The 144,179-nt window shown below is 42.3% G+C and overlaps 2 protein-coding genes across 3 annotated transcripts; one reads left to right on the top strand and one right to left on the bottom strand.

The window, feature by feature from the left end:
• Positions 1–34,036: 34,036 nt before the first annotated feature.
• Positions 34,037–110,865, bottom strand: Eif3h (eukaryotic translation initiation factor 3 subunit H). 2 transcript variants are annotated; one of them, XM_052160808.1, is made up of 8 exons: positions 110,696–110,864; positions 87,997–88,153; positions 45,608–45,775; positions 44,023–44,122; positions 42,830–42,979; positions 38,363–38,483; positions 36,520–36,652; positions 34,037–34,295 (listed from the first exon to the last, which is right to left on the bottom strand). In XM_052160808.1, exons 1-8 carry the CDS (start codon positions 110,825–110,827, stop codon positions 34,198–34,200), a joined length of 1,059 nt encoding a protein of 352 aa, XP_052016768.1. In that variant the 5' UTR covers positions 110,828–110,864; the 3' UTR covers positions 34,037–34,197. The 2 variants fall into 2 exon arrangements, with proteins under 2 accessions (XP_052016768.1, XP_052016769.1); XM_052160809.1 differs by lacking the exon at positions 34,037–34,295 and adding an exon at positions 34,510–34,610 and having other exon boundaries at positions 110,696–110,865.
• A 15,660-nt stretch (positions 110,866–126,525) lies between these two features.
• On the top strand, positions 126,526–130,547 carry Utp23 (UTP23 small subunit processome component). The gene is made up of 3 exons (XM_052161421.1): positions 126,526–126,791; positions 128,878–129,052; positions 130,005–130,547. Exons 1-3 carry the CDS (start codon positions 126,604–126,606, stop codon positions 130,395–130,397), a joined length of 756 nt encoding a protein of 251 aa, XP_052017381.1. The 5' UTR covers positions 126,526–126,603; the 3' UTR covers positions 130,398–130,547.
• Positions 130,548–144,179: the final 13,632 nt, after the last annotated feature.

The raw sequence follows: 144,179 nt of genomic DNA on the forward strand, positions 1-144,179 counted from the left end.
ACACACACACACACACACACACACACACATACATGAAAAACCCAAAAGGTTCTCACAGCACTCAAAATCCATATACTTCTTGTTGTGTCTTTGTATCATCTAAACACCAGTATCTCACCCCAGATACATTAGTCTCCTCTCCAGCTCTTTGGGATTTTCCTTATGTTCTGTTTTTATTGTTATTCCCCCTACCAAGACTATTGATGCCCACTTTTTCTAGCTCTTCAATTAACCAATTCTTCGCCAGCCTTACAGGTCTTGGTAGAAATGTTACCTGTTCAGAAAGGGGTTTCCTGGCCACCTTGATGACAATGGAATCCTGAATCATCCTTTGTCATTAGACTTGGTTCCTTCACAGAACTTCATCACAGTCTGATATGATACTTTCCTCAGGGTCTAGAAAGGACTGAGCTAATAGTATACTAGGTGCTCAACAAATAACTCAAATAAATGCATAAACTAGTTTACTAATGGCCCCAGTAATCATCCCTCTTTAAAAGGAAGTAAGCTCAAAAGAGACATCCAACCAACTCTGAGAACAGTAGAGAAACATTTGGAGTATGCAGGCTCTGATGTCTTCAGTGATTACATTTGATAAATGCACGCAATATAAAAATTCTTATCTAGAAAAGTTCATAAAAGGGTTGGCAAGTATGCATTGTTGAGAGGAATTCGGCACCAGATTGAGTTGGAAGACTGTATACTAGTTTCCACTATAACAAATTACTACAAGCTGGCAGATTAAAAGTAAAACAAAACAGAATAAAACATGATTTCATTATTTGGGAATTCTAAAGACCGAAAGTCCGGACATGGGTCTTACGAGCTAAACCCAAGGTATCCACAAGGCTACCTACGTTCCTTGCAGACAGGTTTCAAGAAGTGTTTGTCTTCTTGTCGTCTTCGTTCAGCTTGCCCAGGGCCTCCTGAGCATAGCTTGCCTCAACCATCCTGCATCTCCAAAGCGCTCAGATTTCATCTTTTATCATCTCATCTCTCGTCTAACCTTGACTTGATCTCCCTCTTATAAAAAATCTGGGGATTACCTTGGGTCCATCTGTATAATCAAGGATCATCTTCCAATCTCACTGTCCTTTTACTATGCGTGCACTGCTCTCCATTCTCCAAAAAGCCAAAAAGCCAAAAAGCCAAAAAAAAAAAAAAAAAAAAAAGAATACAGAGAAATCCAATAAGCTATTGTTTATTTGAGCTATAACCGTCATTTTTACCATATTAGAAACTTAATTTTTTTAATTTTAAACTAACAACAATAAACCTAACACATGTTAAATCAATAGCCTATAGATCGTGAAAGGTAGCTATAGTTTCCAAACTAAAATAAATGAATGGTATAAAAGAGTAGCATTGTTTTACATCTTTGCCAGCCTCTGAAATGTCTGGCTAGACAGCAGACAGCTAGATTTTCATCAGGCTCTGCATTTAATCTGCTCAGGTATCACACTTCATATAACATGCAGAAAAACCCATTTTAAACCCACGAGAGAATGAGACCCTATGAATCTCAGAAAAGGCCTCTCGGGTGCCACAAACTGTCTGCAATTTAACCCCGCGCACAGTGTTGCTTTCCTAAGAGCCCTCCCGCCCTTGACGGGGGAACTTCTGTTTTTCCCCTTAGAACTGTACTAAGACTTCCTCCAGCAGCGTTGCCTGGGCCCTCCGGCTGAGTTAGGTGCTTGTCCTAGGGCCTCTGCAAAGGCGTGTTCTTTTTCAGCCCCCTCACCCTGACTGCCCTGTTTCACTGGATTTGGTTTTCTGCTAGAAATTCAAAAAGCTCACTTCCCTGTGAGCTACTTTGGAATGAGAACAAGGTTCTAGGCAGCTTTCCGGCCTCAAATCAGTCACTCCATCCAACCCTTCTTCCCTCTCTCCGGCAGTTGGGATCAGACCAGTGTCACGGTCTGCCAACCACTTCAAGATATGGCAGTTCCGGCTTGGTTTTGCCTGACGCAGGCATTGCCCCTGTGAATGTCCTTGCATGTGCTGTTCTGCATTGCCATCTCCCTTTTAAGGATCGTGGATGAAAACACAGACATCGCCTTGTGTTTTGATCAAGAAATAACAACTCCAATACACAGGAACCCAGATAATTATGCAACATCTGTTCCTTTCTAGTTTTTCAACTTATTCCTAAAATGTGATTCTCTTCCATTTGTGAATGAATTTTCTGATTAGACATCTAACGTCTCTAACCAATTCTACATCTTGGATTGTATAGCTCCCCTGTTATAGGATAACCAACATCATCAGAAACACTTTGCCTGTGCCTGGATACCTCAGGTGAGGAGTCCCATTTTCAGGTATTCTTTTTGGTGGAAAGAAAGCTAAGAAGCAGGCAAGTTCTCAGCAGGGAGCTAACCATGACCCGTGGATGCCAGGGAAATGGGAGGAAGGAAGACACATCTAAGTTGCTCAACTTAGTTTCTAAGGGGCAAACCTTGCAAGCCAGAATGAAAATAGTCTACCATCTCCAGGAAGAAATGTGGAATGCCTCACCTCTTAAGCCTCTACTTCTCTGCTTCAGACTTCCCTTAGGCCCTCAGTACACAGAACATTCACTTCACAAAGACATCAGTGTCTCATAACCCGTCAAGTCTAAACCACCCTGAAACCAGTGAAAGGCCTCATTATTTTGGTATAGCAAGATAATGTGAGAGAGAAAATCCAAATTAACAGTAGCTTGAAACCTCTAGGTACTATTTTCTCATAGTGACTAAATTAACTGTATAGACAGATTTATCTGGAGACTATCACTAAGGCATGCATGAGCCAAGGCGCCTTCCCACTCAGCTCTCTGGCCCTAGAGGGCAGCTGAACTCCTGCCGCCATATCTGTGCTCCAGGCTATAGGGTGAAAGAAAAGGGGCCACTTCCTCCCCTAGAGCATGTTGCATGCATTTTCTACCAATGCTTCTACATCTCTCTGTTTCATTACCCATAATACAGTCTCGGGATTATCTCTCCACAAGAAGGCTGGAGAATGGAATCTGAACTGATAGCGATGTGGTCAGCTGAGAAAAAAAAAAAAAAAATCAGGGTTCTTACTGCCCTGAGAGAAAAAGGGCAGGATATTTGGAGAACTGGCAGTCTCCACCACAGATCCTCGGGGGAAAAACATACCTGAGGGAATGAAAGAGAAAAGGCTCCCAGAGACAGCAGTGGAGTAAACACAGAGATGACTGCTCATCCATGTTGCACAGAATCAGTTTTACCAGTATATATAAAAAAGAATTACCATTATTTTTATTCTCTAAAAACATATATTGATGTGGTTAATTCAAGTCTCGTTTTCTATGATACTCTGATTCAGGCATGTTTAACACATTCTCTGGGAAGCATGATGTGATGTAAGGGGCATTACAAGCACACCCTGCTTCTCTCTCTCTCTCTCTCTCTCTCTCTCTCTCTCTCTCTCTCTCTCTCTCTCTCTCTCTCTTTCTCTCGTGCGTTTATTTTTCTTTTTTATTAGATATTTTCTTTACTTATATTTCAAATGTTATCCCCTTTCCTGGTTTGCCATCCGAAAACCCCCATCCCATCCCCCCTCCCCCTGATCACCAACCCACCCACTCCTGCCTCCCTGTCCTGGCATTCCCCTGTACTGTAGCATCTAACCTTTTCAGGACCAAGGGCCTCTCCTCCCTTTGATGTCCAACAAGGCCATCCTCTTCTACATCTGCAGCTGGGGCCATGGGTCCCTCCATGTGTACTCTTTGGTTGATGGTTTAATCCCTGGGAACTCTGAGGGTACTGGGTGGTTCATATTGTTGTTCCTCCTATGGGGTTGCAAACCCCTTCAGCTCCTTGGGTTCTTTCTCTAGTTCCTCCATTGGAGACCTTGTGTTCAGTACAATGGTAGACTGAGAGCATCTATCCACCTCTGTATTTGTCAGGTACTGGCAGAGCCTCTCAGGAGACAGCTATATGAGGCTCCTGTCAGCAAGCACTTGTTGGCATCCACAATAGTGTCTGGGTTTGGTAACTGTATATGGAATGGATCCCTTGGTTGGAGGTCCACACTTTGTCTCTGTATCTCCTCCCATGGGTATTTTGTTCCCCCTTCTAAAAAGAACCGAATTATCCATACTTTGGTCTTCCTTCTTCTTGAGCTTCATTTGGTCTGTGAATTGTGCCTTGGGTATTCCAAGCTTCTGGAATCCACTTATCAGTGACTGCATTCCATGTGTGTTCTTTTGTGGCTGGGTTACCTCACTTAGGATGATATTTTCCAGTTCCACCCATTTGCCTAAGAATTTCATGAATTCATTGTTTTTAATAGCTGAGTAGTATTCCACTGTGTAAATGTACCATATTTTCTGTATCCATTCCCTTGTTGAGGGTCATCTGGGTTCTTTCAAACTTCTGGCTATTATAAATAAGGCTTCTATGAACATAGTACAGTGTGTGTCCTTATTACATATTGGAACAGCTTCTGGGTATATGCCCAGGAGTGGAATATTTGGGTCCTATGGTAGGACTATGTCCAATTTTTTAAGGAACCGCCAGACTGATTTCCAGCATGGTTGTACCAGCTTGCAATCCCACCAGCAGTGGAGGAGTGTTCCTCTTTCTCCACATCCTCGCCAGCATCTGTTGTCACCTGTGTTTTTGATCTTAGCCATCCTGACTGGTGTGAGGTGAAATCTCAGGGTTGTTTTGACTTGCATTCCCCTGATGACTAAGAATGTTGAACATTTCTTTAGGTGCTTCTCAGCCATTCAGTATTCCTCAGAAGAGACTTCTTTGTTTAGCTCTGTACCCTACTTTTTAATAGAGTTATTTGGTTCTCTGGAGTCTAACTTCTTGAGTTATTTGTATATATTGAATATTAGCCCTCTATCAGGTATAGGGTTGGTAAAGATCTTTTCCCAGTTTATTGGTTGCTGTTTTGTCCTATTGACAATGTCCTTTGCCTTACAGAAGCTTTGCAATGTTATGAGGTCCCATTTGTCAATTCTTGATCTTAGAGCATAAGCTATTGGTGTTCTGTTCAGGAAATTTTCCCCTATGCCCATGTGTTCTAGGCTCTTCCCACTTTCTTTTCTGATAGTTTCAGTGTATCTGGTTTTATGTGGAGGTCCTTGATTCACTTGGACTTGAGCTTTGTACAAGGGGATAAGAATGGATCAATTTGTATTCTTTTACATGCTAACCTCCAGGTGAACCAGCACCATTTGTTGAAAAGGCTATATTTTTTCCACTGGATGTGTTCAGATCCTTTGTCAAGATCAAGTGTCCATAGGTGTGTGGGTTCATTTCTGGGTCTTCAGTTCTATTCCATTGATCTACCTGCCTGTCACTGTATCAATACCATGCAATTTTTAATCACAATTGCTCTGTAGTACAGCTTGAGTTCCAGAATGCTGATTCCCCCAGAAGTTCTTTTATTGTTGAGAATAGTTTTTGCTATCCTGGGTCTTTTGCTATTCCACATGAATTTGAGAATTGCTCAAACACTATGAAGAATTGAGTCGAGATTTTGAGGGGTATTGCATTGAATCTGTAGATTGCTTTCAGCAAGATGGCTATTTTTAATACATTAATCTTACCAATACATGAGCATGGGAGATCTTTCCATTTTCTGAGGTCTTCTTCGATTTCTTTCTTCAGATACTTGAGGTTCTTGTCATACAGATCTTTCACTTGTTTGGTAAGAGTCACACCAAAATACTTTATATTGTTTGTGGCTATTGTGAAGGGTGTTATTCCTCTTTCTTTCTCAGCCTGTTACTCCTTTGGGAAGACTACTGATTTGTTTGAGTTAGTTTTATATCTAGCCACTTTGTTGAAGTTGTTTATCAGCTGTAGGATTTCTCTGGTGGAGTTTTTGGAAGCACTTAAATATACTACCATATCATCTGCAAATAGTGATAGTTTGACTTCTTCCTTTCCAATTTGTATCCCTTTGACCTCCTTTTGTTGGCTAATTGCTCTAGCTAGAACTTCAAGTACTGTATTGAATAGATAGGGAGAGAAAGGGCAACCTTGTCTAGTTCCTAATTTTAGTGGAATTGCTTCAAGTTTCTCTCCATTTAGTTTGATGTTGGCTACTGGTTTGTTGTATGTTGCTTTTACTATGTTTAGATATGGGCCTTGAATTCATGATTTTTTCAAGACTTTTAACATGAAAGAATGCTGAATTTTGTCAAATGCTTTTTCAGCATCTAATGAAACAACCATGTGGGTTTTTTTCTTTTAGTGTTTATGTAGCGGATTACATTGATGGATTTCCATATATTGAACCATCCCTCCATCCCTGGGATGAAGCCTATTTGATCATGGTGAATGATCATTTTGATGTGTTCTTGGATGCAGTTGGCAAGAATTTTATTGAGTATTTTTGCATTGATATTAATAAGGGAAATTGGTCTGAAGTTCTCTTTCTTTGTTGGATCTTTGTGTGGTTTTGTTATCAGTGTAATTGTGGCTTCCTAGAACGAGGTGAGTACTGTTCCTTCTGTTTGTATTCTGTGGAATAGCTTGAAGAGTATTGGTATTAGGTCTTCTTTGAAGGTCTGATAGAATAGAATTCTCCACTAAACCCATCTGAACCTGGGCTTTTTCAGTTGGGAGACTTTTAATGACTGCTTCTATTTCTTTGAGGGTTATAGGTCTATTTAGATGGTTTAACTGATCCTGATTTAACTTTGGTATTTAGTATCTGTCTAGAAAATTGTCCAGTTAATCCAGATTTCCCAGTTGTGTTGAGTATAGACTTTTGTAGTAGGATCTGATTTTTTTTTAATTTTCTCAGTATCTGTTGTTATATTTCGCTTTTCATTTCTGATTTTGTTCATTTGGATACTGTCTCTGTGCCCTCTGGTTAATCTGGTTAAGAGTTTATCTATCTTGTTGATTTTATTAAAGAAACATCTGGTTTTGTTGGTTCCTTGTATGGTTCTTTTTGTTTCTACTTGGCTGATTTCAACCCTGAGTTTGATTATTTCCTGCTGCCTACTCTTCTTAGGTGTATTTGCTTCTTATTGTTCTAGAGCTTTCAAGTGTGCTGTTAAACTGCTAGTGTATGCTCTCCAGCTTCTTTTTAGAGGCACTCAGAGCTATGAGTTTTCCTCTTAGCACTGCTTTCATTGTGTCCTATAAGTTTGGGTATGTTGTACCTTCGTTTTTATTAAATTCTAAAGTCTTTAATTTCTTTCTTTATTTTTTCCTTGACCAAGTTATCATTAAGTAGAGCGTTATTCAGCTTCCATGTGTATGTGGCCTTTCTGATGTTTTTGTTGCTATTGAAGACCAGCCTTAATCCGTGCTGATCTGATAGGAAGCCTGTGATTATTTCAATCTTCTTATATCTGTTGAAGTCTATTTTGTGACTGATTATATGGTCAGTTTTGGTGAAGGTACCATGAGGTGCTGAGAAGGTATGTTCTTTTGATTTAGGATGAAATATTCAATAGATATCTGTTAAATCCATTTAATCCATAACTTCTGTCAGTTTCACTGTGTCTGTGTTTATTTTGTGGTAAGGGAGGTATTCATCAAGTCCTATCCATAGCAGAGATGCTATTGACAATGATGGCTGCTGAGGGAGGGAAAATACATTCTTTTCAGGGATGCTCTGAAAGGCTATCCAAGTTCCAGATGCAACACCTATGCACTCGTAGGCAGCATAAGAGAACTCTGTAGATTTAGGGGAGGGAATGAGGTGCTGAATGGAGGGAGGGAGATAAATAGCACATTCCCATTTAGAGGGAAAGTTGGGGGAGATAAGAAAAATTGTGGGAAGGAATGTGGTGGCTCTGGTCAAAACACATTGTATGCATGTATGAAATTCTCAATAAAAAATTTGTAATTCATACAAAAAAGACAAAAAGATCATTCAACCCTCTTCCTGCTACAGGTGGTGTCAAGCGTTCCCATTAAGAGTCCAGTCCAACCATCAACCTGGCAGCAAGAGAGAAGGGCCCTTTGTAAGAGTGTACACAAGCAGAATCAGTGCTCCTGACATTTGCCAAGCCCAGGACACTGAATTAGAATAAAGAGTAAATGGAAAGAGTTAGGTATGAAAGTCATGGATGCTTCTTAAAAACAATGACATTTCAAGCAACCAATAGACGTATAATAATGAAAAAGCAATGTGTGAACACAGAAGAAGTAGGATTCAGAAGAAAAACATCTTGTAGCCCCCAGAACCCTGCAAAATACAAAGGCCTTTCCAGAGCAGGCCATGGAGACTGGATATGGTTCACCGGGGCCCTTCCTCTACTGTAGCCTTTGTCAACTTGGTGTTGCAGATCACATGAGATTTAAAAGCCAGATGACATCTGGCTTTATAGAGAAATAAAATAAAATGGGAAAAGATAGAATGAAACTCAGACAATGAAATGAAGTATAAAAATAGTATTTTAACTGGGCATAGTAGCATTCACTTTTAATCCTAGCAGTCAGGATCAGATAGATCTTTGTGAGTTTCAAACTATCCTGGTCTACATGATGAGTTCCAGACCAGCCAGAGCTACATAGTGAAACGTTGTCTCAAAAGAAAAATTACCATTTATTGTATACAAAAGACTTAATATTGGCTTGCAAAACATTATGAGTCCATACATACATGTATATGCGCAGTCACATATGCCTACAGCCTGAGTGGAGGTTTAAATTTATTTGGTGGTAGGTTCCAAGAAAAATCCCTACTATCCTAGCATGCTGTTCATCCTAGCATCTCCTCCCAAACTGCAAAGATTAGAAAAAATAACAATGGTGGCTTCCATACCTCTTAGAGTTACATTTTATATAGGATTTAGATTGGCCAAGCAAAGACATGAGATTTGGAAGGCACAATGAAGGTGTAAGCTTCATGTTGTGTTCTTCTGATGCTGCCACTAAGGGGCCTCTTTATGGACCCTTCACCTCACTATAAGAACTGTGCAGTCCCCATTTCCAGTGCTCTCTCCCTGGGAGCACTACTGTCTGCAGGCATGGATCTGCAAACTGTAGCATGTTTCTGAGGCAATGGATTCTATGCCCTGTTCCTCATCCCTGAACTATCCGCCCCTTTGTCCCTTTCCTAGTTTGATGATATCTGATATTGGTAGAAAAAGCAGGCCCTGTGGGATGAGTCTGAGGTATTGCTCTGGGTGTTATTCCTGAAGGACCAGCCATTCCCCCAGCATAAAAGGAGGTATGAGCACTGAAGTCCTTTTTGATTAAAAATAGTAAAAATAATAGATTTTAGCTGAGTCTAAACCCCTTTTGATAATGAAGAACAGGCATTCAGGGGTATTAAATCTAGCCTAATTTGCATCTCAGAGTTGAATGGATGGCAAGAAAACAACTGGTACCTTCTCCATGACATCTGTACAGGAATGACAGCTGTGGGCAGAGCAAATGATAAAAGAGATGTCATGGGGTTAGAAAAAAGGTTGGTGTTCAGTCTTACTCCACAGTTACCCACTCTCCTCTAGGATTCTTGTCTAAGAAAATATCAAATGAACAAGTATTAAATACAGTGTAGGTGATAAATGATCGGTAGAAGGATAGATAGATAGATAGATAGATAGATAGATAGATAGATAGATAAGCAGAAAGACAGTTTCATTCAAAGTATAAATCAAGCTCCACATAATTCCATGAAGTAGGGCTTCTGTTATAGGCTAGTTGTATAGCATGAAGCTCCCATGTTTCTCTTCACTGTAACAGAAATGACAAAACTTGCATAGCAAACCCCAAACCAAATAGCTGACAAAGACCCTCTCATCCTTAACCCTCCCTAACACAATGGCTACGTAGAGTTTTTGGTGCATGCCTTTAATCCCAGCACTTGGGAGGCAGAGACAGGCAGATTTCTGAGTTTGAGGCCAGCCTGGTCTAAACAGTGAGTTCCAGAGTTCCAGGACAGCCAGGGCTATACAGAGAAACCCGGTCTCAAACAAACAAACAAAAACAAACAAGCAAACAAACAAAGCAGAAAACTCCCAGCTCATGTGGAGGAAGCAGAGAAAGACTGGAAGCAGTTTCATGGATGTCTCCCACATTCCAGCTAGCAGTTCCTCTCTTGTATGGGCATAGTGGACAAAAGAGGAATTCTGCACCCACTTTGGGGAGGTAAAAATATAAAGAGAAGATATTGCAGTCTTCTCCCCAACAAAGGCAGCCTTGGTAGAAACTCCACATCCCATAGACATCGCCAGGGGAACTTGCTGGTAACATGTCCATCAAGAACTTCGGAAGAGTTACAGAAGCAAAAAGATATTAACGAGATGCAGAATACCATAGAAACCTTTGTTGTCCTTCTAATGTTTGGCTTAAATTTTTTTCAGAGTTCATAAATCTTCTATTACATTGGCTGTAGCAACACAGGAATACAAGCAGGAGATATCCATCTGGTATACCCAATGAAAAATGCAAAACCCCTTGTCTCATGCTGGGCCAGCTCAGCCCCATTCCCTTCTAAGTGAAGCTTGTTAATAAGACAGCATTCATCTTACTCTGGTGAGTTTATTTTATCACAGACTCACTGAGAAAAAAAGAGCGAAAGAAACCACTGGAACCTACCACAATAAAGTAAATATCACAAGATAAATGACAATGTTGGAATGGAGTCCACTTAGGGACTCGGCACGGTCAGATGCAAACAGTTTCGAGACTATTAGCTGTTAAAGGTTATGCCTTATGTCACCCAAAAGGGTTTCTCCCTAGATTTATAGTGTGATCTCATGGAAGATTTATTGCCATCCTAATTTCCCCCCATTTTAACTTTATGAACAGTCAGCCTGGAATTTTTCCTTGGTCATTTAGAAATGAAGAGTTGCTGCTTTTTAAGAAATGCTTTGCATTGCATTTTCTGCAGCTTTAATAGCCTTATTATGATTCGGACAACAACCAAGCCAATCTTCTATGTGCCTGTGCAGGGAATTCACTGTCCTTTTCCATCCTGTTTCTTGTCCCAGGAAAGTGCCATTTAAGGACCACAGAATAGTGGCTTCTAGTGGAGTTCAGACAAAAGGTAAATAGATCAGAAGTGGCTAGAGGGAAGGGCAGGAATCCTGTGAGCTTCTTGGCAGATTGTGTACTGACTCCGCCAGTACCCACCCTTGCTGTGATATTTTGATCACAAGGATTTATCTGCCAAGTACAGTGCCCACTCCACTAACTTCGAAGGTCAGTGACTTATTTTGGTCCACAGAAAGGGAGCATAGGTGATTTCCATCGCCTCAAAGCAAAAGTAAATTAAGTTAAACTTAAAAAGTAAATTAAATTAAAGGCAGAATTAAATGTCCTCTGTATGCTTTGGCTCTTTCCCTTTTTTTACTGTCATCCATCATGAGAAAAGCATGCCCCTAAAAGAGAACAATATCAGCTTGGCTTTCAAATGAAAATACACATACAGCTATGCCAAGACATGGGTCTATAGCCAATCTATACTCTCATGAGCCCTGTACAAGCATTGAATGTTACAAGCCACTGAACTGTTGAGGTGTTACCACATCAGAAGTGAACTGATAACACTTAGCTTACCTTGTTAGACCTATGAGTAATAAGAGCACCTAGGTTAAGAATTTTGCTATATCTCTTGCAGTTTCCCTATACCCTCCCCAAATCTTCATAATCTGTCCCTTTTCTATAGACTCTTTTCTTTATCTACATGGACAATGTCATCCCTCTTTGATGGAACCCTAACTGATATGGGTTATGCCTAGAATTGAGAAAATTAGCATAGATGCAAAAGTTTGTTGTAGAGAAATATTGAGCAAATGTCCTGTAACAATATATAATCTGAAATAGTATTCATAATCAGGAGAATGGGGGTAGAAAGAAAGGAAGAAGAAAAAAAGAAGGGATAAGGAGGGAGAATGTGTGGAAAGAGAGAAAGGAGGAAGGAAAAGCTGGTTGTGGGAGTTTTGGCTACACTGCTTTAGGTTCACCCACCCAGGAGCAATCTCGGATCTGCAGATGAAAGACACAGACACAGACACAGACACAGACACAGACACACACACACACACACACACACACACACACTAGCTCATTTTTAAGCTGCCTTATTAGATCTGTGACTGGGCTCTTCTAATCATTCCACAACTAGTGTGCTCTTACATTTACTCCTAGCTTAGTGGCTCTAAATCTGCCCTCAACTTAGTTGCCCAGTTACCTTCTGTGAAGCCCATTGGTCTTGCTGGCCAAGACACTTTCAGGCTGCCCTTTCCTTTTCCGCTTACATTTTGAAGATCTCTCCTACAGCTCCGAGTCTGTTGCATCTCTCTCTCCCAAGTATCTTGATCTCTTCATTACTTTCTCCTATCCTATAGGAACCTGGAAGTCCCACCTTTTTCTTTCCATGTAACCATTGGCTACTGGCAACTTTTTTGATTGATCAAGAACCTATTGGGGACAAGGACCTTCAGTCCTGATTAAATCAAAGCATCAGAACCACTCCTAAAAAAATTGACTAGAAGAATATAAATGAAAGGTAGAAGGAAAAAAGATTCCTGAGAGCTAAGTAGATGCCTGGCTCTCTGTTGGAATTTAAGCACGATATCATTCCATCCTCAGAACATCCCTGCATGCTATTCATTATGTCCAATTTGTTCAGTTTTTTGAGATAGGATTTCTTTGTGTAGCCTTGACTGTCCTGGAACTAGTTCTGTAGGCCAGGGTAGTCTGGAACCCACAGAGATTCTCCCACCTACGCCCCCCCCCCATCCAGCTTTCATTATGTCTAATTTGTAATGAAGGGTAAAGAACTTTCTTCAAGGTCACTCCCAGAAAAGTTACTCTGCAGCCTCTAGTAAGAGAGCATGCACCCATCTGGAGCTCTTGTGACAGCAGCAGTAAGACAGTGGTACAGAATGGTAGAGGACATTCCTGTTACACAGTTGTCCTTTGAACATCAGAACCCTTGTCGGGCAACAGAGGTGCATATCTAGTATGACAAACACCAAGAGATTATCAAGCCTGTAAATTTGATGTTGTCCAGATAGTGCCAGAGTTCATTGGGAATCTGTGGCTTTTGGAATCATTATGAAACTGACAAATATGAGCCCAGTATGAGCATCTGAGATGTGCAGTACATCTACCAAAGGGCAAAAGGAGGTGAATGGTGGGACCCCATTCAGCATGAAAACATCACCTAAGCATCTCACAGAAACTGGCATCTTGTTTCAATGCTGTCCTCACAGACATAACTGTTCACCTGCAGACACCCCCCCCCTTTGTCCATGCTCACCACCCAGGCACCTGCTGCCCACTCACAGGCACACAGGCAGCTCCTCTGCGATTCAGCTGTAATAAAACATTTGGAGAAAGCCACAGCCCACCAGCTCTACCCAGTCACCAGTTATTCACATTCTGCCAGGGCATCAAGCCCATGTACCTGTTCATGCCAACATCCAATACCTTTTGGCCTTTGCCCCTTTGCTCCTTTGTTTCTATATCTTTTTCTTCTAAGGGCTTTCACTGTGTGCAGTGGCTATTCCTGGTTGTCAACTTGACTATATCTGGAATGAACTACAATCCAGAATTGGAAGGCTCATCTCTGATCCTAATCTGGAGGCTGAGAGATACAAGTTTGTGACCTGGATCTTGGCATGGCGATCTTGAGGCATAGCAGCTATGAATTCCAGAAGATTAAGACTAGGAGATCTCTGAGCTCAAGGTCATCTGGGGTTAAAGGCGAGATGGCACACGTTTTTAATCTGAGCCACACCCTCTGCTGGAGACCTACATAAGGACATTGGAAGAAGGAAGATTTACTCTCTTCTTCACCTGCTTGCCTTGTGGGACTGAGCAACTGCTAGATCCTTGGGCTTCCATCCACAGCTGCTGCTGACCATTGTTGGGGAGTTGGACTACAGACTGTAAGTCATCAACAAATTCCCTTACTATGTAGAGACTGTCCGTACGTTCTGTGACTCTAGAGAACCCTGACTAATAAACTGTTAGTCAACTGTTAATAAATCTATTACAGTCTTTTTCTCCTAGTAGAGGTCAGAGCCTTCTCCTGTGACACAGGCTGAACCAGGATGAGGACCTGGGTGGGCAAGGTCTTCTGCTGCTCTGGATGCCTGGCCTGAACCCAACAGGGTGACTTACTCGCTGGGTGACCATTGGAAAATTAGCTGACTTCCCATTGTCCCAACAACTTCTTTTTAATTGTGTAGTGGCAGGGGAGGCACATGCCATGGTGTGTAAGCAGAGATCAGAGAACCGCCAAAGGGAGCTGATTATTTCCTTCTACCACATGGGCCACATGGATGGAACTGAGGACATCCGGCTTCGTGCTTCGGCCCCGTCTCACTGACCCTCACTACTTCAACATCAGCTTTCAAATTCCTTAGTGCTACATATTGATTTGCAACTCAAGGCATGTAAAAAATATTCTGCATCCAATAAAGTACTATCCAGCACTAGCTCATCAGACTATTGTAAGAAACAAGTATGTTACCATACAAGGATACTAAGGTCAGTGTCTGCACTTGGGAAAGCCATGGAAATCAGCACTGTTATTTTCATACAGCTCCCAAGTGTGTTAATTTTGTGTTTTTCTTGACAGTTAGACTTCAGTGACATCCTTGAAAATTCCCATGTCATTGACCTCCTCACCGTCTTCTCCACCTCCTCTTCCTCCTCCTTCTTTTTCTTCTTTTTCCTCCTCTCTATGTCTCTGTCTCTCTCTGTATCTCTCTGTCTCTGTTGGTCTCTGTCTCTCTCTGTGTGGTGGTGGGTTATTGTTGCTGGGTGTATGAGGCAAATGCTCTAAAACACCTATGAGAAAGCAAGAATAGGAATCACTTAGCAACCTGGGACTTTACTTCATTTGGGCTACGTAAATATCTCTTGGCTGTCCTATGGCACACAGTCTTGTCCCAGACAGCAAGCTCATCCATTTAACTTTGTTCACAGCCTTGCTTCTCACAGAAGCAACTAACCACTAGGGATACAGCAGAAAGGTACAACAGAAATGCCCCTGCCTCTGAGGAAGGCAGACTCAGTGCCAAGCTTCTATATCAGAGAGATGCAAATTAAATGACACGGAGATTGCCTCTCACCCAGTCAGCATGGCCGTCATCAAGCAAACAAATGAAGCCATTGAGAACCCTCACTCCTGTGGCCTGCTGCCAATCTCAGCTTCACCGTGCGGTCCTCTCTAACCTTCACTAAAGCTTGGCCCTGAGTAAAGTCATCTGGCTGCTTTTAAAAACCAGTAATGACAACAAATGACAACGAATGCTGGCAAGGATGTTGAAAAAGAATCCTTCAAACACGAGGGCTAAGAATGGAACTGATAGAGCCAATATAGGAAGCGGTGCAGAGGTTGCACTAATAGAACCACCATAGAACCCAGGTTTACCATGCCTAGGTATAGACACAAAGGATTCTAAGTCAGTTTCCCACTGAGATACTTACAAAGCCATGTTTATCGCTGCTGTACCGTTCACAACAGCCTGGAATTTGGAACCAGCCTAGATGTCTGTCAACAGACTAATGGATTTAAAAAATAAACGGTGTGTGTATATATACACATGGAATCTTATTCAGCTATAAAGAAAAATGAAATTATGACATTTACCAGGAAATTGATGAAAATGGTGATCAATGTGTTAAACAAAATAAACTAGACTGAAAAAAGACAAATATCACATGTCATCTGGCGTATTAAATCTGGATTTGTGTGTGTGTGTGTGTGTGTGTGTGTATGTGTGTGTGTTGCGTGCGTGCGCGGGTATGAGAAAGAGAGAAGAGAGAGAGAGAAGTAGGAAGGAGAATGTAAGGGGCGGAAAAGTCTGAAAGGAAGAAGGAGAAAGAATATGAAGAGAATAAAATATTTGTAACAAATATTTGTAACAAAAATCTAAGGAAGAATTATTTGTGGGGAGAGAGGAAAGGGAAGCCATCATGAGGGCAACTTAGAACAAACAATATTGATTTAGTTGTATGAAAATACACTGTGAAAACTATTTGTGTGTGCATGTGAGTGTACGTGTGTGTGAGTGTACGCGTGTGTGTGTGTGTGTGTGTGTGCATGCATGCTAACCAAAATTCAATTTTAAGAAATGTTAGGCTTTTATTTTTAAACCTTGGTTTTCTTTTGTGTTTGTTTAGTTGGTTTTTCAGTTTGGGTTACGGGGATATTTGTTTGTTTCTGTGACAGTGTCTACAAACCAGATTGACCTTCAACTCAAAAGAGGTATACTGTTCCGTGTCCAACCCAGCCCTATTTTTTGATTTTTCAATACTGGTGACAATGTCAAAAAGCTTCAAAACTCTTTATGTAATCTAAAACATAGCTTTTTTTTCTCTATACCTTGATCCATGAGAAAGACGAAAAGGCAGTATTCCCGCAGAACAGACATTTGTAAGCATAATTTGACTTACTGAGCACCCTGCCCTGCCCCAGAATTTCTCTGTGTAGGTTAGCATCAGAAGACTATGGAGTGTTACTACAAAGAAAGTTTCTTTGTGTGATCTATCATGTTCCAGACGTATTTTTCTATAAAATCCTTTTCCTTCTTGACTCTCAGCTAGCTTGTGAGACATAATAAGTAACCCCCATCATGAAGTTTTAAAATAACAATCATTTACTTGATGGAGAGTTCTGTGCTTCTATAATGTGGGCCTGGCCATGATGGTTAGCTCTTGTGTTCTCTGCCCAGCTAGCTGTCTGCCCTGTGGCACCTGCCAGGTGGGCAGGAATCTGGCTGGTCTAAGAGGCTTCAGTGGTGGCATTTCTGTGGCAGCTGGTCCTGGCCAGCAGCGGGTTTACATGTGCAAGAACTGTTGAGACAAAGACTGAGATTGGCACAAAATTTCTGATGCATTGCTGACCAGGAGCTAGTCTGCAGAGCAGCCTAGGAAGGAAACATGCAGTCCAGTTCTTGATTCCAGAAGCACAAAGTCACATGACAAAGGGCATGTGACCAAGGGCATGGTGGGAAGAATGGAGGAGAGCATATCTGTAGATTTGTAAGAGTTCTGCCAACTTCCCCAGTTACCATGCCATCTGGACTCACAGTGACAGTGGAGCTGAGAAACACAACCTTTTTTAATAGTGGCAACTCAGAACCTTTGACTTTCTTGCAACATTAATGCACCCTAACCACCTTCACACACAGACCTCACCACCACACGGTGCAAGACACCTAACCAGACACCTAACCCCAACTCCAGGTAAGAGCTCTGAAAATCAGAGAACATGTTCCTTCCCAGCATGTGCTTTTTCCAGTTCATAATCCAGACAACAGATGGACAGATTAAATATGAGAGGAGACCACTTTCCAGGCTACCAGTGACCCCAGGGCCATGAATCTATCCAGAAGGAAGTTTCCTGAAAACCAGGTCATTTTGTTGTTTTTGCTTTGCTTTGCTTTATTTTGTAGGATACTGTAGGATCTTCTTTGAAGATCTCACTCTCCAGGAGGACCAGGGAGTCAGCAGTGAAAACAATTTCCTGTAGTCAAGGGGTTTATATTTAGAAAGGCAGAGACCTGAATAAGGAAGCACTGTTACTGGTGAAGGAAGCTTAGACTCCTGTAAAGGATGACAAAATATTCAAGTGAGTTTGTGAATTCTGAAAATGACCAATAATTGGAATGGACACACCAGGTTTTATGGTCAGAACCCAACTCTGTGGGCTTAAGTAGCCAGGTAAGTGACAAAAGGGGAAGGGCAGGGTTCATATTCTCCCTCTCCTCTTCTCTGTTGCTCACTCTCTTCCCTGCCACTGTCCATCCAGTGGCTTCTGTTCCTACTGGACACTCCCACATGCTCCCTACTTCTGCCAGGTAACCATGGCTGCATCTTTAGCCACTGACTTGAGGCTGGTTTCCAAGCTCTGTTGAGTCTTTATGGCCAGTCCCCTGCATCTGCATTCAAGTCTATGTTATAAGCACTTGCCTGGGTTCTGTACACATACATGGTCCAGTGCTGCCTGACCCCTCACCTGGAACCTAGCAGGGCAGGGGGAGGTAAAGGGACACCAGGGCAGGTCACTGAGATAGATCCTCACCGACCAAACTGTGAGGATTGAATGCTCTAGAGGGCAGTGGGGAGCCAGGTTCCTGTTTACAAAGACCAAGTCACTGAAAGCAGCTCTTTGTAGCATCTGACTTCGAATTTCCACAAGGTTTCTCTAATGCTCGGGAGACAGAGTTGCATTTTTTTTTCCTCAAAAGGAATATTAGTATCAAGGAAAGAGACTATGGACTGGGAGAAGTGGCACTCCCTCTTTAGACCTAAAGACTGTGGCTCCTAAATTGTATTTAGGCCACAACAAGTACAGGAGCTCACCCTCTAAAAACTAATGCCTCATCTCTACCGGTGTCCCCTTTGTAAATCCTGAGTTCTGCCCATTAAAGGCTAATGAGAAAATGTAGGCCAGAAAGATGGCTACAGACAGTGTATCAACACAGCCTTATCAGGTCCAAATAAAGGCATCATAGGATGCTACAGCAGATGTCAGCTGATAGTTGTCATTCAAAGGATGAGCCTATCTATCAGTCATGTGGCTAATCATAAGACAGTCGGGGCCTCTTTGATCTTTACCATTCTGCAAGGTCTCTCTCTCCTTTTCTTTGCTTTTTCCTTTTTCTTTCCTTCTTTCTTTTTAAAGATTCATTTCTTTATGTATACAATTCTACATGTATACAATGTTCTCCCTGAATGAATGCCTGCAGGTCCGAAGAGGGTACCAGATCTCATTATGGATGGTTGTGAGGCACCATGTGGTTGCTGGGAGCTCAGGACCTCTGGAAGAACAGTCAGTACTCTTAACCTCTGAGCCATCTCTCCAGCCTTCTTTTGATTTTTCTTTTCTTCTTTCTATTCTCTCTCCTCCTCCTTATCTATCTATCTATCCATATATCATCTGTGTATCTATTATCTATGTATCTATCATTTGTTTGTCTTTTTGTCTGTCTATCATATATATGTACTACTTAGAGGAGAAGCTTCTGATTCTCCTGTGTCTACCTTCTAGTGCTGGGATCACAGGCATGTGCCACCATGCCTACTTTTATTCAGTATTGGGGACACAACTCAGGGCTTCCTGAATGCTAGGCTCTACCACCTGACCTACTTCCCCAGCACACCCTACTCCCTGACCTCATTCTCTCTACTCTTTGCCTCCTTCTGATTTTGATTCTAAATCCTTTTTTTTTTTTATTTAAATATTCTTGGCAGCACGTTCCTGTTTATCACTGTCTGTAATGCCCCAAGGTTGGGCAGAGCAGCCTCAGACACACTGGTATGTGTGGGAGACAAGGCTCTCCAAGAAGGAACAGGCCTATGTCTAAATGTTCATGCAGACCAAGGCATAAGAACCACATTTCAGGTGCAGAGAGGGACAGGAACAGAACTGGATGTTTCATCACACAGAACTGAACTCTTCAGGTAAGATTAAGACCAATTCGACATCAAATAAGCACCACCAATATTTACGTACATTGTTAATGTACTCAGGGTTGAGGAAGAAAAGACAGTGACTCCACACAGGGGCCTAGAACTCAAAGGAGAGAGATTTCAGAGCTCAAGGTGTAGATTCGCCATCTGAGAGCCTTACGGTGGGATCCTTGATCATCCTGACCACAGGCTCTAGCTGGGAAGCTTTCGAGAAAGGAACCAGTCTTTAAGGACCCTGGTAGAGTTGTCAAAGTAACTAATGTTTCTCAGTGTGCACGGAAAGCTGTGATTTCAGAACAGTGAGGTAGGATTTTCCCTGTCCAATTACATTAAAATATTAGTGCAGCAGGAGGCCTGTGATTGGACAGGGAAAAGGAAGGCGGAGCTAAGAGTGGCAGGGACAGAGAGGAGAAGCAAGATGGAGGACAGACGGGAAGAAGATCCTGAACCCGCATGGCTTTAAATAGCCACAAGTAGATATGATATCATAAAGTATAGAACAACTGGAATAACTTGTCTAATCTAGGTGGGCAGCTTGTACCATTATCAACTGGCCCTCAAATTATTGTGTGGGCATCTTGTGAATGGAGAATGTATTGATTCATAAATCTGACTTGTTAATTATAAGCATCTAGAGTTTTGTTTCTCCCGGGTTGCTGGGTGTTGTGGCAGCTGACATTGGGGTGGACAGTTGTTGCATGGGGCTGGCGCGGCAGCGAAGGGAACTCGGGAGCTCCCGCAGGAGAGTTGGCAGGTGGAGAATAGCTGGATGGAGCTGGCTGGCGTGGGACCTTGGCGCTTCTTTTTTTAATACTTCCTGCAGCAGAGCAAGGCCCAGCAAGCTGATCAGAAGCTGTTTTCCCCCCTGGCCCCTCACCCGCTGCTCTCAGTGCACCGTGAATCTTTGTACAGTGCCCTAGCAATACCACCTTCACACTTGGGGCTGCACCGGGCCTCCCCTCACCCCTGCTTCTCTCTCCTTCCTCTCCTTCTTTCTGTTCTTTCCTTTCTTTTATTCTTGCCCTCTCTCTCTCTATTTCCCTCTCTTTTCCCTCTCTCTCTCCTTTCCTCTCTGTTTCTTCTCCAGCTCATCCCTCTGTCTCTATCTCCCACGCTCTCTGTCCTATGCGCTGCCTGTCTCTCTCGGGAGTCCAGCACACCCTCCAGACCGCTTCAGTGAAGCTCCTCTGTATGTGGCCACCAGTCCACCTTCTGTGGTCTTGCTGCGTGACAGGACCACTTTTGATTCTTGGTGCTGGTGACATCTGCATATCAGGGAACACCAATGTCATTACTGAACGCCTGTTTCCTTTTGAGACTGCTAGCTTTAGGTAAGCCAAGTGGCAGCCTTCAAAGCTATGCTGTGCTGGTCCCCGGCTGTGGAGACAGCTAACCCCAGCCTGGCTCTGAATCCATAACAGCCTAAATAAGACAGTGCCCCTCCAGGGCTTCCCAGCCTTCAGTGAGTACAGGCCCTGTGAACACTGACAGGCTGGGTGAGCTCCGAGTGCTTGCCTCCTCCCTGGTTACAACTGCCTTAGAGCTGGGTTGCAGACCAAGGCCTCCCTCCCTATTCCATCTCTCCCTCACAGGGATAGAATCATGTGAGCATCTGTAGGAGTTGCCCACTCCACCCTCATCCCTTCTTTTTCTTGAGGGCCAGCCTGGTTGACATAGTGAGTTCCTGGACAGTCAGAGCTATGTGGAAAGATCTTATCTCAAAACAAACAAACAAACAAACAAAAACCTACTGTATGCAAAGATAAATACTTTCCCTACCATCCTGCCTCCACAGAAGGAAGCAGGTTGGTCGGCACACACAGTAGGAAGCTTCAGATCTCAAGATGGGGAGGCTCCAGCTAGCTAGCTGTGTTTTTCCAGACCCCATATGACATATTCTGCTGGACGTAAGATTTACCCTTTCTTACCAGTTGGCTTCTGGAGCTGTGGAGCGTAAGCTCACTGACACACAGCTGTCTCTGACTGAAGGCAGTGGCCTTCAATCCTTCCAAAGATGTACCCTTTGATTAGTTTTGGCCGTATCACCGTATCACTGTGATTCTGTCCACAGTTGTCTTCTGTAAGCTGGGACTACCCTCTCCCCTCTTTTTTTTCTATATCCCCTTTCAATAAACACTAAAATTATCTAGTTTCCTAACAATTTTTTTTTAAACTCACTGACTTATCACAGATAAATAAGAAACATCAACGGGCCCCTGATTCTGGGTAGATGGGAGCAAATCGCAAAACGAGAGGGGGGTTGAATTTGTGGAACACAAAATCCTAATAGGTAAGCTGATTCACACACTACTCACACTGCTGCTATTCCTAGCTCCCTGTTATTTTTTAGAGGAGACAATACACCCTTCACCGCAGGGTGGCAACCCCTACTCTAGGCTAGGAAGGAAGATGCAGAGTTGGTTCCAACTCTGGAACCTGGGGCAAGCAGGGAACCAGAGCTGGCAAGGCAGGAATCCCTTCTAGTTCCAGGACAGTTCTCTACCGAGACAACAGTACCATGAGCCTCTAAGCCACAGCACTAACCTGCTCCTGCAGGGGAGGAGAGACACAGTGACTGTCCATACATTGCAGCCTCCAGCTCTGAGCTCTTAGGGCTGCCAAAGCTCTTAAGCGTTTTGGTCAGGAAGCAGCATCTGGTTTCCCAATTGGAGCCCCTCCTTTGTCAAAGCAGCGTCACCAAACCCCACACCCCTCCCCCTTCCCGCAGCGGGGGGCGGGGGGGGACTGGGTGGGGAGCTCCAGTCTTCTGAATCTTTCTTAAGCTTAATTGGAGTCGTGGGTCTGAGAAGTCCCAGCTGCCCTTGAGTCGATGACATCCTGGGAGAGAGAGGCTTTGGTCCAGTTCCTAGGGCCCACCGGCTGTGCTGGCCTGAATCCTGCCTTCAGCTTCCAGCAGGCTGTGAGCCGAGCCAAACCCATAACCCTTGCAGTACCTCAGTTTCCCCACCCATAAAACGCAGCTCTGGGACCAGGGAGTCTTAATGAGCGCTGGCCTTTCCTGGATTAATTAACCAGGTGCCGGAAACAGCTGCCGCTGGCAGAAACAGCCTCAGGATTCCTCCGCTGCAAGCTTGCAGGATCGCTTTGCTGTTTTGCTGAGCCCTTGGCTGTGAGGAAGACCAAGTCAAGTTCTTCGCTGCTCCTCTAATCCGCTTTTTGCATCCTATTTCAGGGTAGAAAAAAAGGAGGGAGCCGAGTTCGCGGAGCCACAGAACCACTTTCCGTTTAAATCATACAACCCTCCAAAAGTAAATCGCCCCAGAATACCGGCTCTGTACAGACAGGGGGAAACTGGTCTTATTTATTACCATATTCCTAAGGACCATCGCGGTAGTAATTCCTGCTATAAAAAGGAATAAACCCCGATAAATAAAACGGTATATTTACATAGGCTCTGTAAATGCATCTTTCTCTATGCTCTCTCGTGAGTTTGTGCTAACCCTCCTGGTAAGCAGTTCATTATGCTTCAAAGATGTTCTCTTGATATGGTCAGTGCCAGGATTCGAACCAAAGTGAGGGGGAGGTGGGTCTCCAAACAGTCAGTTAACTTAGGAACGGGCTCACTGCTTTTCTTAGCCTTCAGGTGATGCGAGGCAGCTACAGCAGGCCCGCACCAGACCGGCTCCTGAATCAGCTCCCGAGTCCATAGCGGACATTTCTCTAGAGCACAGCCGCACTGGTCATTTCTATACGGTCATTTCTATACGCTCTCTATAAAAATTTAGAAAATTCTATACATCTCTATACGGCTGCCTTCCGATTGCCTCTGGGCCAAGCAATCGCTGTACTCAGCATATGGTCCACAAAATCTAAAATACCATAAGGCTCCTTACAGAGAAAAGTTATCTGATCCCTTCTCTGCAGCTCGGTTCCCAGGACTCTCCCAGCATCCCTGGGTGCCACTTACTGCTAGCAACAGGGTTCTGTGGTTACTGGGCCAGAGTCCACCCTTTAACGGGTGCTTTAATTTAAATTAATTCTCTAAAGGCTGGGTTACTGCACAATTGTTAGTGTATAACGTGATAAGAGGACTGGCCCCAACCAAAGGAAAGTGTCATCTTTTTCTAGGTCAACGATTTCATCAAAGGCGAACAATTGGCATCCTTTCTGAGTTGGAGAACTGCAGCCGAGGAGGGAGCAGGAGGGGCTGTGGCCGGCAGCAAAGAGTTAAACCGTGAAAGCACTCAGGCCCCGGGCCAGGTATATGTCTAGGACAGTGGCTCTCAGCCTTCCTAATGCTGACCCTTTAAAACATGCCGTGGTGACCCCCAACCATAAAATTCTTCTCGTTCCCATTTCACAACTGTAATTTTGCTATTGTTATGAATCATGGTGTAAATATTTTTGGAGATAAGAGGTTCGTCAAAGGGGTCAAAACCCAGAGGTTGAGAACCAGCGGTGTAAGTGTGTAAGGCCGCCTTCCTCTTACTGTGCTGCCATTGCTAACCCATCATGCTTCACTTCACGGGAAAAAAAATTTAGAAATTTCAAAGTAAGGATCACCATCTGATACCATTTAAACAAACCTTTACCAAAAATAAACATAAAAAATGTGTTTATTAGGAAAATCCCCATTCATCCCCACAAGAGTAGCACTCACGTATAAGAAATTAAAGCTGGTGCTTCTTAGAAACCTGCTTAAGGGCGCTCTCCTCCTCCCCACCAATCACCCACAATGCTGAGGTGCTGCCACCCAGCTCCAGGGCCACAGCCAGCCAGCCGTCCCCTGCCACTCTGAAGACTCACTCTGAAGAGCAAGTGCTCTGGGACGGGGCTGGGGCGTTGGGGAGAGGGGCTTGGGAGGGTCATGACCAGTTTAAAATGCAGCGGTGTCTCCCTCCACAGGCAAACGAAATCTCATTTCCACTGAAATAACCCGTGAATAGCCTGTGTAGCCCACGCTGCTGCTGTGGGCTAATCCCATATACAGGAATAAGGAAGCTGTAGTCTCCACAATAGTGTCTGGGTTTGGTGACTGTATATGGGATAGAACCCCAGGTGGGACAGTCTCTGGATGGTCTTTCCCTCAGTCTCTGCTCCACACTTTGTCTCTGTATCTCCTCGCATGGGTATTTTGTTCCCCCTTCTTTTTTTTTTTTTTTAAGATTTATTTATTATGTGGAAGTACACTGTAGCTGTCTTCAGACACTCCAGAAGAGGGCGTCAGATCTCGTTACAGATGGTTGTGATCCACCACGTGGTTGCTGGGATTTGAACTCAAGACCTTCGGAAGAGCAGTCAGTGCTCTTAACCACTGAGCCACCTCTAGGACCTAAGTATCCATACTTTGTTCTTCCTTCTTCTTGAGCTCTTCATTTGGTCTGTGAATTATATCTAGGGTATTCCGAACTTCTGGGCTAACATCCACTTATCAGTGAGTGTATACCAGGTATGTTCTTTTGTGACTGGGTTACCTCACTAGTTCCATCCATTTGCCTAAGAATTTCATGAATACATTGTTTTCAATAGCTGAGTAGTACTCCATTGTGCAAATGTACAGGAGCCTGATATAGCTGTCTCCTGAGAGGCTCTGCCAGTGCCTGACAAACACAGAGGGGGATGCTCTCAGCCAACCACTGGACTGAACACAGGGTCCCCAATGGAGGAGTTAGAGAAAGGACCCAAGGAGCTGACGGGGTTTGCAGACCCATAGGAGGAACAACAATATGAATCAACCAGTACCCCAAGAGCTCCCAGGGACGAAACCACCAACCAGAGTACACATAGAGGGACCCATGGCTCCAGCCACATATGCAGCAGAAAATGGCTTTGTTGGACATTAATGAGAGGAGAGGCCTTTGGTCCTGTGAAGACTATTTGCCCTCGGTGTGGGAGAAGGCCAGGACAAGGAAGTGGGAGAGGGTGGGTTAGTGAGCAGGGGTTGGGGGGATGGGATAGGGGCTTTTGGGAGGGGAAATGAGGAAAGGGGATAACATTTGAAATATAAATAAAGAAAATATCTAATTAAAAAAAAAAAGGAAGCTGTAGCCTAGGATGGTGAGGCTGTTTCTTTACACTTTGCCTGTCCACACCTCAAACTTGTGATGCAAATGAACTGCATCTTCCATCAAAACTTCCCCTCTTCTTCTAAGTATGTGTCCTCTGAATCTATGTGCCCAATCAATGCGGGTTGCTTTCCCAACAGTGGTAGGGGAAACTGAGGCTGCCTTCTAGCCCAAGTTAGTTGAGCAAGCTGACGTATAGTTAGCACCTGCCCCTCTCCTTTTCTAAGAGAAGCACAATTTTTTGTATGTGTAAAGTTTATAAAATATAACCTGTCATAAGCATTCTCTACCGCCCCCCCTAAAGCATTTACTTGGTAAGGAGGTTCAAAATCTATCACAGCCAATGACAGACATGTGCATGCAAAAATAGCGAGTCTCAAGTTGAAGATTTTTATTGCCATATTTTGAAACAACTGGCTAAGCAGCTGCTACTGTTATCTTCCAATTACTTCTCATTTTTTTGAGTCTTAAATGCAAGCTGTAGCGAATTAAATCTAAAACTCCTATATGCTCTTTAAAAAAAAAAAAGATCAGTATCAGAGAGCACTGCAAAAACCAAAGTTGGATAAGTAAAAAGGGATGCTTGGGAGAGAGAGAGAGAGAGAGAGAGAGAGAGAGAGGGAGAGAGCCTGGTTGGTTTGTTTCACCGCCCTAAGTTATGCAGGTTTGCAGTTCCACCGTGCTCCCGTGTCCCATGCTGAATAGACAGTAGTAAGGATTTTTCAGCAAACTAAAAACCACCCGTCCCTGCCGCTTTATAAAGGTGATCAAGAAATTCCTTCACCACACATTGGTTTTGCTTGCTCACACTCTATTGATAGGACTTAACCTCACAAGAAGTCCCTCAGAAGACTCAATATGCAATATTTTGGAGGCATTTCAGAGATAAACAAAACAAAAACAAACAAACAAAGAACAAAACAAAACCATAATGTTCTGTACAATATTCTGAACTGGTCTCGAACTCACAGACCTCTACCCGCCTCTATCGTCCAAGCACCGGGATTAAAGGCCTGCGCCACCACTGTCCAGCTCCTCTACATTTCTAATCTTCGTTCTCACCTTTTATCTGACTTCTTGACCCCGATGACGGGGAGCTGAGAATGAGGATAAGGAATATAGGATTCCCACTTCTTTCCCACCCCGTGCTCCGGGTGAACATCCCGGAACACAAACAGACTCAGGATGCTCTCGGTGTACGGATGTAAAATGTCATGCACGCTGACCTCTTTTGACTTGGGCGCTACACTCCAAACACGGATGTGTCGGTGACACCCTGCTACTCTGCCTTACGACTGGAAGTCTTTCTGGACTCGAGATTCATTCAGCCCCCTTCTCCTTTGCTTACCTCTCTCATTTTGGGTCTCTCTTCTTCCTCCAAGGCCTGAAACAATCACCCTTCTCCACCTTTAGGGGTTACAGTGAGTTATTATGTAAAGTCTTCCTGATATCATCCGGCAACTTAAAAATGGAGCAGGGAGAATTTATAAACCTATGTGCTTACTTCAGACTTGATAAAGAACAAAAAAACCAAAAACCTTCCCCGGAGGCGACATAGCCAGATTCCAGGCCAAACTGAGTCCAGCCCCCAGGAGGTTAGGTAGGTTCCCCCACCTCCCGCAGGGACCCTCCTGACTCAATGAGTCTGAGCTGAGCGGTGAGGACTCACTGCCCTAATAGGCTTGCAGGTGATGCTCATGGGCAGTACTTTGCGAGCCGCATCTTTGACTCAACAAACCAATGTTCCTGCCACCCTGAGCGCCGAGCTGAGTCTGATCCACATGCTTGTTAGATGGACACCCAAAGCCCTCAAAGTGTGGCACAGATCTGAGGATGACACCACTCTTGAAAGCGGCATTTTGTGTGTGGGGGGAGGAGCTCTACTTTCTTTTTTGTTGTTGTTGTTTATTTTGTTTTTTGTTTTGTTGTTGTTGTTGTTGTTTTGGGGGTTTTTTTGTTTGTTTTTTTTGTTGTTTTTTGGGGGTTTTTTTGTATTTTTTGAGACAGGGTTTCTCTGTATACCCCTGGCTGTCCTGGAACTCAGGAATTCACCTACCTCTGCCTCCCAAGTGCTGGGATTAAAGGCATGTGCCACCACCGCCCGGCCAAGTAAAGTCAGATTCATGACAAGAGACAAAGAACTGACAGGAGACTTCTTAGTGGTGGTTGGTTTGGCCAGTTGGGCTCTCTTCCTTGGAGCAAGCTGTAGCACATGGAAGAGCAAGAAGAAAGAAGATAATCTTTGGTCCAAGCTGCTAACAACTTACTGCTAACAGTAAGTTGCTACTGTTTTCAGGGCTCAGGCAGCTGCTGCCTTGTCAGCTGCCTCTAAGCACTCCCCAGCAGAGCCCCCCAAATTGTTCCAGTCCATCAGGACAAGACAGGAGACTGTCATCTGAGATTTATCACATCAGAGCTTCATTAACATGCAAAATCAACACCTTCCCTTTCTGCCTCTTTCTAGCCCAGATGAGTTCTGAATTTCTGTACATTTGTGAATTCACAGAGGCACGAACAGAATGACAGGAACATCAGAAATGCAAATGTCTTTGTTGCTAACAAATCATGCCAGTTTCTCTCCTCCGTGTTGGGGAAGGTTCTCTGCAAAATTACCTTAAGCTCAGGAGCTAGGGCAAAGGGGCGTCCAGCTACACAGAGCTCTGTGAGAAGCAGCTGCTGTTAAACACACACAAGGGCCCTCAAGTGTTTTCTTCCCGAAGCTGATTTGTGCTTCCCTAAAACTGACATCTGCATCTCGGAAGAAATACTTCACTGTCAAGAGAAACGTAGCTGAATTTTGTTTGCCTGAAATGTCTTCAGCTCAGACCAAATTTAGAATCCCCTGCCACCTGTTTATACCACCGGTCTCCAGCAGAGTAGCCGGGCTCACCTTTTCCATCCACTTCCCAGCTGGAAGAGTCAAGGTGACGAGGAGACGGAGCTCTAAGTTCCATCTACAGCCTCCTTCCCCTTTAAGGATGCAGTATATTTGTTCCAAGTCCAGGCAAGATGCATTGGAGAGCAACGTGCACATAGAAAGGCTCAGTCATAGAAGGGACAACATTTGGGCTTAGAGATACGCTGAGCCACAGGCTCATCTGAAAGAATGCAGGACCCACAACAGAGCTCTAGGGACCGGTTTTGGTTTTGCCTTTGAATGGGTGTTAGTGATGGCAAAGACTAGACCAGGCCTCCCAATATCTTATCCTACTAACACCTTCATTCTTATCTTCCCAAATCTGTTGGATCCAACCCGACGACGGCAAATAAGCCTTGGAACAAGACGAGGGTGTTGTTTTGATGTTGAAAGTAAGACACCAACTCAGTTACTGAAGGGGCAAAAGTTACTGAGATTGGAAGGCATTTTTGTGAAATCTGAGCACACAAATCGAAGCACACTTCAAAAGGGAAACAGAAAGCCATGTGTTAGGGTGAAGCAGAAAGCACCCCGTCATGCCCGGTTCTCAGTCTGTGTGCAGCAATCTGGGATGGGCTCATCACAATCTGCTTACAGTGGCCTCATCGTCCGTGAGCAGCCCGGCTGGTGTCTCTGTCCCTCAGGATTCTCTGTACCAAGGACATTTGCTTCCCACTGTATCTGATCAGGAGAAGATGTATAAACAACCACTTTGCAAGTTGTAAAGTAATATATTAGCAAAGGGAATAACAGAACCTAAAACTATCTCACATATAAAGTAACCTGTCTACTTTCTTCTCCATCTGTGGCTCTTCTGCTTCCAGAAAGCTCCCCTCAGGATGTATGAAGTGTCACCGACTACAAGCCAAAGCAACCCTGGCATCAGAAGAGCTATTTTATGTAGGCAGTGCATGCACATTGTATTTCTCTGGCCCATTGCCTCAGGAGAGTGCACTCGTGTTATAGTGCAGTGGGTTAGAAGAGGAAGCCATCAGCTCCGATTCTTCTCTGTATCTCATTAGAGGCCCAGTTTCCCCTAATGCACATGAAGACCTTTCATTAGCAATAATGAGAGCCGCACGCCTCACAGAGAAAGATAGCCCCTCACCATTGTGATCGAGATGAGGTTATTGGGACACTTGCCTGCCTGACAGGAGAATTACGACATTCTGAGATGCACGGTTAGATCGAGGAACAAATTAAAATCTTTGTTTTTTAAAAGGTGTGCATATACATGCATGCACGTGCGCACGTGCACACACAATTTAAAAATCTCAACATGGCAAGAATCAAAAATGGAAGAATCACAGGTAGATTGCAATTCGTAGCTAGTTGGGCCTGTGAAATCAGAATAGTAAGTTAAAGGTAAGGAAAGATTGCCCAGGGTGTTTGACAAAGTAAGAATCCTTTTCACTTCACACAAAGAAGGATGCTGCCCAGAGGCTACAGTAAAAGAAAAAAAGGCAAGGGTCATTTACTGCCCCCCACAGTGAGCAGGCTGAGAGTTAAACAAATCCTTGCCTGAATCCACAAGGAAAGGCAGAGGGTGGCAGACATAGCTGTGCAGTGAAGTCTCTGAACCAACTACTACTGAAAGAAAAGGTGACTCCCAAGTTTGTGTTTTGAGATTGACCCACACTCTGAATGCAGTGTTTTCCTCCTGCGATCAGCTTTAACTTAGGACATTGGAAATGGATCGTTCTGCATTATTGAAATGGCTGTCCTTCTTGTGTTCAGCGTAAAAATGGTCATCTGTGAACTGAGATAGAAACCCGTCTTTGCTTCATGGAATCTTCTTTGGAGAATTACAATTCTTATGGGGCTGGGAAATGCACAACAGGAACTTTTAGAGTGAGAGACATTTGGAGACATTGTCCTTCGTCCCTGAACTGTATGCATGATGGTTGCAGGCAGTGATGGCTGCTCTAACAAGACTGAGAATGTATTGACTCTTTGACAGTCTGCTGGCTATTAATTCAATGAAAAGAAAAAGAGAGTGCCTAAATTGTAAGAATATGTAATTGACTTCAATGTCTAGTTTTATGCAATGAACTGTGATTGTAACAAACCAGTCCCATAATAACTGAAACAAGGGTTATTTAACAATGCATCTGAGAACCAACATTGATTAAAGTAGTCAGAAATAAATATTCGGGATAGGTACTCAAAAATAAATATTTGCTTTGGAATGGCCAAACTCCCTCTGGTGGTTTCACTAAGAGTGAGCACACGGGCTCATGTATTTGAATGTTTGGTTCCCAGTGGTGGACTTTCTTTCTAGAAGAATCGGACAGTATGGCTTGTTGGAGGAAGTATGACACTGAGGGATGATCTTTAAGGTTTCAAAAGCCCACAACAGACTACCTTTCTGCAGTCTTTCTGCCTGTCTATCTATCTATCTATCTATCTATCTATATCTATCTATCATGCATCCACCTACGTATCTCTATCATCTATCCATCCATCCATCCATCCACCTACCTACCTACGTTCCTTCCATCCATCCATCCATCCACCCATCCATCCATCTCCATCTTGCAGGTGAGTGTAGGTTCCCAAGTCAGATGAGGGACTGTAAGTAGAGTGCTGCCCTGACAGCTCTCAGAGAGCTCAGCAGCTGTGGGCCCGCTCCTTACCCAACTCCATAGAGACAAAGGCCACATCATGATAAAGCTGGGTAGGCCTCTGTTTCACAGCCATAGAACTTCTCAGAGATCAAATGAGTGGAAGTCTGCTTGGAAGGCCCCTGCTCCTGATGCAGTACCTCCTCCCTTGTCCCGTTTCCTCCCCTTCCCGCTGACTTGAGCCAATATAATCTAGCCTCTCGATTCACCTCCAGCTGTCTCCTAGGTCATTTACACCTACAGTACTCACTGCAGCCTGAGACCCTGATGGGGGTGGGGGACCCACAGGTACTATGTAAGCTCTCAGCTTCTGCTTCAGCATCTGTCTGCTGCCTCACTCCCTATTACGATCATCTCAGACTGACCTGAAAGTGTAAGCAAGCTCCACTAAATGCTGTCTTCTGTGTGGGTCATCGTGTCTCTTCACGATAGACCAGTGATTAAGACAGTTTCCAAACTGGGCATGTAGGGTCCTGAACATCATCCCGCATCCACGAACTTGCTATTAAGGCTTCTGGGTAGTCAACCTGGGTTCTACCCAGGTTCTATCCAGTAGCTTTGGAGCCAAAGTGATTAGGATGCATCACAGGGAGTGTCCATTTGTGTAAAAACCGTTAATAGTTTGTCCCAACAAATGGAACCCAAGCTTGCCATCCTCCTCAGTTTCTTCAGTTGTTTGTATCAATCTCATCAGACCAAAGAAAATTGTTCACACACCTGATGTACGGGTCCCTGTCCAGTAAAGGGACTCTACTGCAGTAACCTTCACTACTCTTCCTATAGTGAAGACCTGAGTCTCAGATACCCTCAGATATGCATCTGCCCTAATCCTTGTCTGAGCACATCATCCCTTCTGCACAGCTCAAGTGAGGAGATGGTCTGAAGCAGCACTCTTCCAGGTACCAAGGCTATCCTCCTCCTCCTCTCTCCCTCCGTGTCTCTCTCTCTCTCTCTCTCTCTCTCTCTCTCTCTCTCTCTCTCTCTCTCTCTCTCTCTCTCTCTCAGAAGGGTCAAGAACCTGGACCAAGCTCAGGGACAAAAATCTGTGTTCTTTTTCTTTCTGATAAAATAAGTACTTAACGCATAGTAGATACGTGACAAATATTTGTTAACATGACAAGCAAATAAGAAAGAGGAAAAGAAGTTAGGCCTTTCAACAGGGAAAAACATTCAGTGAGAAAGGAAAGGAAAACAAAATGGGCAATACATGGGGTGAGAATTGTTTACTATCAAAAAAAGGGCTCACAACTAAACTACAGCAGGATTTGTAACATTTGATTATCCGTATGCAGAGGTCAATGCCAGCACATGAAGCTGACACAAGTTCTCTAAGATCACAAGAGCACAAGGACCATGTAGTAGTATTTCAGAATATAGGAAAAAACAAAAGTATTTCAATACTGTACATGAGAAATCATACTAAGATCTATTATCACATTCAATTTCTAACCTTCAAACATGGTGCCTTTTAGATACTAATGCTAATTAATGCTAACATTAATGCTAAAATAAGGGACTTTTATAACAGTCTTACTTCTGAATGCTAACCCAATGCTAATTTCAAGATTTGAAATCAGCAATGCTCAGCACCCACGCCCACAATAGCTATAGGTAATGAATGTTAGACTATGTACTAAGTTCCTGAGCTTTTTTGTGATTCAAGAAACCACAAATAAAATTAATGGTGTTCATTGGTCTCCAGAAACGTCTCACTGTAGTGCTGAGTCCGAGTCTTAGTCTGAACCTATTCCCCAACATGATGTGCAGTGACAACCTAATTTTCACTTCCTTGTTTTCCTAAAGTTCTTCCCACAATTCCTAAATAAGAAACTACTGAGATCATCTGTTAAACAATGCTTCACTGAGTTAGTGAAAGGCAAAAAGAACCACACCTCTAGAAAACAGGGCTCTCCTAAGTTCATCTCACATCATGAGAAGAACAATAATTAAGGGGACATTTGAGCTGGGTTGTCCTCCATTTTCCTCTGATACTTCAGGAGTGGCCGTCTAATGGCAATAAAATACCAAGTCCGGGCAAATAGAACACAGGGTCAAACCAAGAGCACTCTGTGACTTTTTTACTCAAATGTCCCAAATAAGGGATCAGCAGGGGCAGGAAAGACAATCTGCAGAACATTCCCTTTTTCTTTTTCTCCCTCCAGCATTGAGCACTGGGCCCAGGGCCTCCCACTTGCTAGGCAAGCTCTCCACCTGTAAGCTGTATCCTCAGAAGAACCTTCTCAAAGACAATCTGGATATAGAGCTAAAAGGCCTTTAAAATTTATAAACCTCTTGGCTGGCAGCCCCATTTTTAAGGAATTTTTCCTAGGTAAATGACATACAAATTAGATACTTGGTCTCTAGAATGTTCACGGTCCCAAGCTTTTCAAGGTAAAACTCAACTAACAACCTCACATCCTGGGGACATTGTCTAGAATATTATAATAGTCTCAGGGATGACAAATCTCTTCCCTAGCTAATTGTGCTGCTGAGCAAAAATGAGATCGTCAATAGTCTTTTAGGTATAGCTCTTATACTAACGAGCCTCCTGCTTCAGCCTCCTGAGTACTAAGATAATATATAAGTGGATGCCACCATGCTTGGTGTATAAAATTATTCAAATATATTTTTTTCCAATGTACTACTATTCTCCTAAGTTTTCTTCCTGCTTGTACAACAGTTAGCGGTAACAGTACTTTGTAATATAGGAAGATAAATATGAAGACCTAAACAAACATACAAAATATGACTTTGCTTCCATATAAAATATGATCATCTGAAAAAATGACCTTTAAAATTCGTACGCTCAGTGGTCTATGAATAAGGACACAGGTGTCTATCACCTGAAGGAAGGTCAGAGTCAAATGAAGGCAAATTACTCCACGCCTGGGAATGCAGGACACCTGTGCAAGTACAGAGGGCATCCACCGATCCCCAGAGCAGAGGAGGAACACGGCCCAGCAACCTGAAAGGGTGGGGAAGGAGAGGACAGCAGAGACGGCCACGGGAACATGCACCGAGTGCTGAAGTCTGGTCAAGACTCCTTTCATCTTTTTGGAAATGAAAAAACTGAAACAAAATAAATACACACAAAGCAACTGAACAACCAATTAACGTTTTATTATTGGCTAGAAAACCATTACAGCAGTAACAGCACAGAACGCCTCTCCACTTTGCAGTACAGAAATATATTTTTCCAAGAGTCACTCTTGTGGAGTCTCAACAGTCTGTCTACTCAACGTCTTCTCCAGAAGCTTCCTTTAATTATTGTATTCTTGAAGAGCCTGCGCCATGAAGAGTTTGCCTAAGTTTTGGGCAGTGAACTCCTTGATGTTCTGGCAGTAAGTATTAATCTGGCCTGCATAGTTGAGAAAGAGAAATCACAGTGAATGTTCAACAAGCTGAAAAATGACCTAGAATGTTAAAACCAAAACTACTTGTATTTTGTTTAAACCAAGAATTCACTAAAAACCCAATGATACTGAATAAATTGATTATGAGATAAAGAATATGTCTTTTGCAAAGAATTTATCTTTGAGACTTCAGGACCTAAGGATGAAAAAAAACCACCACCTACCTAATAATCGTCAGCCATACAGCCTGCAGGTGGCTAACTGTTCAGATGAGACCCACACCATGCTAAGACAACTGAGAGGACAGCACAGGTTCTCCTCTGCAGGCAGGAGGACAAACATGATAAAACCACAACCTGCAGCTCACCAGGTTCACAGGGCCCACGTGTGAATGGCTACCTTAGTTTAGAGTATCATCACTGGGAGTGCTAAAGGTCCTTCCCTTGGGTCCCAACTGAAGGAGAGACCAGCCCTCTTGAAGTTCATCAGAAAGCTAACACAACTGCACAGGACTCCAACAGACTGCAGACTACTTGAATTTGACCTTAGAAGGGGACTGTATCTCAGTCCCTCTAATTTGAAAATTGCAAAACCTTCATTAAAAAAACAAAAACAAACAAAGATTACAAGACAAATTCAAAACCTAGGGAAATACCTGATTCCACCTAAAATACAATAAAAATGGCCAGCACGACACGTTTTTAATTTAAAAAGAGCCCACTAAAAAATAGTAAATGGCCCGATGAGCTTGGCTAATTGTAGAAAGCGCCTGCAGGCCAAGGCTGACTCTGCTTCCTCGGTGCACTTGTTGATGGTGGTTGCACTCACTTCGTTGGGTTGCCCTAGGCCTCTACAAGCGCACGCGCGCACACACACACACACACACTTCACAAACAGTACACTATTTGAGAGTAACACCGTCATGCAGCCTGCGCCAGCCACAATTACAACTTAAATACTGCACTGGACATGAAGACACAAGACTTTGTAGGGCCGGCCAGGGCGAAGCGTCCTGGCTGGTATCCCTCAGGTTCAGACAGACATCTGCCCTACTGATCTTTGAGTCTTGCTGATGGTCCCATGTCATCTTCATCACACAGCTCTTTGGAAAGCTGCTCTGAATGTAGTGTGCCACCGACCATGCCACTGCAATCTACACATAATGTTCCTAGGTGACTGGACTTCCAATGAGAATACATAATCGTAAGTCTAGATGCCATAAGAAGTGAGAATACATGACTCAAAAGTCCTGTTCATGCCCAGGAGCCAGGCAGCCACGTCCTACCTAGGAGAGCTCGATCAGCTGAGATGGCAGGTTATTTACTATGGGCAATTGTCATCCTACCTAGGAGAGCTCGATCAGCTGAGATGGCAGGTTATTTACTATGGGCAACTGTCTTCCTGTGGCCTGGAGCCAGGGTGCGGTACAGGTTACAGATCCGTGAGGAAGAGCATGAATTCAGACAGAGCATGAGGAGCCCTCCTCGCATGGACACTTTCACCACAGTGCGCACAGTGTCACCATCAAGTCTCAATGTGTATTAGTGGCTTTAGGAATCTGAATTTTCACCCTCTCAATGAGTTAAGTGGAAGACAAACTTTTAATGTTTCACTCTAATACATTTCCCACAGATACTAGCTCAGATAAATCTTGTTCAACAATATTCCTACCAAAAATACTGCCAACCAAGTAAGAGGATGGGTGCTATATATTAAAATATATATACGATATATAAATACAAAAAGCACTATGCTGGCAGTGGTGGTACACACCTTGATGGCAGCTCTTTGGAGGCCAGTGAGGCTACACAGTGAGACCCTACTTCAAAAAAAGCAGAACCATGCCATCCACTGAAAGGAGAAGCCAAGACCCTGTATCCACAAAGAAGGTTCTTTTCTGTATTGCCATCGTCAAAAATGAACAGTATTTTCCTCACATTAGAAATCCAAGAGAAGAGATGAAAAACACTTCAATTCTAGGTTTCCATGAGACGTCTCACACAGAGCCTATTTTAGAAAGCATAATGCCGGCCCAGACATGTTTAGACAAGCAAGTGAAGCCCCCAAAAACCCAAGGCACAAAGGGCTAGAGGTGCGAGACACAGATTACACTCTAACCATTTAGAAAACACTCGTGTTTATGACCCATGGTGCTGTTTGGGAAATTGTCACTATCTACTGCTCCCCGAAGAAGACAAGAAGCCACGTGTGTTCCCATGACAAGGATACCTGCAATGAGCAGTGAGTCCATCCTGGCAGGGGCCTGGTGGGGCTTGAAGAGCTTCGAGAGGTCCTCCTCGGGGAGTGGAGGCTCGCCGCGACTCTGTCGCTGCATGTTCTCCTGTTGGCGACGCTGCTGATACTACGATCAGAGAGAACATCATTTGATTATTCTTCTCAATAGAGAAACAAGCACGTGTGGGAGCTTACGCACACCCACAGAGCAAATCCGGCAGCTCCGAATTCCAGACAAGGTTCCCATAAATTACAATATTTGGTAACCGGTTACTATGAAGCTCAATATGGCAGCCAATAAAGAGATCTTACTTTTCATCAATTCCAGTGTCACTGTACTAAGACTCTACATCTACCTTCAGAAGACAGGCTTGACAACAAAGGGCCTTAGAAGGACATGATCTGCCAGTGACACGTTAACACTCTGGACAAAGGGGAAGGCATTAACAACTACGTAAAAAACTTATTCTACTGATCCAAAATACTGTCAACAATGAGAACAGCAGTACGATCCCTCCGCCGATAATGCCACCTCTGCCTTTCTTGTTCCTTTCTTGTTCTCAGTGCTCACCTATGCCTTAGTGCACACAAGACTTCCAAATCATACACACGAGTGATGCCTGTGCCTGACAAGGGGCAGTGACACACTCAGACACTGATGAACAATAAAACCTTATGCTGATTACAATGAAACGAGAACGTTTGCAATCGGCTCGTCACAGCAGCCACCACGGGCTAATACGTGCTTACAGTCCTTGGATCCCTGTGAAAATCAGGTCCAAACAAGCATCCCTTGCTTTCATCCAATAGGACGAGGGGCACTGACACAAACGTAAATGGGCTCTGAGCAGTGTCACGAAGCAAAGGCATCAATGTAAGAGCTCAATACACTGACGTTCTCAAAAAGCATGCATGAGACTCTTAGTGAATTTGACACCCCACGTGAGCCCTTTCTCTGCTGACATGGAGCGAGAGAACGAAGCCCAGACGGGGTCCCATCCTCTGCTCCAGTCTGAGACTGTCTGCGCAGGTCAGTTAACAAAACAAAAACACTGTGTGGATTTATATCTGTCTTCTCCTTTCAAAGGTGCCACAATCATGTGCTTTAAGTTCACTATATATGTCAACTGATGCTAAGACCTGTTAAGTACAGCACTCTCAGGACTGCCAGAGCTGTGCTGAAGGCAGAGTGTTTAACAGAGTGTCTCCTTTTAACACAGTGGTCATAAGTAAGCACCATTTTCATAGATAAACATTCTGAAGTCAACTTATCTCTGAATCAAAGGCTAAGAACATTTGAGTCATAAAAACAGTATTACAAGACACTGTGAAAGCCTCAAAGGTTAAAGGCACGAAAAGGCTATACGTGAGCATGAGCATCTTCAGGTAATTCTAGGGTTTTTATCTGTACTATCCTATCTAGTTCCCAGCAGTTGGCCTATTATTTCCTATCAAAACTGCTTGCTCTTAATCACAGTTGCTCAGTTTTTAAATGAACTGAAGATCGCTAAGTATGCCGCAACGACCCACTACCGAACCAATTACAGTTAGTGAAGAAACGAGCTGTGACCCTCTGCATCTCTTCTGCCTCGCATTTTCTTAATAATGTATCACCTATTTGCATAACCTTGGCAGTACACTCTGAGCTTAATAGATCAGCTCTCTGTAAGTCAGGTATTGTTAAGTACAAGGTGTAAATAAATAATGCTACACAAAGAATATTCTTTTAAAACATGATAGTCACTAGGTTAGCAGTCGATGGTTTCCCAACCATTCTGAAGGAGACTCCTGCAATACTGTACCCAGGCATGGTGAGCACCAAGCTCTCCCCACCAACCTGATGCTTCTGCTGCTGCTGCTTGCTGGTGTTCCTCATGTACGTGTTGTATTTGATTATGTCCTGGCTCATTTCGTCGACCCGGTCCATCAGCAACTGCAGATTCTTCCCCAAATGATTGCTGAAAAGTCACCACATTACCGTGTCATTCTGGTTAGTGCATGGCAGGTGCCCTCAAAACAGCTCGCTATGTTACTGAACCTGCCCTTTGTCAGCATGACGAGCCCACACAGACGCAGAAGTAAGGGTAGCCAGCAGGAAGAGCTGTTAATAAGCTTCCTCCTCAGCCTCGAGCATAACCCAGGAGTGCCTGCACTGCCTCCATTTCTTCTCAAATCACAGGGGTGAGGGCCAAGAACTAACTGTTCAGCATATTAAGTGAGAATTTATAATGGGCATTAAACAAAAACTAAGTTTAATTTAAATTCTATATTACCGAACTTTTTTTCTTAAAACCTTTCCTCATGCCCCAGAGACTTGAAGTTAGCAGTCACCAGAAAGAGCACATAAACAATGGAAGCTCCTCAAGCTGCACTGCGTATCCAGCAGGCTCGAAACACAGCGGGGGCATTTGCTCTGCAGCAGATGATCGCTAGGTCTCTCCCCATTCCCAGACTTCCAGTAGGCGGTCTCTTATACTCTATCAGTTCAGGAACTAACATCTTCTTATAAAGGGGTGATAATGATTAACAATATGACCTCGTCTACACCACTACTACCTGCGATCATCTGGACAACTGACAGACAGACAGACAGACAGACAGACACACACACACACACACACATTCTTTCACTCACTCCAACAGCCGCTGGCTGACAACCAATACTCACTAACTTCAGATAGACAGATATTTGCTAAAGTATATTACTTGCCAGTCTCGGCTAAGGCAACAGAGAGACAGCGCTGAGACACACACATCTCTATTCTCACTGGACCTATAAATGTGGAGAGCTGGGGACATGCTTTAGAGAGTGTGTCAATCTCTCTGAGGAAATGGCAGGCTGAAAACAGCATGCGGAGTCAGCAATGCCAACACACGTTCTAGAGAAAAGATAAGTGCAAGCACTGAAGGCCCGAGACAGGCAGGAAATGAAAACCAGCCAAGGAGCCAGTGGCTCCAAAGCTCCCCTCCAACCCTACCTACCATGTGGTCTGTGTGAGCGGATCTTCTCAGCAGCAATGCCAAAGACTAACCTGCTTCCTTTAACAAGGTGCCACCATGAAATTATGTCTATTTTAACAACACTGAATGTGAGCCAGGCACGGTGGTACACCTTTAACCTCAGAGCTTGGGAAGCAGACACACGGATCTCTTGAGTTTGAGGCCAGCCTGGTCTACAGAGCAAATTCCAGGATAGCCATGACTACACAGAGAAAGAGGCTCAAAACAAAGCTGCTGAACATACATGCATACATACATACATGTACGTACACACACACACACACACACAGGCACGCACGCCATTATGGTATACCAGGAATGATAGGAAATGAAAAATCTATGCAGAAGACAGACACTCAGTGTGCTTTAGCTCATGAAGTCATGAATGTTGGGGCAGGATACAATGGCCTGAGGGACAAATGTTTTTACAGTTTGTTAAGAACAAAGCTATGTCAAGTATATGAAATAGCATTCACATGACCAGCTGTTAAGTATCTAGAGTGGCTCACAATGACCTGCATCTCAAGTTCCAGGAAAATTCTGACCTCTCTGGCCTGACTGCCAAGTGTGCAGACAGGCAGGCAGGCAGGCAGGCAGACAGACAGACAGACAGACAGACAGGCACGCACGCACGAGAGGGGGGGACGGACAACGGACGGACGGACACTGACTATGAGGAGGAAAAGGGAAGAAAAATTACCCTCCCAAATTTCTTAATCTTCCTTTCCATTGATGCCTTTCGAGTGTTCAGAGAAGTATATCTGATTAAAAGCCTACCATAACCACAGATGCAGACTTCAAAGATACTGCGCCATGTATATTACAATAATGGTCTTTAGAAACACCGTCTGTTAGAAACACTCAAGAAGTCACACACTATACAGGCATCAGGAATTAACAATTCCACCTGGAAAAATCAGATCCATCACCAGGAGCAATTTTTCTGGGAAAATTTTTTCAGTATTGGCTTAGCTAGTATACAAAAACAGGAGTTCCTGTGAGGAGTTTCTATAAGACTATTGTAAGCCTTTTATTGCCAAGAAACAAAGAACTGACAGCAGATAAACAGATGTGAAACAAGACAGTGAAGTCAGCTCTCACCATAGTATCAGTTCATGCTTATTACCTACCCTTAATATAGGATACTCAGCTCTAGTTTACTATCTAAAAGAAGGAAATGGAATTGCTTTTCATGTGTGAAAAGTGCAAGGCCTGTGCCCTGCAAATATTACAACTAAAAGTCTGATCTAGAACACCCTGTTAGTAAAATGGAAAGAATTAAGACTCTGAGCAAAAGGAGCTGTACATCTTAGGCATGTGTAAAACAAGCTAATTCTAAATAAAAGAACTGATAGCCACATACGGGTCCTAAAAGAGAAAATAAACCTAGGATCTAAGAAAGAAACTATAAAAAACAAAAACAAAAAACCAATAAAAAGAAAGGCAAATAATGCAGGTATCATTTTGTTACACTGCTGATGTGAGGGGAATAAGAAGGGACAAAAGGTTCCTCCTGTTACTTCAGTGCAGGATGACACCTGTCTCCACACCAGAGTCCATAGGATACGACAGCAGGCGCTGGGAGTACCACCTCTCCACAAAAACATGAATTTACCCTTTAAACAGTTTCACAGGGAAAGCAAAGAGCTCTCTTTCAGTCATAACAACACAGAGGACAAACCACAATAAAATAGTATTTGAGGATTTTTACTGATAGGGCAAGCCAGGATAATATTCTTGTCTATTATAACTGTTGCTCTGGAAAGACAAAGATTACAGACAGGCTCACTGGTGACTGAAAGCCACACAAAGGCTGTACTGTTCTGTATGCTCAATATAGAAAGCCAGGTAGAAGTGAAGACATGAATTATATACAGAAATGTTTTTGTGTAGTAAACTTAAAATTACTACGCAACTGCATACCAATATATCAAATTGTAACCTCCCACACTGTTAAAAAGGGCCCTTAACTTATGCTTTAAATACAGGTGTGCCTAGTTGTAAAAACAAGAGAAAACACTGATCTTCTCAAGCAGACAAATATAAGGACAGTTATAAAGGTACCTTTGCATGTAAAGAGTTGGCTCTCTGGCTCTGTGAAATCTGGCTCTATCATTTAGTATTCTAGTCACCCTTACTGTTGCCCTTCTAGGCCTTTATGATGGATTATTGTGAAACAATGCTACTTGAATCGTGGTGTAACTCATGCAGAACATGGAAAGCACTGGTCTCCAGTCCTTTGCTCTCATAATTCCAAAGTTTTCATTGTACTTACTAGTTCATATTGAATGAAAACTACAAATCTGATAAATAATTGAAGTTCTCCTCAAAACTGATTGCTTAAAAAAATTAACCTTGGCTAGGAAGGTGTAGGGTGGTGGCATACACCCATACATCTAGCACCCAAAAGTCTGAGGCAGATCTGAGACAGTGAGACCCATAGTGTTGAGAGGGAAACTGTTTCAAACAACTGATTATCTTTCTGCTTGGTCATTTTACAGTACAAGTCTGCTGGTACCTCTTTCCACCAAAAAGAAAAATCACAAATAAGATTTCAAAGGAATGTAAGAGAAGCTGTCTGTGACTCTGACACCTCTACAGAAAGGAAGACAGACTGAAGCAGTCCCTCCGTGCCAGACCCAGCATGTGTGAGGTCCTGGGCTCAATCCCTGTGACTGTAAAACATAAAAAGGGAGCAAGAAAACAGGGAAGTCAGGGAGAAAGAGCAACAGTAACTCCAAAGAGGCAACAATTTGTTCTAGGATATCTCAATCAGTATTAAAGCAAAATAAAAATATGATCTTGCCAACTGGTCAGCTAGAACAGTCACACTAAAGGGAACTGCATACTCTCAGCTATTTCTGAGACAGTAAAGGTGTCAGGATCAAAAATGCTAACTGTGGTCAAAGACTCTAATAACTGAAGCTTACTACTGAGGAAGTCTCCACCGGAGCAAGCAAGGCCCAGAGCAGTAAAGTGAGGCGCCTTTTTTACTCCTGAACAAGTTTCTTGGGATCCAATACAGTAAGCAACGTTGAACTAAATGAACTTTACTGTATCACAGTCTAAATGATACAGTGAATATCCTGATAGTTTTCAACAGGGATCTCTATGAAGCCAGATGAACAGTACATGCTACTACATTTATTTTAGTAACTTCAAAGTGTTTCTCAGCAATTTTTCCTTATTTCACAAGGGATGTATGCAAAAAAGTTTGCATTACTTTAGAGAGAGAGAGAGAGAGAGAGAGAGAGAGAGAGAGAGAGAGAGAAGTAGAGGCCTCTCCTTAGGCAGGGTGACTCACCTGCTAGCAAGACTGAGCAGTTCATGCTTATCCGCCACAGCGGACTTCTTCTCAAGCTCCCACATTAGGACATTGATCAGATGTGAGTTTTTAATTACAATCGGCACTTCTTCAAACATGTGCTCAAAGGTGATGCTTGCCTTTTTCAATCTGTGAAGTATGATAAAAATACTTGAGGCCAGGGGACAGAACAGAATGCTGGATTAAGTAGTTCACACATTTTACCTAGTTACAGGTCCCCTCCACAGGTTCTGTTTCATTCTTTTAACGGCTTGGGGGTGGGGAGTGATTGTCAAACCCAAGTCCAGTGATTTGCGTAACTTTGAAAACGGTATGATTCTGAGCTGTCAGCCCAGAATATAAGTGACAAAACAAAACAAACAGACAAACAAAAGAACCCTGCTTAGTTTTATAGTCCAGAATTCCCACATTTTCAGTGACACTGAAATGTCACTGTGAGTTACTTGACATAAGGCACACTTCAGCAGCTAGGAAAGGCAGTGCTCTGTAAGCCTCAGAAAGTGCTTCCGGGGGAAGAGTCGGAGGAGCCTCACACCGGCAGAGCACAGCCAGAACACGGCCTCTCCCAGCCTAGCTATAGCTCTGCACTTAGAATTCTTCGTGATTCGGCTTGTCTTCTAAGGATCTACACATTTTTAGGAGCCAATGGGAAACTAGTGATGAACTGTCCAATAGGACACTTCATAGGAAGTAAAAAAAAAAAAAAAAACCCTCACAATAACAAAGCCAGATCACCAGTTAATTACCCCCTAAATTTCCAATAAACCTCTCTCCCCCTCTGAATGCCTGAACTATTTCTATCTATTGTAAGAGGGTGCAAGGTGCAGGAGCAGGCTACAGCTTGTAATGGCTAACTATTCTTCTCCCCTCCCTTCACTCTACACTTATGACATGCTCCATCCATCCATCCAGCTAATTCCCACTAACTGAATCTACCGCAGTGAAAACAGCAGACAAGACTTTCCACATAGAATAGCTTAAATACGAAGAAGAAATAAGGTGGTGCTTGCCCGATGCAGAAAGCTTCTACCACCCACACAGCATTACTACAGCCCAACCAAGGACTCAATACACGTGGCAAACTGAAACCCTAAAAGAAAAAAAAGAGGGGAAAAAAAAAAACCCCACCCCTAAGTCATTTACCATATGCCTCATGGGCCTGGACCACTTACGCTTCAGGGGAAAAGTCCTTCTCTTTACAAACTTCCATCAGTTTAGGAGTCAGTCTGTATGCCTTCAGTGAGAGAGATCCTTGGGCAGTTTTTATGGGATCTCAAAAAAAGGAAAAGAGAAAGCTTTTACGGAGAATGTTGCCACTAGTGCTCATATAGTACTAGTTCTGGGTTCACTGCTACCAATCACACAGCTCTGAAATACGAAGACCAAACTAAATAATCAAGACATAACCTGAAGCTGATTAAAACCAGAAGAGTCAAAATTTAGCTAGGCTACCTTCGAATCCATCCCTCAAGCAGACCCAGTAAACTTGTTGAAAGTTAAATATATGATTAGTTCTATAGATCTTGTATAAATCGGAGAAAAATACTCATGAATATTAAGCATAGAAAAATCTCTGTGTATACTTCTATAGCCCTTCAATCATTTAAAGCCAATAGCCCTGGGAACAAACTGTATCCATCCCAGTGAGCAGTGTTCACAGTTCTTCATTAAAGCAGATTGTAAAGACCAAACCACTAAGTCAACGTGTTATCGCAAAGTGTCGTTTTAGTTTTAGGGAAATAAGTTTTGTCAAAACTGACTGCTTAAACACTCCACAAGGAAGGGAGCTTAGCACTTGCTGCATGATAACGGCTGTGGAGAGCCAGCGTTCGCCTAAAACCTGTGTTAACATTCATGTTGTCTGAAATTCAACACAGTAAAACTTTTAGCAATAGGTGATAAAATGAAAACCAAAATAGATTGAAGCAAGTGGAAAATTCATCAAGGTCTGATGATGCAATGTTTCCAGCCAATATAAGTGCACTTTAACAACTTGTTCTCTCTGTAATCCAATTGCTAACACACTGAAACAATTTCGGGGCAGCTCATAAGATTGATCGTATTCATTAGTATTTTTTCTGACAGATACTCAGGACGTTACATTTACTTCTCAGCTGGAAACTATATGCAAGTCTGCCAGATATGGCAAACTGTGAGTGTTTGGGGAGGGGAGGCTATAAAGCTGTTAAATTGCCTACGGTCCTGATACAGCACAGAACATCTGGTCTGGAGAGCTTGAGGAAACACCATTAAATAGGCCAAAAAGAAAAAAATCTTTGTGCTAAGAAACAGTCCATGTTTTGTACGCTGCTGTCAGAGGTTTAAAAGAAAAAAAGAAAGAAAGAAAGAAAAAGGAAAAAAAGAGAAGGAGAGAGGAGGAAAAAAGCGGAGGAAAACTTGGCACGCTGTATTGGTCAGTCATGTACAGAACCAGACACTCCAGCAATGGGAGTTTGTTAGACATCTGGTCTCATTCCACCAGCTCCTGCAAAGAGGGAGGGAGAAGAGGGGGAAAAAAATGAAGCCGCTACTCCAGCATTCCAAAACGTACACATCAGGGCTCTGATAGCAAGAAAAATAAACAGAAAGAAGGAAACCCTGTCTAGACTTAGCTGCTGCCGGGGCTGCTGCAGAGTGGGGCTGATGTTTACTTGAGAAGGCCTGCCAGGCTGCTCCAAGAGGCAGAAAGACAGAAAGCAGAAATAGTAGTAATAATATTAAGGGAGGAAAAGAATAATAAAGGAGCCTCCGACTAACCGTAAATGAGAACGACAGATTCTTCAATGGCATGCTGGTAACTGAACTGAGAGTCCAGAAGCGCCCGGGTAACGAAGGAGCCATAGTACGTGGACTGATACCAGCCCACGTGGAGGTGATCAATGTTCACGTGGCGAAGGCTGCGCATCATCTCCATCTGATACTGCACTGGAAGACACAGCACAGAGGAATTTAAAAAAAAAAGAGCCCCAGCATTTAATGATCCCACCAACAGCAGCTACTGGTTAATTATATCCATTTTACACAAGAAAACAACAAAGCTTTCAAATCACTTCAAGTAATTGGTCTTTTCCATTTTCTCTTTAACAAAATCCCATTTTGTTTTTAAATGGTATTAGAAACACAATTTTAATGTCTTGTTCTAAACAAGGAATTATTAATTGCTATCCATATTTCTCTTTCCTAAATCTCCAAAAAAAAAAAAAAAAAGTAAATGTGTTAAGGAAAAGGTGTCCAGTTATTAGACTGTAATTGTTTCATCTGAATTAAGTTAGTTATCATTCATTGTCTCCTTCACACCTAGTGTTTGGAACTAAGAACTAAGTCCATCCAAGAAAACTAAGGGGAAACAATGCCCACCCTTACATACGAACCAGACCCAGGCTACAGCTAAGTCAACAGAAGAATCTATTTCTGCCTTCATCTAGTGCCCCCTACTGCATAGACTGCATTTTTTTAAAAAGCATTCTCTTCTCTTTGCATTTGTTTGTGTTAGCAGACGATATTTTAAACTAGACTGGTTGTATTAATCACTATGTATACAAATGAAAGGTTTGATGACTTTCCCTCTTGTTGAATTAATGACTATATTGTTCATTTAAAGCAGTATTACTAGAAGAGAGGTATAAATTCATAAAATAATAGATGACATTAAAAAGCAATACAGGGCTGGAGAAATGGCTCAAAAGTTAAGGGAACTGAGCTTAGTTCCCAGCATACGTGTCAGTTTGTCAGCTAGCTCTCAACTACCTGCAACTCCACTTCTTGGGGACTAGAGACTAGATAGACACCCTCTGCTTGGTCTCTCTCTCTCTCTCTCTCTCTCTCTCTCTCTCTCTCTCTCTCTCTCTCTCTCTCACACACACACACACACACACACACACACACACACACACACACACATTCTTTAACAAATAAAAGCCGCAATGCTATCACTACAATAGGAACTAAAACTAAATTTGCTAGGTTGTTTTAAATTCAAAGTAGAGAGATGGAAGAACGTATCGAACACTCAACAGAACAAATATCAAAAACAAGCGATGCATTGTGAATAGTCCAGTCTTAGTATAAGAAGGCCAGCATCTACCACACATCTGCTGGTGAGCAGCTAAACCTTAGTGCCATCTGCCAACTGGGAACAGTAGGGAATGGGGGGAAAAATGAGGGAGAGGGAGAGAAGGAGAGGGAGAGGGAGAGAAGGAGAGGGAGAAGGAGCAGGCTGGAGCACTCCTGCCAGTGCTGACATTTTCCCTATGGGGTCTGTTTCTCTCTGATCTTTGGTTTCCCCATTTCTAAAGATATCTGAGAACTCATCCCAGTCAAAATGCTAGGACTCCACATTGTTCATTGGATATGCTAATTACAATGACTTGTCTATTAGCTAAGCATGCATTATGACTTAAAATACTTTTTTTTTAGAAAAAAATAGTCTATAAGTTTGCAAAGACTCTCCTCAAATTGCTTAGATAAGGGGGACTTTATAAAAGCATTTTCAGAATACTTCACAGAGGTTTAAAACATCCAAAGACCAGCAGCAAAACTCTAATGTCCAGCTTCCCCAACTCTTCCCTAATCCATAGGACCTCCAATAGGACTAATGAAGATGAAGCTCTTCTGTAAACTAGACAGACACGCTCCAAGGCTGCTATATGTATAAACTAAGAGCAGACCTGATTAACATGGGAAGAAACCACAGAACACCTGTCTCTCCTCATCACCATGAAGAATGACAAAGATTCTCCTTCAAATGACAAAGATTCACCTACCTACCTCAAATGAATATTAAAATGAAAGGGCTAAGAATGAAGAAACTCCACAGAACTGCTTTCAGAAATTCCACAGTAGACCAGATACAGCGGTGCACGCCTGTAATCTCAGCACTTGGAAAGCAGGGACAAGAGGATCAACTGTCAAAAGCTGAAGGCAATCCTAACCAACATAGGAAACCCAAAGCAAACAAAATATTCCAGTACACTGGCATTTCACTACAAAGTCTGTGCTTGGCCCATTCTACATAAAGTATCAGTTCAATGCATCACCTATCCTGATAATTGAGTTCATCACCTAATTCTAAGAATTGAGATTTTTTTTGTTTTGTTTGTTTGTTTGTTGATGTGTTTTTTTGAGACAAGGTTTCTCTGTATAGCTTTGGCTGTCCTAGAACTCAGTCTGTTGACCAGACTGTCCTTGAACTCAGAAATCCGCGTGCCTCTGCCTGGGATTAAAGTGCTGGGATTAAAGGCGTGCGCCACCACTGCCCAGCAGAATTGCGAATTCTTAAATCACATGTTGTAATGCTACCAATCAGGGACATAAGCAAAAGGATCCATCTCAAACTTGAGGCCAGCTTGGGCTACAAAGAAAACCCCTGCCTCTAAAACAAGTAACAAACTAAACCCATTGACATTTGAAAAGATCTGTGGAGATATAACAGAAATAATAAAGATTTGAATGCGAGCTCTAGTGTGAAGAGAGACCCAGTCCAAAGCAGTGTCTGAGAGAGAGGTCACGTGGGTCGCACTTAGGAAGTAAGGCTTCTGCCACATGCAAGCTAAGAAACTGCTGGAGCTAAGGGACAGCCAAGTGAACTGAGTATCTGCAGGTGCTCGAGGACTGCCCTTGTGCTAATGGTGACAGAGTGGCCCTTTATCTCCCCACTTCGCTTTTCTTCTGCTCTCCTCATTTTTCAAGAGCCTTGATGCTAAAGCTAAGTAGAAGCAAACAGCACACAGCACCATTAAACTTCCAGGACCAAAGTACCACTCCAAGCAGCCACTATCAGTCAACTCGGTTAAGGCAGCATCAGCAGGCAGCCATTCACTCCTAAGGACTTACTGTAGGCACAGGAAACAAACCATGAAGTGCTGGCGTGACCATTGCCCTAAGTTCTATGTTAACAGGAACGACCATTTTGGATTTTGAGTGCTAGGTTAACCCCACTGCTTTTGTGGCTCTGCTAGTCATCAACAGTGAGCAGGTAAGGTGACAACAGAATCCATTCAAGCTATAAACCACAGATAAACAGAGAAGCCTCAGGTTATGTGGGTGAGGCCATGTTAGAGCCCCCACAGCTTTGGGAAATAGGACTGAGTTCTACCTCAAACAGAAGGAAGAAAGCCAAGTCCAGAGACACAAAAGAAAAAGGAAAAAGGCCTTAACAGAGAGCTACAACTCACCATTGCTGCGCTGATTCAGACCAGTGAAGCAACATGCCGGCCACTTCTCAGAGCTGCACCCTGGTCAGACACGTCCACACTGGGGGCAAAGCTTCCCTGCAGAAGCAGCCACTCAGTGGTATTCACTTCTGAATTAATAGCCCAGTGTTCCTGGGAATGTCTCAGGGAAACATGGCAAAGAGAAAGTCCTTCTGAAGAGGAACTACTTTTAAACTGATAATAATGTTCAACAAGGGTTCTGAACTGCATTTCAACAGTTTGGGAAAGAACCTTTCAAGTATTCTGAGCTTAAAAAACACTCAGCAGGTAAGGAAGGCTACCTGCTGCCAAACCTGATGGCATCTGAGTTCCATCCCTGGGGCCCAGAGGGTAGAAGGAGAGACCCAAGTTGTTCTCTGATCGCCATAGATGCACACTCACACACCCCTAGCTCCTCCACACAGTAAATAAAATGTAATTAACATTTTAAATCAAGGCACACATCTAACCAACGGAGAAGCAACATATAAAAATTTGCAGACAAACTGGTAGTTACCACTAAGCCAATTAAAATTACTAATATAAAAGCTACACTCGGATACAAGAGAAGTGTGGCCAAAATATGAGGGGGCTTATAATCGTACAAATAGAAAAAAAAGCAAAAAACAAAAACAAACAAAAAACAAAAAAACCTCCCTTCAAGCTCCTCTGAGGCCCTCACTCACTCGGCCTTCAGGCAACAGAGCGCCTGGGGCAGCACTAGCACTGGTCCAGGTCTGGCCACCATACTCATCTCCTTACATCTTCAGTTACTCACCTGAAATATCTCCTTTCTCATCTTTCTAAAGTGTTTACTGTATGTATACAATTGTAGTATGTAGTGTACATTGTAGAAGCCAAGGAGCTGGCTCTCTCCCTCTACACTCAGGACCAAAGTAACCCAAAGTTTAAAAATGAAAAGCCTACTGTCTAAATGACAAAATTATATAAAATAAACCCAAGTCAAGACACAAAAAAAGAACTAGTCCTTACTGATCATCTACTAATCCGACTTCCCAAATGGCCTGCACATTATCACAACTCCAACGATCTAATCACAATTATGGGACTGCTTTTTAGAAAAGCATCAGTTGTGACTGCCTCTCCTTCACAGAATCTTGCTGGGGATGTGGAGTAATGGCATCGGACTCATAAAGTGCAGCAGACACACACCAGAAGCTACAGTGAGGAGTCACCGTGGTTTCTTCATGCTCCAGAATGTAACAAAACACTACCAGTAAGACATTAAATGGTACGGCTACTACCAAAGGCTTTTAGGTGCCAGAGTAAATGTGAAGTCAGACTCCCAAGACATTACATTTTATGTTGCTATTTGAAACTTGGGTCAGGACTGAGTTGTCATTAAACGTTGGCTCAGATCAAGCAAGCAGGCAGACATAGTGATAGAGCACACACTTCACAGCAAAGGGGAAAAAACCCAATCAAAAGATGCAAATGCCTTTAAGACAAGCAAAACCACACAATGGCCCTGAAACTAATGATTTCAACAAATATTTTCATATTGTCAAAGTGTAATGCATAAAACTGTCCTATCTGTTGAGGCGCCACGGCCCGGAGAGGACTTTAAAGAGAACAGTTAGCGCCTCCTTCCCTGCAGCACCGTGGGATGGAAGGGAGCACTCGGTCTGTGACTATTTAGCTAGGCAAACTTTATCTGTGCTTTCCTTTTCGTCTTGAGACTTGCTGCCAAGCCGCACATACGTTCCGGGCAATGTTCAAAGCTAGTAGCAGATGTAGATTTAAGCAAACAGAATGTGCATTTGAAAAAAAGAATTAAATACAGTCTACTTTGGGTGGAGAGAGTTATGGAATACACAGATTTCTCAAAAGTTCCATATTCTCTTCACCCCTCTGTACCATGTATTCATCCCTTGTTTCAATTAACACATCTGTGATTAATGCTACTCGTGGTGGTGGCTTCCAATTTTGGTAATGTCTCAATTTTTCACAATAAAGGGTCCAATATAAGTTCTTCTTTACCTAGAAACTACTCTGTCCTATTATTTAACAGAAATGGCAAAATACTGCCTTTGTCCCCAGTGGTTAGATATAGTCCTTCAACTAAATGTGAATTCTGGCAAAATATGTCAGGCTGGAGGCAAGGAACTAGAAGAAAGGCAAGAGGGTGGTCACCAGCTTGTCTTTTAAAGCTATCAAGAGTCGTAGACAATTACTGGAATACTGGGGGAGGGGGGTTTGCTGGTATATTTAAGGAGTTGCCCATGAAACAGAAGAAAGTAAGAGAAAAAGCACATCTTCATCCTGTAACACACAATGTCTTCTTAATTAGGTCATAAAATGCAGCTAAGAAATTTCCTGGGAGGTTGACTGTGTGTCATCTGACACTTGTATACCTCAAATTAATTTACCTGCATTGGATCAGAGACAGACTCTTCACTACATGAAAACCTGTCACAAAATGGCTTTCTGACCACTCCAGCAGAGTCCATGACAGACAGAGCAGATGAGAATCCCTGGACTGGACAAAATTTCACAAGGCCCTTTCAAATGGCAAAAAACATCTCCTTCCTATTTATAGCCATCTCTGAGGTACTTCTACGAGGTCAGTGTGATTATACAACTAGACGCTATAAATACTCTGAAGAAATGCAATGTTGATCATATGCTAAAAAAGGGAACAATTATCAGAAAACTGTATGTTCATGCCATGCCCCAATCTACAAAGGGTATGAAGTATCTTTTGCTAAATTATATAAAATAACTAGTCATATCAGGTCAGCAAAAGTATGCACTAACAGAGAGAAAGCAGAAACTAGAATCAGACCACAGGTAACTTCTGGTTCTTGGCATTCCAGGTATCAAAACAAGAAGAGAAATATCATCGTTTACATTGTCCAAAAGGAGAGAAATACCTCAAAATATCTCAAGTAGGTGAGACTTTCCTTAGTACCTAGCCCTAAATAGAGTTTCCACATGAAACTTCAATAAAAATGATTATGTAGAGTTTTAAGAAATGGACTTTTAGCCGGGTGGTGGTGGTGCACGCCTGTAATCCCAGCACTTGGGAGGCAGAGGCAGTTGGATTTCTGAGTTCGAGACCAGCCTGGTCTCCAGAGTGAGTTCCAGGACAGCCAGGGCTACACAGAGAAACCCTGTCTCGAAAAATACCAAAAAAACCCCTCCACACACACACAAAAGAAAAAGAAATGGACTTTTATTTCTACAATAAGCATATCTGACTTGACAATCCTATAACTCTGGATTTTTTTTTTTTAATGTGCAAGGAGAGAATGGGTCAGAGTACTTTTCAAAACAACAACAAAAGTAGTGTGCTGAGGGTGTGGGATAAACACAAGAAGAAACGGCTGTCAAAAAGAATCAGAGTCATCCTACACGGTCCGGGCACCAACTGCAATCTCCAACTCAAAACACATAAAAAAGGCAGAGCGAGACACACCAACGCCGAACGTACCACATATCCAAAAGAAAGCTGATGGCAACATGGGACAAGGTTGGTGACGGGTGACCCACAGAATCACTTACCTTAGCTGAAGCCCTAACAGGGCACAGTCTGAACGAGGGGCTTGAAAGCTATGGTGGTATCTTTTGGAAGGTGTCTTCCTTACTTGGGAACTGATGACTGATAGATAAAATACAGTATGTCTTTTAGTATCTTAACTTCACCAACTAGAAAATAATGACTTCAACTTCCAAAAGCATACTGGCAGCATTTTCAGAAGGCAAACTTCCTAATGCAAACTGGCCCTTAGCTGAGCAGACTCTGTCAGAGAAAACAGGTAGTCCAGAGTGGCCAGCACTCCTTGCCTGCACTCTGCCTCCAGCTTCTTCGGGAACGAACACTGTGAGCTGTGAGCCAGCCTCCCGCTCCTGGACTCAGCTTACAGTCAAATGCATCTGGATGAGAAGTCATTTCTTCCCCCAGCTACAATCACTGAAACACTTAGGAGGGAATTAATGGCATGGAAATATTCGTCAGAGAGGCACTAAGTGACCCAAAGTAGACTATGACTCTGTCGGGATATGGACACCTGTATGGACAACCACAGGCTATGCCTGCTGGCTAAAAAGAAACGCCATAAAGAAACACCTGAAACAGCAATGCTACTGCCTCAGCCATGGAGATAGATCAAACTGATTAATAATTGATTATCATTTCCATCTGATGGTTCTGGTGACACTAGTAACAGAGCAGGCCACTCTCCACCCTGGAGTCACAGAGAGGGCTAAACAGGGTAATTAACTCCAAGTCCGCAATGACACATCATGAAGAAATAAAGAGCTTGTCCCAGCACCCGGTCCTCAGAAATACCTAGAAACTCAAGGAAACATCACTTACCTGGGCTCAAAATCAATTGTTTTGGAAAATTGGGTTTGTTTAATTTGATGACCAGGCATTGGATAAAGTCCTGACTTATCATTTCTATATTGGGAATACAAAAATGAAAAGACAAAGGAGACTGTACCTGACCAGAAAAGATAGAGTATAACTTCATTAACATTCATCTCATGAAACTAAACTTACAAGTATAAATATGAATGTGGCCAAAATACAATCTACCATGAGAAGGATTACAAAAGGAAAAATACTTGTAGGTACTAAGATTATAAGCTAATTATATTCTGTACAATAAAGAACAGATTCAATAAAGAGAGAGACAAGCTACAGAAATTAGATTTCAGGAATAGGTAACCTTGAATGTTCTATTACTGGGCATGTAACAATATAATTACATTATACTATACAGGTTTCTATCTCCTGATTCCGTTTTAGGTCTTTAAAAGAAACAGAGAGAAAATAAACCCCTGCCCCCACGAGGTGACTAAAACAAAAGCACTAACAGGAGGGACAAGTAGCGCCAGCACACTCAGGTCTGGGCAGCCTGTTCAGAGGCCTGGATGGGTGCTCTTAGAAATACTGAGCATCCGAGCAGAGTACTAACTCTACTAGACAAAGCAAGTAACTTTATAATGTACCATGTTTTGCTGAAGAACCATTCCTACAACCCTAACTGTCCAAAGGTAAATACTGTTTCCCCTTAAACATTACAATTTGTATTTTAAAATAAGTATTAAAAACAATAGATTTGGCCAGGCAGTGGTGGCGCAAGCCTTTAATCCCCACACTCAGGAGACAGAAGCAGGCAGATGTCTGAGTTCAAGGACAGCCTAGTCTACAAGTTCCATGGCAGCCAGGACTACACAGAACAACCCTGTCTTGGGAGAAAGCAAACAAACCCCACTAATATGAAGAAAATGACTATGGACTACAACAACCCTGCAAAGTGATAGTACTATTGTTAAATGAGGAACAGAGAAAATGATCTCCTATGGGTTCCTTACATAAGAGAGATTTGATGTCTTCATGACTGCTTTCCCCACTACTCATCTGCCACCTCCTCCCTGCACACTCTGCTTCTTCCAAAGATTTTTAAGGGATAGAAAACACTTCATACTGAGAAAAATGGCCACATAGAAATCTTTTAGGGCAATTCACGATGAGTCTGAAGGCAAGAATGCATGGCTTACTTTAACATCATGTTTCATTTCCTGTTCAGATAGTTTCAGGAGACAGTACCCAACCCAGGGGTCTTTGGTCTAGGATATCAGGGCCAATTTCCCCAAATCACATGCATACAACATCCGTGAAAGAGGACTTAAAGCTCTCACCAAATTTTCAAAGAAAGGCTTAACCAAGAGGTTCATGGGTACTAAGAACAAGGCTGACCCCTGTGGGGCCATGAGGCAGGATGGAGCCTTGGGGTAAGGCAGTAATCAGTCCAGTTAGAGTAGCACAGTTCAGGACTGAGTACCACAGAGATGCCTTTATGGAAGGCCAGAGGTTCAGAGAAAATACCTACCAGCTGTCAGCAGGACACTCACCAGGACAATTCTTCCTTTCCTCCAACTGGGAACAAACAGGAAGGAAACACAGAGAGAGACAAGCAAATGGAAGCTTCACTCAACTATCCCATGGTCCAGATGAGTGTTTCCCATGGTAAACAGGAAAGAAACCCCACACCTCCTGGCAAGGGCTAAGACCTGAGCTGTTTGTTGTGAGGGCCCAGAGTGCCGAGACTGGGGTCAACCAGTGTGTGAAAAAGATGTCCAGGCAGAGTTTGAGAGCACTGCCTCCTACAGAAATGTAAAACTTTCTTATTCTGTTACATGGATGTACATGCAGATGTAATGTGGAACATAACACTACAGCTTCACAACCAAATAGCATTCTCAAGGAACTCACTGGTCTTAACCTGTAGCATTTTTACACAGACTTATAAATCATTAGTGAGACTTGTCTTTATATAATCTGAAGCTCATAACGGTGCTTTTCTATAGAAGGTCACTTTGGTTACAGAAATAAACAGTGTTGGGAAGCAAATGCTATGGAGAGGCCAGGAAACGACTGCAAGAGCACACCGGAGCTCTCTGCTCAGTTGTCCCTGATGCTCAGTGCTCCTGAGTGATGCTTAGAAAGGAATTTATTCCTGTTACTATAATGGGAACAACTGAAAACCACAAATATACACAAATAAGCTTAATTCACCACTAGCAGGGTCATTTCTCCCCACAGTTATATACTGGGCAGTTTATTGCAATCACATTGAGAAAATACACCAGAAACAAAGCAGGCAGTGCAGGAATGAGGACTCTAACTGCAGGATGCACGTTCTCAAACTAGCCTCTTCTTAAAGGGACAGGTATCTTTTTTTCACCAAAGGACTACATTGCTCTGCCCTGAGGGGTTCCTACGCATCCTCCTTATATATGGGAATCAGAATTAAAAGAGAATAAAGAAAAGAAAAAGAAGATATGACCCAGACATTTGTTCTTTTGAGTATTCCCCCTGAGCCTGAATGTGAAGTCTGAGTAGGTGCTGACACACCTACCAAGACACAGTTGAACTGCCAAGACACAGTTGAACGAGGGGACCGAGCATGCGCAGAAATGGCAGCCAGTGATGCAGGCCTCCTCAGACTCGGCTGGACACAGTTCTCCAGGCCACGAGGGAACAAACTACTGTCAGGCGCAACCAGGAACGGGAAGCTCACAAGTCAACAGCTTGGCATCAGCCCTGGCAAAGTCAATACAATGTCAGAAAACAGCTGCGCTCTCAGCAAACAAGAGGCTTCTGCTGCAACACTGCCCTTAAATACAGTGGGACAGAGAAGATGGCCAAAGGTTGGGCTCTCCCTAAAACAGGGTTTTAAAATCATCTACATTCAATTCATACAATGAAAACATGATTTGGCTTGATGCCTTTACACTGTGACGGGGACAGCAGTAAAGAGGCCCACGTCCCAGCTCACATTAACAATTGCATAATAAAAGCTCTTCTCTGAAATCACGCATTTTTCCTGATGAACCCAAGAAATCTGCACAGAAACAACATGAGTGTGCAGCATAGCTGCGGGCCTTTGTGAGATTGATTATCTTTAGAAGACTCGTTATTTAGGGAATAATTCTTCAGAACATGTAAGAAAACTTGCTTGATTTATAAATGTCAAATGTCACCACAACTTACTTTTAAACCATACAAACATTTTGATGGCACTATGCCACAACATAACATTTTACAACTAGACCAAAGCTCTAAGGAAGAGCAAATGACTGACCTGGGCCAACACCACCTCCTCTCAGACTGCGTGGTGACTCCTGCGCATGCTTTTCAATCACAGCCACACCCTCCACCCTCATGCTCAGCTGCAGATCCACACACTATTTCTGGACAGGTTTCACAACATGGGCAATGATAACATTTTGTTTAGATAATTCTTGGCTCAGGATGAGGAAGGATCTGAACACAGTTCTCCGGTTGTTAGCGTCAACATGTTTCCAAACTGCCACTCTCTCAGAAAAGCCAGCCTCGGCTATCTAGAGAACAGAGTTCTACAGGGCTATGGACTCAACATCAGAATAAGAAGGTAAAGACAACCAAGTGTGAAAGTAGATGCAGTCTTCCTAATCCATCTCCTAATCAAGCACCGGAGTCAGTAGGCTACAAGGCTGAACAAACATGGCAGTGCTAACACACACTGGCAGCAGAAAGGCTCTCCGTGGGCTGTTCCTCCTTCCTGTCTTTGCTTGCAAGGGTCCTTCTCGCTGGGAAAAAGTCCCACTTCTCCAACCTATGTACCACCTGCTTTGGGAAGTTGTTTCACAATGCTCTAACTTCTTTCTGCTTTGCCTTTTATTTCTCCAAATAAACTACTATGTCCTCAACACTAAGTAGACAGTCACTGAAACAATGGATTATTTATCAAGACCTTGCTGAAAGGAATCTGATGAGTTTTGGAGTAGCTGTCTTTGTGATACCCAATAACAATAACATTTACAAACTTATTCAGAGGGAAAATATCTCTAAATGCAACCTAAAATGGTATAAAGACTTCAAGCTTTCACAAATATCAATAAGCACTATACAGGAAACTTTCTAGATTAAGAACAGGTGAATAGGCATCATAAAGCCATTTTTACCTTCAGAAAAGTACACTGTGAAAAAATTAAGGTTTCAGGTATGCTTAAGTCCAGAATTTTGAGCCATCGGACTTACTCAAATAGGAATCACCTACTACCAACACTATCCACTACAGCAGTTAAACTAAACAGTATAATTCTCATCTAAAACTGTGGGAAGGGTGAGGGAACACTCAAGGGCAGTTAAAATGCAGTTTAATATCAGGAGGCCATATGTTCTAGAGCTGCTGGTTCCCTCTACTTTTTTTCCCAGGGTTTGGCACTCTCCTGCCTAAAGTAGTGCTGCATGGGAAATTATACATACTCGCACACTTAAACACACTACCACATACTGTGGGCCATGAGCTCAAAGGAAAGATGCTGGCACTAATACTATGCGCCTGTATTTCAGTCATTTAATCAGATTATTTTTCAAATTTCCTGTCTAAAAAAGACAGGTATGCATTTTTTCAATTGACTCAAGAATAACTTGCCCATACAATAAGAACCCAACAAGTACAACTCAAGGCTAGAGTTCCCAAACTCCCAAGACTCAGAAATTTTCAATACACTATAATGTTTACATCCAGTAACTGAGTCAGTCCTTTGACAGGGACTGAGTAAGTTATAACTCAAATCTGAGGGAAAGAAAACTATGTCCATGGCCATCAAAAAATGAACCATGAGTGGGCCATGTTGTTGCACAGCGACAATGCCAGCACTCAGGAAGACAGGCAAGACTACAGTAAGTTCAAGGCCAGACTGGATACAAAGAAAGACCTTACTAAAATTTATTTTTCTTTCTGTTTTTGTCTCTTATCCCTCTCCTATTTCCAAGGCCCTCCTGGCTACCCTCCTCGAAACCCTCCTCTGCTTCCCTACTTACAAGCTGTTTCTTCGGCTTTGTTACATACACACACATAGGTATGTATGTGTACATACAATGATAAACAACACACAGACACATAATCCAATGAGACTGTTTTTATGGTTTGTGTGTATAAGGCTTCAAGGTTGACTACAATGAACAACCAATAACCGCGCTGTTCTCTGGAAGAGGCTAATTCTCCTTACAGCAGTTAGTTGCTGATAGGTTCTTGGTGGGGGGGGGAGGTTAGGACCCCATAAAATTTCCCCTTCCATGGTAACAGGCCCACTGACACTGCTATTCTAATCCTCCGATGCAGTGATTTCCTGGCACTCTGGCTCTTACACTCCTTCTGTCCCCTCGTCCTGCGTGTCCCCGAGCCACAGATGCAAGCCCTGTGGTGAAGGTCATCCACTGGGGCTGGGCTCCCACAATTTTTTGATCTTCACATTGTATCCAGTTATGAAATTTTTTCCCTGTATGGACAGAAGAGAACAGTACTCTACTAGAGCAAGAGCCTTGATCTTAACCCTGTGTAAAAACAATAAGTGTTTTTTAACAAAAACAAATAAACAAAACCCAGCAGCTGAGGGGATATCTTTGTTCATAAAGGGACTGCTATAAAAACATGAGTTCAGACGTCCAGCAGTGAAGCAAAAGTGTGGAAGCATGCAAACCTGGCCCTGCAGTGTGGCAGCCCACGCCTGTAACCCGATGCAGTGTGGCAGCCCACCCCTGTAACCCAATGCAGTGTGGCAGTCCACGCCTGTAAGCCAATGCAGTGTGGCAGTCCACGCCTGTAACCCAATGCAGTGTGGCAGTCCACGCCTGTAACCCAATGCAGTGTGGCAGTCCACGCCTGTAACCCAATGCAGTGTGGCAGTCCACGCCTGTAAGCCAATGCAGTGTGGCAGTCCACGCCTGTAAGCCAATGCAGTGTGGCAGTCCACGCCTGTAAGCCAATGCAGTGTGGCAGTCCACGCCTGTAAGCCAATGCAGTGTGGCAGTCCACACCTGTAACCCAATGCAGTGTGGCAGTCCACGCCTGTAACCCAATGCAGTGTGGCAGTCCACGCCTGTAACCCAAGTCAGCCAGGAAGCCTGACCTAACCAGGGAGCTCTAGGGAGTGAGGAAACTATCTGGAATAGGAAAAAAATCTAGGAAGTCACCCGACATCAATGCTTAACCGCCACATACATTCAAATGTATGTGCGTACATCTACATGAATACCCCACCCACAAATTAACTAATGTCTAATGGTAATAATGTCACTAAACTATAATGTATTCATTTCTTCAGGAGTTTATAGTATCACTATGACAGAGAAGAAAATTTCATTTACAGAAGAATGTGGGATTTACTTAAAACATACACAAAAAGTTAAACAAGTAAAATGCAATACATTTTTAAAATTTAGATAAAAGGCACCAAACTAGTAACTGTTGTAGTCAAGATGACAGAAGGCTTGCTCCGGAGAGGTGGCTCAGCAGTTAGGGACCGCGCCCCTCTCCCAAAACACTCAGGCCCACCTACCAGCACCCACAGGGTTGGTCTCACAGCCATCTGTAACTTCAATCCTAGCGGATTCCGTGCCCCCTTTAGCCTCCATGAACACAAGCGCATGTACACTAGGCACATGGTAAAGACATACATACTGACAGAACACATACATGTACACATTAAATAAAATAAAACCATCTAAGATAATAGGTTTTTTCTTCAAAATTCTCTGAAATATCTTCTAATTGTGTCATTCAAAAGGCATCTAAAAGTAAAACTTACAGCAAGGACAAGTTCAACTACAGTCCATGCTCTAAGTGGATGTGCTATAGTGCTACCTTCTACCCTACTCTCCCACAGCAAAGTTTAAAGGAACAGATAAGGTAAGGAAATAACAACAAGAGAGATTCAGAACACAAATCCCTGTGGATCTTCAGCAGATGATTCTGAAGAGAGAAATTCAGAATGTTAAAGGCTATGTTTAGACTAAAAAAAAAAAAAAAAGTAAGCATAAGAAGGCATAAAAGCAAGGTCCCACGACAGAAGGGCCCATGGGGGATGCAGCCCTGCTACACTGTCAGCAAAGTCAAATTAAGATCCGTTGAAGGCTGACTAACAGAAAACACTGGCGATGTGAGACGACTACCCTAGAGTACTTCACTGGAGCGGTGAAGCCTGGCAAGTGGGTCAAGGCTGAGACAGACAGCGCCATTTAAGGCGGGTGGAGAAGTGGCTCAGTCTCTGACGTGCTGTGCAACCACGAGGACCCGAATGTTGGTCTCAGCCAACCACATCAAACGCAGGGTACTGTGGTACGTGTAGTGTATTGTAATCCCAGTGCTGGGAAAACAGGCAGACCCCTCGAGCTCGCTAGGCAGCTCAAGAACTAAACTGCAGAAAGACTGAAAAGACCCAGCCGCTTCTTCTGGCCGCTACACATCCACACCACACCCATGCACATACAGACACTTTAACACCAGAGGAGACTCAAAACATGAATAAAAATTAAGTTTGCTCTGCTCTAAACCAAAACCATGCACTCTTCACACAAAATTACAGTGAGTTTACTACGGGTATCTAGAGTCAGACTCCCCCCTTTTCTATCTGTCCAGGACCCTAACCAAGAGAACAAAGTGTGAGGCTGTAAACATGGCTCCCTATGGTTGTGAGCCATGAGGTTTCCTAGAAGAACTCTGCTTACAAGATAATCATCTGACACTAAATTATGCCTAGTACACTCAGTGCAGGGCCAGAGAAAAATCAACTAAAGTTACACAAAAGTTAAAGATCAAAACATCTAGGGTACCTACCACCTACATTAACATTTTACAGATGGCTTCATAAAACAAAACCTTCAACAAACATCTGTGCTATCAAGAATGGTGCTAAATAAAGCCACATCCCACACACTGAGCAGAATAACTTTTCATTAGTATAATGTCTCATGACAAATTTAATTCCATTGTATAGTATAGCTGGCTGATCTATGTAATCCAATTAGGAACTTCACTTGTTCGTTAATCTTCTTGGGCTATCATAACAAAACACCAAGGATAGGGCGGCTTAATCGGCAGGTGTTTATTTTCTCACGAACTGGATCCTGGAAAGATCAAGATTAAAGGCAGAAGGCTAGCACAGGACTTTTCTGGCGCTCAGAAGGTGGCCTTCTTACCATGCTCAGAAGCTTCCTGATGTTTCTTCTTACGGTAGGTGTGACTTGGTCCCCCTCACAGTCTCCTCTAATGCTGAGAAATGGATCCAGAGGTCCATTTCCACAGACAATGACAACTTAGAGCTCAACACTGTGAGGGTGGGTACTAAGGAGGATATAGACACCTATTCCACAACAACTTCTCAAGTTCATCTCGAAGTTTTCTCTAAGTTTCTATGTGTATATGGGGTAACCGACATCAAATAATTTTATTTACACTATAATTACTATAAAATGACAATATCAATATTCACAGAAAAGACAATATTAGAAATATTACAAGCTAGCAAAGTGAAAACACCATCTCTGTTCATCATGCAGATGACATTCAATAAATTGTAAATGTCACATCATCACATAGTGATTTCTAAAACCAAGGCAAGTTGGAGATGTTCAATTCCTCAGCTATATGCTTTTTTTTCTTTTCTTGGTTTTTTCGAGACAGGGTTTCTCTGTGTAGCCCGGACTATCCTGGAACTCACCCTGTAGACCAGGCTGGCCTCAAACTCAGAAATCCGCCTGCCTCTGCCTCCCTAGTGCTGGGATTAAAGGTCTGTGCCATCACCGCCCGGCAGCTATATGCTTTTTAAAGACACAGAATGATCAACAATACCCTACATTTACTCTTAATTTAGAAAGAAGATAGTAAAAGTACCAGGCACTGGCCATGCACTTATGCTGATCCTCCAAACAGATCCAAGACTGGCAAACTGATACAGAAGACAAAGATGAAGAGCTGCCTAGTATACATGAACAATCAGCTTCCAGGAAGGCTCTGCACAAATCCAAAGCCCTTCATTTGACTACTAAGTAAGAGGGCAGGGGTCGGGGTTGTCTCCCTTTGTACTGTGAGTTTTATTTTTAATTTACTTATGTAGGTACATATGTGTGAGTGTGGGAGACAGGGCTGACACATCACAGCACCCATGTGAAAACCAGAAGACACCGCCATGCACTTGGCTCTACATGGACTCCAGGACCAGCACTAAGTCTCCAGGCTTACAAGGCAAGCACATTTGCCAGCTCAGTCATCTTGCCATCCCTGTCTCGGTAACTCCAGAGGGAAGCAGTTCTAGTACAACCACCTGAGGACCAAGATGAAACAAGGCAGAGGTAGGATCAGTTCTCACCAGATGAAAACTTCCAGACATGGACCTTTCCCCCAAAACTCTGATTCAAACTAGGAGGAGGAGCCAATCATCTACAGCACACGCTACAAAGCCTCCATGAGCGGGCTGCTCCTGCTGGACCCCTTCAAAAGGGACCTAGGAGAAGCACAATTATAAAGCAATGTTTCCGGGAGGAGCTTTTAGATCACCTTGTAGCTAACCTATTCTAATAAAGTGATACTTCTGCATTCTTAGCTACATGTTTTCGTAAGGCAACAGTCCTTAATAAAAACGTTTACACTATTCCTGATGGAAGAAAACTCAGGGAAATTTGTAAGGCTTTCAATCTTTTCCAGACTCAGAATTATGATCAGTGCTAAAATTCCAAGATTGGAGGACACAGATAAGAACAGAACTCCTTTGAACTGTAAGCACACACTGAGGGACATGCACTGCCTGAGCGCAGCAGTGCTCTGGACAGCTGTAAATCAGCATCCTGCAGATATTAGGATTACACAAATTCAAAATCTGCTCAATTATAAAATGTTTTAAGTTTTTAAATTAAATTAACAAAAAATATTTATGTCCTTTTTCAGAAGGGTATGTAAATCATAGTCTGTCGCACACTCGTTGGGGACACTTCCTGAAATACATTTTCCCAGGCTCTTTCATGCAGACTCTAGATATGTCAGGAAGATAGTCACAGAACGTGACTGCAGCACAACATTCTTGTTATCAGTCATATCGCAGCATTCTTCTGACCTGTTTGAAATAAAGTGGAAACTCTGTGTTCTAAACAGTGTGTGATGTAAGAACTGACCAGGAGGCAGCAGTAAGGCGAAGCAGAGCATCCCGTGAAGCACAGTATGTATGTGCCTACGGATCACATCTGCTGCCACCAGAGTCCAGCAACAGCTGCAACTCCATGCAAGACAGTAAAAGCACAATGCAGGATAAACACCGATGAGGAAGATCTCTTCAGCCATAGAGTTCTAGCTTTCTTTCCCATGGCCTTGGTGATGTGCTAAGAACTGAGGCTCACAGAGAACTTGGTGCAATATTCCTGCGAGGTCCTTCCAAGCATGCAGGTGTCCATACACTGCTTCTACTCCATGGCTGCTGTCCATCTAGCTAGACATAAGTCAAGCTGGATACATGCTATTTCGTCTGTGATTCAATCTATTTTGTTCTTTTTTTGTTGTTCTGAAACTTACCAATAAAAGAATCTGGGTTGGGGTGGGGAGGAAGCAAAGGAGAACTGAGAAAGTCCAGGAGACCAGAAGAGAGGGTATTATTAACTCACAGAAGGACAAGCTCGCTCAGCAGCTCTTCTCCGTTTACCTCTAGCTTTCAATTTTGTGCCATAAACAGCGACACCAAAAATCTACGCTTGCTGTAGTATATACTGCCTTACATTTCTGACACTTTAAAGAACTCCGACTGCGCACGAAGTTTCCCAACAAGGAGTGATCTGCACAGCAGGAGAGGAACCCCTCAGATTTCCTGACAGCCATGCAGGACCAGTCTAGTAGAGCAACAGAAACCAAGCACAGATTAGAAACTGCTCAGAACAGTATTTCCATCACCTCATGCCACTTCCCCATGCTCAGGAGAAAGAAAAGGGAATCCCTTGCACTCAGTACAGCGAGCTTCACTGACAGTAAAGAGAATATGATCACCAACTACAGGGATTCATTACTGACGAGGACGGCATTTCTATCCTCTACTACTAGGATGACCAACCAGAGGGAAAAAAGCCTTAGTCTATATAAACTTCAACATATTTTAGAATCTAGCTTCTCAAATCAAGTATTATGACCTAGAGCATGAAAGTTGGGGCCAGGATGTAGCTCAGTTGGCCTACTGCCTACCTAGCAAGCATGAGGTTCTGGGATTGAGCTCTAAAGACACAGAAGCTATGTATACTGTTAAGGTCAGCACTTAGGAAGTAGTGTCAAGAGGATGGGGAGTTCAAGTCATTCTAGGTTAAACACAGAACAGATCTGGCTTTTCTTGGTTGTTTTATAAATAACCTGGCTCTCAGCAAAGATAATGCAGTCTCCATATCATGAAAAGTAAAAGTCAGGTGACCAACTAGGAGAATATCAACCTTTACAAGGAACAATAAGAGGGTGTGAAATAAAATCCAAAGTCACTTTAAATTTGGGTGTGGCTTAAAGGTCCGCCACTGAGCGAGTTCAAGCCAGCCTGTTCTACAGTGAGTTTCAGGACAGACAGTACTTCACAGACAGACCTGTATCCAAAAATAAAAGTCTCTTCCTAATTAATTTCTGGATTATTCCAGGCAGTATTTTCTCAGTATCTATCCCTTTAGACAATTATATAAAAGGAAGCAGCCAGCCTTGAATACTGGCCTCAAGCAGCCACAGGCATGAACAACAGAAGGAAGAAAGCAACCTGTTGACACACAGGCAAAACCATGCACAGATAACAATGTCGCCTGTGCTAAAGCTGAGGGTGTAGAAGTTAGCCAAGCAGAAGAAATCAGAGCTGCATCCTTTCCTAGAAGGTAACAGTCTCAGATTATGATATCCATGGACCAAAGAACACGAAATAAAGGCAGAGGAGATAGTGCCATAGCACAGAGGGCTGGGGGCCAGGGAGAACCAGGCTCTGTTGACAAAAGTTAGTTTTTAAAACACAGATTCTCAGATACCTGCTTTAGGCACTGCAATGAAACGGCGATTAAGCCAAAAAGGAAGAGATTTGCACAAGAAAAGTGTGTGGAAAAAGACAGCGATGACTGGGAGATGACTTGGAAGGCTAAAAAAAATTAACATGGAAACTGGAGAGGCTCTACAACTTTACATGTTACCTGTACATGTCAAAGACAGAAAAGTCTCGAAGACACTTGAGGCACAGTGCAGAGTAATAGTGTTTGCTAGAGAATAGCTTCAGTCACAAAAAGACTGCAAGAATGCATCCTGCCTGCCTTAACCTGTGCTCCAGTAAAAATGCAATCTCAGGTTGGCATCATAAAATCCACAAGTCAAATAGTCTCAAATAAGCAAATGATATCATTAAAATGTGTTATATTTTAGATAAGAGCAACTTACTTAACTTCCTCATATATTTTGGTTTTTATCTGATCTTTTCTTAAAGCTGGAAGGACAAAGAGAAATTTATTTGATAAAAGGCATTCTTACAGGGCTTAACAACTATAGTTTCCAAAATGTATTTCTCATTTATGCATTCTTTGTACAATAGTGTCAAATCTGTTAACAATAAAAATGAAGTTTGTCAGTTATGACATGATTCTTTTTAAAGATACTTAGAAAATCACAAAGGCAACTGTTCACATAAAGGAATTTAATGCAGGTAGACTACACCAGTAATCCCCCCATTCCACAGGCTAAGGCAGGACAAACTGCCACAAGAACAGGACCAGGCTGGGTTAGATACCCGGCTCCACCCTCCTGCCTTTACAAAGGAGCAAGGAAGACAGAGGAAAAAAAGAACAAGCTAAAAGAACATAAACGGTCCAGATGTGATTCTAAATTGATCCAAGTTCTGGCTACTGCCTTCATAACCTTAATGATAAGAGTTAGCCAAAGATAGTAACAGGTTTAGAAGGTCAACAGACTGTGTTCTCATTACAGACACCAGAGCTGGGTGGGTGCAGGAGAACATGCACAGGTGAGTGCAAACATGCACTGTGAGTTCAAAGCCAGACTGGTCTACATACTGCTCCAGGACAGCCAGGGTTATGTAGACACCCTGCCTCAAAAAAGAAAACAACAAGAAGTGGCCAAAAACAAAACAACAAAACCCCACAAACACTCATAATTCCCACATTTTAATCTACATACTATTCATATGACTGAGAAAAACTGAAGCTTCCAATGGAAAAATTCAAATAGTTTTGCAACAAGCAACTATTTAACAAAGAGACCACAAACTGGAGTAAAGAACCTTCCACAGAATATACTCACAGAGCAAGAGACATGCTAACACCCTGACACTTATAACTAAGACAAAGGCTATAAAATTATCAACAATGTAAAAGAATTTTATCATACAAGTATCTTGAAATATAATACTTTTTACATTTTTGAAATTCCACATAAAAAGTGGAAACAACCCAGATGTATTCCAAGGAAATGATGAAAATACAAAGCATAATATATTCAAATCAAAGAGAATAGCAATGAAGCGTGAAAGAACCAGAAAGGACGAGCCTAACAAACGTTTAAGACAGGAAAAGGGACAAGACAAAACAAAACAATACATTTATAAAACTCAAAACCAGACAAACCAAAATCAATGAAAGACACAAAATCATACTACACAGAAACACAGCTGGCAGAGCCAGAAAACTGAAATGGCACAGATATCCAAATGTTGGTTATTTCTAAGGAGAAAAAAGTAGATTGTGACCAAGCAAGAATGCTCTGGGGAGAACCTAGGGTACTATAATGTTTAATTTCTTGACCAATGCGGTGGTTATAAATACGTATGTATGCATTCAGTGGTCACAGTGCACAGCGAGAGATGCTCTACTGTTATTGCTTTCGGTTCATCTCTTACTGTGCCTAGCTCATCATGGGTGCAGTCAGTAAGACACGAATATACAGTCAACACTACGCATGGGTTCAGAAACTTATAAGGGCATTGGCACGTCCTCCTCAGATAAAGGAGTATCACGTGTATCACAAGCAAACTATCTAAATTCAGCAAAAGCTTTACACAATTCCAGTAACATGAAATAAATGAAATCAGGAGAAAAGAGCTATTCACCTAAATATTATAACCTTCCCCAAGAATCCTTTGAATGACAAGATTACTAGTTACGCATATTTTCACAACCTTGATCATGTCAAAGAAAAAGCAACAATATGGCAAGGACCAATTAAATATTATAATACAAAGAAAGAACTACCTACCCCATTACTTTAAAATAAAAAATAGTTTTATAGTCTAACCTAACTAGAACTTAGCATACGTGGAAAGTATTTTGGCAGAAAAAGTGACTAAGACTTAATTAAAACTGGTGTCTGTAGAACAATTAAGGAGAAATCAGGAAAAGTAAAATCTGTCCTTTGAAAAAGAAAACCTATTTCTCATCACCTCACTATATTTACATCTCATACTAAGACACTAAAATATTTATTTAAAAGACTGTGTTCATATAATTAGTGAAATCATTCCTAAACTATCAGTGTCAAGGAAGAAAACCAAATAGCAGTGTCTCTGGCAGACACTTAAACAGAAATCAAGAGGCTACTGCAAAGCTGGTCTTCAGCCACATCACCACATCACAGGGAAGTGTGCACATAGACCCTCAGGCCTGGGCTACACCCAATTCCCTAGCTTTCCTTAGCCAATTACAATTCTCTAAGTACCTAGAGACAGAAGCAGTCAAGAAGAGTCCTTTTCTTCTAAGACAGCTTGATTCTGCCAACTCCAGGAGGTAAATGTGCAAGGACCAGCACACAGTGAAAGGTTTACACTTTCTTCATCACCTTCTTATAAAACCATGGAGCACACTGTGACTGAGTTTCCCCAGACTACAAATCCTAATCAGCATTAAAGAAATGTAACTGCCTTTGCTCTGGAGCAGGTGGATTTTAATTCTTGGTTGGCAGCAGAGTTTGAATATCAGTTGTGAAAGACAAAGACATCAGGCCTTCAACTGGTCTTTATAACCCATGGGGAATGTATCTTCTTCATAAAACTCAAATTCTTCAATCTAGCAGTAAAATATTTCCTATGTACCTTTTTCTGCTTAGGAATGAAGTGGAGATGATTTATATATCCAAATAACTTTGTAGAGAAGATTTCCCAATACTTGAATCTTTAAGTACTGAAGGCTTATGTTTAGAAAGCACACAATTAAGCAGAGATGATGTCTCATGAGAACTAAGGTATTAGGACTTATGTGACACTGATACAGTAATATCTAAGGAAATCAAAATGCTAAATTTAGTTGTACTACATAAAGTAAACCCAAAACCACAATGCTTAATTTGAAGAAAACTGTATTTTTAATCCTTAATCATTTTTATGATGGAAAGTTTAGTTATACGCCTCTTCATGACTTGAGTGCAGGGTAAGCACAATCTTCCCTCAGACTAGGGGCTGCCATTTTTCCCCCTAGAAATGAAGTTTTGAACACTTCCAAATGGCACCACATACAATGATGATGAGAAAAGCCAGGGCTGCATTGCAAGTAGACACTGAACGCTAAGTGGGGCAACCTATGAGGCTGATTCACCAACACTTCACTAATCCCGATCTGAGCACACGAATAAATAAATCTTCACTGTCACAACTCAACTGTCATGCAAATAGAAATTTATAGATATGTCTTTAACATAGAATGTTTCATCTTTTAAAACCTCTTCCTGAGACTAAGATTTAAAATAATGAGGTTTAACCAACACTGAGAAAGTCAATGTTGAAGACTGACACAAGCAGTAATTTACCAAGTAAACACCATGACGATGTTAACAATACAGGTTAAAGTACATGAAGGTTAAATTAAGCATATATCTTAGATTGTTTAAACACATTCATTGTGTGCATGCGTGCGTGCATGCAGCAATGAGTGGTACACTGAAAGGCAGCTTTCAGTACACACACTATCTCTAAAATATAATCATAAAAATAAAATTAACAAAAATAAATTGTAACTGTTGATCACATACTAGTCTACACTGGAGCAGGTGACCCTATACATACCCCAAGCCACTGTAAAGATGTGAGATTCCTGATACAGAGTATTAGACTGGTCTTCACCAGAAATCCTCTAGACCTGCCTGTCTTCTCTTCATCACACAAAACTAGTATACAGCTTTGGCTCTGCTGGAACTTGCTATGTAGACCAGGTGGTGACCTGCCCATCTCAGACTGGGATTAGAGGTGTGCACCACCATGCCCAGCATTACAGCAGCTAATTTAAACAAACATATGGATGTCTAATAAGTCTCTTCTAAGGGTGGTGGGGGGGGGGTTTACAAGCAAATGTCAGTGGAGACTTTTTCCGATGGCAACAATGAAACAGAAGATAAAGATGACTCTAGCTCTAAGAGTCAACTGCACTAAACTCCCATTGAAAGAAAGTAGATAGAAAAAGAAACAGCTGCTGAAACAGAAGGCAGCCACCTAACAAACTCCTTAAGTTTTCATGTGCTCAGCTTTGCTTTGTTTTGTGTTTTAAACCATGTAGTCCTGGAATTAGGTATATAGACCAAGCTGGCCTCAAACTCCAAGGTTCACCTGGCTCTACCCTTGCCTCCTCACGTGCTGGGATTAAACCTGTGCCCCACCATGCCCAGTTCCAGTCTTAGGGAAATTCTCTCTAGGTTTTAGTTGTTACTTAGTTTAAAAAAAAAAAAAAAAAAAAAAAAAAAACCCAGCCAAATGTTACATACAAATATGGTTTACTGTTTCTGTTCCTAGTGGGCCAACCAACAGGCTCTTCCAAGAGGCAGAAAGAAAACCAAAAAGTGCAGCTTGCAAAGAAGCCAGACAGCATCCACACGAAAAGCTGGCACCTACCACAGAAGTTAAATTTAGTGTGCCTGAGGTTCAGGGCACATTTATATTGCAAAGGCTGGGCTAAACACAGCACTGATACTGTTAAACACCTTTCTTTTCTTTCTTTTTTTTTTTCTCTTTTGGTGGAGGTGAGAAAATTTTCAATCACTGCTAATTACTTACAAATTATAAGCTTTCCAATGTTAAATCCATCCTTCTAAAATGCAGGGTATACTGAAATCAACTCAACCAACAATGTTTAATCATAAGAGTTTTAGCCTACTTATATTGTCAAAAAAACCTCAATCAGTTGTGCTTCAAAATTGAGAAGGAAAAAAAAATCAGTATGTTAAAATCAGAGAACAGCCAAGCGGTGGTGGCACATACCTTTAATCTCAGCACTAGGGAGGCAGAAACAGGTGAATCTCTGAGTTCAAGGAGAGCCTGGTCTACAGAACAAGTTGTAGGACAACCAAGAAATCACAGAGAAATCCTGTCAAATAAATAAATAAATAAATAAATAAATAAATAAATAAATAAATAAATTTTACAGAATAAGAAAATTGCTCAAGGTCAACCAAATATAAAACAAGGGGTGCACGTGGGTCAGAGGGCAGATCAGCAACACCACATAGTACCTACCTGTACGTCAAGTTACACCCACCACCTTAGCATGTCTGTAACTCAGTCACCGCCTTTCCACTCAGCAGCTATTTTATTTGTATTTAGTTCATTCTGCTGCTTTACACACAGGGGAAACAATAACTGTCGGCCATGAGTTCAGTGAGAGCTTGGTCTAGCAGAACTGAAGAACCACAGAAAAGACAGGATACCGAAGTCCTCATGATGTTTATTAATTGTGAGGCGCTTTGATATACCTCCCACGAGACACATTTAAACTCCGTCATGAGTGCAGGCTGCATTTATATAAGTATGGGGAAAGAAAAACACTAACTGTTCAGTGCAGAAACCTAACAGTCAGTGCCAAAACCATGTGACCAAGTGACCAAACTGTCAGTTTGTGCTTAGAAGTATCACCTGGGACGTGAGCACTGAGGAAAAGCACTTCATCACTTTCTCCACCAAATCCTCATCAACACTAACCATGAGAAAACAGACAAACCCAAACTGGCAAACACACTGCAGAGCTGACAAGTACTCCTCAAAACGTGGCAAGTTCAGGAAAAGAAAGAAAATGCAGACTGGAGCACACAAGAAACACAATGACCACATATACCACAGCACCTTAGACCCTGGAACTGCTAAAGGGCAGAGAAAACTTGAGGGAGAAAATCTGAAGAAACCTAAATATAAGCTATAGTTTAGTTTCTGGAAATACACCAATAATTTTTCCCTTGAGTGGGCACATGTTAATTTGCTAACCATGTATGTCTTCAGGAACCCAATGATCATTGGGTCAATACAGGAGCATGACCGTCTGTGGATCTTTAGATGTAGTCACGACTGTGGGTCACTTCTACCTGCAACTCTGGAGATTCAGGCAGAAATATCAAGTTCATAACTAGCCTGTGCTATTCGGCATGTCTTCAACACCTCCATCTCCAAACCAAAGGAGTCAGCAATAAGAACATCTCCATGTGCTCACTAAAGGGTATGGCAGGAGTGTACGTACTACCTTTGCAACCTCTGTAAATCCAATTTCAGAACAAAGGCGTTCAATATTTGTAACGCGGTAAGCAGCACTGTGGGGTGAGCCTATGTTCTGTGAGCATGCAGCCTGGGCTTGCCTAGAGGCTATGTGTGTGGGGTCTAGGGATAATATCTAAACTGAGTCCTGAAACAGAAGCAGGAGTTAATTAGCTGGGGGGGTAGAGGGGCTAAGATAATCACTGTCTAGGAACAACGTAGACTCTGGACTTGTAGGGTAAACAAATGCTTCAGTACAGCTGGCAGAATATGGAGAGATGAGGTCAGAACAGGAACCACCTGTCTGCAAGAGCCAGCTCAATGAAATCCCGGGGAGCCCAAACACACCACCCTCCTGCTGAAAGGACCGCCTTCACTCAGTTGTGTCTCAAGTCTGTCATTTCATCACAATCCTGTACTGAGAACATCTCACCTGACAGTCCAGCAATAGAAATAGTACAAAATGTGAAACTGCCACACTCCCTCCTGGTTGTGGCCCTTGCACTAGGGATCAAGCTCAGGACTCAAATGCACGTAGGTCAAACACTACCAACGAGAGGGTCTGATCAGTGCTCACATGCTTTACGAGCATTGCAGAGCTTGGATTTTTTTTTTTTTTTTTTAGAGTTGGGCTGCTTAATCTGTAGCATCTATGCAAACATTCACAAAACAAAATATACACTTCCAAGACCCAGAGTACGTCTGGTCCTACACACTTCAAACTAAGGGTTTGAAACTGCCTTCTGCCATGGCCATTAATCTTCATTTTTTCCTAATTAAATCTTACCTCGCTATTTAAATGGACTAAAATAGCAGGAAGCGAGTTTCACACAACTTCTGTATTAAGCAGATATTTGCTAAACACTCAACAGAATATTTGATACATGCCAAACACTCAGAAAGTGGTAATGATCACCATTATTCTTAGAGTGCTAGCATTATCAATAATGGTAATGAGCAAGACAACAAAGATGACTACATCCAAGAGCTAGCCTCTAGGGCTGTGGCTTTTACTCTGCAATCATCTATCCAGTTTTAAAACTAGGAGAAGTTCTGTTACTAATAGTCCCTAATAATAGTAAAAATGTCCTACTGGCAAAGCCTTAGTATTTGCTGCTAATAAGCACGGCTGCTGGTTGCTGCATACACAGAATAGGACTAATCAACAAATAAGGAGATCCCTGAGTCAATAGCTAACAAATATTGAAGAATAAGTCAATAGCTAACAAATACTAAAGAATAGCTGCATGAAAGGGGAATTAAAAGAGTGACTCTAATTTCCTTTCCTATTTTTAACTCAAAGACATCAGACTGAGAAGTTTCAATTATCCATGAAAAAACACCCACTTTAAGGGCTTTTTATAAGGAAAGCATTTCAAGTATTACTTAGCCAATCTTGTAAATTTTATGTTTTTTTCCCTTCCACTTGACTGTGGAATCCCCCAACATCGTAAAGGTTTAAAGATGGATGGCACTACTGAAATACCCACCAATGCATCAGTCAGGTCGCCATGCTGCTTAAACTGCATCTGTGGTGGCATGACTAAGGAACAGCATTGTCCTTCTATGAGCTCGGCTTGAAGTTTAACAATCATCTTCCTAGAAGATAGCCTTAAAAATCTCACATCTGCACCATACTGACTAGTCCACATTCTCTATGTATTTTAAATGACCTAAACAACTCTCTACAATTACTGAATTTAAAATACCTCATATCAGTAAAGATGATAGTTAATATGAAATATATGAGCCTCCTGGCTTGTCGACAACAGCTTATATCTATTACATATTGGATCTTTCACACATACCATTATCACTGAACAGGTGTTTTATATGAAATATTTTAAAGTAGGACAATGAACAACAATGCAACTCTGGACACTGGAGTTACTTGTGGCAAACCTCTGGCCCCTAACTGCTCTGCCATGGCCTCCTAGTCACCTGTGGTTACTAGCTGTTTCCTTCAAGCTCTCCTTTCCTTCTCATGGCCCTCCCTAAGCCACAAAATGCCGGTTCCACCCTGCAGACCTTTGCCAGAGGACGCAGACTGACTACTGCATTTTCAAGCATCCCAGAAGCTATTTTTTTCAGCCCATTTCCAAGGTAAATAAATCTCTGCTTCCGTTGACAGATCTTCTCATTCTATGCTTGTATCACATGTATGCCCCTAATCTATGGCTCCATCTTTTGTTCAAGTTCATCTTTCCTGACTCAACAAGTTGTACATGACAAGTTAAAATAGGGCCCTACTTTTAAAACAAGAATATCATAGCTCTAGGTAAGCAATCTTTCCAATTCTGAAATCTTTTACTTATTTTTACTTTTTCCTCTTTTTTTTCTGATTAGAGAAAATAAAAATAATACTGAATATCATTTCCACATATTCCTTTTACTACCAAGGGCAAATCAAAGAGGACTTAAATTCTTAAATGCTTTTAACAAGGCTTAAGTTACACAGGGAAATGGAAACATTGAAGTAAAATTATAGCAGTTATAACAGGGTACTCAAATATCAAAACAATGGTAATTAGTGGGAATGTGAATAAATGTACAAAGCATATCACATATAAATGTTAAACATTGCTGAATGACCATCGTTACCACTAAGCTAATAAGCAGTATCTTCAATTATTAAATCTTCCCTGTCCTCTGTTCTCTACTCAAAGTAAATGTTTTTTTCAAGCTAAGACATCTGCTGTAACACATAACAAACAAACCATTAAATATTAGTAAAAGACTTTCTATGATAAAGAAAATTAGTGGAAGGAAATTCTGATGGTTCTGATGAGTAAAAGTTTCATTTACTGACATTAAGCTAAGTTTAAAGATTTCAGGTTCAAAGGCAAGACAATTTATCAAGCAAGTTAAGTTCTGTGATTAGTATAATTCAGTCATTATGGCTGAAGCGGCTAAAAATAATTCCATACGTTCTTGAAGATGTTCATCAAACCACTTAGCAGTTGGGAGGAAAGCTGAGAACCCTGGTACGGTCTCAAAACATGAAATGTTTCAAATGTGTATATTTATATCAAACAATAATTAATTGAATTATGCCAGTCATCCTTATAGCATTCCCTACTGTATGAAGTGTAATACGGTCTAAGCAAACACTATGGAGAGGTCGGATGGACCTGGCACCCGGCGGCTTTCAAGTCTCTATGCAATCCTTTTCTTGTTCTGAGGTTCTTCTAGCTGTTGGACTTGTACCTCCTCCAAATTTTGGCTTGGCCAGAATCTTTCTTTTAAAGGAAAAAAAAATCTCTTTGCAATGAAAGAAATTGTGGTCTAAATCATGATGATGACAAGAAACCTTAGCAATTTAAACAGACAAGCCTTGAAATAATATTGTGATCAAAGTATCAAGCAGCCTAATAAAACCCAGGTGGCTTAGCCTTATCATATATGGTCCTTATTACCACAGTGCATTATTTAACCTACTTCTTGGTGTCAGCAACCACTTTCTGTTATTCATTCCTCCCCACTATGGATCCGCTGAAGTTACCATGTTTTCTGATAGACACCTCTTTTTCAATAAATAAATAAATAAATAAATAAATAAATAAATAAATAAATAAAAAGTAAAAGTAAAAAGAGTGGGTTTTATTTTGAAAGTTTCAGAACTTGAGCCATGATTGGTAAGCCCCAGAAACCACAGTGGCTTTGTACTATTAGCCATCTATCGAGGCTGTGCTGATTCCTAAGGAGGCACCAGATGACCGTGGTTAGCATGGTATAGTAAGGGCTCATGTGTTTTATGATAACAAGCAGCAGCAACATGAAAAGCATAAGCACAAAAACCTGCTTTACAACCTAAAGGTCCAAATAAGAGATGTCGCCACTGACAAGTGTACACTTGCTCCAAATACAGCTTCACCACTCAAAGGCTCCCCATCCGGACAACTTGTAGGGTGTGAGGCAATTTCCCCATCTGTAGGTACTGCTGCCTTTTAAAATGGGAACTAAATGTCTTAGGGAATTTACTTTACAGCATAATTTGGTTCCAGAAAGATTTCTCGATGGTGAAATTAAAGTGCCAGTGGTTATTACATCTACCTCAATGTTTGATCCAAGGGCTTAGAGCAGCACTGGAAGTTTTAAAAAGGAAGAAATGATTTTAATTTATCCGCCTTTTTTCACCAGCTCAACCCCAACCCCTAAAACACTGGTAAAAACAAATCATTAGGAAGACTCAGGAATAGAATAGGGTGAAGGAGTGGCTGAGAACAGTGAAGTAATGTGCCAGTGTGCACCTTTGCCTCTGGGCGTGACTGTTTTCGATGTTGCTCTGGTCTGTCTCAACCACAGGTTCCAGGTCTCCCTTTTACACACAGCCGCCACCTATCTGTCCTAGTCACAAAGGCGGTCGCCACAGCTCCGTGTGCCGTGAGCGGCCCCCAGTGCTCACTCAGCCTCCTTACTTACAGCAGAGGGATCCGGTTCTTTCCCTGCTTTCTTTTCTTTCATTCTGTCTGCCCAGATGGCAGAAGCAGCAGATTGGAAGCATTGCACAACATATCACTTAACCATACTGTGTACTCAGTAAAGAAGGAAATTCACATGACAGGCTTTATCAGTACTGTCTGTTTAAGTCATCTGCAAAGCAATGTATTCTAGAAAGCCTGTGCCATCAAGTCAGGCACCAACTTCTTCCATTAAATAAAACCATCCATTCGAGCTATTTGCAGATGCAGTCAGTGGCATTTAATAAGAACTTGCCCTACTCAGCTCAATCTATACTTCAATTAGTTTCTCCATTCTATGTAGCAATACTAGAGGCTATGTTGACTTCCAGCAACTGTGCTCAGAATGCCTGAGCTGACTTGATTCAACCACCACTAATTTATGGTTCATTTAAAGTTGAGAGCTGCTCTGGATCTTTAAGGTGTACGGTACACACATATAAACTTACTAAATATTCTGAAATCTAGATTAAATTCAACAACCATGGACTTCAGCTGTGCCAACAGTAAACGATAAGGCCAAGCAGTGCTTTAAGTGAATACTGTAAACTGATTTCAGGGTCTGCATCACTCACTTGACAGCGAGTCTGACAAACTAGCGGGATCACCCCAGCTCTATTAAACTGGATCCCAGTGCACCGGCATGTTAGCTGGAGCTCCCATCTCTCCATGTGCCACTAATTTATCCTTGTGCTTCTCTTTCCTCAATTCCCTACTTACTAAAGATTCACAAAAGTCCAGATTATGTATGATCCGTATTACAATGTGCAATCTAGCAGGGAAACCAGAACTAAAAGCCCAGTCTGGCCCTCCTTCCTTTCCATGCCTCTCAATGGGAATATATGGTTCCCAAGTGAAAACTTAACAGTCTGTGTGTACAGTTCCCATAATTAGCTACTAGTGTTTTCTCTAGTCAATGCCCTGTAGGAGACAATCTGAAAAGAAACAAAGCTCGACTCTGTAGAAACAGCGGGTCTCACCTGCCACTCACGCCCAGTTCTGTGAAGCACCTGGACACTCTAAGATCTGAGTTATGCCAGCCCTCTCGATACTCTCCCTTTCCCTACTGAAACACCAGAGGAGAGCAAGGCACTGCTTCACTGTCCTTCACCTAATCCTTCACACTAGTCCAGTACCAAAATCCTTCTACTGTTTTGTTTTGGAGCAGTGTTTTGGAGGTAGCATTGAGCTTGAGTTGACAGAAATATGATAAATCAAAATAAAAAATTTTAAGGACATGGAGGAATTAGAGGGGGTTTGCAGTCCCATGGACAGAATAACAGTGTCAAGAGGCCAGACCGTCGAATTCCTGGGGACTGGACCACCAACCAAAGAATATACATTTCTTTGGGCCCATGACATGTGTGGCAGAGGATGGCCTGTTGGACATCAGTAGGAGAAGAGGCCCTTGGATTTGAGGGTATTCGATGTCCCGACGTAGGGGAATGCCAGGGGGTAAGATGGGAGTGTGTGTGTGTGGGTGTGTGGGTGGGTGAGCACCCTCATAGAGGCAGGGGGAGGGGAGATGAGAAGGGGAGACCTGGAAAGGGGAAAACATTTGAAATGCAAATAAAGACAATAATCCAATTTTAAAAAAAAGAGAAATTTGGACTAAAAAACAAAAAACAAAGTCAAAATCAGTGAAAAAAAATTTTTAAGAGAAATAATTCACAATATGAGGAACTTTAGTAATACCCTCAAAACTATGTAAATACAGCTACTGTTACATCTAGCAGTCCTAGTACCAAGGAAGTAGACAGGAGGATAAGTTTGAGAAGATCCTTGGTTACATTAAGATTTCTAGGCAGCCTTGGCTACATTAGATCCTGTCTCAAAAAACAAGCAACAAAACAAACAACAAAAACTACTCACTAAGCACATTTAAAGCACCGGAAGCTGTTACCAAATGAGATAAAAGAATAAAGTACATGTCTAATAATACAATGCAAGAATGATCCAATCTTTAAATTTTCAAGAATAAATTATTTTGTTATTTATAGTCATTTTAAATCACAGAATATTTGTCATTCTACTTTAGATGGATGGATGAGTGATAGATTGATATATAGATAAAAAATGAACCTAGAATCTTCAGGTATCAGTCTTTGCTTTGTCCTCTAACATCACATAAAACCTAACTAACATCATCTCTTAGGCTTCTCCTCTGTGCTTCAAGCTAAACGTGCTGCTCAAACCAGCTAAGTTCCTTAAGGAACAGACCCCTGCAGGCCCCCTTCCCCAAACAACCCATAGTAAGATCTGGTAAGCTTTGGCCATCAAAAATGCCAGGTATATAGTTTTCACTCAAATATCAATTTACTGAGATGGGGAAGGGGATGAGACTATAAATGGAGTTTGGAAGCTATCAAGCCTCAGTAAGGACGGCTGGCAGGGGTCCAGCTGGAGCTACTGCTGTCATCCTTACAGCCTGCTCAGGCTAATGGCAGGCAACAAATCCCAAGAGTTCCAACTAGCTCTGCAGTCAGACTCCTAGTACCATGGTTGCTGGCTCTAAAGTTAGTTACCTGCTACAAAACATGTCTGCACAGCATCACCACCTATCTAGCTCTGTCAAATAGAAATAATGTGGACGTATTTCTGCAAAGACTGCTGAAATGAACACACAATCCTCTCTTATCAAGCAGAGGCTGCCTACACATTAAACCACGCCTACTAGTCAGATGCTGGAGAAAGCCAGGGTAAATGCATACAGGGGATGGCCAGAAGTGACTCAGGGGTCTACATCTATACTATATTAGGTCAAAATGAACACTGCTTTTGTATTTCGCTACATCAGAAAGCAGGTAAAACATACAATGGCATTTACTGACTTCTACAGAGGTAATAAATAAGACTCATGTTAAAAAGCAGCACGTGTGTGACAAGCTCACTTGGAGCAATCTCAAGCTGAAAGGTTAATTTACAACAAATGGACTTTAGGTCTTCCAGATCTCTCTTTGAAAAAATGCAACATCAGCATCAAAACCATCACACGTAATTATAATTAATCTAGCTATATACATACAATTTACAGATAAGGTAATACAGCTAGTTGGAGGACTGAAATTAGGCAACACTTCTAGGCAAAACAGAAAATGAGTTTAAACTTGCTTCTTAGGAAACGGTTTATAGAAAAACAGAAATAACAAGAGCCTTTGCTTACATGGTCTAACTGGGTTTTTTTGACATTTTAATTAGTGTTAAATAATTCATTCTTAATGGTTATCAGCTTGAAGTTTAGTAATAATTCAAATATCTTCACCTAGAGTTGTTATAGGTCAAAAGTAAAACAGTTTTTATTTAATTAAAATTTAAACCACTGGGAATGGTAATTTAAGGATTACGTTTTTAGACTTGGGAAACTTAGGAATTTTAAATACTATTTAAGTACTATATCCACCTGTAATTTTCAAATCTTACAGTATTACTTTAAGTCTGCACAAAATTCAAACAGGTTTTCCTTGGCTTCTTTCCAAACCATAGCACTTACACTTGGGGACCGCTGGAGAGGACAGTGTAAAGCGCTTTCGTTTCTTTAAGCAGAAAAACCTTTCATGCGGACCAAATTTTCAACAGTGCATTTTCCGCACAATGGTGTTTCTCAACTAATTTTTAAAGACTGAAATTTAAGACATGAAATAAACACAATGAAACTGTTGAAAGTTTTAAAATGAAGCCATATTTTGCCTACACTTTTATAGGTACTCCTTAAAAAAAAAAAAACCCAAGAACAACAAAAAGACCTGAATATACTCAGTTTCACATTTAGATTTTATTTCTTATTTTGTAACTACTTCACAAACCAAAAACAAAGCATTTTAAAGTTTTACTCACAGTCCGAGTGATCAAAATAATTTGGTTAGGCATTAATCTAACCTAATCTAATTAGTTCATTGCTTTCAATAGTCACCACAGAATCATCAAATGCTTAAGCTTTAACATTTCAAATAGTACCATGAATAACAACAACAAAGCCAGAACTGTAAATTGTGTCAAGGTCTGCTGCCGAGACTTGTAAAATAAATTATTTATTAATAGTTAAAACGTATCGGACATTTTACTAAATGTTTTACATAAAGCCATCTGCACTGTGGACTAAATGCCCACAAAGCTGAGACTGGCACAGCACACTCGAACCTGCGTATCCCAGGCACACCTCTCCAAAGCAACAGGAGCAGCCACAGCTCACGTCAAGAAATCTAACTTTCTCCGAATAATCACAGCAGTTTGCTCTTTATTTCTTGAGACGCCTACATTACTTACTATCTCCCACAAATGTGGAGAGTTAGACTCCAAAGAATACATCACCCTAGCAATTGCTTAAGCGTCACTTCTGTGAGGTCGGCCACTGGGAAAGCATCCTGACATCAACTCGCTCCTACCCTCCTCTCCACCTCAGCCCAGATGTGTCAAGTACACTCCACACTTTATTTACACACTTAAACCTGTTCATAGCTATACCTAGCATCTGTTATCTTTCTGTCTTTTTCACTATCTGTACAATGTCATTTCTGCATAAATGCTGAAATAAATTACTGTGGGTAATCTTTTTCCCTAAAATATATGTAGCGTTTTATCATACTTTCACTTTATCTTTCCAACAAGCTTCCAACAAGCATCTACTATTTCTACCAAGAAAACTGTCTAATATTTCTACCTAAAAAAGTTCTTTGTTTAAAAAAAGGTAGTTGCTTTTAAATGTATATATTAAACAGATCATATTGTTTACTAACTACAGATAGGCAAAAAAAAAACCCATTAAGCAAATATCACATCTTTCTATAAAATGTCTTCATATTTCTGAAAATTATGAGCCATATTCTGTGTCCTGAGCACGCTCTGAATGCCAAGGGAGCACAGAGCTGGGAAGGAGCCCGCCCTCCCTCCCTCCCTCCCTCCCTCCTTCCCTTCCTTCCTCCCTCCCTCTCTTCCTCTCTTCCTCCCTCCCTCCCTCCCTTTCCCTTCGCTTCCCTCAGGTAGGTTTCTAGCAGTTCTAGCTTCAGACAACCAAAGCAGGCAGGTGACAAGGCAACAAGGACTCACACTAAGCTGTCTCTGCCATCCAGCACTCATACACTGCAAATCTCACAACCACAGATCTCACTCTCCCTAACCCAATGACATGGGCAGCATGTGAGCCTCCAGAAACACCTATGAGGTCTCTGCTTTGATTAAACTGATTTTTTAACCCTTTTAAGAGTCCTGGTAACAGTTTCTGTTTTAACTTTTATTTTGAGATAATTCTGTACTTAGGTTAACATTTAAACTTTTATCAAAAGAAAACAATTTAGCTCCAATGAAATTTGACCAAAAGAGCTCAGGGTCTCACGCATCGATCGCACGGACTTGCTATCTTTGCTGTAACTGCAGACTGTAGAACATGGATTCTCTAGACTGAGCACAGCACGGTAGAATGCAGATTCCCTTCCGCACTGCCCCGCTTCCTTTGTAAGGAGCCGGGTTTTGGAGGCCAGTGACCACGCTCTACGACTAACCTAAGGCAAGCAAAATTAAAAATTTGTCTGTTCCAAATATAAAAATTATGAATTTGGCTCTGATACAAAAAAGGTAAGCTTTTCTTAACACCTGCAATATTAAGTTGATTTAGTCTGCTAAAAAGACAGTGAGTCACTGAACTTGTGTTTAATTCAGGGCACTTTATAACATATTTAAGGAATTCAGTTGTATAAAACAGGATCTGAATCTTATCAGATGAAAATATTTTTGCTTGTTAGCAAGCCTCAGGTTGTATGTCTGAGAAAACAAATTAGTCTCTAGTTCTCCTACGCTTGATAATAGTGCCCCCTAATGGGAATTTTAACTAGAGGGTTTTTAACTCACATTTTTAAAAAAGCATATATTCTGAGTAGGTTACCTCACTATAACCAAAACGCAAATTCTATAATGTAAGTTTTGCATAACTGGATCACTCAAAAAGCTACCTATGTTGAATTAAAAAACAAAACCAAACTTTGAGAATAACAGAAACAAAGAAGACACATTTCCAGGTTTTACATCATCCTATAATATATAATCCAAGAAACCACTAGGCAAGCAATTTTATCCCAAGGAAATGGTCTTCACCATGTGTCTGGTACTCACTAAATAAGCAATCAGCACCTGCCAAATGAAAGACATTATAAAATATGACAGAACTGACTCATGGGTTATTTACCGTCACTGGAGCTCCAGAATAAACCTTTCACAATGCAGTCACATGTTGACACCTATGAATGTCACTGTATACTATTTTCTACATAGTTCCTCAAATCATCAACAACTCAGTGTGTATTGTTTTCTTTAAAAGGAGTGAAAATTAAAGCAAGAGCTACCTATGAAATACTTGATATTTCAACTTCATAAAGTTGGTAGCCAAAGAAATGACGTTTCTTTTAATAAATACGAATTTGAAGAAACACTGAATAATGGAAAACATGTGAGTAAAGTGACCTTTATCATGACACAAAATAATCCACGTGTAGGACTATTCTAAGATGCCCAAGCATAGTGGGAAGAAATTTCATTTTTAAGTTTGACAAAAAAAAAAAAATCTAAAGGTGACCACATTCTGATGATTAAGAAAATAAACAGGTTTAGGTAACTGAAATTCAAAATAACTGCCAAAGGCTATAAAGAAATACAGAGGGGCTGGAGAGATGGTTCAGCAGTTAAGAGCACTGACTGCTCTTCCGAAGGTCCTGAGTTCAAATCCCAGCAACCACGTGGTGGCTCACAACCATCCATAATGAGATCTGACTCCCTCTTCTCGAGTGTACCTACATATAATAAATAAATCTTTGTGTGGTATGTGCTGCACACACACAGAGACCACAGGTCAATGGCAGGCGTCTTCACCAACATGTTGAGGGTCTCTCACTTAGCCTGTGGCCGAGGGCTACTCAGTGGTGCGCAGAGCTCTTCCTCTCTGCTGAAATTTTGTTAGAGATGCACCACACAGATAAGCTTTTATGTGAGTGCGGGGATCTATAGTTGGGTTCTTAGTGCTTGTGTGACAAGCCCTGTGAGACCGAGCCACCTTCCCAGCCCCTTGTTAGCTCTTAAAGGTAAACCAAGCGACTGAAACTTGCACATAAATCGACTTTAGATATAGAATTATGCTATTTTATAGTCAATATAACTAACACACACTTCAGTTCCTTTTTTTTTTTTTTTTTTTTTTTTTTTTTTGGTTTTTTGGATTTGGCTTTTTTGAGACAGAGATTCTCTGTATAGCCCTGGCTGTCCTGGAACTCACTCTGTAGACCAAGCTGGCCTCGAACTCAGAAATTCGTCTGCCTCTGCCTCCAAGAGTGCTGGAGTTACAGGTGTGCGCCACCACCGCCCAGCTCCACTTCAGTTTCTTAATGCAGAAAATAGGGCTGATAGAAATCTTAAACTGAGCAGAACAAGATACAATGCCCAGGATTTAAACATTATTAGTATTACAAAATGTTAAATAAAGTGTCTTCTTGACTTAAAGCTGTTAAAACCTCAAACAAGCTTCTTAAAGTACCTGTTCACTAGCTAATTATCTTAAACTCCTAAAAGGTTACCCTCCAGGGATCAAAATCTAAAATTAACAAAACACTACACAGCATAATTGTACTAAACATCATTTCTTTATATTCTAAAGAACTTTATTTAAAAAATAGCAACCACCCAACAAAGCCAGGTATTGGTGGGCATTGTATGTTCTGGGATGGTATGTGCTCTCATCAGCCACACTGACCCAATAAAACTCTACAACTCATTTGTAGGAAACAACTGTATCAACAACCACTTGTCCCTTAGTCCTGAAATAGTGAATATTAAATTATTTCCAGATATGCTGAATAGAGAAATTGATCTCTCTGGTAATGCTATTAACAGACTACACACAAACCCCAAATTAATCCTACCAAAGGTGTTTAAGTTTACAGTAATCCAGATGAAAACTGGCCTGCTTAAAACAGGGGAAAAAATGCATTTTATACAGAAGTTTTAAAATGACTCAAAAGCAGGTATGTGACTTTTCCAGAGATACTAAATGAAAACTGATTTCCAGATGAATGGTGGGAATCAGCCTCTGCAAAAATATACCTTACATTTATAATATGCTCAAGTTGCTTCTCTAAGAGGCTAATAAGTAAAACAGTGACAGTTATTAAGTTAAAAGTAACTGAGTTTTTAAAAAGTAACCAGTTAAAAGTTATATCAAAAAGCATGAGAGACAACTAGCGGCTCATCGTGCAAGCCTGACAGCCTTGGCTGGATCTCCAGAGTCCACGAGGGTGGAACGGCAAAGCTGACCTCTGACACACACACATTCTGTGGCATGTGTGCCTTCCAACAACAATTTTTTTAAAGTTTCATTTTAAAAAATTTGTGAGAAAACTATCCACTTCACTATCATAAGTACATTTACAAATAAACTTAACCAAGGAGACCAAAGATTTGCCATCACTTTTCCATCACCTACAAGTTCAATGTAATCCCTATCAGAATTCTAGTTTTCAGGTGTGGCACACACCTTAATCCCAGCACTCAGGAGGCACAGGCAGATCAGTTTCTCTGAGTTCAAGGTCAGCCTGGACTACAGAGAGTTCTAGGACAGTTAAGGCTACACAGAGAAACCTTGTCTCATAAAACAATCAAAACAAAATAAGGCATCCCAAAACTAAGTAACATAAGGTATGTTCTTGTATTGCTGGACCAGCCTAACTCCATTTTAAGATCAGAAGCCATCTTATTACAAGGTTAAAATAAATCCATTTCTGTTTTCTATAAAACTTGGATTTGACCAGGTATTGACCCATTTTCTGGAATCTGACATGTTCCACACCCTATACCCTGCCCTCCACACCCCCACTTCCACACTGATAAGATGCTGTGCCAACAATTCTAAAGGTCAGCTAAGTTCCTATTAGAACTTAGAACCCCGTGAGAACCCCTAGCCTTGAGGTTTTGGAGGGCTATATAAGCCCCGCTGTCTCAGATGTTTAATGCTAATTTTTTCAAACACTTTAGGGAGATAACTTTACCTGACAGAAAATAAAGCTTGCATAATTTGACCAAATAATTCAAGTAATAATGATCTTTACTTGTGTTTGGTGGGATTAGCAGTATGAGGACAGATATTGAAACAGGTCAACAGAAAAGAAAGTCTGGAAGTCAAGCCTTAGCCTTATCTATGGTCAAATGATCAACAACGATAACAGAACAGCTCAAAGGAAAGGGTTAGTGTCTTCTTCAGGATGGCAAACCTGAGCCCTTACTTTACATACTGACAAAAGTTAACACTAAATCGTATAAATACAATTTAATATTTAAAACCATAAAATTCTAGAACAGGAAAAAAGAATATTAAATTTGTCAATAGTTTCAATGTAACTAAATAAACAAGTCAACAAGTGAAAAAGACAAACATATCAAACTTTACAAGCACAGAGCAAAGGGGAAACAATCAACAAAGAGAAAAGGAGCCCCACGGAACAAAAGATATGTGCAATGATTATCTCTCTAAGAACTACAGAGTTGCAAATTGATTTTAAACATTTAATTTTAAAATGGGAAAAGGTTGCCAGGCGGAGGTGGTGGTAGAGCACGCCTTTAATCCCAGCACTTGGGAGGCAGAGGCAGGTGAATTTCTGAGTTTGAGGCCAGCCTGGTCTACAGAGTGAGTTCCAGGACAGCCAGGGCTACACAGAGAAACCCTGTCTGGATAAAAACCAAATCCAAAAAACCAAAAAAACCAAAAAAAAAAAAAAAAGAAAGAAAGAGAGAGAGAGAGAGAGAGAGAGAGAGAGAGAGAGAGAAAGAAAGAAAGAAAGAAAGAAAGAAAGAAAGAAAGAAAGAAAGAAAGAAAGAAAGAAAGAAAGAAAGAAGAAAAAGGTTAAAGCTGTCAAGTAGAATAAGCCTCCATATCCCCAGGACCCACAGCTAGGAATTCAACCTATCTCCGAGCAAATGTATGTGGGAAAGAGTTTGTGCCTGTAGTGCACATTTATAGACCTTTCCTGTTCATCATTCTTTCAGCCATGTACTGTAAACTCCTCACGTTACACAACTGAGTAAAGCGATGATTTCAAGAAGGTCATAGCTGGCATGTGAATACTATACAGCTTGACATAAAAGGAGTTGAGCATCCAAGAAATTGTATATTTAAGGGGGGAGTCCTAGAACCAGTCCCTAACAGAGAGCAGGGAACTGCCAGAGAGAGAGAGAAGGGGGGGGGCTCAACATCAGTGTCCACCAAGAGGTACGATGCAGGCCACAGAGAACATCACCCCCAGGCTGGAGCCCGAGTACACAGTCCCACTTTGCAGGCAGGATGTGCCTGCTGACGCGCCAGAGGCATGAGGGTGTGGGGGGACAACCACTTTATGGCAGTGGGAACTCATGGCTAGTTCTAGAAACCTGGCCAAAAGCCCAAGGCTCTGGAGGCTGTAGAGCTAGTGGGAGCCTACAACTGGTGCTAAATGAGCATTCGGTCAGAGGCCATAAATACTTATGTCTACACCTACACACCAGTTTTGTTCTCAGCCTTGGCCAGAAAAAACTCTTTCTGCAGTGGGGCAGCGATGCTGAGGCTTTGGAACTGATAAGGAACTAAGAAAAGGTAACTCGCCCAGCCCTAACATACTCCCTACACACACAGACAAAGCAAGAACACTCTTCAAGCTGCAGGGGAAGTAGGAGCGCTGTGAAGATGCTGTCTTCCTGACATGATAGTGCCACTGCACTTGTGACCTCACTGTAGTTATGGTGACCTGAAAGGTCAAGGCCACAACAGTCAACTTTCTAGCAGGCAGCACTAACTGGACTCCTTGGGTCATATGGATAAAACTGTCAACAAATAAATAAAAGATTTTCTTGTAGGAGACATGGCACAGGTCTGGTGTTTGGTTTCCAAAGCCTACATCAAACACACGCACACATACATATATACACATAAAATATCTTTAAAAAAAAATCTTGTTATATGCTATAAAGTAGATGAAACTTGGAAAGTGTCTCAAAGTCTGCATGATTCAACTTAACAGTCACTTTAAGGGCAGTCACACAAAGCAAGACAGACGGTGATTGTCAGAGGTAAGACAGAAATGTCAATAGATAGTGTCACTTATGAGAAACTTCCTAAAGATCTACTGACATGTATAAAAAAGGTTATGATAAAAATTATGTCATGTGCTTTAAGCAAAAATGTTTTAATTTAAAGAAATTACATATAAATTGTATCCTAAAAGTTCAAGAAAGTGAAAAATTATTTTCAACTTGATTTTGTTTTGATTTGTGTGTGTGTGTGTGTGTGTGTGTGTGTGTGTGTGTGTGTGTGTGACACAGGGTCTCTTTCTATAACAAAGCCCTGGCTCTCGCTGTATAGACCAGGCTGGCCTCAAACTCAAAGGATCTACCTGCCTCTGCCTTTTAAGTGTCTGTGTCTGGTATAATCCTTAAACTACAAAAATAATCTTCCTAAAACAACTAGCAACACTTACCTCTTCTTAAGCACTTTAAAACAGAAGACAATGGATGCCAAACAGGACAAAGTAATAAACTTTTTTTATACAAATTCCCATTGCAGACATGTCATTTTTCCCAGAAACTCAAAAAACAAGATTTAAGTTAACCCAGTAAGAGATGACAGTTACACTGGGAAATGAGCTAACATCATTTGTACACACTGCTAAGACACACTGTGCTAAGCGGTCCACAGCCTTACCTTCATCAAAGTCAGCATCATCCTCTGTGTGCTGGGGGAACGGGAAACAGTTGGTAATCTCTAGCCGATCTTCTACAACCAGACCCAGGAGCACTCCCTGAACAACCTCAGTTCCTTGTCCTTCTTCTTGATAATGCTTGATTATCTTTAATACTACCTAAAAGAAAATACAAAAGAGAACTTAAAAACCATACTCTTTTATGTTTTACTTATTTGTAAGGGAAAAATAAAAACCACTAGTGAGTTTGCACAACCACAAAAATACATACTTGTCTTGCAAATCATTTCCTTTAGCCTTACTTAAAAAAAGCTCACATGAGGTTCTTGGATACCTAACCCTATTAATGAGATAATTAGACCTTTGTTAAAATAAAGTAAGCAGATATCAGGAGACATGTGAAATTAATGTAGATTTTTAAAAGTTACAACAGATTCCTTAAAAACCAATATCTATATATGCAAAAGGTGTGTGTTAATGCCCAGAACCAGTGTATTTTCACCAAAAAGCAGGGTCAGAATAACCTTATTTCCTTTCTTAGAACAAGTTAGGCTGTAGAAAGCTATTAAAGTATTTAAACAAGCAGCTGCAGGTGAAGCATCAAAAACTACCTCATACTCTCTCGGGCGTTCCTGAACAGCCCCAATGTGTTTCCTTATAAACCCATTAAACACACCCAGATGAGATGGACAATGCATAGAAGTCTGACTGTCTGCTACATAAATACAGCAGACAGAGAAATGAGTAAGTTCAGGTTAGTCATAGGAGGGAAAGCTTACAGCTCTGTGATGAGGACAAATTGGGTTCAATAAATTCGTGTGTCTGGAAAAGTTCTCACAAAGAGTAGATACTCAAGTAGCAAAGGATTGCCAGGTAGTAAACCAGTAGTCTTCCGAGAAAAGATAAACCAGGGAATCGCTAGTGTTCCGTCTCAATAAATAATATTTCAAATTTAAGAATGCAATATCGACAGCATTCAGAACTGGCCAAAACAAAAAGACTTTATCACCAAAGTAATAAATTTGCTATGTGTAATAAATTTGGTATGGTATGTGTATGATCCTGCCATTTCGATCTCATGAAAGATAGCATTCAAAAACAACTCAAAGCCAATCCTTGTCAAACCTGAGCAGTTTCATTCCTCACTTGAAACTGTATGGTCTCCCTGCTTTCTCACTGCTGTGGATGAATGTGATAGGGCCCCAGACTCCTGTGCCCCAACCATGATAGTAATTTCTGGAGGTTCAGGGGGTTGGACTTAACTGGAAGATACAGGTTCCTGGGAGAATGGCTTGGAAATACATACCTGGTCCCTAGTCCCCAGTCCTTCCAGGGTTTCTCCACCTTCCTGAGGTCAACATGCACCACAATGGTGCTCTACTCACACACTCGCCATGCAACCGCTAACTGACCCTCTGAAGCCAAGAACTTTCTTCTGTTAAGTCATTTTTTCCCTGGTGTTTGTCAGAGGGATGCAAAGCAATAGACCCGCACACAATGTATATTTTGTGTTGCTGTGGCAAGCTGCCTGATAGACAACTTTGAAGGATAGCTTATTTCAGCTCATGGTTTCAGAGGCTCCAACACATGTCCAGAGGAGTGAGGCAGAGCATCCTCTGGATGGCACAGTGGAGTTGCCTGAGCTAATGTCTCTGTGGCAGCAAATAGGAAAAGAAAAGATCAGCCACTCAGAGCAGGCACTCAGGTATTTATTTCTTCAGCCAAGCCCCACCTCGTAAATTTCCACTTCTTCTCAACACCACCATCAATGAATCCAACAGAGGATTAACTGATTAAGCCAGAAGCCTTATGACCCAAGAATGTCCCAATGCCCATCGGGGACAATTCAGCTTTGAACATTCAAGTTTTTGGAAAGACACTTCATACATACCTAAACCCTAAGGTACTAAACCATCAATGTTTTATTCAAGTAATACAGTAGAAATCCTTCACAAGCTTAAAATTACAACAGCGAACAAAAAAGGGGAAAGGGAGATATCTTAGTCAGGCTTTCTATTCCTGCACAAACATGACCAAGAAGCAAGTTGGGGAGGAAAGGGTTTATTGAGCTTACACTTCCACATTGCAGTTCATCACTAAAGGAAGTCAGGACTGGAACTCAAGCAGGTTAGGAAGCAGGAGCTGATGCAGAGGCCATGGAGAAACGTTCCTTACTGGCTTGCTTCCCCTGGCTTGCTCAGCCTGTTCTCTTATAGAACCCAAGAACACCAACCCAAAGGTGGTACCACCCACAAGGAGCCCTTTCCACTTGCTCACTAATTGAGAAAATGCCCCACAGCTGGATCACATGGAGGCACTTCCCCAACTGAAGCTCCTTTCTCTGTGATAACTCCAGCCTGTGTCAAGTTGACACACAAAACCAGCCAGTACAGGGGGATTAAAGAAAAGAAAAAGTGTATCTTTCTTGAGAAACCTACACCTATCTATATTTCGTCCCAATTTCTCATGCTTTCTTGTCTGCAAATTATATTTTAATCTTAATTATTTTATGTATGTGTCTTTGTTACTTTACATGCATCATATGTGTGCAGGAGGCCATGGGGGCCAGAAGTGGAGAGCATCAGATCCCTGGCACCTGGAGTTAGGGAGTAGCTGTGAGCCACCCTGTGGGTGGTAGAAACCAAACACAGGTCCTTTGCAAGAGCAATAAGCCCTTTTAACTGCTGAGTCATCTCTCCAGCCCCTCTAAATTATTTGAAAAAAACTGAAAAAAAGAACAATTGAATGAACAAAATAAAGAAAACAGAAATTTCTGACTAGAACAAATTGGCACCATATTTTATAATTCTACAAAACCAAGACTGTGTCATATACATGTGTTTAAAACGTTTATAGCTGCGTGGGATCTGGAAGTATCAACATTCTGCTTCTTGCATTCCCTCCCAAAGGCTCATACAAATGAAGGGCTGCTCTGCTCAGCACTGTACCTGAACACTAGCACAGACACCGGCACATGCAGTTTGCTCCAGAACCGGATAATAAACCTCACAGGAAGTCCTGAAGCACCAGCCCCCAACTCAATGCCTCACATGCATGAGTGACTGAGTCCTTACAGCTACCTTTTCATAAAGCCAATTACACCATTTTCCTATCTTCTCTGAGAAACAGGGAAGCTGACATCAATGACTCTATTTAGGTAAGCCTTGACACTTTAAGGTATTTCAGAGAAACTGACAAAGTGTAGGTGTGCTAAGCATATTTATAACAAAGGCTAGACAGTTAGGATGCAGTATCAGCATCTTCTGGACGGGTCCCTGTAACTATGGCTACACACTGAGGGGTGGACAAATGAAAGAGCAGACAAGCTTACAAGGCCAGGCAGCAGAAAATCTGTGAAGAAACTGTGACGGTGATTGAATCGCGCCCTGGTCCCTGAACAGCGAGTGTGCAGCTGCTGTAGGACCGCGAGCGAGCGAGCAGCTTTTTCTCGTTCGGCAGCAGTCTCAGGAGCTGCAGCTGGGCATGTCCACCCGCACCAACCCATGTCCAGCCAGGTTCAAGTGCTCACTTTTCTCCAATCACCCATGTTTCTTTCCATAAGACAGTGCTGAGATATTTAATTAATCCTATTTATGGATGTCAAGGCTCCCTGTTCTTACTTTCAAAACTGATGCACAGAAGTCTCCAAAACAAACAAACAAACAAACAAACAAAAAAACATACTCCCTTAATATATTTTGTTGGTTTGTGGGTTTTGGGGGTTTGTTTGGTTTTGGTTTTTGGGGGTTTTTTTGGATTTGGTTTTTTTCGAGACAGGGTTTCTCTGTGTAGCCCTGGCTGTCCTGGAACTCACTCTGTAGACCAGGCTGGCCTCAAACTCAGAAATCCACCTGCCTCTGCCTGCCAAGTGCTGGGATTACAGGCGTGGGCCAACAGTGCCCGGCATATATTTTATTTTTAATGTGTCACAAATGACTCCCCACATATCGGAGCCCTACATCATTTGTAGCTCAACAAATAATGTACAAACTTTTTCAGAATAAATGCCCCCCTACTAAGTATGTATTAAGAGCCATCTAGGAAGCCCTAAAATACACTTGTGTCCAATCCTAATCTCTGAAGTCAGAGTTAACTGATCTGAGCTAAATGTGTATACTTTTGGGGAAACTTTGAGTTTAGATTCTCCATGTGTCTATAACACCTAACTTTAATATTTTAATTATAATTTAACTTATATGTAGGTGTGTGTGCCTATGTATCTGCTCATGAGTGTGAAAGCCAGAAGTCACTGGGTCCCCTAGAGCTGGAGTTAGCTGCAGTTGTGAGTCACCAGATATGGGTGCTGGGAACAAAACTTGGGTCCTCTGCAAAAGCATAAGTGCTCTTAGCACCTGCACCATCTCTCCAGTCCTACTCTAACTTTTAATGAACATGATCCAGCTTTCCTCTGGCTTTACTTTGGTTTAACTCTTCAAAAAACTGTAATGTCATGAGCTTTCTTTCTTTCTTCTAAGGGCCATGAGCTGACCAAGACAAGTGCTGACTACAATCTTTTAAGTGAGCACAATGGACATTCCGCTATACACTCTGCCTGGGAGACACAGGCACTATGACAGACCTAAGACTCTGAAATGTCGTCATACTCAGTCTCAATGTTTTATCTACTCAATTTGCCCTGCCCACCAAGTATCCAACTGCTGTTCTCGGAATCCTGAGTTGCCTCTAGAACCATCCTGAAGACTTCTGAGGTTTGCCTGGAATAAGGCAAGGAGTCCTACCAGCACAATACTGCCCATGTCTGCTCAGACAACCCCCTAAAGGGAACACTTTTGTGTAGATCACTAATGCACACCGTGAAAGAGCAAAACAGGCAGGTTATTACCTAATCTTCAGGAACATAAGAAGAGCGGCTAGCTTTTAAAAGGAAACAAAACACAACTTCACTTTGATTCAAAGTCTAAAAACTACAAATAATTTTATTTAAGATAGAAGTATCCTCAAAAGTATGGAGTGACCTCCAAGCTCAGGGATCCATGCAGAAGAGGAAGTGGAAAGATTGTAAGAGTCAGAAGTGATGGAGGATGCCAAGGAAAGTGTCTTCTGGACACAAGTGGGTTGCTACACATTTGAACTCAAAGTCTCACTGAGTGCGGTAACCACACTTCAGTACAGACCCCTTTTCCAGGAGTAGGGAAAGCCAATTCAACAGTAGTGCTAATTTTTCTGTCTTGTTTTGCTTTGGACTTTTTCTATCTTATTGATCTTTTGCTTGTTTATTTTAATTTCTATTTTTTGTTTTGTAGCTTGTTTCTTGTTTTTGTTTTCTTTTAAAGAGAACAAGAAAGAGTTTGGTTGGTAGGGAAGTGACAAAAATCTGGGGACAGGGAGAAGGAAACATAAAATTGTACAAAAAATTTCTTTTCATTAAAATGTCAAAGACAAGCCAGGCAATGGTGGTCCACACTTTTAATCCCAGCATTTAGGAGGCAGAGGCATGTAGATCTTTGTAAATTTGAGGCCAGGCCAGTCTTCATACTGAGTTAAGACAGCCAGAACTACATAAAAACCCCTGTAAAAAACAAAATAAATAAAAACAAACAAAATGTTTAAAACATATAGGGAGAAATATATTTATACTAATGCAAAATAGCTATCATACTAGCAATCAGTAATGCTTAAATTTTATGTGTTAGCAAGGATGAGTAAAACTTCCCATGATTCCCTAAGACCTCCCAGTAAATATACTGGAAGCTTTCCCAGTGAGTGTGTAATACTTTGAATTCCAGGTCATCTATATAAAGTAGTCTTTAACCTAGACTACATAAGACTTTAATTGAAAAGGAGGGTAAGGATGGGGCTTTCTTTATGTCCTAAGAAGAAAGACTTTAAATCTTACCAAAATGCAGATAATGCTTTTGGACAAATAACTGTTTTCTATCAAATCCAGGTCTTTGAAGAACACTAGCTAGAGAAGGCTTGCGCCTTCTGCATGGACTTACCAGGCTCCTGTGTCATTCCCTCAGTAATTCACTTTTTACTCAGATATTTACTGACTTAATTCCAGAGCCAAGACACCTCTCACACCTCTCTCATAAAATGAAGCCAAATAAATACAGTCTATGCTTTCATGAGGTCCCAATTTTTAGAACAGCTACTCTCAAATACAGGTTCCCTTTGTTCTTATCTGAAATGTGAGATGTTCCACACCAACCAAGTCCCCAGTTCTCTCCCCACCACCTTGGTGTGTCCAACCTCAAGATAATTCTACCTGAAGTTAGTATCAGATGCCAAGGGGTAAGAGTTCCATCCCACACCACCAGGCCTCAGGTACTTCTGACCATCAACTATAAATCTGGGATTCCCACAATATCCCTCTCAGGTTTAACCACCTGTTTTAAAGGGTTTACAGAATCTAGGGAAACACATAACTTAATATTTGCTAGTTTCATTTAAAAAAGAAAGAAAGAAGAACTGGCCAGGGCAAGAGACAGCAGTAGGAGTGGTGGCTCTAAGTCTACAGCTCTCCCAGGACTCCAACTATTGAGATTCTACACGCAGCAAGGCTTGCATCTTTGGTCAGTGTGGGGTAGGGTGGGGTGGGGGTGCTCTGTCTTATTTTTACTGATCTTCAGTAGATTACACTCATCTCCAGATGACCCAACGCCTTCCCTAATCAGGAGCCAAGTTCAACACTCTGGTCTCTGTATGCAGGCCAGCCTCATCCTGCATCACCTCATGAACACCAACTCCGATGTGATCAGAGGGCTGAGCACGAACAAAAGCCCTTCCTGTCACTCAAAGCCCTAAGAGTTGTAGGAGCTCTGGGATAGAAACCGGGAACAAAAAATAAACTCATGCAGATCCCATAGCGCTCAACACTCTTCTAAACCGCTAAGCTCTTAAAACTGAGGACAACCCCCAAAACTTCAGTACTGATAATTTCATGTCAAAAAATGAAACAGAAATTCTGACATTTCTCTTTAAAAACAGTAATGAATACACTATGCATATGCATAAGCTGCATTCTTATGAAAGTAACTTTTCCAAAACAAATTATTTACTCATGGGTCAAAAAATGGCACTTTTAGACTTTTGGGGAAAAGTTTATTTTTAAAACTATTTTTATTCAGAACAGGAAAATCACACTGTCTTACATTTCAAAACTCTTTTTAATGTCTTATTTTGTAGAAAGCAGTTGGATTATGCCTGCCTTTGTACTCAATCTTTTTTATATCACTTACGACTGAGCATCTGGATCCTCTACTGAACACTCAGAAAGGAATACGTAACACGCTGGCAAAGGAAGTTTTATGCATCTTGAAAAGTTTGACCATGGAGAATTTCAAAACAAGACGTTAATGACAATAAGGAAAACTGATTGTGATTAGTTTGTGGGGAATAATCATAAAGAAAGGGGGTAGCGCAAGAAGAGACAAGGTGGCTTCACCAGGGCTGCAGCAAGAGCACATGCAGGCAGAGCTGACGCAGCAGCAGTCACCCAGGGAGAGAGAGCTGCCTGCACAGCGCACAGCACTGCACTCCTGGGTCGTGGGACAGTGCTTAAACTGCCAATATCTGCTTTTATAAAATATGTAAGTTGAATTTTTTATTTTTATTATTTAGAATGTGCATGTACTGAGTATTTGCCTACATCTATGCCTGTACATGACACATGTGTGTGAAGCGTGAAGCCTGGGAGGTCAGAAGAAGATGCTGGATCCCCTGGAAATGGAGCTACAGACGGTTGTGAACTGCTATGTGGGTGCTAGAAACCAAATCTGGATCTTCTGCAAGAACAACCAGTATTCTTAACTACCGAGTCATCTATCCAGCCCCAGTAAATTTTATTTTAAAGACATCAAAAAAAAAAAATAAATAAATAAATAAAAATAAAAAAAAATAAAAACCACCTAGAGATGACGGGAGTTTAATGCCTACAACCCCAGAAACCTAAAACACAAGGATCACAAATTAGAGGCCAGCCTGAGTAACTTAGTAAGATTGTATCAAATTAATCAAAAGGCTAGAAATACACCTCAGCAATAGAAGGCTACCAAGTTCAATTGCTAGCACAAATAAAGAAAGGAAGGAAAGGAGGAAAGGAAGGAGGGAGGAGAGAAGGGAGGTAGAGTTGGTGATGCCAAGTTGTTCAGTTCTAGAATAAATAAATAGGTAAATAAATAAGTAAAAATAAAAAGGATGGGGGAGTTAGCCCAGGGGCGCGGGTTTGCCGAGCATGCGTGAACCTCTGCGTTCCAGCTCTGTATCCCACAACAAAACAAGCAAACACATGCACCACCAAAATATCTGACATCCAATGAATGCCCAAAAGAGAATGCCCACGACATCTAAAACAGAAAGTTTAAAAAAGAAAACACATATTATGTGAATATAGTTATGTGCTTTTATGAAAAAGAAAGCACCTATTATGTGAATGCAGTTGTGTGCTTTGACAATAAGAATTAATGTTTCATTAATTATAATAAGCATATGTTTGTTTTCTAGTCAAAATATACCAAATATGAAAAGTGAAGAGGAAGGATTTAAGAGACAGTCGTCACTGTGACCCGTTGCTTGGAGCCTCACAAAGCAAAACGAATTCCATTTCCTTTCTGGACAGTGCTGACTGTAAGCTGGGCATTGGGGCAGCTTTAACACCTTTGGGGTGTCACAGTTAGAGGGTTTTATTGCTACTTTAAGGCAAGTTGGAGAAGATTGGGTTTATTTTGCCTTATAGCTTACAGTCTGTTACCCAGGGAAATCACAGCATGAGCCCAAGGCAGGAACTGGAGTCAGAGGCTGATGCAGAGGCCATGGAAGAGTGCTCCTTACTGGTTTGCTCAGCCTGTTTTTGTATATCTTCCAAGACTACTTGCCTAAGAGATACACCATACACAGTGAGCTGTGTCCTCTCACACTCATCCATCAAGAAAATGACTATAGATTTGTCTATAGACCAATCTGGTAGGAGATTTTCTCAATTGAGGTTCCTCCTAGCTTGTGTCAAGTTGACACAAATTAGCCAGTTCTGTTGTTAGTAAACTATCAGCTACATAAAAGTCTGTTAGTATCTGGGCAGTAGGTGTGCAGCCCTTTAGTCCCAAGTGCTGGGAGACAATCAGATCTCTGTGAGTTGGAGGCCAACCTGGCCTACTGAGCAAGTCCCAGGACAGTCAAGGCTACACAGAGCTCAATTTTTTTTTTTGTCTTAGGGTTTTATTACTGTGAAGAGACAACTGACCACAGCAGCTCTTTTTTTTTTTCCCACAGCAACTCTTATAAAGGAAAACATTTCATTGGAGCTGGCTTACAGGGTCAGAGGTTTAGACCATTATCATAGAAGGAAGCATGGTGACAGACACGTGCTGTAGAAGGAACTGAGTTCTACATTGTGATCCACAGGCAGCAGAAGAGACTGAGACCCTAGCCCTTGCTTGAGGTAACACCTAGTGACTTAACACCTAGTGACTTCCTCCAAGAAAGCTACAACTACTCCAACAATGTCACACCTCCAAATAGCGCCACTCCCTATGGGCCAAAGGGGGCCATTTTTATTCAAACCACCAGTTTGCTAGTAAAACATTGACAGTACAATTAAGTAGTCTTAGCCCTAAAAGGATGAAAACAATCCGCAATACTAAAGCCAAAAAAACTATTGACTAAATTCTACCTTAAAATTTCTTTCTTTTTTAATTATATAAATCGTTTCCTCCTTCCTTTTCCTCCCTTCAAGCCTCCCACATACCCCTCGATCCCTACCCACTCATAGACAGACTCCTAACTATATAACAATATAACCTGTTCAGTATATATACTGAGTATATATATTTTCAGGGCTGACCATTTGGTAAGCTCTTCCCCAAGGAGAACTATTTCTCCCACTCTCAGCATTCCTTGGTTTTCTATAGCTCTTTGTGTAGGACACCTCTTTTTCATATTCTACAATTCTATTCAAATGTCACACACATCTTCAAATTATCAGATAACATGCACACTGACATGCCACTACTATGAAAGCTCTAAATGGAATAGAAAGACTGGCTTCCGATAGTAGAATGCCCTGTTTAAGAGAAGCTTAACCTGAGTCAAATATAAATCTGCAAACTAGCAATTCAACTTTGTACTACAATATTCAAAAGGAAGTGAGGTGGTAGACAGTGGTTCAGCACTTGCTTAGCACACGCAGAGCCCAAGGTTCAATCTCTGCTAGCAGCAAAGAACTAAACTGATTAGAAATGAGCTAAAAGCCGGGCGGCGGTGGCACACGCCTTTAATCCCAGCACTTGGGAGACAGAGGCAGGCAGATTTCTGAGGCCAGCCAGGGCTACACAGAGAAACTCTGTCTCGAAAAAAGCCAAAAAAAAGCCAAAAAAAAAAAAAAGCCAAAAAAAAAAAAAAGAAAGAAAGAAAGAAAGAAAGAAAGAAAGAAAGAAAGAAAGAAAGAAAGAAAGAAAGAAGCTAAAAGTAATAACACCAGGAAAAACAGGTTTCTGACTGTCCGAAAAAGAACCAGGTGATGCCTAAGTAGCTAGTTGTTAGCCTATAGCATCTGTGATGTTTTATAATTGCTTGGTCCAGGGAGTGGCTGTTGGGAGGTGTGGCCCTGTTGGAGTAGGTGTGGCTTTGTGGGTGTAGCCTTTAACACCCTAGTCCTAGGTGCCTGGGAGTAAGTATTCTAGAGCAGGCTTCAGATGAAGATGTAGAACTCTCAGCTCCTCCTGCACCATGCCTGCCTGGATGCTGCCATGTGCCTACGCTGATGATACTGGACTGAATGTCTGAACCTGTAAACCAGTTCCAGTTAAATGGTGTCCTTTATAAGAACTGCCTTGGTCATGGTGTCTGTTCACAGCAGTAAAACCGTACAACAGCATCCATTGTGCTATAACCTTTACAGGGCAGAGCTCAGGAGAAGCACTGGTAACCCACTCTGTGTACCTAGAGTAACAAACACTGAAATACTCATTCAGTTAACAGTTTAAAAAACACTACACACACACACACACACACACACACACACACACACACACACGCTAAAATTATTAAGATCTTTTAACCACCAAAATTAACTTAAAAAGTAAATCTGGTGGTATTAAGTGACCACATTATCTTATATGTGGAACTTGTATTAAATATTACTACACTGGTGAGAAAAAGAAGCTACACCCTGAACTGGGTATGAAAACAGTTTCTCACGGTACATCTGGAGCAATCTGTGAAGAGCACACTCGCACTGTTTACCACAGCCCCACACTGCAGGAAAATGGGAGGGGGAGGAGGGAGAGGATTACTTACCTTTAGAAAGAAAAGCCCAAGGCCAGGGCTGCCACACTTCAACTGCTCGGCAGAGCCAACTGCCACCAAAGTTCCTAACACTCACTCAGCTCATGCAGACCAATCTCGCAGGCCTCACCCCACAGCTGAGTGGAACGTTAGACACTTTCCACGTGGTTTTGGTTGCAGCTTTTGAGAGTCTTCTCCATATAAACAACTCCAGCCGCCTTCACCCCTGCCTCTGCCTCCAAAGCGCTGGGATTACAAGGTCCTATGCCAGTCCTAGCCTCTTGGCATTCTAAGAGAAAAGAGACAATGTGCGTGCATCTGTCCAGAGGCCCTGGTGAAGGAGTTACATGCAGCTGTGACCCACTCAATGTGTGTGCTGGGAACTGAACACTGTAGACTTCTGCAACATCAATGGAAGCTCTTAACCATTCAGCCATTACTCCAGACCCCCACACTTAGCTATTCAGATTTTAGAATCAAACACTTTATGTCACAAAAATAAAGTTTCTCAAAATACAGCAACTCAATAGGTGTGAACTTCAAACTGCGTGACTACCAAGCTCCCAGTTTTCTCTACCTGCCCCACGGCGGCTTCTAGACGCATTCTCTTCCCCTGAGCTCATTCCCAGTATTCCCTTAGCTCTTCTGCACAGTGCATTTGTACAAGGAGTGAAAATAAATCTCCTTCCACAGCAAGGGCCCTCCTTTAGTTCCAAGTTCTCTACAACAGAGGCAAGACAGTACCATATTCGTCCAGTAAATAAATAAACCCAGCTGGACGCTCAGCAGTCCCAAATCTAAGCACCCCTTCCAGCTGCTGCCTAGTCACGAGGGCCCAAACACACTGGGCTTACCTACCACCCTACCTACCCAACACACAGTACCGATTAAGTCCTCAGTAAGCACTAGCAACACTGCAATGGCTACCCCACAATAACAGCCCAGCAAACGTTAAGTCACTGCGTGAAGTCTGCCAAGATCTGCTGTGCTCTAGAATGCTTACATTCCCCCAAGCTTTCTTTCAAGCTTGACAAAATGTAAATTGTGGCTATTAAAAATCATCCACCTAAACCAGAATGTGGTGGTGCATGCCTTTAATCCCAGCAGAGGCAGATTAATGGATCTCTATGGGTTCGAGGCCAGCCTGGTCTACAGACTGAGTTACAGGACAGCCAGAGCTCTGTTATGCAGAGAAGCCAAACCACTAAAAAACCAAAAGAAAAAAAAAAAAAACAACAACAACAAAAGAAAAATGAAACAACAAACAACAACAAAACTACCTGACACCACACTGAAGCAACTACTCAGGAGGGGGGTATTCTGTGAAAGTGCTCATAATACCTATTACCATGAACAACCTTATTTAAAATCTAAATTTAAAAATTTAGAGTGCAACTAAACCAGGACAGGGGTACAGGTCAATAATTCCAGCACTTAGGAAGTGGAGGCAGGCAGAGCAGGAGGACAAGACCAGCCTTGGCTACACAGCAAGCTTGGTTGGAATCAGTCTGGTCTCCATTACACCCTGTCTCAGAAAGCCACTTTACTCAAAATATTCTGTATTTGTTATACACATCTCATTTAAGAGAACACTTTTCCTAGCTACAAATCATGGTGATGTCCATTCTATGAGTTCTTTAAAAGTTCAAAGCAAACAGTAGGCCCAAGCTGCCCCAGGCAAGGCCGGCTGAGGAGCTCAGGGAGATACACAATTCCTAGCTGGCTCTCCTGCTTCTGCAGCTCCTGGGGGGTGGGGGTGGGCAGCTCCTGGGGGGTGGGGGTGGGGGGAGGTAAGGCCCACAGCCTGAAGTCTTCCCATCAATCTCTGTCAAAGAGCAGCTATTACTGTAGAAGAACTTTATTCTCAAAGAAAGTGTAATGTCACAAAATCTCCTTTAGCATATTCTGTAAAGTCAGTATCTAGACTTTCATTTAATCTGGCTTCTTTCACGGCCAGATCTGGGCTTGCCAGTTGTCTTACTTGGTTAAGCCGGGACCATTTTTTCTAACACTGAACAAAGAAGGTAGTTATTGCCAAAATGTAAACTCAAAAAGCAGAAACCTGCATTCGTCTTAAATTTAACACATTTTACAGCTCAAGTGGGATAGGAGTTCCATTTCACAACTGGCTGAGTCAAACAAGAAATGGGATTTAAATTATTGCTGTTAAGTTTTCATGTGAATAAACTTCAGTGACTTCAATGGTGAGAGTAGTTATGTTGCCCCTGACACATGAGATTGGTTACAACTCCCCGCTATAGCTCATCAATATCACCTCTATAATACTTCATTTTAAAAGAGCATGTTTCATGATTATTCTCTTGGATCTAATGCTTACTGATGATTCACATTGTTAAAGTTAAATCAACTAATTGCTTTCAAAAACAGAACGGAAGCACAACTTCATGAAATTCTTCAGAGTAACAGTTCTCTCGCTCTACTACCATTAGTCCTACAGAGAACGCAAAGGTACAACCAAATGTTCAGGTCCACAAGCAAAATTAAGAGTTACCTAACGAGCAGGCTTAATCCCCAAGCATTCATAACATTTTACGGAACACTAAGCTGGGATTTTTCTCACGTGTAGCAGGAAAATAATTATTCAAAAGTAAAATTATCGACAGAAAGGCTTATCTGGGATTAAATTCATTTCTTCTCTCATACAAAATAAATTAATAAATAAAATTCCAGAAATGTAAAATGTCTACTCCTTAAAATCTTGCAGTACATTCAGATGTACTGACTACTTAAAAAGCCATTCTGAAATTTGGGGGCACTCAGATACCAAGTACTTTAGTACTTGGCTAAAAAGAGGCCCAGGACACGGTAGGTAAACCTGACCATTAAAGAGTAATAAATTAAGAGCTGTCTGGGAAGGTTGGATGGAACTCTGGTTGTTCCATTTCTTGCTCATTTTTTTTCTCTTGGTCAGTGTTCTATGTGTACGCATTAATCACTCAGTGCAATGCGTGTGCAGTTAACAGACCTGCTTCCAACATTAAAATATACTAGGCATGGTGGTGCACATGGTGGGTTAACCCCAGCACTCAGTGGGCAGAGCAAGGCTAGTCAGGTATTCCAGTACAGCCAGAGCTACACAGAGACCCTGTCCTGGGGGATTGGGGGTTGAGGGGCAGGAGTCTACAGTAAGCTTATGAGCTCATAAGCAAGTTTATCTTCCTGTTCAGAGGTACCTCTCTGAATGAGCTGATGATTGTGTACGTGCGCATAGAATGTGAGGCGAGTTTCTCTCCAAAGCAGAAAAAAGAATTTAATTATCACACAGTGAAGTACGTTTACTTTGGCTAGAAGAGTGATTTTTCCATGGGGTTTTTTTGAGTTTTAGTGCTACAGGTGTCCTATAAGCAAGTTTACTCAACAAACAGCATTGTCTGGGACAGCCGAATACAAAACAGCCTGTAAGACAAGGTACATGAAGTTCTTAGGACAGATGGGGAATGAGAGGTGGAAATGGAAACGAGGGCAATACAGCTGTAAGTCAGAGAGCTAGGACATCATCTTCAGAGGTTCCAAGGAAACCCTCCAGGAATCATCAAAGATGGTCACCAAGCCTGGATGACTTAGGCGGAGTGGACTCACTAATAACAGAAACCAACTGAATTGATGTAACACTCATTCTAACAAGAACACCTCATTTTTAGAAGCAGAGAAAGGTTTTTTAAATAGTAACGTTCAGGAGTCAAAACTGAGACTGGAATTCTCCGCAGTGGGAGAGCCAGCGGCACTCGCCTCGCCACGAGCCCACTGAGGAAGGCAATGGGGCGGAGGCTCAGCATGACCAGAAACCCAAGAGCCTCCAACTCACCAAGGCTGACCTGGCTACAGTTGCTGCTGAATGCCAGATCTGCCAACAGCAGAAACCAACACTGAGCCCCAGATATGGCACCATTCCTCGAGGTGACCAGCCAGCAACCTGGTGGCAGGTTGACTATATTGGACCACTTCCCCTGTGGAAAGGACAGCGTTTTGTTCTTACTGGAGTAGATACTTATTCTGGTTATGGATTTGCCTTTCCTGCATGTAATGCTTCTGTCAAAACCACCATCTGTGGACTCACAGAATGCCTTATCTGTCGTCATGATATTCCACACAGTACTGCTTCTGACCAAGGAACTCATTTCACAGCCAGAGAAGTGCCCACAATTATGGAATTCACTGGTCTTACCATGTTCTTCCCCATCATCCTGAAGCAGCTGGTCTGACAGAAAGATGGAATGGCCTTTTGAAGACACAGTTACAGGGCCAATTAGGTGGAAACAGCATGGAGGGCTGGGACAGAGTTCTTCAGAAAGCAGTATATGCTTTGAATCAGCGTTCAATATATGGTACAGTTTCTCCCATAGCCAGGATCCATGGGTCCAGGAATCAAGGGGTGGAAAAGGGAATAGTTCCACTCACTATCACTCCTAGTGACCCTCTAGGAAAATTTTTGCTTCCTGTCCCCACAACTTTAGGTTCTGCTGGTCTAGAAGTTTTGGTTCCAGAGGGGGGAGTGCTCCTACCAGGAGCCACAGCAAACATTCCATTGAACTGGAGGAAGCTCAGACTTCCCCCTGGCCATTTTGGGCTTCTAATGCTCTTAAACCAACATGCTAAGAAAGGAATAACAATGTTAGGAGGGGTGATAGATCCAGATTACCATGGGGAAATTGGATTGCCTCTCCACAATGGAGATAAGCAGGATTATGTCTGGAGTGCAGGAGATCCCCTAGGTCGTCTCTTAGTACTACTATGTCCTGTGATTAAAGTCAATGGGAAACTACAACAGCCTAATCCAAGCAGGATGACAAAGGACACGGACCCATCAGGAATGAAGGTATGGGTCAATCTTCCAGGAAAAGAGCCAAGACCTGCTGAGGTGCTTGCTGAAGGTGAAGGAAATACAGAATGGGTACCAGCTAAAGCCACGTAACCAGTTGCAGAAACGAGGATTATAAGTAATATGAATGCTTCTATCTTATTTTGTTAAAGATACATTTGTCTTTCTTCCAAATATATCAATTGGTATTGAGACACTAAAAGAATGTTCCCAAGGGACATTGCCCCTTTGTAAATTTACCAATGCGTTTGCGTTTGTACAAGGAATAGTTATATCATGTTAGGCGTATTCATGACCTTGTTATTGTTTCATGTGGACATGAGATAGTATTTGTGTCAAGTTGACAAGGGGTGGATTGTAGTGGCTATTCCTGGTTGTCAACTTGACTATATCTGGAACGAACTACAATCTAGAATTGGCAGGCTCACCTATGATCCTAATCTGGAGGCTCAGAGATATAAGTTTCTGACCTGGACCTTGGCATGGAGATCTTGAAGCATAGTGGCTATGAATCCAGAAGATTAAGACAAGCAGATCTCTGAGTTCAAGATTATCTGGGATTAAAGGCATGGAGGCACACGCCTTTAATCTGGCCACACCCTCTGTTGGAGACCTACAGCCTTTAATCTGAGCCACACCTGCTAGAAATATATAAGGACATTGGAAGAAGGAAGATATACTCACTCTTCCTTGCCTGCTTGCCTCGTGGGACTGAGCAACTGCTAGATCCTTGGACTTCCATCCACAGCCCATGTTTGGGGAGTTGGACTACAGACTGTAAATCATCAACAAATTCCCTAACTATATAGAGACTGCCCATACATTCTGTGATTCTAGAGAACCCAAACTAATACAGATGCCCGTGCCACGGAGATCCTGCAGCTTGGATCTGTAGGTCTGGCCCCTTCACACACTCCAGCAGTGCTCAGATGGGGTAGATGTTGGGGTGGGCCAACTCAAAGCCCTGGACCCGGGCCTGGGTGGTAGCTGGCCTGGACAGCCTGCCAGCTCTCCTGCACCCACTCCAAGGTGAGCACCAGCACTGCCCAGGCTAGCTCACACAATGCTGTAGGGACAGGGTCAACTCTCACACTCTAATGCCCTTGGGCCGGCTCAGCCCCCCACCCCCCCACAACCAGAGCCAGCTGTACTGTGCTGCCACTCTAGGTGCAGGGCCAGCTCTCTCATCCTCACAACCTCAGGGTCAGCTCTTCTGCTCTCACGCCTTCAGGGCCTGCTCTCCCAAGAAGACCGGGCCAAGAGTCAGCTCTGCAAAGCCCTAGGACATTAGCATGGCCCCAGGGAACAGCCCAGACCAGAGATGTCTGCCTGGCTTTTGGTAACAGACCTCTACTGTACAGGGCCACTGGACCTAGACATGGCCCTCAGTGGTAGCCCTGGCCTTAAGTGGTATCCAGGGCTACTCACACCAGCTGTTCCTCACTACCCTCGAGTCTCCATTTCTACCTCTTTTCAGTGTGCACACATCATCCTGCTTCACATTCTCTTCCATCTCTCCACTGATAACTTGTTCATCTTAGTGGCAACCTGGGGCATCTGGGTGTCTGAGTCATCTAAGGCTTGGTCTGCCCACCCAGGTCTTGTGGCACGGGGGAAGATGACCTCAGGTGGACTGCCTGCCGGGCTCCGTAGCTGGACTCGGGACTGTCTCAGGCTTGCACTGCCATCTGGGACCCGTGGTACCAGCTAATCTCCAATACTGACCTCTCTCCTGCTCCCCCATCTTTGTCTCCTGCAATGATGTCAGGGTCATTACAAACAGACTGAACAAAGACCCTGTAACCATGTTCTTTAGCAAACTGCAGAATCGGGGATCACTGTTTTCTGGAACTGTTGGTGGCATCAAAAAACGCAATATAACCTTCCTCGGAGCTGAGATATCCTTCAAGGCTGCTAGAGCATACTGCTTCCTGAAAAATTGGACCTCCATGTTGTCTCAGGCAAAGACTTCACTTTCCGTACCTCATTGCCTATCATCAATACTGGCCTAAATTAAACATGTTAGCTTCACAGAGATGAGGGTCTTGCCTCTAGCTGGTAAAAACACCATGATCACTGCTGTGAAGTAGTTGGCGAACTGTGGTATTGAATGCTGTTCTTTTAGCTTTTTCTTCCATCACTAATTCCCCAATGGCTCTCCTGCATTTACAGACCTCAAAGAAGGCCCACTGGATGGCATCAAACAGGAAACCTGGAGACATCTGTTGGTTCCTGGGAAGGCTGAGGAAGTGCCCTTTTTAAAGGGTACGTGCAGTGTTGAAATATTAGCTTCTGTAGTTGCCAAAGAAGTCCCTGAGCTGCCCAGAGATTTTTCTCTTCAATCCAACCATTGCTCACCTTGCCCCAAAGGTCAGTACTAACATTAACAGGCCACTGACTAGAAAGGGCCACTTCTGTGAGACCATGACAAATTTATTCAGCTTCTACCTAGCTTCAGTGCTGCTTCCTGATTTACCCCTGAGTCCTGGGGTTACAAGCTTATATGACCAAGCCCCATTTTCCAAAAGCTTCCACCTTAGCCCTGTCTCCCACCTAGGAGCGAATCTACTCAACATTGAATCATAGAGGTGGATGCACAATGTTCTTACCACAGTGTGAAAGCAGTCAAAAATCAAACCTGTAATTCTGAATTTTGGACTTCTCACGGGTTAATGGCACACAGTATGGTACTTCCTAATACTGGGCAGCAGCAGGTGCCCCAACTCCCATGTGCAAGTGAGCCTGCTAGTGAGAAGGAATCTCAGGGAGCCCATCTGGTTTCAAATTGCAATGTAATTAAATATGACTTTGAACTCCTGATCCTTCTACCTGCACCCCAAATGCTGGAATTACATTCTCAGCTGAAAGGCAATTCTATTTTCAATATTCTCAGTTCCCTCCACCGCTGTCAAGGCCCGTGTAGATGGGGAGGATAGCTCACTCGCTAAAGTGCTTTCCCGCACAAGCTGAGGAGGACCTGAATTCAAGCTACTCACCCTAAAAGGCCAGGCTTGGTGCCTGTATCCAACACTCTAGTCCTAGGGAGAAAAGATCACTGGATTCCTGTAACTCTGGCCCATCAGCCAGCCCAACGTAATCATCAAGTCCCAGCTCCAGGTGGACGGGCTTACCCAGGACTATACTCTACGTGCTGCAAAGCCAACCCGACAGACAAGATGTGCATACCTTACAAGGGGTAGCTAACTGTCAGCTAACTGAGGAAGGAGGAAGGAACTGACGTGGCAAACGACGGAAAGGAGTGCTGCAAAGTACTATCTTCTGGACGTGTCACAGCGCTCACAGTCTGAGCACACAGTAGCTGGAGTTACTCGCACAAGCTTTTTTCTACTACAAAACATTAATACTTACAAGCAATAACATCTTGTCTTGGTGGAGGAAAAGAAAATCTAAGCAGTCTATCAGACTGCATTCTTAGGCTTCATTCAGGTATACTCTAAAAGGTTAGAAATAAGTCTAATAAGACTCTTTAAATGGTCTTTCATTCACAAAATGAAGTTAGAAATCCAAGACTTAAGAAGCAGATAAACCCAACAGCAAAAAACCAACTAGGAAGATAAACTACTCAAGGCATCTAAATTTCATAAATGTATTAATTATAAGATTGAATACATTTAATTATAAAAATAAATACCTCAAGGTCTCCTTAAAACTACCCTCCAATATGAATCAAGAGCTTATATCCCTAAGTGCCAGAAGCAAACATAATCCGTATGAAATTAACATCTGGGTTCATCTCTACCTACACAGGGCTAAGTACAGTCATGGTGGTAGGAATGGAATGTGTTGGCATTGCTCAGAAAGACTGTCAGCACCTGGGAGAGCGAGTGTAACTAAAGACAAGTAACTCATAGCTGGGTTGGACATGGTAGGAGGCTGTGGCAGGTGGAGCTTTCAAAGTTCAAGGCCAGCCTGGTCTATATACCAGCCAAAACTACAGAGAAATCCTGTCACAAAAAAAAAAAAAAAAAAAAAAAAAAAAAAAAAAAAAAAGGATAGCCCATGAATTCTAAATGAATCAAGAACATATCTGAGGTACAGATTCAAAGTAAACTATAGACTAAAACCATAGCTCTATTAAGCCACATGTGGTAATAACATACATAAGGAGGGAAAGAGGAATGTCATAGACAAAAAAAAAAAAAAAAGACAACTTGCAGGACCCAGGTGAACGTTCTTCTGATGTGAAGATAGAGCAGGGAAAAAAAAAACTTCAACACAAACCAAGAATATATAAGCAAACACTACACCTTGGTGGACCTTGAATTCATTGAAAACATCTAATGAAGGGATTTAGGGTTTGAGCTTTTAAACGAATGAGAAAAAAAATTAAGGTATCATTAAAGGAAATACCAAGATTTGAAATAAGGGCCCGCATGATGGCTCAATAAGTAAAGGTGCTTAACAATCTGAGCGTCCCATTTTAGAACTCATCAGGGTCAGCTGGGCGGTGGTGGCGCATGCCTGTAATCCCAGCACTCTGGGAGGCAGAGGCAGGCGGATTTCTGAGTTCAAGGCCAGCCTGGTCTACCCAAATCAAAAAAAAAAAAAAAAAAAAAAAAAAAAAAAAAAAAAAGAACTCATCAGGGTCACTCAGAAGCTTCTGAGTCACAATAGGATTTGCCAGGACCCCTGATAATTAAGAGGCCCTTTTGACCGAAGAGATGAGTATTTCTGTCACTGAAAAGTATATCTTCACAATAAACTATCAACACCTAAACTTCTAACACAATCTCTTATGAAGAGCAGTAATCAGTCCCCAGATAAAAGAAAACAGTGGTCCATGGATCCAGAAATTGAGAATAAGCCTCTTGACTTTCCTAGGCCCACTGCCTGCTTGAGGGACTCAAGTCCCACAAATCCCTGTCTGTTCCCACCTGCAGCAGTCTTACTGCCTCAAGTATCTTCAGGCGCCTCGACACTGTTCCTCTTGAGATGATAGCACTGCTCCTTGTTCAACAGCTCAGCAGTTACAAGACTGCCCTAAAAGGATGTTTTACTATGTCGTGTTCGACAGTCTCACTATGTAGCCCAGGCTAATAGACAATTCCCTAGAGTCCTGCTGTACTTTCCCAAATCCTGGGATTACAGGTGTGTAACACAATGTCCAATCCCAGCGCTAAAATACTTACTTGTAATTACATCTACCAAACAGATTTATAACATCTACCTGTTGTCTTTAGAACTCCAGAAACCAAGTAATTCAAAGAGTGGTTTCAAATTATACAAAAATGCAATAAGACATAAGTTCTTAAGACTTAAAATACTTTCCAAGTGTCGAAATGGTACATCCACATGTCCACCCACCAACTAACTTGCAATCATTAAACATGTATTATTTATTCCTAAAGGCACCTGCCTCAAAAAGCCACTGAAAGCTGAAAAACTGTCACCTAAGAAAAAAGAGATGGCATTGCTTTTTCCAAGTACTATGCAAATGATATTTAAGTGGGGGCATAAAGCTTTCCAAACTTAAGCTCTTCCCTGCATCTTTCAAACTGATATCCACAGATATTACAATCAATAATAAATAGTCTCACATGCTCACCATAGGTCACCACGTACAGGTTTTTCACATAATCCAAAAGACACACTGTGTAACTACTTCTCACTCCCATCTGAACACATGAGGTTAAGGCCAGCTTCTCGGGGCCACGGAGACTAAGTCTGTAAACATCCGGTTATATTAAAAAACAAAAACAAAAAACCTCATGCCAATCTTAACAAACCAAACTATATTCTAACGTGAAAGTACTAGGAATTTCCACTTAATGCCTGCTGCAATCACAATTTTCACATGAATTTAAAAATCCCTACCACAAGGGTCTTTGCTAATGGTAAATATCTAAAAACTAGTTTGAGAGAAAGGGGTGCTGAAAGAAAGAGAGGAGGGGGAGGGGAGGGGAGAAGAGAGAAGAGAGAAGAGAAAGAAGAGAGTCACCAGTGCTGGGAGTAAAGACGCACGCCACCACAACATTCAGGAGGAATGTTCCGAAAGCTTAGAATCCCACATCATTTTAGATTCGCAAAGTTTCTCTTCCATCCATTTCCATACCCCGAGCTTCCACGGACACTATAGATCATGGATCTCATCTAGGAATATACTTACGGCTGTTTTCTATGGCTTCTTGGGTTCACAATGAACTCTCTGCCTAAAAGTTTACCCCAGCTCCGCAATTCCAGGTAAGTGGTGCCCTAAAGCACGGTAACACAGGAAATCTATTGAGAATGCACTTGGCGAAAGCTCTCCGGGAAGTCAAGATGTTTCCTTTCCCCTCACTCCCCCTCCTAGAGCCCCAATGAGAACCCTAAATCCTCATCACAACTGTCATCTGGTAAGCCGTCCTATCCTGAGTATCTAAAGACAAGACCAAGCGAATCTGCCTCATACCCCTATTCCGGCCCCCTTTCTCAGCCCCCAGGTCTCTCATCGGAAAACAGGGAAGACTGTGTGTAGGGTCTTTCGAGTAACAGTGAGGACGAAGGAGAAGGGCGCTGAAGGTAGAGCGCGGTCAGCCTGCTCCTGGAGATAGTGGCAGGAAGCGCGCCCGGCAGGGATCAGCGTCACACGTGGGCCTGTGGCCGCGACCCGCACTCACCAGGCCGTCGATCTGCACCTGCTTCACGGCCGAATCTCCAGAGCCGCCTTTGCCTTTGCCCTTCCCCACCGCCCCGCCAGCGGAGCTGGAAGAGGTGGCGGTGGAGCCGGTGCCTTCCTTGCGCGACGCCATGTTTCCAGCCAGACAGGAAGAAAGAGAAGCGTGAGGCACCGGAAGCGGAACTGCGAGGTTCCGAGACGCTGTCGTAAGGTTCAGGGGCGTGGTCTGAAAGCGCCGCCAGGGTAGGGCCACGCCTCCCGGTTGGTAGTTCTCCATCTCCACTGCCAGCGATTGCTGGACGCTTCTGCGCACGCGCGGCCGGCGCGGTCGACCCGCGGTGCGTGGTTTGGGGTCAGTCACTCATTACTTAAAACCCAAGTGCTCCTTTTATTTTTATTCATTCATTCATTTATTTAGTTGTTTATTTATTTATTTATTTATTTATTTATTTATTTATTTATTTATTGTTTTTTCAAGACAGGGTTTCTCTGTGTAGCTCTGGCTGTCCTGGAACTCATGCTGGAGACCAGGCTGGCCTCGAACTCAGAAATCCGCCTGCCTGTGCCTCCCAGAGTGCTGGGATTACAGGCCTGCGTCACCTCAAGTGCTCCTTTTAAATGTGGACTTGCTATCCAGTAGGCAGATGACTATCGCATTTCTGTAGCGTCTCCCAGGTTAAAATGTCGTCACTTGGGCAGGACCTAAATAGCTCAGTTGCGAGAGCATTAGAATGAAAAATGCCTTCCCTGCTAATTTAATTTCAACTCTTCTCACCAACCGTCAAGGAGCCTGGAAACAATGTGACACCGTTAAAAAGTGACACGATGCATCGAGTTGCTTTCCTTATGAAGTTTTAGATTACAGTTTTAGATTATGAGCCTCAGTTACCTCATGTGTTCAGATGGGAGTGAGAAGTAGTTACACATTGGTATATATTTTGGATTATGTGAAAAACCTGTATGTGGTGACCTGTGGTGAGCATGTGAGACTGTAAGCTGTGCTTATTTCTGACTAATATCTGTGGATGTCAGAGTCTGAAAGATGCAGAGAAGAGCTTAAGTTTGGAAAGTTTTATGCCACCACTTAAATATCATTTGCTTAGTACTTTGAAAAAGCAGTATTATCTCGTTTACTTAGCTGACAGTTTCAGCTTTCAATGGCTTTTTGAGGCAGGTGCCTTTAGGAATAAATAATACATGTTTAATGATTGCAAATTAGTTGTTGGGTGGACTTGTGGATGTACCATTTCGACACTCAGAAAATATTTTAAGTCTTAATCCCAGCACTCAGGAGGCAGAAGCAGGTGGACCTCTGAGTAATTCAGTAATTCGTTAGGATCAAACCTGACGACAGGCCGGGCGGTGGTGGCGCACGCCTGTAATCCCAGCACTCTGGGAGGCAGAGGCAGGCGGATTTCTGAGTTCGAGGCCAGCCTGGTCTACAGAGTGAGTTCCAGGACAGCCAGGGCTATACAGAGAAACCCTGTCTCCAAAAAACCAAAATCCAAAAATCAAATAAAACAAACAAAAAAACAAACAAACAAACAAAAAAAACAAACAAAAAACCTGACGACAAAGAGCTTAGAAGCAAGAGCCATTATTCTACAGCCACTCATAATAGACAGAAAATGTTTAAAACATGGTTAACTTTAATCAGTCTCCAGAATGAAAGATTTGTCGTTTCTGCAGTGTTGAAGTTGATGTTATGAGAATGTAGTCTCTACAAATAATGCTGACCTGTGACTGAGCTCTGAAATACATATTATCGTGACTGCAAAACACTGCATCTGTTGTAGGGAGCCATTGGAATAGTTCTCTGCTTTAGAGAGACTTTTTCCCTATTCCTTATTTTTACAATAAATACTCCTTCACCCAGTATTCAAAAGTAATGAAATGGTCACACTGTGATGCAGAAAATATTGTATGCTAGTGTTTTGATCTTGTTGTTGCTATTATTTGGGGTCTATTATACATCAATCTTACAGCACAGATTACAATGTTACTAATGACTCAATGTCTACTTCTTCACGTCTATAAGAAATATTAGCATCCTGGCTCACAGAGAAAATCTCCACAAAGTAAAATCATAGAAGACCTATACTAGAAAGCAGTAGCAGGATGTTAAAAAGCAGAAATAAAACTCTCAAAAGAATTAAATGGGAGTTAAAACTGTGAGATAGATAGATAGATAGATCCACTAGCTAATCCTATAGCATACATAGTTCACAGACTGCCTCTGGATAGCAAGGAGACAAATGTGGCCCATAGAAAAAGGTCAGCTTATAGAGGTAAAAGGGAAACCCCATATTAGGATGAACTGCTTAATTTTAATTGGGCATGTCAATTAGGTGAGCTTAGCAGGAGGGGTTGAGTGCTGGAATTCAACACTTTGACAGATGGACTTTGGTGGTCACCCTCAGGAGGAAGAAGTGGCAAATAAGGGAATGGACCTTGTTGGCTAGCTTTAGGAAGGCAGTCTAATGGTTTGGTTTGGTAGAGGGAATGTGGGGAGAAGGGCAAGGGCTAACAAACAGATCCATGCCTGCAGTGCTCGGGCTGGCCAGAGTCCCTCAGAGGAGTCCCTGCTAACTACCTCTCCATCACCAGACCTCTATTAGATGAGCCAGCCAAAGTAAAGGCCCAGAGTTCAGCACCAAAGTACTCAAATAGAAATGGTTAGATTATTTTTTAAAACCATGCCGGGAGGTGGTGGCACTTGCCTTTAATCCCAGCACTAGGGAGACAAAGGCAGACGAATGTCTGTGAGTTCAAAGTCAGCCTGATCCAGAGCAAGTTCCAGGACAGCCAGAACTACACAGAGAAACCCAGGCTTGAAAAAAAAACAAAGCTCAAGTCAAACTAAACAAAAAACAAAAAACCTGAACTGGAAAATACGATATATACACGAAGGACCTGGTGCAGACCCCATGTCCGCCCTGCTCTTGCTGCTTCTGTCTCTGTGAATTAATCTGATCTCTGCTCAATAGATTTAGAGCGACTTGTTCTCCTGGGATGCTCCATCCTGTCCCCTCTGTCTCCTCCGTCCCCTCCGAACCCTCCAACTCTTAGGCTTCCTCCCCTATGGGATTCCCTAAGCCCCTAGGGGAAGGATTTAATGACAACATCCTTTTAAAGCTGTGTTTTCAGGATCTATCTCTATCTGTCCCTGTCTCTCTCTGTTTATGTCTCTGTCCGTCTCTATCTCTCCCTCCTCTTCCAACCCCCATGGGGGTGGAAGGTGCTCTGTGAGTCTGTGTATTTGTGTGATCTGTGTCAGTATGTCTGAATCAGTGTGTGTATGTGTGTGTGTGTGTGTGTGTGTGTGTGTGTTGTGTGTGTCTGTCTGTGTATTCCTGAATTTATTCCCATTTGGCTGCAGGAGGAAGCTTCTCTGATGATGACTGAATAAGTTTTGCAAAGAAATGACCTAAAAAGCCATCAGTAATTAATATGAAATGCTAACAGGTATGCTTGTACAAACCTGAAGTCTAGAACTCGGGGAAACTAGGGCAAGATGGGAAGTTCTGGGCAGGTTAGGACGGCCTACACAATGAGAAAATATCTCAAAAACATGCTTCAACGGTATTTAAATAACCTTCAAGAACACAGAAGAGGAGAAAGAAATAAAATAGACACAATAGATTGATGATAAAGAGATTAAACGGGCCGGGCACTGGTGGCGCACGCCTTTAATCCCAGCAATCAGGAGGCAGAGGCAGGCGGATTTCTGAGTTCAAGGCCAGCCTGGTCTACAGAGTGAGTTCCAGAACAGCCAGGACTACACAGAGAAACCCTGTCTCGAAAAACAAGAGAGAGAGAGAGAGAGAGAGAGAGAGAGAGAGAGAGAGAGAGAGAGAGAGAGAGAGAGAGAGAGAGAGAGAAAGAGAGAGAGAGAGATTAAATGGCGTGCCTAAGCCTAAACATATACTTAGCTACAATAATGTAAATGTTCTTGATACATCAATTACAAGACAAAAAGATAAGATATAGAAACATAAACTTAAGCATAAATGACCAGAAGGAACTCACTTCAGACACAAGGATTTAAACATGTTGGTAAGAGAAAAAGAAGAAGAAAAAAAGAGAGAAAAATAAACATGTTGGTAGTAAAATGGGGGATAGGGGGAGCTAGAGAGACAGCTCCGCTCGTAAAGTCCTTGCCATGCAAACACGAAGCCATGCATTTGATCCTCAAAGCCCACATAAAAAGGTGGGGTACAACCTAATGCTAGGTGCAACCCTAGCATTAGGGAGGCAGAGACAGATGGATTCCTGAGGCTGCTAGACAAGCCAGACTAGCCTAGTCTTCCTGCCCAGCTCCAGGCCGTTGAAAAATGCTGTCTCAGAAAAAAGTGGGGTCTGTGAGATAGATCGGGGTGGGGGGAAGGCACCTGATGCCATTCCTGACACCCTGAGTTCAGACACCTAAATCCACATGGTACAGGCATAGAACTTACTGCAAGTTGTCCTCTGATCTCCATAATGCTCATAGACATACACACCCCCATAAATAAATGAATATAATTTTATTTTTTTAAAGGCAGATAGTGCCTGAGGAGGAATTCCTGAGGTTTCCCTCTGACATAAACACACACACACACACACACACACACCACGCGCGCGCGCCTGGACTCATGCTCACATACCTAGGCATAAGCATGCAACAACATTCATACAATGCAACACACAACTGCACAACTGCACACACTATACTACATAAATACAGGAGATATAAAATATTGACATTTGTGGAATATGCTATTACTGAGCGGGAAGTTAAAGGTAAATGCCTGGTTTAGAAAATCAGATGTCTCAAATCAGTAATCTAAAAATCCCTTGTGAGAGAGAGAGAGACAGAGACATAAAACATGCTGATGGATAATAAATTGAACAGGAGTACCGAATATCACCCAAAGACTGTTGGCTACATTAGTCGAATTATATTCCATGGCCCTACAAGACAATTTACTACTGCAGACTCCGGTTTCACTATCAGTACTCAATTATAGAAATTCAAGGCTTTTTTAAAAAAATGTCCTCTATTTGCTGGAAATATTTCAGATTTAATTACAGGTATGGGGAAGGAAGAGAGAAGGGAGGGAGTGGGGGATGGGGTGAGCACTGGGAACCTTCCAACCCACTTCAGGGACCCTGCAGATGGGTGCTCCCTGTCTGGGAACAGGAATCATGAAAGGCTGAGTGGAAAAGTGAAACAAAACAAAACATTCCGAGGGCCAACCTTGTGGTCCTACTGGCTTTCCCTTTCTTGTCTAAGACTTCACTGAAACCCCTTTCAAACCAATACAATCAAAGAATAGAAAACACTGTAGATGGACCCAACTATGCCCTTTAAACATCACTGTGTGCTTCTTAGCTACAGGAACATTCTTTAACATCTGCCTGTCTGTTATGGCTGCTTTCCTGGAGAGCAGGTCCTCCTGCCCTTGCCCCTGGAATCCTGCCAGCGTGGTTCTAAGCAACACCTTTGGTGAGGGGGCAGAAAGAGAAAGGCATGGAATGTTTCTGCCTGGGGCTCCTTACAGCCCAACCTAGCATGAATTCCTGCCCTGGCGGGATGGAACCCAGATGTTGTGATCAGACACGCTGTGTCTACTCCTGCTATTCCCAAAGACACTGCCGTAGTTCTGAGGTGGAGTGTGTTCTATACTGCCAATTACAAGCTAAGGTGAAGGAGCTCTGTTACTAAACAATGAAATGGTCTAACAAGATATTCGCTCAGGGTTTCATATTATTGTCTTGTCTGTGCCAATCATGCTGTAGGGGAAAAGGCATAAATATCCTTTTTCTGGATTTTTACATTTTTATGTCTGTTTGTGAGATTGTTGTGCCATTGAAATGTTAGTGATCCCCAAAAAACAGGCAAGAGCTAATCTAATGCAACTTACAGCAGGGTCTTTATTTTATTTGTGCTAGCTTCCACTAGGCACCACCACTGTCACGAAGAACAGTTTTGGTGGTGATGGAGACCCAAATGTCTATCAGGGCAAGTTAAGCAACAGGCCAAGAGTCCGTGTGCAAGCACCTATTTGGAAAGCTACTGTGGCTTTTAACATAATTGGCTGGTGCTGGGAGTCATATCATAAACTTAACTTCTGCTCCTCTCTGCATTGGTAGATAGGCAGGGTTGAGCTTGTAACCTGGGGGTGAAGGTGTGTTGGAGGGGGGGATAAACTGGAGACACTGGTCTTGTTGAGGGTGTAACCTGGAAATGCTCATCTTGATGGGGATTCGACACGAGACCGGAGCTAGGCTCAGGTTTTGTTGGTACCAGTCTGTTAGTTTACCTGAGTTCAAACTTAGGTCAGGTTCTCCAAAATGGAGTCTGAACTTAAAAGATTTGGCATCTCAAGATGAAGACGAAAAGCAGCAGTTTATAATCTTCATATGTTTCCTTGCAAAGGATGTGTTTTTATGTTGTGATTATGCATCTGTGAACGTGTTAGCTGAGCCAGCCCTTCAGGGAGTCACAGTAACAGAGCGGAGGAGGTTGTAGCAACTCCACCTTCCAACACTACTCATGAAAATTATCAGAAACTCTCTCTTCTTGTAAATACAAGAAACAGTTAATAACTCCTAAGCCTTCATCTTTAAGAGACTAGTTCAGAGCCATTAAAATTCATGAGCTAAGTCTAAGATATGAAAAACAGAGAACAAAGTCAGAAGATTATTGTTCAAGCCACAATCTAGTCACTTTACAAAATAGGTCAACTAGTCAGTTTAAGAGCAAGAAAGGGCCTGGTCAGTCCCATTGCTCAAGAGACAGAGACAGGCAGATCTCAGTGAGTTCAAGGCTAGCCTGATCTACAAAGTGAGTTACTGTTAGCCAGGGCTACATGGTGAGACTGTCAAAGCAAGGAAGGAAGGAAGGAAGGAAGGAAGGAAGGAAGGAAGGAAGGAAGGAAGGAAGGAAGGAAGGAAGGAAGGAAGGAAGGGAGACAGCAAAAAGAACCCCAAAACAACAGTAGCACACACACACAACACACACACACGCACACAGAGAGAGAGAGAATCTCAGCTCCTTAAAATATTTTTAGAAATGTAAGAACATAAAACAGCTCCCCAAAAGGCTTCTGTCTTTTAAAAATGAAAGGCACCTGAGAGGCAAAGGAGCCCGGCTCACAGTCGGGCAGAACACAGCCCATCTGGAGCAGAAGGCACAGTGACAGGCTGTTCCACGGTGGCAAGAGTCTGCTCTGGGATTCCTGAGTTCCTTACATCCCAGTGGGTCTGGAACTTGACAAGCAGTGAGCCAAACTAAAAAACAAACAATAAAAACCCTCGAAGTCCTGCAGTGGTGACCCATCTCCTTCAGTTCCATCATCTAAAGGTGTCACGTCCACCCTAGCCAGCAAAGAGGACGCAACACCAGGGAGTTTCTTCCTTCTTATGGTTTATTCGGGAAACCTTAAATTAAGCTTATTTCTTCTTTTGGAGGCCCCGAGCTCTCTCCCAGCCTGACCTTATATAGCCTACTCAGCCCCATCTGCCAAGGGAGATAGCCAGCCGTTTCCTCATTGGTAAACTAAGTGAGTTCTTCATTAGCATGTAAGTGTGATAAGGAATACAGCACACTGCGCATGTACTAAAGTAATTTACTACCAGGGAGCTGCATGTGGCCAGCGCCATCTTGTAATAGAGATGAACAAAAGGTGGCTTACTACATAAAGGTTCTAGAATTTCCCAAAGCAGCACCACCAGCTGGAAACTAAGCATTCAAACACTGGAGCTTATAGGGACGATTCATGTTCAAACTGCCACCCAGACCACAGGAAAAGGCTTTCGCTGCACTCTGCTTAGTAACACCTTAACCCACATTGCTCCTTTTTTTGTCCCCTGTACACCACCATGGGAGATTGTGCTTTGAAGAGGTAGGTGAAGGGTAAAGTAAGAACCATTAAAAAGAAAATGATATTCACTTCCATGAGACTCAGCATGTGGCCATTTTCTATAAGTTTGCTAAAATAATAATTTTTTAAATGACCTTCGGCCTTTCTATCCTGGTATGTTGTTTTATGACTTACTGAGTAGTATTAAAACAAATTGAGCTTGCATTGAGAAAATAGCAAAGATTCCAAGGCTGAACTTATGTTGTATAATAGTATGTAATTAATACCTCATATTGGTGTAACTCAATTATAATTACTAGACTTTGTAATAATATTCTACTGGATTAATAAAGCACATTTATTTTTCTTGCCTCCAGGAGTTCAAGTTTTCCTGCTGCTTAAAAATATACACAAAACCATGAGAGAAAAAGTTGTCTTCAACATTCTGCTCTATAGAAATAAATAAGGGTGTTAAAAAATCCTTTTAAACCTGTAATCTGAGATAATTTTCAGTCTTGAAGGTCATTTAAGTAACAGCACTAATATTTGCCTACCTAGAGTAATTTCTAAAGGATTCATTAATCTCTAAAATGCTTTGATGGTTTAAAATGATAGCTCACATACAATGTGAAATTTTTGATCCGTTTTAGTTATCATGGAATTAAATTCCAAATGGCAATGTGGTTTCATTAAGGCAAATATTTCTCTTACTGCAGCTGCTTCATTTTTAACAAGATAAACTAAAAATGGCTGCCCCTTCTGAACCTTTCACTCTTCTCTGTGAGTCCCCCTGCCCCCACCACACCTTTATACAGTAAAATTAAAGTTTCTGTAGTGAGATTCCAAAGGGGAGTACGATCCAAACTATAGTGAAAAAGTGACTTTCGTTCAGTTTAGTCAAGTGAGCAGTAATCTCGCATGACTTTGTTCAAATAAACTTTCTAATCTACATTTATAGTCGTGAGACAAGAGTTGTTTGAGAACTAATCCTAGAAGTCTTGGTTGGAAGTTATTTCCATTACCGCAAGCTCCATGAGCTCTCTCTCTCTCTCTCTCTCTCTCTCTCTCTCTCTCTCTCTCTCTCTCTCTCTCTCTCTCTGCTCTGCCAGCTTAGTTCATGGCTTCTCTTGGCGGTGACCTCATGTCTTAATTTAGGCTGCTGGAGTAGCATCCATCACGTGTAAATGCCATGGAAAGAAAGGAGAGAAAACACAGGTGTTCATGGCCAAACGACGTCAGTGTCCTTTATCAGCCTTGTCAACAGTCCTGGTAACACTTGACACTTATGGATCTTTAGTTAAATCCATCTCCTTTCTGGTTCATTACTGCCTAAAGTAAAATTAGAATTCTAAAGAGGGGCTGGAGAGGTGACTCAGCGATTGGGAGTACTGACTGCTCTCCCAGAGCACCCCAGGGATCAGTTATCAACACTCACATGGCAGCTCACAACATCTTACCACTTGTACAGTCTGTAACTCCATATTGAACACCCTCACACTGACATACATGCAAGCAAAGCATCAATGCACATAAAATAAAAATAATTTTAAAAAACTATACAAAGAGAAGAGGTATTACGTGGAAAGTCAGCCTATGCTAGCTACATCGGGCTATGTTATCCTTGGTTTTGTGGAAGATGGCATACAATCACTAACAATAACAAAGGAGAACTCTGTACCTCAGGTCAAGGTCATGTCTACAAGATTGGTAAGGGAGAGAAGCAAACGTAGCCCCATGTGGTGGTGCACACCTTCAGTCCCAGCATTAGAAGGCAGAAGCATGCAGATCTCTGTGAGCTCATGGTCAGCCTAGTCTACATAGCATGTTTCAGGACAGCCATTGTGAGAGCGAGGTCCTGTTTCAAAAAAAGAAAGTAAAGAAAACAAAGACTATTTAAGTGATAAATGTGATTTTAATTCTGTGAGACTACTTTACATATGCATATAAATACAAATGCAAGTGATAGATGAATATTTGTATGTTCTACTCTCCTCTAGGGTGTCTGGGTGCTGTGGATGCATCGCTAATCAGATTAGAGGGGACAAGGTGAAGTCTAGAATGGGGGGAATGGGGCTCTTCCCTCCAGGATGTCAGTTGACACTGCCTGAGAAGAACTTTTCTATCTATTTTGTTGTTGTTGTTTTTGTGTTTTCGAGTCAGGGTTTCTCTGTATAGCCCTGGCTGTCCTGGAACTCACTCTGTAGACCAGGCTGGCCTTGAACTCAGAAATCCACCTGCCTCTGCCTCCCAAGACCTGGGATTAAAGGCATGCATTACCACTATCCAGCTAAATGGAAGCTCATTGAGAAAACTGAGTTGTGTTTTCCCTCTTCTCTCTCTCTCTCTCTTTTGTTTCTCTCTTTTTTTTGGTTTTGTGTTGTAGTTTTTGTTTGTTTTGTTTGCTTTGTTTTTCGAGACAGGGTTTCTCTGTGTAGCCCTGGCTGTCCTGGAACTCAGTCTGTTGACCAGACTGCTCTGAAACTCAGAAATCTCCCTGCCTCTGCCTCCCAAGTGCTGTGTGTGCCATTAAAGGTGTGTGCCACCACTTCCTGGAAAACTCTAACAATCTTTAATGAAGCAGCTCTCTGAGCTAATCTTAGCTTGTTTGCATTTCTTCGTTGGAGGTGGGTTTGAATGCTTACACTACATTGGAGTGAAGCAAGCCTTATGTAGTGTTGGGGGTGAGAATATCCAGAGTGGGGAAAAGTCATTGGCTGAAAGCTAAGGTACTAAGATGCCTCATTAGCATGGAGAGGTGGTCACTTGCCACAGATATGTATTTGGAAACATTGCAGAATTCACGATACTTTGTTGGCATGCTATCTAGATAAGGGGGAAAGGTGTTGGGTCACAGTCTCCTCCTGGGTTAAAACATTCCATCCTGTAGGTTAGCTCCTTATGTAGTGAGGATCATGATGATCCAAGTGGAAATTTCTGGTTTCTTCGGAGATTCAGTTATGTCAAATTATGTTTCTTTTGAGATGATGTTGCTGAAGTAGACATGTAGGAGGATGTTTTGGTGAGAACAGACAAGTGGTGTTTTTCTGGAAACTGCCTGGAAAAAGACCACGTGATATTTTGCTAGAGCAGACAGTTGAGTGGACACATGATGTTTGGAAAGGATATATGTATAACCCAACAGACAGTGAGCAGCACTGAGGGATTGGTTTGCCGTGCCAATCTTTGCTGGGCTTTCCTGGGCTTTGCTAATGCTGGGCTTTGCTGATGATGCTGTGGCATTGGTTCACCTTGTCTTCTTCAATGATCCTTGTTTGTCCTGACTTCGTAGAGAGAAATGCATCAAAGAACTGGTGACTGAAGTAGCAGCTTCTTGCTGATTCTACATGGACTTGGGCCATTTGGCAGAGCCTCATAGCTTCTTCTGGATCAAACTGCCACTGCTGATTTGTGAATCGTGTTTGTGAGTGGATCGAGCTACCGCTGCTGATTCATGTGAACTGAATTGCCAATATCCTGACAAAGAAAATTGGAATCACCCCAAAAAACTATTTTTAAGCAGGTCCCCATCCCCCTTTTGCCCTATGAATCTATCCTTTCTACTACCTCTGACGGGTGGTGGTCTAGAAGGGAGGTTAAAGCATTTAAGAACCCTTATTAAAGTAGGATGTGAAAAACCTAAGCCTACATGCAAGGACTCCATGAAACTGACAAGGTTCACTAGGTTCCTCCCTGCCAGAGTAAACAACCCAGCAGCAGAGAAGACTGTAAGACAAGAGCTGCCCAGAAGAGACTTAGACTAACTGGGGCACCTGGAAAGGTCACTTTCAAACTGTTTGAGCTGCCTGCAGGCTGTGTAGTGTGCTCCAGGTTCCCAGCTTTTGTGAGCTGTCACCAAGGCTGGGGGGTGGGGTGTTGGTAATCATCTCTCCTCTGTAAGTAAAGCCCCACCCATATTCCTGTAAGTTACTGCAATGAAACTTATTGGTTAATCAAGCTGGACTTTGGGGGCCATCCATATTTTGGTCTGTCCTGGGTTCCTTATGTGTGGTGAGTAGATGTGTGTTGTGTCTCCCCAAGGAAAATTTTGCCACAAAATGGGAGTTAACATCTTATATTTGTTGTTCTACTTGTTATGGCTGACATGAGTAAGTTTGTAATTTGAAATTAGAAAATATTTAAAAATGTATCACCTTTATATTTAATCTTAATAACACCTCATACAGGTAGGAAATTCCACAGTCAGATGAGTCCACTTGGATTGTATACTACAGAATGAAATATATCTGCATATTTCTATCTCTCTGTACAGTGAAGAGCTTAATAGGACCTCACTATGTCACAGTTTACCTAACTTGTTTTAAAATGCAGTTTATTTAGCTAAATTGTTTATTTAGATAGAATGTCAGGCATTTGAGAGAAAAGTAATATTCTTTTTGAGTTAGTGTCATGTTAACAAAAGTTTATAAATATTTAAATATGAATACAAGGGAGATAATATTACAATAGATACATTACACGTACCCCTTGTTGTCCATGAAATTAAATAAAATTATACCAACATTCATGACTGAAACAAAATAACCTTTATGAACTGAACTTAATGTTTACCTATTTAATTCCATTTAGACCATGAATTTTTCATGAAATGGTCCTATTCAGGTATTAGTCACACCTTCCAAGAATAAATCATTCTCATGTCACCTTGGCTTCATCAAACTTTCATGAAGAAAAAACCTCCAAGACCATGTATAACAACGTCATAGTCTAAATTATATTTGACCCAGACACAATAATGAATATTAAGAGTATTTTAAAAGTAAAGAAAAGTAAACCAGTTTTCTACCCACCTCAGCCAAATGTAAATGTCTGGCACAGAAAGCACCCAGTGAGCAACCCAAGTCGAAGGCCGTGGACGGCAGTGACAAGGCAGCATTGTTTTTGCCACTATGTTTTTCAACGACGATTGTAGTTGTAAAATGATGTCACAATATTTCTTCAAAAGAATTGGTGTTTTGTTTTGAAAATTATTAAACTTATATCCTAATACTTTATTGAATAATGGTGATATTGAGCTTCTGTCTTAGCTGTAACCAAATATTGACTTGCTATTAATACTAGGTCGTTTGGCATCTGTGCAAAAATATTTCTGGTAGACCGCTTAATGAAAATATTATAGTGGATAAACGGTAATGTTTACTACCAGGAACACTGAGAGCATAGAAATTATGGAGAAATTTCCATAATAAATGTGAGTTTCTGTCTGAATGCTACCTACCTGTTAGTCACTTAGGAGGTAGCTAGACGCTGAAGCCAAAAATCTGATCTTACACAGAGGCATGGACAAGAGACCTCCACGTAAGTCTTATTCCAGAGTTAGCTGCTTTGTTTTATTGGTGTTGTCAGTTTCCTACTGTGATTAATGTATGAGTTAAAATTTATCATTGGCCTGTATATATCGGAAAAAACACAGTGTATATAGAGTTCATTACTATGCGTATTTCAGGTGCCACCTGGGAGAGTCTAAGAACTTGAAGCTGCTGTAGAATTTCTCCAGCAAAACTTGTTCTGAGCCAGAAATGACTATCTCAAGCAAGCACCCTAAGGCTTTTCCTCCATACCCAGGGAAAATGTTTTTGTTTTTTTTTTCAAATCAGTAGAAAATGATTTCAAATTTGATGATCACTGTTATAAGACTCTTTTGTACTTAGTAAGAAGAGTAAATTGCAAATTGGCTGTCAAACATAAAACTTGAAAAAGATCATGCTGTAGTTCAGTAAAACAAAATTAAAAAACAATAACAACAAAACACCCTAAAATATGATTCAAATTCTTAGCAGCGTCCCACATCTTTTTAAAACTAAAAAGTGACTAGAAGTTAGATCTAGGTGGAAAGATGAGAGTCTATTTTTTTTTTTAAGCTTTTGGTTTTACGAGGCTGGGATGATATTTCTTTGTCATGAGAATCCATTCAGTACAGGGAGTGCGCACACGGGGATAAAGGAAGGATTAAAGTCAAAAATAGTGAGCAATCACACTCAAAGACTATGAAACCAGCCCTACTACAGTGTCTTATGATTTCAAACCCCTAATTTTATTTGCCGTTAAATGGAAGCAGTCATCTCACGGTAGTACTAGGTTTCAAGTCAGGACTAACTTTACAGAGTACCTTAGTTCAATTATATGACCTATAAATTGAAATAAAGTGCCAAATGCAAGCAGTGCATTCCAATCACATTATAAGTCATTTAAAAAAAAAAATGGTTCCTTCAATCTTTGGCCAAATTGGCCAAAACTAGATCTGGGACACATTCCAGACAAAAACTGCAAACTCCATACTCTCCAGACTTTGATTCTTTTACCTTAAAATGGATACTCTACACAGTTAAATCAAATTCGAAAACTCCTGGTTCATTCTCTTCATTTAACTAAATTGATTAAGTAACTTCAAAAGTATTTAAATTAGGGGTTTGTGGTGTGTGTGTGTGTGTGTGTGTGTGTATCTCCCTATTTTCAGCCCAGTATGTATTTTTCCTATGTCAGTAAAATGTCTATGAAATTGAGATCAGGCCTTCAACTCAACAGACTTTTGGAAAATAAAACTCTTGGGAATTCTTCTAACACACTGACTCACTCAGGCTTGGCTTTAGAACGAGGAGATACAAATAATGGCTCTGTAACTGGCCTGGCAGAAATTGAAGATATTGTTTCGTGTCCCTCAATTGAAACAACTGACCCTAAGAAATGGGAATTTCATGCTGGAAGAAGGAAAAGGCTCAGAGCCTGACACCAAGGGGGAACTTAATTTGTCTTCTGGGAAAGTGATTTCACAGTCTTAATGCCTTGTTAGACCACCTTCCAGGATAGGACCGAAGTCCAAAAAATGATGGGTCAGTGATGGACAGTACTACATATAAACAAGATTGGTTAAACTCAACATTCTTCCACCTGTGGGTTCTGACCCCTTGAGGTTCCAAAGACCCTTTCACAGGGGTCGCCTAATACCATTAGAAGACACAGATATTTACATTATGATTCATAACAGTAGTGACGTTACAGTTATGAAGTAGCAATGAAACTGATTTTATGATTGGCGCTCACTACACAGGAGGAACTATTAAAGGGCTATAGTATTAGGAAGGTTGAGATCCACTGAGCTAGATATTCAGATCCCTGGCTACCTGTGTACACTTTAATTTTACTTCGGGACCTCAGAGATTGACTGCCATCATGACTGGCACCTCCATTTGGCCTAAGCAAATCCTTTTTTACTATTAACTTGGCTGTTTGTTTTGTTTAGTTTGTTTTCCAAGACAGGATCTCAATATGTAGCTTTTACTGTCTTGGAACTCACTAAGTAGATCAGGCTCTCCTGGAACTCACAGAGCTCTCCCTGCCTCTGCCTCCTGGGATTAAAGATGTGTGCACCACCACAACCTGCAAATTTGGCTATGGGTTCTCCAGCATGAGTTAGAGACTGTGCTGTCAAGTTGGGTAACACCTTTTTACCATAGAGTCAATTCATTTGCAAGGTGCGTAAAATACCTGTGAACATCACGCGGTCACTGTGAGTTCCAGATGCTTAGGAACCGCGTCCCCTTAGCAAAAGTGCTTTGCTTCTTTGAAGACCAGCAAGCAGCAAAACCTCCCAAGTTCTGGTCGTCGAAAATTGGCTCATTTTCTTCACTTGGAAATTAAAAACATTCATGGGAATGATACATGGCGAATGGCAAAATACAGAGTGCCTGGGTCAATGGTATCATCTTTGGGTATTTTCATAGTACTAGTCTTTCAGAGACTTCCTAAGTGTCAGGCAAAGAGCTACACAAAGCAAGTACACTTTTTAGTCCAGTTCCCGAGTGCGCATGTGCCAAACTGAGCGAATTTGCATACTCAGCGGCTCCTCAGCACAGACGGAAGCTCCGCCCCCAAAAGCTTGCGCTCGGAGGTGGGAGTGGGCGTTCCTTTGTGAAAGAAGCCAGAGAGGCGGGCCGTGGGCGAAAGGGCGTGTACTTCCGGGTCGAAGGAGCTTCTTTCCGGAAACTAGACGTCTAGAAGTGCGGAAGTGAGGCTGGCGCCAGTGGGTCCGGTTGCTTAAGCAGGCATGAAGATCACCAGGCAAAAACACGCCAAGAAGCATCTCGGCTTTTTCCGCAACAACTTCGGAGTCCGCGAGCCATACCAGATCCTTCTGGACGGCACTTTCTGCCAGGCGGCGCTGCGGGGTCGCATCCAGCTGCGGGACCAGCTGCCCCGCTACCTTATGGGAGAGACCCAGCTGTGCACCACGAGGTGGGCCGCGGGGCGGGGTCGCGGGTGTGGCCTAGGTTCTTCCAGGCGCAAATGCTAAGTCGGTTACCGAGAGTCAGGCAGATAGATGGTACTGTGCCTTGCGAATATTCCGTCATTTCTGCGAAAAATCAGAACACCTGTTCTGTAACAAGTAGACCTTACTTGGACTTCTGGTTCCAGTCAAAACCAGCTGTGTGGTGTTAGGCGAGAAATGGTGTAGTTGTGAAGTAGAGAGCATAAGTTTTTCAAAGTTGACATAAGGTCACATTGTTGTATCATTGCATGGGACATTTTTCAGCATCCAAAACTGTAGACCAGGTTGTCATTGAACTCAGACATCCTCCTGCTTCTGCCTTCTGAAATCTGGGATTAAAGGTGTGTGGCACCACCTTCACCCAGCCCAAGACATACGAACTTTGAAATCTTTTATGGATCCCGTAGTCTGAAATGTTTGATCTTTTTAGTCTTAAGAGCTGTCTGTACGGCTTTTAATAGCCTATGCCCCTGAATTAGTTGCTTCTGAGTGTAAGGAGTTTGTTTACTCCCTTGTGCCATACAAATATTAATAGTGCGGTGCCGTGATACAAGCGGTGGAGAAGTACTGTGTGTACACACATCATATTTTCCCAAGGAATTTAACTATCGAGTCACTCAAGATAGGTTACGAATACTCTGTGAGGCTGAGGTAGGAGGAGCACCATGAGTTTGAAGTAAGCCTGGCAAGTCAGTCTCAGGGAGTCAGAGGGGAAGGACAACCACCTTTCCTTGGGAATCTTTGTTTTTTGTTTTTTAGTTTTTTTCGTTTGGTTGTTTTTTGTTGTTGTTGTTGTTGTTTTTGTTTTGTTTTTTTTTGTTGTTTTTTTTTTGGCTTTTTATTTGTTTTGTACAGGTTTCTCTGTGTAGCCCTGGCTGTTCTGAAACATGCTCTGTAGACCAGGTTGACCTCAAACTACCAGCCTCTGCCTCTACCTTCAAAGTTTTGGGATTAAAGGTGTGCACAACTACCACCTGGCTACTTTGGAAAATTTTCAAACAACACAAAATTTGAGACACTGATACCGAGTATTTGCTGGTTCCAGAATACTTATTCTTGTTGTCGCCATCTCTTCCCTACTGCCTTACGCATCTGCTTGTAATTTTTTGCTGTTTGTCATGAAAATCTTTTTTTTTTTAATTCTTCTCTCATTCAGTACATCCCAACTACAGTTCCCTTATCCCCTCATCCCACAAAATCCACTGTTCCTCTGTTTCTCTTCAGAAAAGGGCAGGGCTTTCAGGGATATCAAACAAACAGGGTATAACAAGGTAAAATAAGACTCGACACAAACCCTCCTCCAGACAGGACGAGGTAACCAGTGGGTGAAAAAGAATCCCAAGAGCACACGAAAGAGTCAACGGCACCCCCACTTCCACTGTTACGAGTCCCATAAAACCATCAAACTACACAACCATGACATCTATACAGAGGACCTAGCACAGAGCCATGCAGGCTCCGCAATTGCTGCTTTAGTCTCTGTGAGCCCCATGAACTCTGCTTAATGGATTCCGTGGGCCATTTTTTTTTTCCTGGTGCCCTCAACCATTCTGGCTCCTACAATTAAGAAAAACTTTTTTTTTAAATCAAGATTCAAACAGGATACAAAAGTTGCTTTTGATTCTGTGTTAGTGATTTTTGAAGTTGTAATAGTAACCTGGAGTCCCCTTCAACATCTGGAAGGCTCCTTGTATCTGGTACTTCTGTAAGAGATACAGATTTGAGGATAAGTTAGAAATGTATTCAGTTTATCACCTAGTCTTACTAGTCATTTGAGGTCAAGCAATAATGTGTGTGAGAAACAACTTGCATACTTCCTCCTGCACGCACAGGTACTTAATAGATGCTGACATTGGTCTGCTTTCTATTTGGAGTATGCCTTTAATAGTCTTCATTTAAGAAAAAGATGGCAACCAAGCTACAAATTCAGATTTTTATGGTATAGTTTTTTTCACTTTAAAAACATGAGTATTGTGTTTATGCTTGCTTTGTAGAAACAGAAGGGATGTGTTGGTTGTGATTCTGGACTTTGAATGACTGTCTTCTCCCCAGGTGTGTGTTAAAGGAGTTAGAAACACTGGGACAGGAATTATATGGAGCAAAACTGATTGCCCAGAAATGCCAGGTTCGGAACTGCCCTCATTTCAAGAGCCCAGTGAGTGGGTCTGAATGTCTCCTGTCCATGGTGGGTGAGGAGAACCCTCACCATTATTTTGTGGCCACACAGGTAATGTTATTTTCAAAACTGTAAGGCAGTTTTAATTACCTCTATGTATACTTCATGTAGACCTGTTTATAGTCAAGAAGAAAGTAAGTGGGAGAGATAATGTAGTGTTTGAAGTTTTGTTTATTTGCTTACTGTGATGTATTAGGATCCCATTCACTTAGCTATAGTCCATGTTTCATTGTTTGGACTTTTAAAAATGCATCTTTTAAAATGGAATCAGTAAAGCCACTTACTTGAACATATGAGGAGAAAACTTAAATTCAGGAGAAGTTTCCTCCTAGAGGCTGAGGAGCCATGCAGTAGTGTGCTGATTGCTTCACAGTTCTTCAAGTGGGGAGGAGTCGGGCAGAGTCTGCCTTCAGTACTCGTAACTGTTAGCATGTGCCTGAATTCCTCCTATTTCTCGAGGTCAGGTGCACTTCCTTTAAGATTAGCATCAGGAGGCTGGAAAGAAGGCTCAGTGGTTAAGAGCTGGCTGCTCTTGGTTCAGTTCCTAACTGCTACACAGCTGCTCACAACCATCTGTAACTACAATCTCAAGGACTCTAGCCCCATCTTTTGGCCTCCTAGGCACACATGCGGTATACAGATAAGATTTTGGAGTCGGCTTATTTCTCTGCTTCAGCCTCTTCCCTTGGGGATGTTTTGAGAGAGTATCTTAGTGAAAAAGCAAGAAAAAGTTCCTAGTATTTACTTTTGCATTAGTTGGTAATTCGTGGGTCCAGAGTATTGATTGATCCACCCAGACTGCTACTGCGTATCTTCCTTCCACTTAGTGTTTATGTTTTCTGTCCTCTGTCATAAGATATAATTTAATAAGACGTGTGTCATCTGAGAAAGAAAATATGTAGTTCTTTCTCCTCCCCGCCCCCCATCTAGCCTTTTTTAATAGAATCTTAATTTTAGGCGCTAATTTTGCTTGAGAAACTAAATCCTTTTCCTTTTTTAATAGGATCAGAACTTATCCGTGAAAGTCAAGAAAACTCCTGGAATTCCTCTCATGTTCATTATTCAGAACACTATAGTGCTGGACAGGCCTTCTCCCAGGACAGTGGCCTTCGTGAAGGCGGTGGAGGCAGGCCAGCTGGTCTCAGTGCACGAGAAACAAAGTATCAAGCAACTCAAGGAGGAGCAGGGCCTGGTGCGGAACCCTGAACTGAGGAGGAGGAGGAAAAAGAAGAAGGTGGGCGGCCCCAATCCTCTCAGCTGCCTGAAGAAAAAGAAGAAAGCACAGGATACAAAGTCCCCTGCTTCGGAAAAGAAAAGGAAAAGGAAACGGATTCGGAACAGATCCGCCAGGAAAGTCTCTCCTGTACCTGCTGAGCAGCAGGGTGCGGAAGGGTGATGGGTGGCAGAGGAGACTCTGCAAGGCAGTGTGAAAACTGACTTCCTTTTCAAACTGTGAACATGTTCATACCAAAGGACTAACTTATTTTTGTAAACTAATACTGGCGCATACACTTTTTCCAAAATTAAAGAATGGTTGTGTTTGTCAGTGTGCCTCTTCAGTTGCATGTTTTGGGGGATGCGTTTTTATTATAAAACTATTATCTCCATCTTCTCCCCATTCTCACCCTCCAGGTGGTGTGTATGTGTGTGGTATGTGCAATAGTATGTTTGTGAGCCTGTGTGTGTGTGTGTGTGGTATATGCAATAGTATGTTTGTGAGCCTGTGTGTGTGTGTGTGTGTGTGTGTGTGTGTGGTATGTGCAATAGTATGTTTGTGAGCCTGTGTGTGTGTGTGTGTGTGTGTGTGTGTGTTGTGTGTGTGTGTATGTGTATGTGTGTGGTATGTGCAATAGTATGTTTGTGAGCCTGTGTGTGTGTGTGTGTGTGTGTGTGTGTGTGTGTGGTATGTGCAATAGTATGTTTGTGAGCCTGTGTGTGTGTGTGTGTGTGTGTGTGTGTGTGTGGTATGTGCAATAGTATGTTTGTGAGCCTGTGTGTGTGTGTGTGTGTGTGTGTGTGTGTGTGGTATGTGCAATAGTATGTTTGTGAGCCTGTGTGTGTGTGGGTGGGTGTGGGTGTGTGTGGGTGGTATGTGCAATAGTATGTTTGTGAGCCTATGTGTGTGTGTGTGTGTGGTATGTGCAATAGTATGTTTGTGAGCCTGTATATGTGTGTGTGTGTGTGTGTGTGTGTGTGTGTGTGTGTGGTATGTGCAATAGTATGTTTGTGAGCCTGTGTGTGAGGTCAGCGTGACGTGTCTTCCTCTATCACTCTCCACCATTATTTTTTGAGACAGTTTCTCACTGAATCACTAACTTGCCAGGTGAGTGATACCAGATGGCCATTAAGCCCCAGAGATCCTCCTGTCCCCTTTCTGGTGCTAGGATTGGCAGCATTCACTGTTAAATGTGGCTTTTTGTCCAAGGATCTGAACTCAACACTAGTGCGGCAGGCAAGGTACTGACTGCGACATCAACCCGGTACCAACTAGTCAGTCCTAAGGCCAGTGAGATGGCTCAGCGGGTATCTTAGGGTTTTATTCCTGCACAAACATCATGACCAAGAAGCAAGTTGGGGAGGAAAGGGTTTATTCAGATTACACTTCCATACTGCTGTTCATCACCAAAGGAAGTCAGGACTGGAACTCCAGCAGGTCAGGAAGCAGGAGCTGATGCAGAAGCCATGGAGGGATGTTTCTTACTGGCTTGCTTCTCCTGGCTTGCTCAGCTTGCTCTCTTATAGAACCCAAGAGCACCAGCCCAGGAAAGGCACCACCCACAATGGTCTAGGCCCTCCACCCTTGATCACTAGTCGAGAAAATGCCTTAAAACTGGATCTCATGGAGGCACTTCCTCAACTGAAGCTCCTTTCCCTGTGATAACCTTAGCTTGTGTCAGGTTGATGCGCAAAACCAGCCAGTACAGTGGCTACAGATGCCTTCTGCCTACGTTGATAACTGAACCTCATCCCTGAGACCTAGAGAACTGACTCCTAAAATTGTCTTCTTACCTTCACACCTGCACACAAAACAAATTCATGTCATTTGCAAATGTCACTGCTAAGGGAGAAAATGGGGAAGTTACCAATTATTTTGTACATGGCAATACAATTTGTAAAAGTTTAAGATAAAAGTAGTTTGACAGTTGGAGAAACCTCCACATTCAACTGTTAAATACAATGCTACCTTCTGCTCTCAGTAAACTGGAAAGGATGGCTGTAACACCGTCCATTTTCCTACTAGATGAGTGTTATAGGATTTATCGGTCACGAACTCATTTTTAGCATTGTGCATGGCTGACAAAGTGACATGCAGTGTGGCTAAATGTGTAACATTGCTCTCTCTGGAACTAATAGCTTTGGGCTTGTCTTCTACATTGCCCAGCAATATGGTATATAGTTACACTCATCCAATAGTTTCAAGTCATTTTTACCATGCAATGCTCAGCTGGGTTCTACTGATGTCCTCCAGTGCGGATGTGATTTCTGCTGAGATGTCATTATATACTGTCCTCTGGAGAACTGTCACGGTAGGCTTTTGGGGGGAGAGGTATTCCCTTGATGTAATAAAGCATACAGCGTGTAAGAAATCCATATTTTGAGAATATCTACTGCCTTTATTACAGACGTCATGAGTCCTAGCTGAAGGTCACTTCGATTTTCTTAAATCTTATTTATTTATTTATTTATTTATTTATTGTCCTGAGGAAAATGTTCCATTTTTAAGCCCCACATGTTAAATAATGTGTTGATCTTTGTTTTTGATAGCTGATCTGAATACTATCCTTAAATGACAAAAATTCTAAAATAATGTTCTACTGGGTATCCCTGTTGAAGTGTCCAAATTATTCAATTCATTTAGAAATCTTTTATGTCTGGATTTATGTAAAATAAGATGGTTGTGATTTGACAAGTTTAATAATAGTTTTTCATGTGTAGGATAAGGATAAAATATGCCATTTTATTGTGCAAGCTTATCCATGTGATTTTTAGTTTAGATGTAAATGGAAGGCCAGAAGAATGGTAGCACCCATCCAAAACATCCCCAGCCCACTCCACAGAGAAGGGGAAGAGTGTTGAACGACCATTCCTGGTACTGTAAGCCCTGGGCAGTAAGGTCATGTAGAGAGCTTATTATTAACGGTTAAACTGACATTGATGGTTCTCTAAATTGACATAGCAGCAAACAGTCTTGTAAATATCCATACTTATACCCACAAACAAAAAGGTTCCCAGCCTTAATCACAGAATCCTCTCTTTGCAATGAATGATGCTGAATACAGAGACTCGTGCTTCCCTAAGATGCAGCTGTGACAGTTCTGACCCACAGCCCTAAACAAGACAATTATAGCACCCCTCCAAGGTTCAAACAAGACAATTATAGCACCCCTCCAAGGTTCAAGCGGCATTGCAGGAGTGTACGAAGAACCAGAAGATGGGATGAGGGATTGCAAAATGCTGTTTTCTAACTAGATACAATCTCTGAAATTATTAACTCGAGTCTTGTTATCTGTATCTGCCCTAGGCCCATCTAACACAGGGGTCATTAAGGGGTCATTAATAGTCAAGGTGAGCCGGGCAGTGGTGGCGCACGCCTGTAATCCCAGTACTCTGGGAGGCAGAGGCAGGTGGATTTCTGAGTTCGAGGCCAGCCTGGTCTACAGAGTGAGTTCCAGGACAGCCAGGGCTACACAGAGAAACCCTGTCTCAAAAAACCAAATCCAAAAAAAACCAAAAAAAAAAAAAAAAAATAGTTGAGGTGGGGGAAGGGGCTCATGGGGCCCTCCCATTGACTTCTGAACCATTTGCTATTGATAGATCCTGAGAGGGGGGAACCACTGTCTCGCTGTGTACCCCCTTCTGAGCCTGCCGTGCTCTAGCTTCAAAGGCATGGTCACACAGACAGCACTGATCTCAATGAGAGATGTATAGGAAGGGGGAGGCTGTCAGCAGGACAGAAGGCAAGAGTGGCCACTATCCATTGTGAATGTGTAAAATGGTCTAAGAACAAGTTAAATTGATTTAAGGTCAAGTACTGGCTAATTGCAATACATCTATCTCAGTTTGGATTCAGCATGTAATGTTCACTTAGAACTTTTAAAACCCATGTACTACTTCATTACAGGAACATGGGAATTGTCTGCTAGGAGGGTTGGAAATGACTACACCAGCACCCACCAAACTTTTGAGGTGAAAGGTCTATGCCAAGTTACACATGTAACATTTGCACTTCCCTATGTAAGATCTTACCTGCTTTTTTTCCTATACAACTGGTAAATCTGCCACTTGGAAAAGATGCCTATGGTCAGGATGTTTTTATTTATCATCTTAGCTTTAATCTAGACATTGCTACACGTCTTAAATAATTCTTGAATAACTACTTAGTGTAAACCATAGAATTCAGGTTCTGAATTTACTCTTTAAAAGACTTTGTGGTTTACTAGAATATAGCAACAAGACCAGGCCTAAGAAGATGGTTGGTGGTAGAGGACTCACTTATCATTATGAGAAAAGAATTCATCTCCTGCAAAACACACACACACACACATACACACACACACACACACACACACACACACACACGAACAAGCGCAAGAAACAGAATGAAATCCTTGTTACTTAATGCATCAAATATTTCTTAGCATTAGACACCATGTTATAGCACAGATGTTTAACTAGTATTGGACAAAATGAAATAGTAAGAGTGCTTACTATAACTGTCATTGCTTAAGCTCCAAATACTGCTTAGTCTCCATTTCAGTTTTATTATTTGGACCTAATTACTTATCTCCCTTTCACATTGGGAGTTATTGTGATTAGGTGATCAAAAAGTCAAGTTTCAAGTCCAGAAAGCACAGTAGGCTTGTGAACTCACTGGTATTTCCCCTGAGCTTCAGAATTTATAATTGTTAGACACACTTAGAGACTGCGTGTATCGCCATGTTGTTTCTCATGTCTAGACAAAGGGTTATTAGGGTAGGGAAAATCAAGCAGAAACTGTTGAGCTTTCTTCTATGAGAAGAGTAAATCCAGAGCTAGGCCCTCATGAGCAGAGGGGCGGAGATCACTGACACCGCTCCATGCTGGGGTAAGGCAGACGTGCTGATTTCATGAGAGGGACTGAGTTACCAATACCAAGACACTTAAAAGCCAGTCAGATGAAAGTCCCATTGGACACTGCTTTCTTTACAAGCTGAAAAGTACTCTCTCAACCTTTTAATTCCCTTCAAAATTCCTCTTATTTGTGAAGGAGGAAAGGCAAACAGTAGAACGAAAGAGAACATGTATCTTGTAAAGGACATACGTGGAAAATAGAACAATAACTAATACTAAAAAGACAGCATGGTGCCTAAAATGGGCACAGACTATAAACAGACCCCAGTACTAACAAATCGGCAAATGGCCAATGAGCACGAGTCAACATGTCCTTATTATTAGCCTCCTGGGAAATGGAAAGTACACCATGACAAGGTGTCACCTCGCACCCAGTAGGACTGCTGTAACCAAGCAGGCAGAAAATAGCAAGTGAGTGCAAAGAAAAAACCAGACCACCATATATTGTTAGCGTGATTTTAAAACAGCAACTCTCTTGGAAAACAGTCTGGCAGTTTTTCAAATTGTTAAACATGCATTTACAACATTATCTGGCAGATTCACTCCTGGGTGTATGTTTGAGAGAAATTAAACAGATGTCCAAATGCAACTTATATGCAAGAATCCACAGTGGCGCTATTAATAACAATAAAAGGGGAACATCATGAATATTTGCCAGTAGACAAAGACAGCACAATGAAATGGAATGCGGCATGCAGGAAGGAAGAAGAAAACCATAAGCTCTGAGATGGGTGAGCCTTAGAAACTTGCTACCTGGAAGAAACCAAGGGATCAACTATTGTATGACTACATTTCTATAAAATGTGAAGAATAAGGGAGTCTGTGGTCAGAAACCATCCGTAGTTTTCTATGGTAAAGGAAATAGGGGCAGATAGGAGGAAAAGAAGCAGAGAGTTTCTTTGGGGTGGGGGGTAATTGTTGGGGTTTTGTCTAAGCTCCATCCCACACCTACCTGGCAATAGCCAGGTATGCCCCGCCCCAGAGATCTGACCCACTATAAGAGGGGCTCCTCCTCTCCCTCTTTGCTCTCTGCTCTCCCACACTCTCTCACCTCTCTGCCCCTGGGGCTCTTCCCCCCTCCACGTGGTCATGGCCGGCCTCCACTCTCTCTATTCTCTCTCTCTCTCTCTCTCTCTCTCTCTCTCTCTCTCTCTCTCTCTCTCTCTCCCTCTCTACCTCTCTCTACCACTAACTCCCATCCCCTACTCTGAATAAACTCTATTCTATACCATGTCTGTGTGTGTGTGTGGTCCCTCAGGGGCAGAGGTGCCCAGGCAAGGGCCCGCCTGGACACCTTCCCCCACGCCGCCTAGCCACACTCACCTAACCCCCTATACTCCCCCCTTTTAAGCCCCTTTCATCTTGGTGCTGAAAGTCCTTTCAGTAATGAAAGGAGTAAAGTTAAATTTGCAACTGATACCTTACCATGAGAAAATATTAGCAACATTTGATCTTTTGTACTTAGTTAATTCCATCCTGTATTACATTAATTGTATCTTAGTAATTTGAAAAATATACTCATGATAAGCATATTATGCAAATGTATTCATGAATCAGTTGTGTAATCACAAGGACTGAACAAAATATACTCTGTACTTTGGATGATAAAGAAGAAAAGAGACCATCAACTGTCTTTTTTTCTTTTTTCTTTTTTCTTTTTTTGGTTTTTTTGAATTTGTTTTGTTTGTTTGTTTGTTTGTTTTTTGTCTCCCCTCACCCCCCCAGACATGGTTTCTCTGTGTAGCCCTGGCTGTCCTGGAACTCACTATAGACCAGGCTGGCCTTGAACTCAGAAATCTGCCTGCCTCTGCCTCCCAAGTGCTGGGATTACAGGTGTGCGCCACCACCGCCCGGCTTCAACTGGCTTCTTTCAAAGAGAAAAAAAAAAAGTTCTGACAAGTCATTTGTCTACTAATATGTCATTTCTTTTCTTCCTGTGAATTCACCTCAAGTGGGTCTCTGGCAGCCTGATGCTCCCTGTCCTCTTGTCAGAAGGCTGCCATCTGTTTCATTCAGGTGCCAGAATGTTCCCGATAACCCACAGGTAGTAACTGCTAAGAAGATAAATACTTCCAAATACTCCTCATTTTACACAACCATTTCACAACGACGTTTTGACCAAGTTGACTTGAAAATGATAACGTTGGTGCGATGAGAGATCTCTGGTCTCCAGAACTGAATTAGCAAATGTAAACTTTTTAACGGTGAGTGACGGGAGCAGGGCACAGCTTAGCTCCAGGGCAATCATGTCCGCGCTAGCCTGTTCCGATTTCCACATTCAGAAAGAGTTGTGCATGAAGGCGAATGTCCAAGAGCACCATTGAGATTTAGGTACTCACATTCATGTCCTGTCCCATCTGAGTCTCCTCAGAATGGCGGTGAGCAGGCAGAGAGCAGTCCGACCACAGCACCACCTCGGGTTTTACTGGGATTTTACTCCCTGTGTTGATACTTTTAGACACTTCAAACAGCCACTAGGATGCTCTTTGATGTTTAATGACTTAAAAAAAATGATGCCTGTGTTAGTTTTTCTCTTCTGAGGTAAGACAGCTAATAAAAGAGGATATGTTGATGTTGGCTCATGGTTTCAGAGGTTTCTGCCCATGTTTATTTGGCCTTGTGGCTTAGGCCTGTGGAGACACAATACGTTATGGTGGGAGCATGGGGCAGGGACTGTTCACTGTGGAAAGCCGTGACAGTATTCGTCATTACAAGATGGCGCTGGCTTCAGCTATGCCAGCTCAGTGTTCTTAGTAAACAAGCTATCTGCGCATGTGCAAGAGTATTTTCGCGCCAAATCTCTGCCCATCCCGGGGCATTCTAATGAGGTGATGAGTGAACAACCAATTAACTGTGTACACACCACACCAAGGGGTATATAAGCAGCGCCCATTTTGGGCTGGGGGTTTTCCTCCACGAAAAGCTTCAATAAAGGCTTGGCTGCAGAAGGATCCTAGTGTCCTGCGTGCGTTCTTGCTGGCGAGACGAAAGCGTGGGACAGTTCACCTCATGGTAACGAAAAAATGAAAGGAAAAGAAGCCGGTAGGATTGCAGTATCTTCTTCCAGGGTGTGCAGCCAAGGGCACACTCCTACTAGGCTGTACCTACCAGTTCCAACACCTTCCAATATCACCACAGGCTAGGACACTTGTAAAATACCGTCCTTTAAATTATTATATCACCAATGCTTTGTAGTAATGGTTAATGCCTTTTTTTTTTCTTTAGTTTTTTGGTTTTTTGGATTTGGTGTTTTCCAGACAGGGTTTCTCTGTGTAGCCCTGGCTGTCCTGGAACTCACTCTGTAGACTAGGCTGGCCTCGAACTCAGAAATCTGCCTGCCTCTGCCTCCCAGAGTACTGGGATTACAGGCGTGCGCCACCACCGCCTGGCTGGCTAATACCATTTTCGACACATACTTAATGAGTTTGATGAATGCTGGATGAATGAGACTGGCTTAGATGAAATCTACCATCATCTGTGTCCCAGGGTCTCCAGGCTTTAGAACTAACTCATGACTACCTAGACCACAGTGTTTGTCTTTGATGTACCCTAAGAAAGTGGCCATCTTCATTGCCCATTCAGATCACATCTAGATCACCTCCTCCACGCTGCTCCGAAGACATTTGGAAATAACCAGCAGCTTCCAAAAAATACACTACATGGACTCCATGGATTTAAAACTAGAGCCTATTCGAGTAGTAAAGGAATTAGAGGGCCGGAAAGAGGGAGGGGCATGATCAAAGCACATCGTATGGATGTGTGAGATTCTCGAACAGCAGAAAAGGCAGCTATAAAATTTACACGTTGGTGTGAAGAAAGCCATCATTAGTGAAGGGACTCTGGCCAGCCTGAGCGTGGCAGACATGGCTCCGGCAGGCCTTGCCCTTCTCCCACATTCTCTCTGCCTTGCTAAAAGCCATTAAATTACATTCCTAAAGCTAGCCAGCCCCTAAGGTCCACTCTCTTGTTTGTCCACTTCCTCCTCTTGAGGCTGACTCCCAAGGTCCAGCTATCAGAGTACTGAAGTCCAGCAATCACAAGCCCCCAATGGCTCACCTAATGAACACGCTCAATGAAAATCAAACACCTCATCCTAACATGGAGTTTCCCTTTTTACTGTTATTAACTGCCATTTTGCTATGGGTGATATCTGTCTCCTCTTTATTCCTAGGCAGTCAGCCTTCTGTCCCTCCTCTGGGGAGATAGCACAGCCCCCTCTCCTTTCTCTGAAATTTTACTATGTATAGCTCTGAAAGTTGCCCTTTCTCACTGCTTTGCCTTACAAATGTCTGAGTGGAGGTTACGTGTGTGTGTGTGTGTGTGTGTGTGTGTGTGTGTGTGTGCTCTGTGTGTTGTGGAACAAGACATTTCCTGGGGAGATGCAATACACAGATCTATCCATGCCCAATAGGCAGCCCACAACAGATTCAAGTACGGATATTCCAAAGCCCATCTTGATGAACCAATACGCTGCATGGTAGTTACCTACAGGAATATGGGTGCGCGTTTACATGCGGGAGCAGAAATGACTCAGACAACTGCAATACCAAAGTCCACCCCGGCATGGGTGACGGCTCACAAGAGCTGGAAACCCGGAGCACACTGCAGCCTGTGAGCAGCTCAACAGGGCGAAGAGCGTCCTTTCAGATGCTTCGGTTGGTTTCAATCTCCTCCAGTCAGCTCTGCTGGTTTATTTCTTCCAGGCAATTTGCCTTGTGCTAGGATCTTCCTCTTTGCAGCTTGATTTATCAAAGCCTCCTTTTTTTGCATCTTGGCTTGCTTGAAAGTCAGCCCACTTTTCTGCTTACCCTGGAAGGGAGGGACCTAGTGAATCTGATCAATTTCAGGGACTTCCTGAAGCTACTTTGGGTTGCTTACCTTCTTCTGGTTTAAGGAGTTTCTCCATAGGTTTGAACGTTTCCATCTCAGAGGCGACTGTTACACAACACTATAGCGCTTAAACGTGGATTATTCTGTGGGAGCCATTGTACCCTGCTCTGTCCCAGCAATTCTAAAACTCTTTTGAGAGATCATCTCTACATTAATCAGAACAGACGCCCGTGTCCTGTTAGAGGAGTAAGATAGGAGGGATGCAGAGCAGAAAATGGGAGGGTAAGAAAATAACTAAACCTTGACAAGAAAAAAGAAAGTCAGATGTCATATGGAGATAGCTAATGTTCTGTTGATGGCTAACTGTATGCTTAAAACTTTAAAATTGCAATTCCTAAAAGAACCAAAAGCAAAATTGACTTCCAAATGTTAAGAGCTAGCTGGGCAAGGTGGTGCATACCTTTAATCCTAGAGCTGGGGAGGCAGAGCCAGGTGGATCGCAGAGTTGGAGACCAGCCTTCTCTACAAAGGGAGTTCTGGGACAGCCAGAGCTACAAAGAGAAACCCTGTTTCAAAATAAACTAAAAATCTGGAGTCCCTGGTGAAGACTTGGCACCAGTATATGAATAAAAACATCTTCCTTGTTAAAAGATATTGACTGGTGAATCTCTGAACCACCCCCAGACCTATAATAAAATGTGGAGGTTTGAATAGGTTTGGCCCCATAGACTCATGTGTTTGAGTGCTTGACCCACAGTGAGTGATGTTATTAGGAGGTGTGTCCTTGCTGGAGTAGGTGTGGCCTTGTTAGAGGGCGTGTGTCACTGTGGGGGTGGGCTTTGGATTCTCATATATATATATAGTCAAGTCCTGACTGCTTTTGAATCAAGATGTAGAATTCTCAGCTCCTTCTCCAGCACTATGTCTGCCTGCATGCCGCCATGCTTCCTGCTATGCTGATAATGGATTAAACCTCTGAACCCGTAAACCAGCCCCAGTTAAATGTTTGCCTTTGTAAGAGCTGTCTTGGTCATGGAACTCTTCATAGCAATGGAAACCCTGATTAAGAAACATAACCATCAGCAGGGCAGTGGTAGTGCACGCCTGTAATCCGAGCACTCTGGGAGGCAGAGGCAGGCAAATTTCTGAGTTCGAGGCCAGTCTGGTCTACAGAGTGAGTTCCAGGACAGCCAGAGCTATGCAGAGAAACCCTGTCTCAAAACAAAACAAAACAAACAACAACAACAAAACAAACAAACAAACAAAAAAAACCCCAAACAAACAAGTTTCAGGTTTGGGTCAAGTATCCAGACCCAAATTTCGAGACCTGTCTGAGACAAACCAACACCATCGGCCATGAGGAGAGGCAGAGCTTCTGAGGAAAGCTTGTAGATCATTTCCACAATAATCTGCTAAGCAAACACACAGATCCTCTCTACACACCTACGCTATTGAGCTAGTCGGAGGGTGGAGTAAAGTAACCCAAACATGTCTGTCATGTAAATATTTAGTCATCTACATGAATTATTTTTATTAAAGCATTATTTGTGTCTTTGGTCTATATTCTACATTAGCATTTGTGTAGCAGGCAAGTTAAAACTTTGATTAATTTCCTCTTAGAGATTTCCATTTGTCACAGGACCGTTAAAAATACTCTTGCATTTAAATTACCTTGTCTTCTATTTTTCCATTGATAGTGCTTTCGCACGAAACTCAAGCTTGGCAGTACCCCCACTACTTACCTAGAGTTTGTTTCAGTTCTTTTTTTGTTTTCTTTTGGTTTTTTTTGTTTGTTTTTTGTTTTTTTTTTTCTAGACACAGGGTTTCTCTGTGTAGCCCTGGCTGTCCTGGAATTCACTCTGTAGGCCAGGCTGGCCTTGAACTCAGAAATCCACCTGCCTCTGCCTCCCAAGTGCTGGGACTAAAGGTGTGTGCCACCACCGCCCGGCTTGTTTCACTTCTGAATGGTAAAGAGCCACAAAGGCACAGCTCAAGCCCGCGCGGCCATCGCATCACTCCTGGATGATAAACCGCTCCAAAGTCCAGGGACCTGAACCGTGATCCTTGAGGACTGACGCCTGTGCTTGCTGTCCTTCCATGGAGAGCTGAACTGTGGCGTCTGAGCAGTCTGGCTTCTAACTGAAGGTCATGGGATGACCCCGGCTTGAACAGGACATGGGGTGAAGTATTAGAGACTGCCTGCATGCATCAAAAGAACCCTATTAAAAGCACGATACTTAGCCGGGCGGTGGTGGCGCACGCCTGTAATCCCAGCACTCTGGGAGGCAGAGGCAGGCAGATTTCTGAGTTCGAGGCCAGCCTGGTCTACAGAGTGAGTTCCAGGACAGCCAGGGCTACACAGAGAATCCCTGTGTCGAAAAAACCGAATCCAAAAAAAACCAAACCAAACCAAAACAAAACAAAAAAACCATGATACGTGTATTCCTGTAGTCTCTTCAATAGCTTCAGTATAAAACTCTGGATAAGCAGGGTTCTTACAGATTAGAGGTCCCTTATGACAGAACCAAGATGATACTAGCAGGCTTTGAAAAGGTCACACAAATGATAAAGCCAATAGGAAATTGTTACTAGACAATATGTATATGTGTGTGTGTGTGTGTATATATATATATATATATATATGCCTGTTAGTCTGGCACATTTTTATTTGACTTAAAAAAATCCCTCTTTTGGGAGGTCACACAGCTGTGCCGTACATTGTCTTCCCACCAACTTTAATAATAACACGTCTGACATGTGGATTATGGTTAACCGCTGGGTATATTACTTCATAGCAACTTGAAGGCTACTATTCCTAAAATCATTGACTTGTTCTGAACCCAGTCGATAGCTGGTAAATAATGAAAATGAACTAAACAGCTTGGTATCTCTATTTTCATATCTGTCTGTCTCCATCGGTGTCTTTGTTTTGTGAGGGAGAGAGAATCTCACATATCCCAGACTGCCCTTGAACTCACTGTGCAGCCAAGAATGACTTTGGGCTCCTGATCAACAAGCCTCTAGCTCCCAAGTGCTAAGGTTACAGCTGTGGTGGGGCTTTGTAGCTCTCAGGGACTCAGGCTCCTGCCGGTTCACTGATCCTCTATGTGTAACCCTCTCTCAAAGTTCACTCACGAACCAAGGTGACCTCTTCAGTTCTAGCCTCCAGGTAAGAAAAAGGACAAAGTTGAAAGGGATCAAAAGTCACATACCATCTGTCCCTTACAGAGGGATCCTAGAAGTCGCCACGTCACTCAAGACTCAGACATGATGTCTTGCAAGGAAAAACAATAGTTCCATCTCCATCCCAGTCAGCCTTGTACTCACTGTTGCTAAGAATGATGAACAATGATTCCTACACAGCCTTCCTTCGGCTCTGAACTCAATGCATACTTGTTCCTTTAAAATAATGCATTCTATCAGCCATTAGAAACAATGAATTCATGAAATTCTTAGGCAAATGGATGGAGCTAGAGAACATCATACTAAGTGAGGTAACCCAGACTCAAAAGGTGAATCATGGTATGCACTCACTAATAAGTGGGTGTTAACCTAGAAAACTGGAATACCCAAAACATAATCCACACATCAAATGAGGTACAAGAAGAACGGTGTGGCCCCTTGTTCTGGAAAGACTCAATGAAGCAATATTCGACAAAACCAGAACGGGGAAGTGGGAAGGGGTGGGTGGGAGGACAGGGGAAGAGAAGGGGGCTTACGGGACTTTCAGGGAGTGGGGGGCTAGAAAAGGGGAAATCATTTGAAATGTAAATAAATTATATCGAATAAAAAAATTAAAAAAATAATGCATTCTATAAAACACTGGTTCTTTGATCTTCTGTGAAAAGGGAAATAGTAATTATCAATAAGATAAAAGGGAAAACACTATTAAAACATTGTTGGTTCAAACTGGTGTGATACTGGGAATCTTCCGAAGCACCACAGTTGTTTTGTCTAATTGCCAGAATTCTTTCTGTTGGACTCATTGGCCTCAAAAAACATTTTTATTAGTACATTTGTTCTCTCTCTCTCTCTCTCTCTCTCTCTCTCTCTCTGTGTGTGTGTGTGTGTGTATAAAACCTTCAGTGCCCTGTAGAGAGATGATCCAAACGAGGCAAGAACACAGTTCAGTTCATTAGCTCAGTAGCTGGTGTTGGTTCAAACGTTGAGAGCCTGACCCCGAGTGGTTTATTTTAGGAATATTTAAGCACAGCGAAACCTTGTGAAGACTTTTCTG

The sequence above is a fragment of the Apodemus sylvaticus genome, chromosome 17 (assembly GCF_947179515.1).
Source record: "Apodemus sylvaticus chromosome 17, mApoSyl1.1, whole genome shotgun sequence".
In the NCBI taxonomy this organism is placed as follows: domain Eukaryota; kingdom Metazoa; phylum Chordata; class Mammalia; order Rodentia; family Muridae; genus Apodemus; species Apodemus sylvaticus.

What these genes read in the sequence shown, in the direction of transcription:
- Eif3h (XM_052160808.1), bottom strand. Translation starts at nt 110,827, where the DNA reads ATGGCGTCGCGCAAGGAAGGCACCGGCTCCACCGCCACCTCTTCCAGC. An exon ending in TGATGCTGACTTTGATGAAG is followed by an intron (nt 45,776 to 87,996) that starts GTAAGGCTGTGG and finishes TGTGTCTTCCAG; the next exon opens with TGCAGTATCAGATGGAGATG. An exon ending in GGACTCACTGCTCATTGCAG is followed by an intron (nt 34,296 to 36,519) that starts GTATCCTTGTCA and finishes TCAACTATGCAG; the next exon opens with GCCAGATTAATACTTACTGC.
- Utp23 (XM_052161421.1), top strand. Translation starts at nt 126,604, where the DNA reads ATGAAGATCACCAGGCAAAAACACGCCAAGAAGCATCTCGGCTTTTTC. An exon ending in ACCCAGCTGTGCACCACGAG is followed by an intron (nt 126,792 to 128,877) that starts GTGGGCCGCGGG and finishes TCTTCTCCCCAG; the next exon opens with GTGTGTGTTAAAGGAGTTAG. An exon ending in ATTATTTTGTGGCCACACAG is followed by an intron (nt 129,053 to 130,004) that starts GTAATGTTATTT and finishes CTTTTTTAATAG; the next exon opens with GATCAGAACTTATCCGTGAA.